Genomic DNA, 121,896 nt, shown 5'->3' with positions numbered 1-121,896 from the left:
CTGCAGAAGTCCCTGTTTATGTTTGGGTGGAGGTGAGTCAGTATGGAAACTGAGAGGCCCATCAGGCTGGCTAGTGCTGTGAACCTAGTGCTGGGACTCTGGCAAGTTTGTAGGTTTTAAGTTGGTAAGAACAGAGCAAAACCTACACCTCAGGGAGAATCCATGCTATGGATAAACATAATGCCAGCCTACCCTGGGCATCAAGCCTCTTGTTAGAAGTCACCCTCGTGTCATGTCTGAGCCCTGTTGGTGTCTTTCCTGGGAGCAGTGGAGGTCAGCCTGCCTCCATTTCTCTGTATCCTGTGGTGGGAACTCAGACAGGCTCATTTATTTAGGTCTGTGTATGAGTCATGCTGTCCCTACACAAGAGGTAGGCAGGGAAATCTGCCTGCCTTGCAGGTCTGAACTAGAGCCTTATCAGCCACTACGCTAGACTGACATACTTATATTCTTTGCCAGGCCATAGTAAACACAGGTGTGAAGGAACTATTTGCCATGGAAGCCAGGGAGCTGGAGAGCCCCACACGCACATACCATCTCATTCCTGAGGCCAGCCGGCCCAGGGAGGAAGAAGATGTCAGCATGCTACCTCAGCGGTCCACAGAAACTATGCAGCTAAAGAAGGAGATCTCTCTGCTGAATGGGGTCAGCCTGGTGGTGGGCAACATGATCGGCTCAGGAATCTTTGTCTCACCCAAGGGCGTGCTGGTCTACACTGCCTCCTATGGGTTGTCGCTGATCATATGGGCCATTGGTGGGCTTTTCTCCGTTGTGGGTGCCCTTTGCTATGCAGAACTGGGGACCACCATCACCAAGTCTGGGGCCAGCTACGCTTATATTCTAGAGGCCTTTGGGGGCTTCATTGCCTTTATCCGCCTCTGGGCCTCCCTGCTAATTGTTGAGCCCACCAGTCAGGCCATTATCGCTATCACCTTTGCCAACTACATCATCCAGCCCTCCTTTCCCACCTGCGAGCCCCCGTACCTGGCCTGCCGTCTCCTCGCTGCAGCCTGCATGTGTAAGTCTGAGGGCTTAGCGGGGGAGTATGCGTGGGGCTGTGGGTTATTTTTATAATGCTAATGGTAATTTATATTTGAACAGCATAATTTGCTTTTCTTTTTCTGTGGGGAAGAGAGGCATCTTACCTTTTTGAAGAAGCAATTTCACCAAAGTCATTTGTTCCTGAGATAAGTAAGGGTAAAGGATGGGGATGGGGAGAGTCTGAATCTGTTTGTGGCTTTTCGTGCCTCACTTTCCTTCTTGGGTGTCCCTGAGTTCTGTTCCCCAGTCTATGTGACAGGTTGGTGCATGTCTTATATTTGTCTTGTTTTGATTGGTGTCAACATCGCTAGTTGTAACTTAACCCAGGAAAAACCCTCAGTGCTGAAGCGTTTATTCTGCTGCTCCAAAAAAAAAAAAAAAAAGTTATTTTGCTTCCCAGCTTTTAATCTTAGACCAGTTTAAAGCCATCAATGAGGAAATGGGCTTCTCTAGACTGTGGGGGTCCCAAGGCTCGCAGGAGGACCACTCCTTCCTGCCACTGCCACTCTTCACAGGCCGATCTAAGCAGCAGGCACCACACCAAAATGGCTGTTTCCCACTGGTGTTTCAGATTTCTTTATGCTGACTTTGTAAACAAGCTCTGTCTGCAGCCAGTGAGGAAGGTGGCTTCTACCCTGTATTTGGGTTTCTGAGGGCAGAACCTGAGATCCCAGTGGATCTCTCTTTATTTTCCTTTTTTTCTTATGAGGTTGTAAGGAGGAATTCTGTGCGAAAACACTGGAAGGGAGAGAAGATTATTGTGAACTTAGTCTAGTAAAGCTAGTGTTTTAGCTGAGAAGTGGCCCAGAATTCCCTGTATTCCTTAGCACTGTGCTGCCAGAGGCACTTAGTTATACTCTGTTCTTTCCATATCTTTGCTTGCAAAAGCTTTGGCAGTATGTGTAGTTTATCCACAGTGTTAAAAATAGACTGACAGTACCTTGGACTTAGCCGTAAAGGATTGTACAGTATGCTGTGACTCCTGACTTTAAGGAATTTATTAAAGACAGATGTTAAAAGGGAACTCTTCCACAGATACCCCTGGGAGGAGAGAAAGTGGGAACCCAGCTGTATATCTGATAGGGTTTCACCAGGGGGACTCTAGCCTGACTGAGCTCTCTAAAAAAGGGAATAAGTTTCTGATTATAAAACATGTTTGTTCAGGAGAAAATTAAATTAGCCTTAAATCACCTATAATCTACCACCAAGACATGAGTACTTTTATTTTTTTTAAATATTTATTTATTTATTTTGGCCGCATCATGCAGCGCCTAACCTGTGCCCCCTGCATTGGGAGCGCAGAGTCTTAACCGCTGGACTGTCAGGGAAGTCCCCAGACAGGAGTACTTTTTTTTAAAAATAAATTTATCTTATTTATTTATTTATTTATTTATTTATTTTTAAAATTATTATTTATTTATTTATTTTTATTTATTTATGGCTGTGTTGGGTCTTCGTTTCTGTGCGAGGGCTTTCTCTAGCTGTGGCAAGTGGGGGCCACTCCTCATCGCGGTGCGCGGGCCTCTCACTATCGCGGCCTCTCTTGTTGCGGAGCACAGGCTCCAGACGCGCAGGCTCAGTAATTGTGGCTCACGGGGCCAGCTGCTCCGTGGCATGTGGGATCTTCCCAGACCAGGACTCGAACCCGTGTGCCCTGCATTGGCAGGCGGACTCTCAACCACTGCGCCACCAGGGAAGCCCCTATTTTATTTATTTTTATTTTTCGCTGCGTTGGGTCTTCGTTGCAGTGCATGGGCTTCTCATTGCAGTGGCTTCTCTTATTGCGGAGCACGGCGCGCAGGCTTCGGTAGTGGTGGTGCACGGGCTTAGTTGCTCCGCGGCATGTGGGATCTGCCCGGGCCAGGGCTCGAACCCGTGTCCCCCGCATTGACAGGCGGATTCTTAACCACTGCACCACCAGGGAAGCCCAGGAGTACTTTTTTAAAATAAATAAATAAATAAATTTATTTATTTATTTTTGGCTGCGTTGGGTCTTCGTTGTTATGCGTGGGCTTTTCTCTGGGCTTTTGCCTAGTTGCGGAGACGGGGGTGGAGAGGCTACTCTTCATTGTGGTGCGCAGTCTTCTTATTGCGGTGGCTTCTCTTTGTTGTGAGCCCGGGTTTGTAGGCACACGGGCTTCGGTAGTTGTGGCTTGCAGGCTCTAGAGCACAGGCTCAGTAGTTGTGGCGCATGGGCTTAGTTGCTCGCGGTGTGTGGGATCTTCCTGGACCAGGGCTCGAACCTGTGTCCCCTGCATTGGCAGGCATGTTCTTAACCCTTGTGCCACCAGGGAAGCCCGACGTATGGGTACTTTTAATAGTTCAGTTACGTCTTCATTTCTTTCTGTTATAGAATTGGAATCATATTTTGCATATAACTTGATATTCTGCTTTTTAAACTTAGTATATCATGGATTTCCCCCCTTTTTGTGAAATGTTCTTCAAAAGAAACATTTTTTTAATAAATTTATTTATTTTATTTATTTTTGGCTGCTTTGGGTCTTCGTTGTGGCATGTGGGCTTTTCATTGTCGTGGCTTCTCTTGTTGCGGAGCATGGGCTCCAGGTGCGCGGGCTTCAGTAGTTGTGGCTTGTGGGCTCTAGAACGCAGGCTCAGTAGTTGTGGTGCATGGGCTTAGTTGCTCTGTGGCATGTGGGATCTTCCTGGACCAGAGCTTGAAGCTGTGTCTCCTGCATTGGCAGGAGGATTCTTAACCACTGGTCCACCAGGGAAGTCCCAAAAGAAACATTTTTTAAAGTAATAAATATATATATATATATATATATATATATATCTTATTTTTTATTAAAAGGTGATGCATAGACCCTACAGAGAATTAGAAAAATGCAAAAAAGAAAAAAGACAGTTAAAATCACCCATGATTTTACCTCCCAGAGAACTGTTGTTACTATTTGTGTGAAATACCTTCCGCTATTTTTTTTTTCTGCTTATCCATCATTTAAAAAAAGTACCCTTGAGATCATACTCTTTGTGGTTTGTATACTGCATTTTAAAAAATTTAATATTTAACCCCTTTCACCAAATGTTCTTAGAAAACATGGTTTGGGACACACAAGTAGTTTCCAGTCAGTGTAATATAGTGGTTAAGATCATAGCCTCCCTTGGGAGTTCCCTGGTGTCCTAGTGGTTAAGATTACAAAAAAAAAGGACTTCCCTGGCGGTCCAGTGGTTAAGACTCTGAGCTTCCACTGCAGGGGGTGTGGGTTCAATCCCTGGTTGGGGAACTAGGATCCCATATGCCTCTCGGCATGGCCAGTGGGTGGGGGGAGGGGGAAGATCATAGGCTCCCATGCCAGACTGGGTTTGATTCCAGCTTTACCATTGAGTAGCTATTGACCTTGGAGGAGATAGTTTACTGGTGCCTTAATTTTCTCATTTTGTAAAATGGGAATATTGATTGTACTGTGAACTGAAAAAAACATGCACAACCTAAAAGTTGAGAATTATGTTTTATTCAGCCGACAAAACTGAGGACTTAAGACTGGGGCACAGCATCTCAGATAGCTCTCAGACACTGCTGCAAAGAGGTAAGGGAGGGGCCGGGATATATAGGAGTTTTTGCAACAAAGACCAGGTAATCAGAACATAAAAAGATTACTGTTTTTTGTTTGTTTTTGTTTTTTTCCGCTGCTGGAAAAAAAAACGAACCCATGCCCCCTGCAGTGGAAGCTTGGAGTCTTACCCACTGGACCGCCAGGAAAGTCCCAAAAGATTACTGTTAATTAAAGAAAACCAGATATCTCGTTAAGGAATTTAGCGCTTTTCTATGTATGGAAAAGTGCAAAAGTCAGGGCTCATTGAAATCATTCCTTTGATATGTAGCTCAGCTATCTGGGGCCAGTATCCTGTGGTTTCTCAACCTAAGTCTCTTCAGGGTGCACTGTCGGGGGTGGCTGCAGTTAGTGGGTGGCTGACTGCTAGATGGCAGGCATCTGTTTCTATCCTGAGTTCCCTTAGGGCTCTCCGTGGAGCAGCTGTTTTGTGATGGCTTGATGGCTGCAACATTCTTTGTTTACTGATATGGCAGGCAACATTTTTTTTTCATTTCATTGATAGTACCTATCTGAAAAGATTGTTGTGAGGAATAAGTGAATCAATACAAATAAAGTACAATACTTCTCTCTGCCTGGCATACAGTAAATGCCCTATAATATCATTATTAAAAATAATGCTGCTGTGTAGAAATCATTTTCAGAGTTTCTTCATATTTTATTAGGATAAAATTATAAAAGAGAAATCCCTGTGTCTAAAGAATTAAACTGTTTTAATTTTCTTCGTGTTTTACCCAGTTGCTTTCTAGAAGGTTTCGTGAATTTGTACTCTTTTCTGAGCACCTGTGAGTGCCTGTGCATTGGTCCCTTGATGGCCTTAGTATGAATTCCAAGAATAACCAAATCAAAGGGCACCTCTGTACATAATTTTTCACATAAAGAAGATTTTTGTTAAATCTTTTTTCTTTTATGATTTTTCCCATTGTTTTTTTCTTAGGAAGCCCATCCCCACACTAGGAACTGATCTTTTGATTGGAGGAGAGACCTCACCTCTTAGAACTGCAAAGTTATGGTATCATATAACTTCTTTCATTCAAATGTACTTTTACGCAGACTACTCAGTATATGCATTACCAAAAACCCCTATTCCAGAAACCAAGGCATTTCCATAAAGCAGGCCTGAGGGCGGGAAACTTGTCAGAGGTGGTGCCAAGTCATTAAAACCTTGTCCCATCCTAACAGACTAGGTTTTAGGGCTCAGTTTACTCCTCTTCTTGGAAATTAGGGTGTAGAATCAGGCTGATGTATCATCCAGCTAAGCTGGGGTGTGCTGGAGGGAGCCTCCTTGGACAGAGGTGGCACTGAGAGCAGCCTGGTCTCAAGAGACCTAAATTGGAAGAAACCAACTATGTCATAATTAGGGGAAAAAACAAAGATCTGCACTGAATGCTCGGTGAGGCTTGGGTAGGAGAATTACGTTAGTCTTGAAACTGAGACATGAGAGGGGTCCAGGTTAGTTGGGAGACTGCTTAAAGAAGTTATATCCATGCTAAGCTAGACAATTAAAGTTCCATCCTAGAAGAAAGGGCCTATAGGCAGTCTCCATATAACTAACTCTAGGGCAGAGCTGCAAGCTGTTGGCCCACGGGCCACCCTTGGCCCACAGATATATACTGCACAGTGTTCTAAATAATTTTGAATTACTTGCCAACATTTAAAAATCAGGACTTGCCCTTTCTCTTGAAAAATCAAAAGTTCTGGCACACTTGGCCCCATATTCCAGCCTCACACAATCAGCTGCATTTGAGTAGTGGTTACTCCTTTAAATGGAGCATATATTCTCCCATTCACTGCAGTCCCCCACTCCCTCTTGTTTTATGTCCAGGCATTCTTGCCTTTGCTCATTTATATTACCTTCTCGGGCCCTGAAGGCATTGCTATTTCAGATCCTGGCTTCCAGCAGCCCTTCACTCCAGTCCCAGGTTATACATGGCAGGGAGATACATCCAAGCAGCTTTTTTTTTTTTTTTTTTTTTTTGGATTTCAGATTATCTTAGGTACTCATTATGTCAGAACAGTGGTTCTCAACTGGAGATGAGTTTCCACCCCCAGGAGACATTTGGCAAGGTTTGGAGACATTTTTGGTTGTCGCATCTGCTAGGAAGGGGTGTTGCTGGCATCCAGTGGGTACAGGTCAGGAGTGCTGCTGAACAACTATAATGCACAAGACAGCCCCACATGACAGACTTATCTGGCCCAAAATGTCAATTGTGCTGAGATTGAGAAACTGTCGTTCTGCTGTTGTGTATTCTGGGATCTTGGACTCTTCTGTGGTGGGTGGGGCCTCAGGCTGCCTGCTGAACTCCGTATGCTTAGGGGCTCTTATTCACTTATGGGACTGTAGGGGAAAATGGCACTTCTGAGGTCCATAGGTCCTTTCTCTGACCAGGTGACCAGCAGTATTCTCAGTAGCCCAGGTGCCCAGCATTGTAGGAGTACTTGATTTGTCTGCAGAAGTGTGCGTTTCTGGCTTAGGTCTTGGTGCATTTATCGTTGTGGGATCCTGTCTGTTGTGTAACCTCAAATACATCATTGGAGAGTATTTGCCATGAACTGACATGGAAGTCAGTTCAGCACTGACACAGTGGCATCAGCAGAGGTCTGCTCACAGCTGAGACTCCATTGTCCCTGAGGGTTTGTTTGGTAAGGCTGACAGGGAAGGGAGGAGGAGGGGAAGGAAGAAGGAAAGGGATACTGTCAAGGGTGAGACTGCAGTGAGGAAACACTGTGTGATGCCTGAATGGCTTCCTATTGCCTCTTGCTGTCTTGGACTCATGCCTGGGCAGGGCTCCGAGTAGGAAGGATACTCTCCCCTATTTTGGTCAGTTGCTATGGATAGACAGCTTTTATGTTCTGACAGTGGCAGGCCTGAGGAGGACTGGTCTTGACCACAGTTGCTCAAAAACCCTGGATTCTAACCCTATATATAGTTTGAATGTTTTGATCATAAGACTAAATATGTATACTTGTGTAATTAAAAATGAGGCTTTTAAAAAAGACATGTACATTGTGTATTCATACACATGCCAAGAGGTAGCTTCTGATTCCAGGATCTCCATTTGGAAGGGTTTACCTCTCCTAGACTGTTGTAGAACATTTCTCTCCTAAGAGACTTGTAAATGTTTTTTTCCCCTTCTTTTTCTTTTCCCACTTTGTCATTGTTGTTAAGGGTTGCACTCCTCTGTCCTTGAAGGCCTGCTTGTGGGAGGAATTGGAAGGTTCCTTTTCCTCCCAGTGCTTGTAGGAGAAGGGAGCTGCGACAGTCAGCATAACTGGAACTACAGCTTCAGACACCAGGCCATCTCCTCATCAGAAGGAGAGTATGAGAGGTGCAGTTTTGTCTGTGGGCACATGTATTACTCAGGATTAGTCTGGGTTTCAAACAACTGAAAACCAAAAGGAGCATGGCTCAAGTATGTTGAAATTTATTTCTCTCACATGTTAAAAGTAGGCAGCGTGGGGCTAGTAGGATGACTTCATAATTCTTCAGGTTCCTTCCTTCTGTTTTACTGCTCTGCCATCCTCAGCATGTGACTTCTGGCTGGTGGTCCAGGATGGCTACTCAAGCTCTAGTCATGTCTGCGTTGTAGCTGACAGGAAGGACAAAGAAAGGCAGCTCTCACCCTTCAAAGATACTCCTATAAGGTCTTACTTATGCGACACTTTGCTTATATCCCTGGGTTAAGAACTTAGTTATTTGGCCATACCTGCCTGCAAAAGAGGCTGGGAAATGTCATCATTATTTTGGGCAGCCGGACTCCAGCTAAAATTTCTATTACTAAGGAAAGATGGAAGAACAGATATTAGAAGATATGTAGCCATCTTTGCCACAGAGAGACTTTGGGGATTTGTTTCTGCTTAGGGATTGCATCTGGATCTGCTATTTGAGTATTTCTCAGCAACAAGCCCCTAGAGAGCCTGGAAGACCCTCACATGGGTCCCACACTCATTGGTGCAGGCTTGCAGCAAGGAAATGAGATCAGAGGAAGAGGGAAGGCGTGGATGTTTTTTTTTTTTTTTTTTTTTGCGGTACGCGGGCCTCTCACTGCTGTGGCCTCTCCCGCTGCGGAGCACAGGCTCCGGACGCGCAGGCTCAGCGGCCATGGCTCACGGGCCCAGCCGCTCCGCGGCATGTGGGATCTTCCCGGACCGGGGCACGAACCCGTGTCCCCTGCATCGGCAGGCGGACTCTCAACCACTGCGCCACCAGGGAAGCCCGTGGATGTTTTAATTGTGGTAGTTGAGTCTGAGCGCCTGGCCTCCAGGCTCAGCCTGGCTGTCTTGTATTTGAGCTCTGGTGCAGTCCTTGCTGCTAGATGGGAACGGGAGTTCTGGGAGGCGGGTGGGGGGTGGGGTGGGGAGGTGGGGGATCAGATGGTGAAATTTTGTTTCTTAATTAGAATCAGGAAAACATTCGAGGGAGTTGGCTTCTGCTTGGTAGACTGTTCTCGGAGCTCTCTGTTCTCTGGCAGGGCTGAGGGTCCAGTGAAGCAAGCAGGGCTCCTGGGGCCAGCATTTAAGGATGCACTCACTCTCAGGTTTGCCAGGTTGTCCCCCGACAGTGAGTGCCTACTTAAATTTTGCGCCCTGGGCTCCTTACTCAGCTTACTGTACTCCTGGTCCTGCTCCCTGGCTACATAGTGTTGTTGTTGTTGTTTTATAAATTTATTTTATTTATTTATTTATTTTTGGCTGCGTTGGGTCTTTGTTGCTGCGCGTGGGCTTTTCTCTAGTTGCGGCCAGCGGGGGCTACTCTTCGTTGTGGTGCGCGGGCTTCTCATTGCGGTGGCTTCTCTTGCTGCAGAGCACAGGCTCTAGGCGCATGGACTTCAGTAGTTGTGGCTCGTGGGCTCTAGAGCACAGGCTCAGTAGTTGTGGTCCACGGGCTTAGTTGCTCGGCGGCATGTGGGATCTTCCTGGACCAGGGCTCGAACCCATGTCCCTTGCACTGGCAGGCAGATTCCTAACCACTGCACCACCAGGGAGGTCCTACACAGTGGGGTTTTTTTTTGTTTTTGTTTTTTAATTTACTTTTGGCTGTGTTGGGTCTTCGTTGCTACGCACGCGTGGGCTTTTCTCTAGTTGCGGCGAGTGGGGGCTACTCTTCATTGTGGTGCGCGGGCTTCTTATTGCGGTGGCTTGTCTGTTGTGGAGCATGGGCTCTAGGCACGTGGGCTTTGGTAGTTGTGGCTCATGGGCTCTAGAGTGCAGGCTCAGTAGTTGTGGCTCACGGGCTTAGTTGCTCACGGCATGTGGGATCTTCCCGGACAGGGCTTGAACCCGTGTCTTCTACATTAGCAGGCAGATTCTTAACCACTGCACCACCAGGGAAGTCCTACATAGTGTTTTTTTTTTTTTTTTTTTTTTTTTTTTTTTTTTTTTTTTTTTGCGGTACACGGGCCTCTCACTGTTGTGGCCTCTCCCGTTGCGGAGCACAGGCTCCGGACGCGCAGGCTCAGCGGCCATGGCTCACGGGCCCAGCTCTGCAGCATATGGGATCCTCCCGGACCGGGGCACGAACCCGTATCCCCTGCATCGGCAGGCGGACTCTCAACCACTGCGCCACCAGGGAGGCCCCTACATAGTGTTTTTAATTAAGTACTTTTATTGAGAAAGAAGTGTATGTGCATGGTAAGTAAGTCAAAGTATATAAAATGGTATACAGTGGAAAAGTCTCTTCCCTCTCAGAGCTTTAGTCTTCCTCCCTGAAGCAGCTGCTGTGACCAGGCTTTTGTGTATCCTTCCATCCGGTCTTTGAGAAGGGGCTCTGCAGGGGCTTCCATTGAGGTGCTGCCTTCACTCATTGAATTCCCACTGTGTGCAGAGAGGCCCAAGCCATGGGGGCAGTTTGTAGCAGGATGGAGGGAAGGAAAAGGAGCAGAACCCAGAGGAGGGAGTGCCTGTCAGTGGGCTGAGGAGTGTGTCAGCTTCTCTCCCCATTTTGTAGCCACATTTCAGTGCTACAAACCAGAAGCACAGCAAGCACAGCCAGGACATTGTGAGACAGCCTCTTTCTCCATGTGTATGTCCATCTTTCTGTTTCTGTCGCTCTTCTTGTCTCCATCTCTGTCTCTGCCTCCTTGTCTTTGTCTCTTGTCTGTCTTGCCTCTGCCTCTGTCTTCTGTATATTTCTGTGTCTTTCCTCATCAACCTTTTTTTTTTTAACATCTTTATTGGAGCATAATTGCTGTACAATGGTGTGTTAGTTTCTGTGCTATGCGGCTGCTTCCCACTAGCTAGCTATTTTACATTTGGTAGCGTATATATGTCCATGCCACTCTCTCACTTCGTCCCAGCTTACCCTTCCCCCTCCCCGGGTCTTCAAGTCCATTCTCTACGTCTTTGTCTTTATTCCTGTCCTGCCCCTAGGTTCTTCAGAACCTTTTTTTTTTAGGTTCCATATATATGTGTTAGCATACAGTATTTGTTTTTCTCCTTCATCAATCTTTTTCTCACAAGCTGCACAGCTTCTTACAAGCTGCTCTCACTTCTGCTCATTTTTGTAGTCCTGCTTCCTTCCTCTGCTTTCTTGTGGCTTTTCTTCCTCTATTACAGGGGCTCATATGTGATTTTGACTTGCTGTGGCTCCTGACTCCGCTGCTGTTAGATAGGTTCAGTCTCTTGGTATCCTGACTCCATATTCTTGGGAGAGATAATCAAATAGGCTCAGCTTGGGTCCGTTGTTGGACTCTATCAGCCGTGATAGGGAAGGGGGAGCAATTCCCAAGAAGGGGCCTGGCAGGTACTTCAAAATATGCTTACTGTATTGCACAGAGGCCTGTGGATTACTGGTGGCTATTTATTAGGTAATCCTCATGTTAGCTGATCTAGGCTTAGCTTCACACAGTGGACTCTGATTAGCAGGGCAGGTCCCCGGGAAGACCTGCCAGCAGTGTGCATTCCTTTGGTCTTCTCCCTTCCCCCTTGGCCATTATTTACTCCCCACTGCCTCGTTTCTCCCCCACCCCCCTGCCCCCACGCACCCTATATGACTGACTAGTAAGCACCCATGTCATTTGCCAAAGTACTGAATGGAAGCTCTTAAAGTGCCATGGAGGCTGTTCAGCCACTCACGTTTATATCCACAGGCTGGCCCTAGGCCCTCCTCTCCATTTGAGTGGAGGAATGTCCAACTTTCTGAAAACTGCCTTGCTCCAGGGGATTGGCAGTTAAACGAAAGTCATCACCATCTTGATTCCAACCAGGGTTGATCAGTTCCCATCTTTGCTTGGCAGTAAGCTTAAGAAAACAGTATGCTTTTGTTTCCCCCTAAGAATTTGTGATCTCCTTGGGGAAGTACCACCCAGATGCCTGAGGGAGAGAGAGGAACCTTCTTGAGACATATGTCCATATGACCACAGCACAAGGTACTAAGCTGTGTGTGAAGTGAGAATGTTGTAGGGTTCAGGGAGAGAGAGCTCAGGGAGGAGCTGGCTGATATATTTTAGCAAAAGGTTTTACAGAGGAAGTGGGGACTGAGCTAGACCTTGAAAGTGGGAGTTGCTATTGCCTATGGCAGGAGGAGGAGGGGAGGACATTTCTCTTACGTGTATATCCGGCATCAGTAAGGAGAGAGTCTGGCTGAAGGAGAGAGTGCAACATGTAGAAGTAGGTAGACGTGGACTGGAGGATGAGCCCCCAAATTTTGTAATAACATTTGAGGTTCTCGTAAAAGTTCTATTTTTGGAGGCTAGGGGCAGTACTTAGAGGTGTCACTGTGGAGCCTGTTCTCATGTCCTCTCCAAGGATCAGAGCAGTCCCTATTTAGCAGGGGTAAGGTGGTGGGACCTCTAACACAGGACCCAGGTATCACTGAGGTACGTGAGGAGCTGGAACTGGAACGTAAAGCCAGCAGTGCTGACGAGAGCCCACTTTTCCATGGGCCTATCTGAGAACTGGGAGGTTTGGATAGGAATGGGGGTGGGGGAGTCAGGGGGGTCTATGTAAGCTTGGGAATGGTAGTTAGCCTCTGTCAACCTGTTTTCTCATCTGTAAAATGAGAATAGGAATGTCTGTTTCGTGGTTGTGAGAATTAATTGAGAGAATGTATGTGAAATTGTCAGGCACATGACAGCCTTTTTAAAAAATAATTACATGCAAAACATTTTCTCCCTAACTGCTAGGTGACCTGCCACCTGCATTTAAATTGACCTTACTTGTTGTTGGGCCTCTCTTGTCCCTATTCTCTAATGTGGCCATGGAGAGGTCTTGTGCCCCAGGTGGTTTGAAACTTTGGGAATCTGAGTGGGGAAGAATGGGTGAAGTTCACCATTCCTGGGCCTGGGGAGAATTTCCAAAAATGTTTCGGGCTGTCAGAATGCATGAATATGTGGTAGTGCATGCCTTTGTATCATTACTTGTCAACAGTGATGGGATGTTTTCCTCTCAGCTGGGGCAGATAGGGGATGTCCCCCATTTGCCTGTTCTCCTGGTTCTGACCCGTCCATCAGCCCCTTTGCCTTAGGCAGACAGGATAGAAATGATGCGCTTTGTAAAGAGAGGTTGGGCATCGGTGCCCTCAGCTCAAGCCTGCCACTGACTTTGTGGTTTTCTTCCTAGGTCTGCTGACGTTTGTGAACTGTGCCTATGTCAAGTGGGGCACACGTGTGCAGGACACATTCACTTACGCCAAGGTCCTGGCACTCATTGCCATCATTGTCATGGGCCTTGTTAAACTGTGCCAGGGTAAGAAGGGCCCCAGGTCGGAAGGGGGGTGGGTGACTCCGGGAGTTCCCCTGGATTCCCTGAGGAGGATGTGGGGACTCCGTTAGCTTTACTGCTCAGCTCTTTCTGTATACCCGCTAGACTGTGTCAGTGAGAACAGGAAGTCTGTTCTCGGGCCTCTTGGGCGAGGCTGGTTTGGTCTAGTGGACATGAGTTAGCCCCTCCCTCAGGGCTACTTTCCCTCTGTGGTGGTGGGGAGCATTGCAAGAAGCCAGCCGAAGGCCTAGGAGCTTTTGAAACTTGGGTTGTAATTGGGTCATAAAAGTAATCAGTGGAGATAGAGTGAGCCCTGCTCTGGCTCCTGCTTTTGGTCTGTGACCGCCAATCAGTGGGGAGGAGGGCTTGTCCCTCCTTGAGAGGGGTGGGAAGTGTGTGGGTGGCAGGGAGATGGGGTCTGGAAATGAGTGGTTATTTTGCAGCCTTTACTTTTCATCTGGACTTGCTCTTATTTAGCATTTCCTCCCAAAGTCAGCTCTCAGCAAAATATTAAAATATTGTGAAGTTGGCACTGACTTTCCTGCCTGTTGGCTTTAGACAGCTTTTCATTCCCAGATCAGAGTAGGCTGACAGGGAGGGTAACAGGCCTCCCAATATTCCCTGATCCCTTAGAGAAGTCCTGAGGTGCCCTTGGCCAAGGATGTCTCAGTCATTAGACAACACAGTTCTCTGGGTCATCTGTCTCTAAACTTGGCTGTGTTTACAATCCTCTGAGGAGCTGAGACTCCAATCTCAGACCTATTGGATCAAACTCTGGTTGGCTTGGTGTTCAAAAAGATGTGTTTTGGGGAATTCCCTGGTGGCCTAGTGGTTAGGATTCTGGCTTTCACTGCCGAGGGCCCAGGTTCAATCCCTGGTCAGGGAACTAATATTCCACAAGCCGCGTGGCGCAGCCAAAAAACAAGACAAAACAAAAAAAGAAAAAGGTGTGTTTTTAAGAAGTACCCTGGGTGAATCTTAGGCAGCTGGTCCAGTACCTTTGTGCCTGTGTGCCAAGTTAATACAGCCAGCCACCTGGATGTTCCTAGAGTCTCTGAAACATCTTGGGGTCAAATTGGGTAGTTGAGTAATTCTCCCTCCAGGATCTGTGCCCTAGGGAACAACTACTGTGTATGATGAGTGGCACCCCTGGGGTTCAGGAGTCTCTACTTTCCCTCCTCTTTGTTGCACACCCAGCCCTTTTTGCCACATTGGGGGATGGGTCTAGGCTTTCTGCAGTGGGTGACGGCAGGCTTCCTTAGAAGTCTGGGTCTTATTAAAAACCTCCAATGTGTCTAGAAGGTCTGTCTCCTGGACAGCTGGGTGCTGTTCCCTTGGCTTGCAAGTCTGCAGTGTCTGGAGGCCTCCAAGGAGGATGACAGATGTTTAGGCTGCCTCTCCAAAGGTGGAGGTGGCCCAGGCCTACCCCAGACCCAGTGAGAAATAAGACCCCAGTTCCTTCAGAGCCTGTGATTTCCTGCCACACACAACCATAGCCACTGCGAGTAGAGCAACAGAGTTCTCTCCATGAGACTGAGAAACCCATTTGACCAAGTTGTGGAACTGTCTGGGCCATGAGAGGTAGTTCCACAGGAAGATCTAATCGTTAATGAAAAATGACTCCTTTATGTGAAACAGGGTTCTTTCTAAAAATAAGAAGAACTGTGGCCTACCGTGTGGTCTCCTGCAGGAAATGGAAATTCACTAGGGCTTTGGAAAAGGTGTTATCACGTCAGAAGGCAGCCAGGAATGCCTTTGTTTTTCTGAGATTGTCTAGTTCTACTAAAGGAAAATGAACTCTTCAGAGGGAGTGGGTGGGGTGCGGGGAGCTGGTGGGGGTGGTCCTTTTGGTATTAAATTGTTTGTTTTCTGTTTTCTTCTCCCTGCCCTCTTGCTTTTCCCTTCTTTCCTTGACGCTCCTCCTCCTTTTCTTGCCTCCCCCCTTCCGCTTTCTTGCTGCCTCTCCCCCTCCTTCCTCTTCTCCTTACACCTGCCATCTCTCCTGTCCTCCTCCTTCTTCCTCTTTCTCCTCTCTGCACGCCCCCCACCCCCGCCGCCTTTGCCCCCACAGGACACTCTGAGCACTTTCAGGATGCCTTTAAGGGTTCCTCCTGGGACTTGGGAGACCTCTCTCTCGCCCTCTACTCTGCCCTCTTCTCTTACTCAGGTTGGGACACCCTTAATTTTGTAACAGAAGAAATCAAAAACCCAGAAAGGTAAAGGTGGGATCTCACCCTCCCCAACTTGGCTGGAACTCCTGCTGTTAGTGGGCACGCTTGCCCTCTTTCCTTCCCTCCTCCCTCTGTCTCTCATCCCTTCTTCTTCCTGTTCCCCCTTCTCCAGCTGTGAGGGATTAGGGGTGAGGACGGGAGTGAGTGAAGGTGGGAAACCCCTGCCTCCCTGGCCTCATATTCACACTGAAGGATCCCCAGGGTCCTTCCTGGAGGAGAGGTCCTTCGGTGGGCAGCAGCTAACCCAGCTGGGGCTGAGATGTTAAGACCTTGCACTCTGGTGCTGACACTGAAGCCTGGGGAGCCAGAAGCTTATTCTGGGCAGCCAGGTTCCCAGCCTGGCCTCCAGTCCCTAGAGGACAGTGCTCCTCCTTCAGTGGGACCCAGTGGGACCACTGGGGCGAGGATCAAATATTGATCATGAGCCGTCTTCACGGGGAAGGGTCTCTCTCTCTCTCTCTCTCTCTCTCTCTCTCTCTCTCTCTCTCTCTCTCTCTCTCTCTCTGTCTCCCCCCCCCACTCAGGAGAAAGAGCCCGGGGGGTGGGGGTGGGGGGCGCATACTTCCCTTAGGCTACGTGGGGAAGAGGAGTCAGCCTCAAAGATCCAGAGGCCAGGGAATTCCTGGGTGACTTTGACCCCCAAGGAGAGGTTGGTTCCAGGTAGTCCTATTTCTGTTGTCCTGACAGAAATTTGCCCCTGGCCATTGGGATTTCTATGCCGATTGTGACACTCATCTACATCCTGACCAATGTGGCCTATTACACAGTGCTGAGCATTTCAGATGTCCTTGGCAGTGATGCCGTGGCCGTGGTGAGTCTGTTGGGATCCCCATTTGCTGGTCACCTCATAGTACTGAATGGCTGGATCTTTGTTTCTGCTGCCACTCCACCTCTGCCGGGCCAGGTGGTGGGTCTGAGCCAGAGGGCAGGCTGCTCAGCAGTGACGACATTTGTCCTGAGAGGTGCAGGAGGCTGTGGAAACGTGTCCTGTGCTGAGTGCCCCTTCTGTGCTCTGTCCCCAGACATTTGCTGACCAGACATTTGGCATGTTTAGCTGGACCATTCCCATTGCTGTTGCCCTGTCCTGCTTTGGGGGCCTCAACGCATCTATCTTTGCTTCATCAAGGTACTGTGTTTCTGCTTCACCGATAACAGACCAGTATTTAATTCTCTGAGGCTCTAGGTGAATCCATCGGAGCCCTTCTTTCCCTTAGCCCTCTCTCGGACATGCGGGGTGTGTATGTGTGTGTATGCATGTGTGGCCATGATCGTATAGTGGTTAGTACTCTGTTGTGTATGCACGTGTGCATGCGCGTCCTTGCCTTTGTACAACACTTGTGTGCTGGTCGCTTACGTTTCCGTGTGAGATGAGGACAGTTTGGTAAGAGGTAGAGGGGAAGAAGACAGTAGCTCGGAGGAGGGATCCTGTTGGGGCCCAGACTCTAGGCTCCTGCAGATTATGCTGCAGGCCCAGGATTCATTCGTGTAATAAATGATTATTGAGCACTTGCTGTATACTGGGTACTGGTACAGGATGAGTCTGCCCCTCACATCACAGAAAACACTGCGGCCGACAGGTAGGCTCCAGCTCTTTTCTCTGCACAGAGACTTACCCGTAAGAGCACTGTCCTTCCAGTTGTTTCATAGAGAGGACCAGTTCTGCCTCTTCAGGCTGATTCTGCTACCTGGTCTCAGGGTTCCGGCACGTCCCCACTTCAGCACTTGACTTCATCACTTGGCCCTTCTCCTTGGTGGATGTTCATTTGGAGGCAGCTGTGCACAAGCTTCTCTCATCTTCACTTAGAGAAATCACAAAACAGTTTCTCATCTCCCCTCTTCCTTATTGGACATACTTCTAAAGGAAATGGTTTGCATCTTGACTGTCATTCATCTTTCTACCCATAGGTAGGCTTCTACTACCTTAAAAATGTTCTTGTCGAGGGTGCCAGTGACTTCCTTCTTAGCCTGCTTTTAGTCCTTATCCTGCTGGACCCCTGAAGCAAGTGATATTTACCATCCTTCTTCCTCTGAAACTATTCCCATGGCTTCTGTGACCCTCTGATATCTAAGAGGAAGTCTTCTTTCTTGATTTCTCTTCCACTCACCCTATAAATGTTGGTGTCTCCAGGGCCAGGAGTGTAATAGGCATTCAATAAATATCTGCCACATGAACAGATAGGAGAATGAATTCATGATAGTTTTGTCCTATTCATTCTTCTTACTAATTTTGACACCCCAGTCCATGTACTTGGGGCCTCTGTAGGGCAACCAGAGTAATAAAGAGATCAAGGCCTTGTAAAAGAATATGGTGTCAGGGGTTCCCTGGTGGCCTAGTGGTTAGGATTCTGGGCTTTCACTGCCGTGGCCCAGGTTAAGTCCCTGATTAGGGAACTGAGATCCCGCAAGCCGTGTGGCGCAGCCAAAAAAAAAAAAAAGTATGGTGTCATCTTCCCTCACCTCAGCCTGGTGTGGCCAAGGTTGCACCCCATGTGGCTGTTCATAAGTTGCCCACTCAAAGATGATGTTTCCCATAGTCTCACCCTTATTGAGGCCCAGGACATCCCAACTGACTCTGTCAGTTGTCCCAAAATATTTAGGTAATAGGTATATTCTAACCTCACTCAGCTATCTTGTGGCATTGACAGGATGAGGGTGAGGGTGAGGGTAGGGGACTCAGAGTAAGAATCTGGACCTGCACATGAAGTGAACTGCAGTAATGTCAAGATAATGCACAACCGTTCCTGCCTGTGTTACCTTCTTCACTTTCTCTTTATTACCCATGCAGCTGTCTTCGGCTTTGTACTAGACACCTTTGCCTCACCTTCACATCCTCTCCAGCATTCCCTCTGCATATTTCTCCTCTACTTTAGTACAGATATTAGCCTTGTGAGCCAACTTCAACATCGTGCCCTATGACACCCTTCCACATGATACCATCAACTCCTGTGGCTCCACCTGGATGGCCCATAAGTATCTCAGACTTCACATGCGCCCCATGTGTGCTTTGTCTCCAGCTGTGAGGTTGTGGTCCGTCATTCCTCCTTACTTGGCCTCTTGGCCTCTTTTTGTTTTTGTGGGGGCTGATGCACCACACAGCTCGTGGGATCTTAGTTCCCCAACCAGGGATCGGACCTGGGCCCTCAGCAGTGAAAGCGCAGAGTCCTGACCACTGGACTGCCAGGGAATTCCCAGCCTCTTGGCCTCTTGATTTTTTCCCTTGGAGTCCACCCTCATCTCCCAGCTCAAACGTGTGGGCACACACAGAAGACCAGCAGATTTGTCCTCTGCCAGGGTGTCCACCCTCATTCAGACCTCTTCTTTTATGGGCCCTTGTCACAGATGTCTGGCCATCCCCCCATACCTTAGCCTCTCCCTGCATTAGTTGGCCTCAGTGATGTTACCAGAGTCTCTGTGTCAAATCCGGTCAGGGTGTTACTTCAGAGCCACAGCTGGTTCTTGGTGTGTGTTCAGACTCCACAGCATGGCCTCATAAGCAGGTTTTTCCCAGCACTCTCCTCACACACCTTATCCTGGGACTACAGGCATCCTAGCACCCACCTTCAAAGAGGCTATACTCTTTTATGCCTCTAAGCCTCTTTTGCCTTTGCCCATGCTGTGTCTCCACCCAACACTCACCTTCTGGAAAACCCCAACTCTTCTTCCCAGTCCAGATGTGATCATCTCTTGTGAAGCTTTTTGTTCCTCAGCCCACCCCCAAGCCTGGTGCTGGGTGCTCTGTGATGCTGCTGACTAGCTGGATGGCGTTCCATTTCTCTGCTGCTCTGTTTCCCAGTCAGTAGGGCTCATTAGGTGCAGAGAGAAAGCTTGGGTTGTCTCTTTGAGCCCCAGGCTCTCCCTGACTTTTCATATACCAGGAGCTCAGGGAAGGTATATGGAGGGCAGACCATCAGAAGTCTGGCTGCCCTTCTTCAAAAAGCCATTATGTTATGTAGGAAATGTGTGGGGTGGCAGAGTGGGGTACCCTGGTGGAGTGGATTGGGGTGCCAATGGATGATGGCAGGGTGAGGTATCCATTGGGTGATGGTGGGTTGCATAGCTGAGGGGCTGGGGGTGTCAGTGGGTAACAGTGGGGTAGGGCATTCATGGGTAATGGTGGAGACATCTGTGGGAAAAAGGGGGGTAGGTTGGGTTGGTCATGCATAGAGAACATGGGAGGTTCCTGAGAGACTGACCCCTGCTTTCTTCTGGAGCTGAGCCTGGTTTGTCTGAGTGAGGGGTGTGGCTGCATGGCTGAGTATAGAGATCCTCCTGACACATTTTTTTTGTCCTTCCAGGTTGTTTTTTGTGGGCTCCCGTGAGGGCCACCTCCCGGACCTTCTCTCCATGATCCACGTTGAGCGTTTTACACCCATCCCTGCTTTACTGTTCAATGTAAGCTGTGCTGGGGAGTGTGGGGATTGGACGTATCTGTGTGGTACTCCTGCCAACTTTATGAGAAGACTGTTTGGGGGGAAGTGTACTAGCTTCTTGGGATACTTCCTGAGCCTCTCAGCGTTTCTTCCTTTTTCTTACAATTTTTTAAAAATATAAAAGTAAAGCATAGTTATATTAGGGAAGGCAAATACTACAAAAGAATATAAATGTGAATTGGTAAGATTTATCTATCTTTTCTGTCAGTGGCTTCCTTTTTTCCTCCTCCTCCTAGCTCCTTTTTTTTTTTTTTTTTTTAAATCATATTTAGAAAAGCCAGGCCAGTTGTACACTAGCTACCCTAGGGGCCTCTGTTCATATCATAGGCATCATAGATTTATATATAGTAGATGGCATTAAATGTTTTATTTCAACAAAATCAGTAAATTATTAAGTATTCTGACAGATGGAAGGAGTCCTGAAGAAGGACTGTCATTTTCTAATTTGCACTAAGGTATTATTAGGTGTAAAGGCTAACAGGGACCCTGAGGAAGGCCTTACTCCAAGATTTGAACAATAATTCATTTTCTTGTCATTTAGTTCTTTCCTTTATGGTTTCATTACTTAAAGTTTTGGATTCATCTGGAATTTATATTTTGGTGAATGGAGTGAGGTAGGCATTCACTTAATTTTTTTCTCAAATGGCTAGCCAGCTGTACAAATATCATTTATTGAATAATCCACTTTTCCACATTTTTCAAATTTTTATCATCTAAAAATAGCTAATTTTTAGAGTGCTTCTTATGTGCCAAGTACCATGATTTGCCCCTTAAATGTACAGTCATCTCAACTCATCCTCCTCATCCTTGCATCAGCACCAAGCTTCCTTATTTAGCTTTATACTGAATATTTGAGAACTGAAGAGGGGCTGAGGGTACTTCTTCGGTTCCTCTCTCCCCCCTGGAATTTTCATCGCAATTCTCACCTGTTTATTTGTCTTGATGAACTTTTGTATCATTTTATCAAAATAACAAAATATCCTCTCAATATATTGATTGGGATAGCACTGAATTTATAAATTTAGGGCAATCTGACATCGTGTCTTGTAAATTAATCACCTTCCACCCCACTTTTCGCCTCTTACTATAGGGTCTCTTTTCTCTCTCTAGAATGGGCTCTTCTTGCTTTAAATCCTTTGTTGATAATTTGGGTGAAAAGACAGGTAGGGGGAACTCCATATTCTTGAAGTTAAAGCAAATCTATTTTATTTATTTATTTTTAAATTTTATTTATTTTTTTATACAACAGATTCCTATTAGTCATCATTTTATCCACATCAGTGTATACATGTCAATCCCAATCTCCCAATTCACCCCCCCCACCCCCTGCCACTTTCGCCCCCTTGGGGTCCATACGTTTGTTCTCTACATCTGTGTCTCTGTTTCTGCCCTGAAAACCAGTTCATCTGTACCATTTTTCTAGGTTCCACATATATGTGTTAATATATGATATTTGTTTTTCTCTTTCTGACTTACTTCACTCTGTATGACAGTCTCTAGATCCATCCACGTCTCTACAAATGATCCAATTTCATTCCTTTTTATGGCTGAGTAATATTCCATTGTATATATGTACCATATCTTCTTTATCCATTCATCTGTCGATGGACATTTAGGTTGCTTCCATAAATAGTGCTGCAGTGAACATTGGGGTGCATGTGTCTTTTTGAATTATGGTTTTCTCTGGGTATATGCCCAGTAGTGGGATTCCTGGGTCATATGGTAATTCTATTTTTAGTTTTTTAAGGAACCTCCATACTCTTCTCCATAGTGGCTGTATCAATTGACATTCCCACCAACAGTGCAAGAGGGTTCCCTTTTCTCCACACCCTCTCCAGCATTTGTTACTTGTAGATTTTCTGATGATGCCCATTCTAACTGGTGTGAGGTGATACCTCATTGTAGTTTTGATTTGCATTTCTCTAATAATTAGTGATATTGAGCATCTTTTCATGTGCTTCTTGGCCATCTGTATGTCTTTGGAGAAATGTCTATTTAGGTCTTCTGCCCATTTTTGGATTGGGTTGTTTGTTTTTTTAATATTGAGCTGCAAGAGCTGTTTATATATTTTGGAGATTAATCCTTTGTCCATTGATTCATTTGCAAATATTTTCTCCCATTCTGAGGGTTGTCTTTTTGTCTTGTTTGTAGTTTCCTTTGCTTTGCAAAAGGTTTTAAGTTTCATTAGGTCCCATTTGTTTATTTTTGTTTTTATTTCCATTACTCTAGGAGGTGGATCAAAAAAGATCTTGCTGTGATTTATGTCAAAGAGTGTTTTTCCTGTGTTTTCTTCTAAGAGTTTTATAGTGTCTGGTCTTTCATTTAGGTCTCTAATTCGTTTTGAGCTTATTTTTGTGTATGGTGTTAGGGAGTGTTCTAATTTCGTTCTTTTACATGTAGCTGTCCAGTTTTCCCAGTACCACTTATTGAAGAGACTGTCTTTTCTCCATTGTATATCCGTGCCTCCTTTGTCATAGATTAGTTGACCATAGGTGCGTGGGTTTATCTCTGGGCTTTCTATCCTGTTCCATTGATCTATATTTCTATTTTTGTGCCAGTACCATGTTGTCTCGATTACTATAGCTTTGTAGTATAGTCTGAAGTCAGGGAGTCTGATTCCTCCAGCTCCGTTTTTTTCCCTCAAGACTGCTTTGGCTGTTAAAGCAAATCTAACCTTGTCCCAGGACTCTAGTCCCTGACTCCTGTCTTCTAGAACTCTTTTGTTCCAGAGGACAAATCCTGTCATACTTCTTCCCAGGGGGATGGTTCCATTTTGCTAATCTGCATTTCTAAGGCTCCAGGACAGTGAGATAGTTCTGGAGACATTTCCTCCACTTGTATGCCAGGTAGTTGGGACCCACGTATAACAGTCTCCAGAGGGCACAGTGTGATTCATGTTGAGGTTGGTGCATTGCAGTGAGGAGGGCCTCACTGTCTGCCATCAGAAGGGGAACCGAGTCTGGCTTGTTATTGAAATGCTTACAAAAAGAAGGGAGGCATTGAGTGCAGGAAGGGCCCCCAAAAGAAGAAGGAGAGAAGGCCATTGCGAAGAATGGACCTATCTGATGCCAAGGGATCACTGAAAAGACCTGGAGGTAATCTGGTGAAGCTAAGTCAGCAGATCTGGTGCTGACTGCTTGACGGTGAGTCTCCTGGGTGGCTTGGTGGTGACAGTGCCCACTTCTCCCCAACCTCTCCCCCTCCAGTGCACCATGACACTCATCTACCTCACTGTGGAGGATGTCTTCCTGCTCATCAACTACTTCAGCTTCAGCTACTGGTTCTTTGTGGGTCTGTCTGTTGCTGGACAGCTCTACCTTCGCTGGAAGGAGCCCGAGCGGCCCCGGCCTCTCAAGGTCAGTGGCTCTAGGCTAGGAGGGGTGGGCCATCTCCCCAAGGTGACTTCTTCCCCATACCCCATTCTCCTGTTCCCCCATCCTGCTTTATCTAATATTTCACCTCCCTTCATTTCAGCTGAGCCTGTTTTTTCCCATCGTGTTCTGCGTATGCTCCTTGTTTCTGGTGGTTGTGCCCCTCTTCAGTGACACCATCAATTCCCTCATTGGCATCGGGATTGCCCTCTCTGGGGTCCCCATCTACTTCCTGGGTGTTTATCTGCCAGAGTCCCGGAGACCACTCTTTATTCGGAATGTCCTTGGTGAGCTTCTCTTTGCCTATCACACACTGGCCTTGTGTGTGTGTGTATACAAAGACGCATGCACAGGTGGGTGTGGTGGCTAACAGCTTCCGCATACTAGTGATATGCTGGAAGCCTGACCGCCCCTTTTGGTCTTGACATGATCACTTTAATTCCAACTTTAGACTCGTATTTTGGGGTTAAAACACTCCCTCCTGAAAGTTCAGTCCATATAGCAAGACAAGGAGTCATGCATCAGACTCTGGTGGGGCATGGGATGGAGGACAGTGAGGCTTGCTGGGGGTGAGCCTGGTACAGGGTACCCAGGGGACAGGTGGGGAGGGAACCACATGCTTTTAATCAGCCTTGTGGTGTTCAGACTGGGGCTGTGGCTAAATGTCAGTTTGCTAAATTCTATTCTCTATTTTCATTTAGGTGCTATCACCAAAGTCACCCAGAAGCTTTGCTTTTGCGTCCTGACTGAGCTAGATGTAGCTGAAGAGAGACAGGTTGAGAGGAAAACTGAGTAGAGGCCAGAGGTGATATCCCCTGAGGCCTGGAAGGCCGCTACCTGTGGCCACAGCCACCGAAGTCCAGATGACAAGACTGTGTGGACCCAACTCTCTTATACTCAAGGAGGGCTGTTGGCCCACATTACATAAGGGGGCTCAGGGCTGATGGCCTGCTCAGGTGGTCACTCTCATCGGTAAGCTATGGGTCTCAGGGTCTGGGGTCAGCCCGAAGGTAGGGACTTCAGAGGGTGGTGGTGGCGGAGGGCTCGGGGAATAGGGGAATGGTTGCTTAGTTTTGTTCCTGGTGAGTAGGTGCAGCCCTTGCAAACACTTACTTGGTGAGCTGCATTGGGGGAAGAGGGAGTGCTAGGTTAATAGCTGTGGCTAGTGGTTTCTGAATTTATTTGAGGTTTGAACCAGGAGTTTCTACAAAGGGGGCTACTCTATGGGAAGTTTTCCTCTGACCAGGTCCAAGCATCTGACGTTAGAGGCCTGAAATGCTACCATTTCTTCCTCTGGCTCAAAATCCTTCCCTGGTGAGAGCTGTATTCTATTATTTATTGATATTATTTAATCCAGGACACCAGTTCTAGCAAAGCATTGGTGTTCATTAATCTACAGGATGCAGTAGGCTGATTGTGTTTAAAAATTCAAAGTATCCCAAAGCAAGTCCCTCTGACCTTAGAGGTGTCTATGTGGTGGTGGGTCAGACTGACCACAGATTGTTTTGCTCGGTTTTAGCACAGTCTTCTGTTGAGTCTTACCTGCAGAGGTGAACTTTAGAGATTTTTTTACTCATGTACCAGTTACACTTCAGTATACAGATAGGTCACATGTTACAAGCACCTTGCTCAAGTTCCACAAGGACAGGTGAATAAATTCATGAGTCAGAGGTCTGGTAATACTGCTACTTTGAAAGATAATCCTTTATTTTACTTGAGACCTTAGGTCTTTGTTCTAGTTGACAAAAAGCATATCCCTGGGTTTCTGGTATGAACTCTAAGAGGGCAGAAACTGTCCTAGGATTCAGGTGAATCACTTGAATTCTTTCAGCTGTCAGTGGTTTAGAGAACATCTCCTGGACCCAAAGTGACAAGTAGCTTGTTCCTCTCTGTAAGGGCCGGTATGAGGGGCTGCTGTGCAGACCCATGCAAGCCCATCTTGGTGCTAGAAGTGGTCATTTTTCTGAAAACCTCACACCAGGCTGCATCCTCCTCCTCTTCTGTCCCTGACACCAGGCTTTTTTAACACTGAGCCACCTTGGTGTGGATCATCGGGATAATGCACTCATCTCCTGCCTGCCTCCCCTTGCCTGAGGTCTGGTGGGGCTGCAGTCTCAGGAAAAGCTTGGTACTTTGGAGACTTCTATTTTCTCTCTGTGGAGATCAGTGAAGACTCGAAATAAAGCTGCTTCAGCCTCCATCAGCAGATTCATGATCGGAAGCAACTAATTCCGGTGCTCAGGCTGTGCTTTAGCACCCAGGTCTGGCCAAAGGGGTAGGTTTGCCCTAATGGATGTTCCTTCATGGGCCACATGGCTGCACTGGATTGGACAACTGTCCTGTGATGCTTCCAGACACTGTCATCCTGGACCCAGAAGAACCTGCTGGCTTGGTATGCCCCATGGGCTTCTTGTCCTTAGGTTTTGAAATTGGTCAGTGATAAAGACGGGAACCATGAGGCAGTCTACCTTTCTGACCATTCTTCTCCACCAAACCGGCCCCAGTTGCAGACAAGGGACTAACCTTGGTCACACTTGCTCAATAAAGGCAATTTAGGGCAGCTCACAGCTGCCTTTGGTTCAGGGCTTGCATGCATCTGTGAGAACATGGGAGTACATTCCTACTGTCATGGGTTGGGGATTTGCCTGACAACAGGGAGCCTTGTGCAAAGGCTGACTTGCCCAGACTGTGTAAACATGACTCCTGTCTGACCCAATCTGGCACCTATCCCAGGGATCCTCTGGAGCTAATTCTTCAAGCAGACTGTACTTGTCTTTGAAGGATCCCTGACCCAGGCTTTAGTTTTCTCTACTGAAGTAAATCACCAGCGGATCTTGGGAACTTGTTGCCTCCCAGTGGCTCCAGGGGGAAGCAAGGCCCTCACACTCCAGGTGCCCTAGTACTTGCTTAGTGAGCCCTGTCACCCTCCTCTCATTACTGGATGGTGACCGCATTCTTCCCCTCTGTGCTGGATACAGACTTCTCCCAGGAAACCTTCTAAGGGAGGGACGCCAGAGACTCCTTACAGCACTCAAGCTTCCTAGTGGAATTAATTTCTGCGAGGCCTTTGTTGTTTATCTCCTTCAATCCTTCTCCTGGTGTGCTAATCCCTTTTGCAGTGGGTACAGTTTGTGAAGCTGTCAGCCCTTTAATGTTGGCAAACTGTAAATGAGTACAGAAACAGCAGTGAGCACATTATAACGGCAGAGTGGTTTTCAATCCTTTGTTTCTATGCTTACAGGAGACTGAGATGACTAGTATTAAGATCTGTAAGTTGCTGCCTGTTATTGCAGCACTGAATTGCACCTTAGTGGATAGTTAGGTTAGGAAACCAAGTCTGTTTGTTGGTTTTATAACTGCAACAGTAGGGCCCGAGTATACATACACATGGAAATTACTCACTTTGGGAGGTTTAACAACTTGTAGATAAGAAGATAAAGATGTACAAAAAATATAAAGTGAAATGGGTGCAGGTAGGATAGAAAAGTAGAGATGCTTATGGAATCTTAGAATTGGCAGGAAGAAGACATTTCCTTGTGTAATTTATCTTCCCATATGATAGTAAGTCTGTGCCACAGGGCAAGAGGGCACACCTTGAATCAAAGTTCCTGTATATTGTTTCCCTAGACCTGTGCAGTCCAGTGTGGTAGCTACTAGCTACATGTAGCTAGTTAAGTTAAATAAAATTTAAAAATTCAATTCCTCAGTCGCACTAATCACATTTCAAGTGCTCAACAGCCATATGTGGCTAATGGCTACTACTGCACAGTGCAGATATAGAACCTATTCGTCACTGCAGAATAATTGCCAACTCAGAGTTAAGGCATTTGTGGTTTGGAAAGGAATAGGGAAAGAGAGTGTGCTTACAAGAGATACCAGTTTTGGTAAAAAAAAATTGGTCCTGTTGACTGTAGTTTGTCTTTGGTGAGTGCTGTGTCTAGTTAAACATTTCTCAATGGAAAGCCAAGTTTAGGATGTACTTTGCTTTTCCTCACTTGCCTTAAGTTCTTAGTGTCTGAAACTTCTCACGAACCCCTCCCCTTTTTTGGTGGGGGGTAAAGGGATCAGGGAGTATGGTGGGAAAGCACATAAGATAGTCAGATTTTAAAAGGTTTTAAAGGAATTACTTGCTCCCCTGTTCAAAGTTAGTTTTTATTAAAGAGATTCATACGTACCCTGTTCCTTGGCACCACTGCCAGAGGAAACTAGCAATCTTTACAACCATTATCAGAGTCAGGAAGCAGGGAGGTAGAGATAGCTTTTAACTAAAACCCCTCATGGCTCAGGCAGATTCTACTTTCTTTCCTAATGGCCATTACTATCCAGTCTATGCTGCTACAAGGGACCCACTGCAGCCCTTGTAGCGTCCCTCTATCAAAAGAAACAGCCTTTTACTGGAGGCAGGTGGCCTGGGAAAGCCCAGTCTTAGTGCTGACAAAACGGGAGACTCTCTTCCCCTTAATTGGCTTTGGCATAGGATGAGAATGGGAATGCAGGTAAAACGTCTGGGCCAGGAAGCTTCACTTTCACAGCATCTCCCCTGCCCCCAGACTCTAAGGTCAGTTTTGACTGAGACAAAGGGGGTCCCTACAGATAGTAGAAAAGACGGACTCCCTTAGTGCAAGTTTTCACCATGGTGGAATGGTGCTGTTGGATATGCTTTTTCCTTCCACGTGTTAAGCTAGGAAACCCGAGAGGATGTTAACTAGTGTGGCTGACACTGCAGTCACAGAACCCTCAGGGGCTTGTGGTAGAACCTCATGGATATCACAGGATCATCAGTCTGAATCCAGGTCATGGGGGCTGTCATAGCCAAACTCCTTCTGCACATCCAAAGGGTATTTGCTCCACATCTGTGGTCCTCTGTTGTCTCCTTCTTCACTGAGGCTGTTGTAATCATCAGAGACTAGAATGAGATAACAGGAATGGGCTCTAATTGTATGGTTTTCTACATGACCACAAAAGCCCCTTCCCTTCTCAAAAAAGTCTGTTTTGTTTCCTATTATAAAATACTTGCTCAATAAAGAAAATTTAGAATATAGAACAATTTTTTTAAAAGCAATAAAATTCTTACCATGTAAACCAAGTCCTTTAACATTGGAGTGCTTTGTCATTTTCCCCTCATTTCCCCTCGTTTTCCCTTGTTATAATAGTTGTAGTCATATTGCAAATATAATTTTGTTCCTTGCCACTTCCCCAATAGAATATCCCATAGCTTGATTAACTGTTCCTCTATCATCAAACACCAAGAAAGTCAAAGAACTGTGGTGCCAGAGCATCCTTCTTTCCTCTTCCCCCAGGTACCACGTCTGTGTTGTTGCACAGGTAAATGCAACAATTCTTTGGTTTGTGAAAACCCTGGGCCCACTCCTACTGGCAAACCTCTCCAGCACTCTATTCAAAGTAGGAGGGAAAGGACCCATCGCTAGGCAATGAAAGAACTAAGGATTTGAACCCAGGCCTAACTGACATTATACCTCCAGCAGCCCCCCTGGGAACACTGGTCCTTGCATGTCCTACAGCTCCACAAGCTTGTGATCAAGCTGGTGGAGCTCAAAGGGCAGAAAAGGAAAACCAGCTAGGATACACCTGTCAACCTTGCTCACACCTCAGTCCCAGATCCCATCAGTCCCTCCCCAACCAGGGCTGCGACCACCTACCTCTGGAATCTTCATCTCCGTCACTGTTCTCCTCCTCTGGGTACTCGTTGCGCCAATTATTCTCACTGTTCTCATCATCTTCATCTTCATAAATGTCCACTGGTTGTTGGTCATCATTCACCTGCACATCTCAATATAAACATGAGTATAAGTCAAAACCTCTAAAGTTATGCTCTGCAGGAAGTTATCAGCAGACCAACTTGGAGAGGTGTCATTTAAGGGTGATGTGTGAAAAAGAGAAAACATAGGTGTTAGTTTGCTAGAGGCTGTAGTAACCTTAAGCTATGAGAGGGAGACAGTAGCCCTACTCTACTCAGAGTCCAGCTCCAGGAACCACATTTCCTGCTTGGATGATCTGATCTCTACCAGAAGGGAACGCAGCAGGGTGCGGAGGAGAGACAGCTCTGAGCAGGTGATGGCAGTGATCTTCAAACTGCTGAAGGCCAGCCAGGTAGGAGAGGGATTATATGGATTACAGGTGATGCCAAAGGTTAGAGCCAAAACCCAAGTGTGAAATGCAGAAAGGAGGGGGGCTATGCAGTAGTCCAAGGTGGGTACCTGACTGTGAGACTAGTTATAGTGCAGGTGTGGGATAGGGTGCTTCTCTCATAATAAGAGGATGAGAGGTAGACCTTAAATTTCTCATTAATAATTTTAGAATTTAATAACGTCAGGATGTTAGCTTTCTTAATCCAAGGTTTTTCACCCTTTAAGATACAATTAAAAAAAAAAAAAAAAGCTTTTGTTTCCATAGGTCCCTTACACAAAATGGCTAAGTATTTCCATATAGCCTATGCACATTCTCTCATATACTTTATTCTTCTAAATTTTTACTTATTTATTTTTTAAATTAATTTTTATTGGAGTATAGTTGCTTTACTCTTCTCATATACTTTAAATCATCTCTAGATTACTTGTAATACCTAATACATTGCAAATACTATGTAAATAGTTGCCAGTGTGCAGCAAAATCAAATTTTGCCTTTTGTGACTTTCTGGAATTACCCCCACCGGAATATTTTTGATCTGTGGTTGGTTAAATTTGGGGATGCAGAGCCCACAGAACCTGCAAATTACATAGGGCCAGCTGCATAAACAAGACTATGTTGCAAACCTCGTAAGAGACTCATTAAGAGCAAAAATTATCCATGTAGACCGTCTTTCCCAAAATTCCTGCACTAAACCCAGGTTTCTAAAAGGCATTTAGCATAAATTTTGCCTTTTAAGCAAGGATAAGAAGAACTAAGAACAATGGCGATCAGGAGTAGAACCTAGGGAGGCAAGGCCTGTGACTAGAAAATGAACTGAGGCTACCTCATGCCCCTGCCTCATGGGCCCCCTTACCAACTCCCACTCTTGGCTATAGGGCTGCACAGAGAGGATGTTCTCAATCCATCCTGGAGTGGCCATGTCCAAATAGTAAATGTCATACACATAGTTGTCCTTCTGTTCCTCCTGGTACCCAACTCTTGGTCCATCTTCAGATACAGTCAGCCGCTCACGGATCAACTCTACAGAATTGCAGAGGATCACATCTGGGTCAGATGTCTGTAAAGAGAACAGCAGATGATACACGCATAACTTAAAACATGGATGTCCCAAGAGGAGGAACCTAAGACCTCGGTGAAGGAAGCCTCCCTGCAGTTCTCTATGTTGAATTCAAAATTCTTATCCGCATGGCCTACTAGTCTCTTCTCAGTTTAGTACTTTTTTTAAGATAGAAGCTTACAAGATAGCTTCCTGCTCTTTTGTGCTTGGCTGACATAAGAGAGCACACGGGAAGACTGGCCTGAGGAAGGGGAGAGCCAGCAGAGCTGGCTAGTCTTGCCCCCAGGCTCTGCTTCTACAGGTCTTCTCTGAGCTCCTTTGGTATGACGTTCTCCCCTTGGAGATCCACAGGCCGACAGCAGCACCCCTATGGTTGACCCCCAAATGGGTCTGCATTTTGTGTGGCCTCCTATAGGGGCCTAAGGGCGATTCCTGGACCCTGGTGACTACCACCAGTCATCACCCACCACTTGGCGTGCTCACCCTGACATCCTGCTTTTAATCACAAACGAGGAGTGGCCTCCCCTATAATCCTTCTTCTGATAGTTTGAGATGGATTGCCCCAGAATAGAACTTGCCCAGGTAAGATATGCTCCAGTGGCAAGAGGCTGTGTTGTCTAGGGTAGCACAGGTCACTTTGGAAACCAGAGGGACACGCTGCCAGTCACTCTCGACAGGTTCATCACTGGAAGCCCTGCATCTCAAACCAGACACCATACAGGGGGAAGCAGGGGATGTCCCATGGCCAGGGCAGATAAAGGGAGACCAATGTTCTCATCATTTACAGGCTACAGGGAATTAATTCTTTCTTGCTCCAAAGTCAAAAGGAACTAGAGATGTCAGTTTTTGTGCAGACTCTTGACCAACCTCAAAGCTGCTCACAAGAAAACTTCTGGTTCCAACACACAAGCCCCCAGCTTTCAGTGCAACAAATTATGCAGCCATTAAAATATTTACAAAAACTAGCAATACAGGGACTTCCCTGGTGGCGCAGTGGTTAAGAATCTGCCTGCCAATGCAGGGGACATGGGTTCAAGCCCTGGTCCGGGAAGATCCCACATGCCGCGGAGCAACTAAGCCCGTGCGCCACAACTACTGAGCCTGCAACTCTAAAGCCCGCAATCCCCAACTACTGAAGCCCGCGCACCTACAGCCTGTGCTTCGCAACAAGAGAAGCCACTGCAATGGGAAGCCCACGCACAGCAACGAAGACCCAACACAACCCAAAATAAATAAATAAATAAATAAATAAACCAAAACAACAGGGGCTTCCCTGGTAGCGCAGTGGTTAAGAATTCACCTGCCAATGCAGGGGACACGGGTTCGAGCCCTGGTCCAGGAAGATCCCACATGCCACGGTGCAACTAAGCCCATGCGCCACAACTACTGAGTCTGTGCTCTAGAGCCCGTGTGCCACAAGTACTGAAACCCGCATGCCTAGAGCCCGTGCTCTGCAACAAGAGAAGCCACTGCAATGAGAAGTCTGCGCACCGCAACGAAAGTAGCCCCCACTCACCACAACTAGAGAAAGCCCGCGTGCAGCAACGAAGACCCAATGCAGCCAAAAATAAAATTAAAAAAAAAAAAAAGTAGCAATACAGAAAAACGCCAGACATAGAATTTTACACTCAAAAGGAAATAAACCAGTTTTACACTCAAAAGGAAATAAACCAATTTTACTCCAGTTATCTTTGGGATGGGGGTAAAATGGGTGCTTCGCCCCTGCCCTTTTACTTTCAATTTTGCCACTATTTTTTCAAATTTCCTGTAATGAACATATATTATTTTCATAAAAAAATTGTTTTAAAGTCTAGTCTGTGTATGTTTACCTATATTTTCTATTATGCTACATACAGCATTTTCTATTATTAAACATAAATAAGTATTTTCCCATCTTTCCAGTCTTCATGGTTATCAATTTAATGGTCCAAGCAGTTGCACATGTCAATTTCTTAGACATAATTTTTAGCCTCCATACACAACATTGCAATGAATGTGTCAATTCTTGCATTTGAAAAATGGAGATAAAAGTACCTACCTTATATGGTTTTTGTGAGGATAAAATGAGTTAAAGTGGGGGGGGAAGTACCTAACACAGTACTTGACACGTAATTACTTAGTACACCAATAGTTGCTTTTGTTAATACCATAGCTATTTGCTTCTGCTGAATTATCTCCCTAGGATAAATCCTGGGGGTGAAATTACTAAATAAAATGAACTGAACTTTTCCCCTTTAATTTTTCAGATTTGTTGTCAAATATACTTTGTTTAAAACTTAAGATCATGTCAGGACTTCCCTGGTGGCTCAGTAGTTAAGACTCCACGCTCCCAATGCAGGGGGCCTGGGTTCGATCCCTGGTTGGGGAACTAGATCTCACATGTGTGCCGCAACTAAGGAGCCCACCTGCCGCAACTAAGACCCCATGCAACCAAATAAGTAAATAGATAAATAAAATAAAAACTTAAAAAAAAAAAAACCCCAAAACTGAGATCATTTCAATTTAAGAAGAAACCCACTGTAATGTGGCAGAGAAATGCTCTCACTAATTTTAAAATCTCTTTAGAGACTTCCCTGGTGGTACAATGGTTAAGAATCCGCCTGTCAATGCAGGGGACATGGGTCCAAGCCCTGGTCTGGGAAGATCCCACATGCTGCGGAGCAACTAAGCCTGTGTGCCACAACTACTGAGCCTGCGCTCTAGAGCCGGCGAGCCACAACTACCTAGAGCCCGTGCTCCACAACAAGAGAAGCCACCGCAATGAGAAGCCCGTGCACCACAAGGAAGAGTAGCCCCTGCTCACCGCAACTAGAGAAAGCCTGCGTGCAGCAACGATGACCCAACGCAGCCAACAACAAAAAAATCTCTTTAGATTTTTGGACAGCTTTAGAATCCAAACAATAAAAATAGTTTTAAAATACTAGGCTCCAATCTATTTTTAGGATGCCTGATATTACTGTAAAGCCCTGCTGTTTTCCCAAAGGCTTGCATCAATTTTAAGCACAACAGTCGTACAATTTTAATCACAGCCTTGCCAGCAGAGCTACTGGCAACCCTTTTCCTGATAGTCTAGTAGGCATAAAACCTGAAGTTTGCTTTCAGTTTAAATTTATGTTCTTTAATAATCATTCTGCACAAACATTTTTGATGTGTTTACATTTTGTATTGCATTCTTGGGAAAATCTGTGTTCATATCCTTCCTAACTTGTCTACTAGTTTTTCTTATATGATTTAATGAGCTATTTAATTGACTTGATTCCACTGAACATTGGTTTGCTTTTAAAACTGTGTAACTCATGATGCAGTGTGGAATTAGTTTTGGTAAAAGAGGTGGTTATGGACATTATGCCCAAATGGTTATCCAGGTATAATAGGAATGTGATTAAATATCTTTTGCTTGATATATTTTGAATAAAAATTTCATTAAAAAAATTAATTTATTTTTTATTTTTGGCTGTGTTGGGTCTTCATTGCTGTGTGCGGGCTTTCTCTAGTTGCGGCGAGTGGGGGCTACTCTTTGTTGTGGTGCGCAGGCTTCTCATTGCGGTGGCTTCTCTTGTTGCAGAGCACAGGCTCTAGGTGTGCAGGCTTCAGTAGTTGCAGCACACGGGCTCAGTAGTTGTGGTGCACAGGCTTAGTTGCTCTGCAGCATTTGGGATCTTCCCGGACCAGGGTTTGAACTTGTGTCCCCAGCATTGAGCACTGGCAGGTGGATTCTTAACCACTGCGCCACCAGGGAAGCCCAAAATTTCATTTTTTAAACTTCAAAAACTTAAAAGGAGATTTGAAAAATGTTTATCAAGAGGGGGCATACCTTAGATTGAGAATTTTCTATTTCTTTGGTCTTATTGCATGTAGTTGACTTTGCTTTTTGGAAGTGAGGTACAAAACTAACTTAGAAAATGTAATTAGTAGAAAGTAACCCTGGGGGCTTCCCTGGTGGCACAGTGGTTGAGAATCCACCTGCCAATGCAGGGGAGAGGGGTTCAATCCCTGGTCCAGGAAGATCCCACATGCCGCGGAACAACTAAGCCTGTGCGCCACAACTACTAAGCCTGAGCTCTACACCCCGCGAGCCACAACTACTGAAGCCTGCGCGCCTAGAGCCCGTGCTCTGCAACAAGAGAAGCCACCACAATGAGAAGCCCGCACACCGCAACGAAGAGTAGACCCCACTCGCCTCAACTAGAGAAAGCCCACGCACAGCAATGAAGACCCAACAGAGCCAAAGATAAACTAAAAAAAAAAAAAAGAAAAGTAACACTGAATTAAATGTGAGAAGACTTGCATTCTAATCCAAAATCTGCCTCAAACTTGGTATGCTACCCAGGCCTGGTCCTTTAACCTCCCTTTGATGAGTTTTCCCATCTGCTTTATCTTTACGTTGGTCAGAATCCTCCAGTGATTCCCCATCTCTGGGTGAAAGGCAATGTATCCTTGCAACTACCTAGTTGAAAGGGTTTAGCAGGTATCCTCTCCCCAAATTCCTTACTATCTTCCCCCATCCCCCTGGGCTCCATGCACAATGACCTTGCAAACACTAGACAAATTCGGCTTGAGGGTCTTTGCACTTAGAGCTCCTCAGTGTGGAATCCCTCTGCCCAAGATATCCGCAGTGCCTTGCCATTCAAGTCTTTACTCAAAAGTCATTTTCTCAGTGAAAATGACATTGAAATGGGAGCACGCTCCCCCCGCCCCCAATAGCCCATTTCACCATCTGACATTGAATTTGTTTGATGTTTCTCTCCTCTACCTGAATGTTAGGTCCTCACTGCTGTATCCACAGAACCTAAGAACCATGCCTGGCACATAGTGGGCGCTGAGTAAATACTTGTTGAATGGATAATCTAACCTGTAAAACATGTCCATCAAGCTGGATGGATTATCCATCTCTAAAGTGAAGCCATGTGTACCCTCCTTAACTGTGTGCTAACTGCGTACTCTGTCCCGAGAACCCCAGAGCTCGACTCCCGGCGTGTACTCACTTTGCAGGAGATCGCGGCGGCCTCTGGGTCTCCTTCCTCGTGGACCAGGTCCAACAGCTGGAAGCCTGCGTCCTCGGCGGCTTCTGGGCTTCCCGGCGCGTCCTCGGACCCCAAGCCGCCCGAAGGAATTCCCGAGGATCGGCGGCTAGAGACTACCTTGTAGCGGCCGTTCTGCCGGATCTCCCGAGCCGACGCACGGAGATGACGGCGGATACGCTGCTGGCTGCCCTGGGACGGGCGCAGGGCGGCTCGCACGAGCGGCTGTACTGGCTCCTCCTGCGGGGAGCGGAGAGGGGGGAAAAGGCGAGGGTGTAGGGCGGCATAAGCAGGGGTTCGTGAAATGGTTAAGGAAAATGATGCGCCCCAGCTGCGCCCTAAGATCCCTTTCACACTGGCTCCCTCCCGGCCCTATACCTGGGAGCGCACGGTGGCCACCAACTGGAAGACATTATTTTCTGCTGCTCTCTCCAGATCCTCCGGAGGCGTCTTTTGGGCTCCCGACTCAACTGCGCTGGAGCAGAGGCGTTTACAAGCAAGGACAAGTGCCTCAGCGGGTTCCGCACTGCGTTTCCGCTTCACGCGGAGGACCGCTGTCATGCCGACCTCCATAGCAGCTGTCGTGGAGCACTATGGGAATGCGCGGGGTGCGACGGAAGAGCTTTCCAGTTCTGCTTCCGGGCCCCGCCCCCGGCACGCTCAGCGGGCCCAAGGAAGTCCCGCCTTTGCACGCCTGCCGCGGCAAGATGGCGGTGGCGGCGGAAGTGAGTTGAGTTGTTCTCCTGGCCGGTGAGGCGCCGGGCTGGTTGGGAAGGTAGGGTCGCGGTTGAAGGGTGGGGTCCAGCCAGCATCCTGTGCTCAGCCCAAGGCTTCGGCGGAGGAATGTTGCATGGTCGTACTGGGACACTGGGGTACTCATCTCTTCGGGACGCTGGAGGAACTTTCTAGAGTCCGTATGGGGCGGCTCAGAGCTCCCGGGCCGGCGGTAGTGCGGGGTTCTAGGCGGTCCCTGGCTCTGCCATCCAGTCGGGTCATTGCTTCTAGCTGGGCCTGTGACTGAGCACCTCCGCCGGGACCTTTATCATAGTACTTGGTGCCTCTCCCTTCAGCGATAGAGACCCGCGCCGCAATCTTAACGGAGCTCCTGCCATCGCGCCCCGACTGGGCCACGGTTCCCTGGCTCACTGGTCTTTCCCAGTCACAGTATTCTCAGTAGTTGGAAATCTCAGTAGTTGGAAACCAGTCTATCTACCACACACTGGCCAGAGCGGCCCTGTAAAAGCGTACATCCAACGTAGATACTCTTTTGCTTAAAACCCTTGAGTGGCTCCCAGTGCATTTAGAACAAAGTCCAAACACTTTTCTGCAGCCGACATTGCAGAAGCCCACCCCTAGTCGCCCATCATTTCTTCTGCTCAAAGTGCTTCAGTCACTCATGCTTTTGTCACTCTGCACCTAGTTCTTTACATCTTAGGACCTTTTCTTGGAAAAGTTGGGGTAAGGATTCCTGAAATATGAGCATTGCACTTTCACAGCTTTTAACCTGGGTTTTTCTGTAGGCCTCAACTTAGATGCCCTTTTCCTCAGAGAGTCTTTCCATAACTTTGTTATTCTCTTTCATAGCGCCCTGTATATTTCCTTTCTTGTCCTCAGGTTTCTTGCCCTCAGGTAGTCTTTAATTGTATATATTTACTCTCTTTCCCCCATTAGGGTCTGTAAATTCTTGGAGGACAAGGACCTCCTCTGTATTGTTTATGATAGTCCTCTAGTCCTAATACAGTGCCTGGTATACAGAAGGTGCCTAGTAAATTTTGAATAAATGAACCAGACGTCTGCCCTGAAATCTGACTAGTAAAGCAATTAGGGCTTGGCATGGTGATTTCCATTAACCGCGTGAGTTCACAGCTCTTGGAGAATGAGGAGGAGGTTAGAGTACCCTGAATCTGGAGTATGGGCTCCTTCTTGGAGAGGACAAGTACTAATAATACGAAGAGATTCATCCATAGAAGATGTTTAGTGTTCACCCAGAGAGGTTACAGGACATGGTTCCTGTCCTCAAGCATTTATTTAGACTTATATGAAACCAGTGACTTCTCTACAGATCTGAAAAGACACTGGTCCTAGTTACAGCCTCTGCAACATCATAGATGAAAAGGGAATTCCATAAATTACAGTTCTTTACTATACTCTTAACCTTTAAGTGACTTTACGGTTGATTCCACATGGACCACAGGATAAGGGTTTCAGGACTCTTCACAATATGGACCCCACCAACATGTTTGACTCCTTGTTCAGTGAAACTTCAGCTAAACGGATTAGTTCACTGTGCATGATTGTCTAAGCCTTTCTAATCTGGTGAAGTGCTTTCTCCCTCTCCTCACCCACCTAAATCCTACCCATCTTTTAAACTTTTGTCTACTACAACATTTGTTGGACACGGTTATCTAAAGCATATTACATATTATGGTAGTTCTAGATACTCTGTCTTTTAATAATAAGTATTAGAGATGTGCAGAGCTGATTGTAGCAGCGCTTTTCAAACTGTAGGTTGCAACCCTTTGGTGAGTTATTAAATCAATTTAGTGGATCGTGACCAGCATAAAAAATTAAAATTAAATACAGTGGACTATATCAGAGGGTCTTGCCTACAGGAGGACTAAGTATTGTTTTGTGAAACTTTACATGTGAGTGTGTATGTTGTGTCTCAAGGTAAAGCATATTTCTTACTGGGGTTGTCAGAAAGCTTGAGAGCCACTAAATTAGAGAATAGATATGCTGAAGTAGAGTTAGAGGTAGAGTTTTACTGAAGGACAAGTTGACTACTTTGAACCAGTCCAGTGACTGCCTGAGTCTTTTCAGAAAAGATTGTTCTCCATCCTCTAGTGTAAGAATTCAGTGTTTACTTAGTTTAGATAACTTCAAAAGAAAGTAACTCTTGCCAGTAAAATGCCTTAGGAATGTTTAGGGTCCTGTGGAGTAAGCATTCTTTCTAAGGTTTCCTGATGATGGATCAGTGTTTATCAAGAAATGAAGGGGAGTGTGGAACACTTGCTGTTTTCTGAATGATAAGAGGGAGGGCACTGTGAGAGGCCATATCTGCTGAGAAGTACTTTCAGACTTTGAGCTTTGGTGTTTCTCTCTCAGAAATAGATCTCTTTGGAGAAACAGGCCATATAAGATATGCATCTGGTGACATTTATTTGAAGACTGTTTTCTTTTCAGACGGAGAAAGGTTTTTAAAAATTGTTTTTAAAATTGAATATGGAGTGGATAAGTAATCATAAAAAATAGTAAGGCATAAAGAATGACAATATCATGGACACCTGTATTCCCACCACCCCGTTTTTTTAATTTTTAATTTTTAAAAAAAAATTTATTTACCTTGGCTGTGTTGGATCTTCGTTGCTGCGTGTGGGCTTTCTCTAGTTGCGGCGAGCGGGGGCTACTCTTTGTTGCGGTGCGCGGGCTTCTCATTGCAGTGGCTTCTCTTGCTGCAGAGCACCGGCTCTAGGCGCGTGGGCTTCAGTAGTTGCAGCTCGTGGGCTCAGTAGTTGTAGCTCACAGGCTTCAGTAGTTGTGGCGCACAGGCTTAGTTGCTCCGCGGCATGTGGGATCTTCCCGGACCAGGGCTTGAACCCGTGACCCCTGCATTGGCAGGCGGATTCTTAACCACTGCGCCACCAGGGAAGCCCCCACCACCCAGTTTTAGGAAAATAGCAATACTGTTACTTTTGAAGTCCCTTGTGTGGCCCTCGTTGATTCCATCCTTTTCCCCTCCCTCTTAGAGGTAACCACTATCCTCATTCCCTGCCATGCTTTTTAGTGTGATCCCTGAAGAATATATTGTTCTATGTTGAATAGTTATAAATTTCATATGAATGGAATCATTTGTATTCTGTGATTTGCTTCTTTTTTGGCTCAATGTTATATTCCTGGGATTAGCCATGTTTGCATATAGCTCTGATTTGTTCAGGTGAGGTTTCTTTGTTGGTTTGAATTGCTTTTTCTTTGTATTTTTCCTTAAACTAAGTGTTTACCTTTCTGAGGCAGTATTGGTGACACTCGTTTACCACCACCCCAATCTCTTTGTGTTCTCCTTTCCTTCTAGCCCTTTCCTTTGCATTATTTCTCTTCTTACCTGCCTTCACCTGAGGCTGTACTCAGGTGCACCTGTAAGGCTCATTTGACCCTATTGGAATCATTGAGGACTGCTGAAGTTTCCAGATAGCTTTCTGAGTTTTTGTCTTAATAGTATTTGATGTTATGCGCTGAATATAAAACCAAGTAACTCTGCTGGAAAGATTAAAATGCTGATTAACAAATATTTTCAGTGGCTCTGACATTTTTGTCTATTTCTTGATTTCTTTTTTTTTTTTCCTCTACATTTTTGGTCATTACAATTTGAAGAGATTTCTGACGATCAGACCTGTCTACAAGCAGCTGGCAAGGCTGCTTTTCTATGCTAAAACTGAGGAGCTAATTGGCACCATGAAAGTCTTCTGTGGGCGGGCCAACCCAACCACGGGATCTGTGGAGTGGCTGGAGGAGGATGAGCATTATGATTACCACCAGGAGATCGCAAGGTAACAAGGGTTTTTCCACAGTTGGCTGCAGCTGGGTGGGGCCCTTGATCTCAAAGCAGATGCCTTGGAATCCAGTCTGAGTGGGGAATAGGCTGTCACCCAGTGCTTCTGATCAGGGCAGGTGTTGGTCACCAGCAGGTGTGCTCAGCTAAGTAGGTTTGTGTGGGAGTTAGTCAAAGTTATGCCTGTGTGGAGAGTCAGACAGTTTGTGGCAGCTGTACCTGAGTCCGCGAGGATCTGTCTTGTGGACCAAAGAGGACCCAAGGTTCAGTAGTAGTAGTAGTAGTAGTAGTAGTAGTAGTAGACGAGTTTATGAAATTTAATTATTTACTTGCATCACTGAAATGGTGACACATTTATCATATAGTTAAATTCTCTTTAATGGAAAAAGTGGGAAAAAATGAGGGTTTTTTTTTTCCTTTGGAGGGATGTTTAAAAGTATGTAAATGAGTTACTGTTGTTTAGCAATCATTAAGTGCATATGACACCGTGCTAAGGCTGTGAATACCAAAATGACAAAGATAAGGTTCTCATCCTCAAAGAACATGCAGTTTTGTGGACTAGACAGACATATAAAAAATTATGACACAATGAGATAAAAGTCAGTGGAAATGGGCACAAAAGTACGTGGAAGCAGCAAGAACCAACTGGGCTGGGAGGGCGATATTTGAATGATTTCCTGAATCTAAAGGGAGGGAGATGGCTTTCTGAGCAGCAGGGATTATGTGCAAACTTCCACATGAGCTAGTTTGAGGAATGGCTAGTAGGTCAGTGTGGCTGGAGTGTGGTGCAAAATTAGGGCTATGGTGAGAGAGGATGCTGAAAAGGTAGGCAGGGGTCATGTTGTAATTGGTGGTAGCAAAATGCAGGAAGAGGAACCGGATTGTATAAGTTCTAGTTTAGCCACTTCTTAAGCTACTTGACTTCTTAACGTCAAGTAGCTTGACATTGGCCAAGCTACTAAACTTCTCTGAGGATCAGTGTAGTAATATATGCCTCATATACAGTATAACAGTATATACCTCAGTATAACAATATGTATATCTCAGCATATAATACCCTTTTCTTATGGTTATTTGATGAGTGAATGAAATACAATGTCTGGTACAGAGTCAGGGCTCAAACACATTACTTTCTTTCTAAATATTTTGGACGTTATTTTCTGAGTGATTGAGGTGTTAAATGGGGAAGAAAAAAGATGAGGTTGCATTTTGGAACATTAACCTGAGAGCAGTGTGGAAAGTGGGCTGGAGAGTGTGGAAAGTGGGTTGGAGAGTGTGAAAACCATATGGGCATTTGGGTGGATATTGCAACCCCAAGACTGAGACAGTGGAGGTGGAGAGAGGAGGAAAAAGCTTTGAGAGAGCTTGAGTTTGGTAACTCATTGGATGCAGTGATGGAAGGAGAGAGAGAAAATTAAGTAAGCACCAAGACTTCTGGTTAGAGTGACTAGGTGGATGGAACTGTTGTTCTTGAGAAGAACGCAGGAGGAATGGGTGTTGTTGGGGTGATGAAGATTAGGTATCTGGCTTTGGACATCCAGATGGAAATGCCACTGGGCAGATAAATATGGGTCTGGAGACAGTTTGCAGTTGTTAGAGTTGAAACTGGAAGAGATTGCAGGCTTTCAGAGATTGTGTAGAATGTGAAAGGTAGAGGGCTGGAGAAGGAATCCTGGAATAGCTGATGAGGCAAGACAACCAGGAGGGTATGGCCAGAGAGTAGAAAGGAAGAGAACGTTTCAGGAAGAGGGAGTGTCCAGCAGGGTCAGAGAAATCCTGGATGTTAGTGATGTGAGTGAGCTGGTGGTGCTTAGGGAGAGTGATGTCAGGGGAGTGAGTGGGTGTGAGGCAGGGAAGATGGGGCAGTGAAAATGCCCCTTAAAAGGTGGAGAAAAGTAGAAGGGACCAGATTTCAACTAAACACTCGCAGGTGGGTTCAAATGTTAAAAACCTTGGTATGCCATTAAAAAAAATAAGAAGCCTTTGCTTTTGGTGCAGTGTTCCTCAAAATTTAGAGTATGAAATACCTGTGTCACAGTTGCCTGGAGCACCAGTTCAAGTGCAGATTTCCAGACTCCAGCTCCATCTTCTAGATCAGAAGCTCTTTGTGTGTATTGTGGGAATCTGCATGTAAAATAAGCTCTTCATTAATTCTGATGGCGACCTGAAGCTGGAGGTCCTCTGTTTAATGAGAGTGCCTCAACTCTCACCTGGAATTCTCAGAAAGCATCTTTGGGCTGAGCCTATTGAGTTCTGGGGGCTTATCCTGACCCTGCCAGAGATTTTTCAAGTTTGTGAATTACTACGATAGAAAATATGGATAAGCAGCTCTCCTCCCTGTAGTTTGGTGAACGTTTCTTAGTTGTCCCTGATGACAACTAAGGGAAAGTGCCAGGCATGATACCCTTCACATATACAGCAGGCATATACTTTCCCTTTCCCCGATTCCTCTCCCCAGTGTTAAATCTGTGATCATCCCAATGTACAAATGTATGCAAGATTATGTAAAGTATTGGACACATCTGAGCTGTTCCTGAGGAAAAAATCGTATGATGTACAACATGATCAGTATACTAGGACTATAGAATTACTGTGACAGGGCTAACTATCAGCATTTTTAGTCCGAGATTCTTTACTGAAAATAAACATCTGTCTCTGAGATTTTTTTCTGCAGTACAGGAGAATGACAGCTTATAGCTCTATTAAAATAGTTTAAAATGGGCCTGGATATTTGTTCCATCTGATAAAAGAATATATTTATATATGTGAATATTCTCATATGTTGATGTTTATCATTATTAGCAGAAGTTTCTGACCTGTCTTTTTATTTTTTTAGGTCATCCTATGCTGATATGCTGCATGACAAAGACAGGGTAAGTATAGAAGGAAACTGTTATCTTGATGTGGTGTTTGAAACCTTCCATTACAAGAAGGTTAAAAACTTCCCCCAGAGACATGATGTTAGAATGATGCAGAGAGGCAGTACGGTGTAGTGGTTGGGAAATCAGGAAGCTGGGTCCTACTTCCTGCTCTGTTTTTGACTTGAGCGTGACCTTGGAGAAAACATGGGACCTCTGCAAACCTCATTTATTAGAATTTACAATGAGTGGGCCATACTAGCTGATTTCCATGATCTCTAGATAAAAATACTTTAATTACACAGTTTCACCTTGTATAGTCAGTTTGTAATTTTAAAATAAAATCTCTAGAGGTCACTGCAGACTGTATTTTGTAAAGCATATTTGGCTTTCACTGCAGAATTACATTTCAGCTTTTGTCCTTTGTTTCATCTGAGTTTTCTTTGTCGGTTTGAGTAAATGTTACAGTTCTGGTCTTATGATGGCTAGCAACCCAGGATTTCCTGGTCTACCAGAGTGCTTGACTAGTCAGCCTCATCCAGATGGTTCAGAAATTGGGAGGCTTGAAGTAGAAGGATGCAGGGCCACACTTAAAAACTGAGCAGTGCACTGCAGAAAGATCAGGGAACGTGGCAGGGCTGGTCATGAGGCTGTGTTGTTGGTGGTGTCTCCTTCACCCAGCCCTGGTTAACTGCTCAGCTTGCCTACTTCTTGGCAACACTATGACAGAAGGACCTCCTTCAGCACCATTAGTGTGTAGGCTCCACGGGAGGGGCTAGGTGCCTCTCTAATTTTTGTCAAATATCTGAGTGCCTTTGCTGAGCTGTTGGGGAATTACAGAATGTGGAACAAATACTGTTCCCGGCTTTTGACTAATCCTTTCTAGTTTAATGGTCTTCTTCTTGGACTCGTGGGCCTGTGAGCCTCTTTGATTTTAGTGTCATCTCCAGTGAGGGTCCTTTCTGACCCAGCTTCCAGGGGATTTGGACAAATGGCATTGTCATCCATCTGGTCAGCCAAGCCAGATGGCGCCCTTTTCCTTATCTGAGCCTGTAGTTAGTTGGTCATCAAATGCTATGGTTCTTTCAGCCCCATTGCCTGCTCAGCCGTCATTTACTGGCGTTGGTCCCTCTTCTCCTTCCTCTATACAGCAGCCCAAGGGGTCTTTCTGAAATGCCCATCTGACCATGTTACTCCTCTGGTTAAAACCCTTCAGTGGCCTCTTCCTGCTTTTTTTTTTTTTGCGGTACGTGGGCCTCTCACTGTTGTGGCCTCTCCCATTGTGGAGCACAGGCTCCGGACGCGCAGGCTCAGCGGCCACGGCTCACGGGCCCAGCCACTCCGCAGCATGTGGGATCCTCCCGGACCGGGGCACGAACCCACGTCCCCTGCATCAGCAGGCGGACTCTCAACCACTGCGCCACCAGGGAAGCCCAGGACTCTTGATAGATACTACCAATTGCCTTTTAAGAGGGCTCCAATAGTAGCTTTAAAGTTGGATAATTAATTTTATTTATTTTATATACAGCAGGTTCTTATTAGTTATCTATTTTATACATATTAGTGTATACATGTCAATCCCAGTCTCCCAATTCATCCCCACCCCCCCACCCCCTGCCACTTTCCCCTCTTGGTGTCCATACGTTTGTTCTCTACCTCTGTGTCTCTGTTTCTGCCCTGCAAACCGGTTCATCTGCACCATTTTTCTAGATTCAAAGTTAGATAATTAAAAAGTGATAGCTAATTTAATGAGTGTTATTAATTTGGAACATATGCGGGCCCTGGTTTACCTTTGAGGATGCTGCTAATTAGGGTTCTCAGGTGATCAGCTCACTGAAACTCCCAGCCCAGCTCCTGGTCCCACTCTCTTTCTTGTTACCCCACAGGCACAGCTACACAAAACTGTGCCCTCCTGCTTTTTGGGGATACAGTGTATTTGATGTTGATTTTCCTAGTTCAACAGTTCTAACAGTTGCCATCCTGGTTTTTTTTAACTTTTTTTTTCTTTCATCGTGGTAAAAAGTACATAACATAAAATGACATACTGATTTTATCCAAAGCATAAATGCAGTTACTTTAGGAGTCAAATATTTCTGTGAGGCTTATTGTGAAAATAGCAGTCTCAGGGCTTCCCTGGTGGTGCAGTGGTTAAGAATCCGCCTGCCAATGCAGGGGACACAGGTTTGTGCCCTGGTCTGGGGAAGATCCCACATGCCGCGGAGCAACTAAGCCTGTGCGCCACAACTACTGAGCCTGTGCTCTAGAGCCCGCAAGCCACAACTACTGAGCCCATGAGCAACAACTACTGGAGCCTGTGTGCCTAGAGCCTGTGCTCCGCAGCAAGAGAAGCCGCCACAATGAGAAGCCCGCGCTCTGCAACGAAGAGTAGCCCCCGCTTGCTGCAATTAGAGAAAGCCTGCGTGCAGCAACAAAGACCCAACACAGCCAAAAAATAAGTAAATAAAAAATAATTTCTAATAAATAAATAAATAAAATAAAATTGGGTAGACAGAATACACACACACATAGAAAAACACCCCGTATAAAAAAGGGGGAGGGAACTTCCCTGGTGGCACAGTGGTTAAGAACCCACCTGCCAATGCAGGGGACACAGGTTTGAGCCCTGGTCCGGGAAGATCTCACATACTGTGGAGCAGCTAAGCCCATGAGCTACAACTACTGAGCCTGCACTCTAGAGCCCACGAGCCACAACTACTGAAGCCTGTGCGTCTAGAGCCCGTGCTCCACAACAAGAGAAGCAACCGCAATGATAAGCCCGGGCACTGCAACGAAGAGTAGCCCCCGCTCACTGCAACTAGAGAAAGCCTGCACTCAGCAACGAAGACCCGACACAGCCAAAGATAAATAAATAAACAAATAAATTTATTTTAAAAAAAGAAAAAAGCAGTCCCCTGGTGTATCATCCCCCAGACAGTATCTTTTAATGGTTACCTTCAGAGGCAACCTCATTTCTTTTCTTTGAGCTGTTTTATGTTTACTTCCAGATCTAAATAACTATTATCTATTGACTTCCCACTGTGAGAGCTGAGAGTTTAGTATTCTTTCAGCTCCTCCTTCCCACTCGTTCTCCGTTTGTCCCAATGTAGTTATAATTTTTGCTAAATTAATATTCAGTGTTTCAGTAGACAAGTCACTTAAATTCTTTGTGCCTCTGTTTTCTCATCTGTAAAATAGGGATAACGATAATACGTCCTTTTGATGGATTGTAATGGGGTAAACACATAAATGTGCATGTTAGTTAAAATCGTATGTTGACTTTATTAGGCATGTGTAAACACTGTTCACAGTTGAGCTATGTGATATACTTTGATTGCTTTTTCTTTCTTGAATAACTCTTTATTAATATCTTATTTTTGCTTTATTTTCTTTCTTTTTTTTTCTTTCTTTTTTGGCCACGCCTTGCTCCTTGCAGGATCTTAAGTTCCCCGACTAGGGATCGAACCCGCGCCCTCGGCAGTAAAAGCGTGGCGTCCTAACCACTGGGCTGCCAGGGAATTCCCTTGCTTTGTTTTCTATGTACTCATCCTTTTATGCCCAAACTTTCTCCCAGTAGTATAAATTTCCTTTCTGAAGGAAAGGTCAAAACAATCAGCTATTCTGTCAGTTTCATCTTCTTGGAGATTGTCTCTGGGATCATTTTGCCCTGCTGCAGTCTGGACTGGGTGCCTTCTAGACCTGCTGTGTATCTGTCGTCCTGGGATTCTTGTTTATTGTCTGTAGACTTCCTTCATTCCTCTTTTTTTATTGGGTCCTCCATTTCCTGGATACCATGTATTCCTCTTTGGTTCCCTCCCTCTTTGGTGAAGCTCATCCTTTCTCACTTTCCTGTGAGAGCGTTCGTGGGAAGTAAGATTTTTGAGACTTGGCTTATCCAAAAACTTCTGTATTCTCTCCTCACACTTAAGGCTGGATTCTAGTTTGGAAATCACTTAAGAATTTTGACAGTATCACTCCATTTTCTTTTTAAGTCTAGTACTATTTTAAAGGCTTTGACATTTTAAAGTCTAGTACTATTCGTATTCTTTAAAAACCTTTTTGTTATAACATAGACACACAAAACAGTATAAAATGTATATGTATAGTTTAAAGAAGAATAACAAAACAAATGCTCATAGACTCACTACTCAGCTTAGGAAATGGAACATTACCATTACTTGGAATTCCTTATGTGTTCCTTGATGGCATTTGTTTTCCTCCTTCCAGAAGTTTCCACTGTCTTGAATTTTGTATCACTCTCTTGCTTTTCTTTATAGTTTTACCACCTACTACATGTCCTTAAAATATAAATTCTTAGTTTTGCCTGTTTTTGAACTTTACACAATGGAGTCATAATGTGTTTATTCTTTGTGACTTATCTTTTTGCTCAGCGTTGTTTTTGAGATTCATCCATTTTGCATGTAGCTGTAAGTTCATTCATTTTCACCGCTGTACAGATTCTACTGTGTAAATACATCACTACTTACCCATTCTGCTGATAGGCTTTGGGGCTGTTTCCAGCTTCCTTCTATTGTAAGTAGTGCTACCTGGAACATTCCAGTAACTGTATTCTGGTGCATATGCGTACTTTTCTCTAGGGTGTGTATACCTGGGAATGGAATTGCTGGCCATCAGCCATCAGGTGTGTTTAGCTCTAGGGGTAATGTCAGATTCTTTTCCAAACTACTTGTGCCAATTTACATTCTCACGACCTGTGTATTAACCAATTTTTACATCTCTGACAATCTGGTAGGATTGAACTAGTCTCTCACTATAGTTTTAATTTGCATTCCCCTGATCACTGCTGAATGTGAGCTTTTTTCATTTTTTGTTGGCTATTCATGTTTCCTCTTTTATGACCTAGTAATTTGTAGGAATTCTTTATATATTCTGGGTACTAACCATTTGTCAGTTATATGTATTGCTGGTCTCTTAGTTTGTGGCGTTTTTTTTCACAATACAAGTTCTTAAATTTAATGTCAAATTTATCTTATATTTTCTTTATTGACTGGTGCTTTTTATCCCATATTTAAGAAATCCTTCCTTTTGCCAAGGGTTTAAAAGCTTTGTTTTTTATTTACTGATTTGGGATCCTGTAATCTTTCTCAGTTCTCTTAATTCTAATAATTATTTGTAGGTGTTTTGGGTTTTCTTCACACTCATCTCATATGTGATTAATAATAATTTTCTTCCTTTCTATCTAGATCTTATTTCATTTTTTCTTGCTCTAATGTGTTGGATAGAATCTCTAATATAATGTTCACTTCATCTGATTTTTGGGGAATTTATTTGCTAAAGATTGTTTTTAATATCCTTTAATCTCTTTTGTTTATTTATTTACTTATTCGGTTGCATTGGGTCTTTGTTGCTGCACGTGGGCTTTCTCCAGTTGCGGCGGGTCGGGGCTACTCTTCATTGCGGTGCGCGGGCTTCTCATTGCAGTGGCTTCTCTTACTGCGGAGCATGGGCTCTAGGTGTGTGGGCTTCAGTAGTTGTGGCACTCAGGCTCTAGGGCACTAAGGCTTCAGTAGTTGTGGCACATGGGGTTAGTTGCTTCACGGCATGTGGGATCTTCCTGAACCAGGGATCAAACCTGTGTCCCTGCATTGGCAGGCAGATTCTTAACCACTGCACCACCAGGGAAGTACCCCCCTGGTGGACTCTTTAATCTCTGCAGCATATATACTGATATCACCACCTCATCACCTGCCCTTCGTTCCCAGTTTTTGGCTACTTGTACTTCTTTTTCTTCCTTTACCATTTTTTTCCTTTTCTTTTTTGGACTGGTCTTACCAGAGGTTCTTCAAGTTTTTAGTCTTTTGAAATAATTAAATTTTATCTTCATTGATTTCTGTTTTATATTTGTTTCCTAATTCATTGATTATTCTTTATTATTTTTATTCATCTACTCATTTGGAGTTTATTTTGCAGTGCCTGTCTCATCTTTTGTCTTTTTTTAATGCATTTCTCTCCAAATATTGCTCTAGCCATCCCATGAGTTTTGATATATAGGTTTGTTTTTTTTTTTGCGGTACGCGAGCCTCTCTGTTGTGGCCTCTCCCGTTGCAGAGCACAGGCTCCGGACGCGCAGGCCTAGTGGCCATGGCCCACGGACCCAGCCGCTCCGCGGCATGTGGGATCCTCCCGGACTGGGGCACAAACCTGTGTCCCCTGCATCAGCAGGTGGACTCCCAACCACTGCGCCACCGGGGAAGCCCCCTAGATATTTTCTAATTCCCTTTTGCTTTAGTCTTTCACCTGTGAGTTTAAAATTTCTTAATGTTCAAAAATCTTTTTTTCTGGGGCTTCCCTGGTGGCGCAGTGGTTGAGAGTCCGCCTGCCAATGCAGGGGACGCGGGTTCATGCCCCAGTCTGGGAGGATCCCACATGCCGCAGAGCTGCTGGGCCCATGAGCCATGGCCGCTGAGCCTGCGCATCCGGAGCCTGTGCTCCGCAACGGGAGAGGCCACAAGAGTGAGAGGCCCAAGTACCGCAAAAAAAAAAAACAACTTTTTTCTTTAGTTACATTTTTGTTATTGAGATTTCTAACTTGATTGTACTGTGGTCAGAGAATATTTCCCTTTTTGATACCAGTCCCGTATCAAAATATAGCCCTGTATTCATTTTCTACTGCATAACAAATTATCCCCAAATTTAATGGCTTAAAGAGTTATCTCACTTTTTTTTAAATTAATTAATTAATTTTATTTTTGGCTGCTTTGTGTCTTCGTTGCTGCGTGTGGACTTTCTCTAGTTGTGGCGAGCAGGGGCTACTGTTCACTGTGGTGCATGGGCTTCTTATTGTGGTGGCTTGTCTTGTTGAGCACGGGCTCTAGGCGTGCAGCCTTCAGTAGTGTGGCATGAGGGCTCAATAGTTGTGGCTCTTGGGCTCTAGAGCGCAGGCTCAGTAGTTGTGGCACACGGGCTTAGTTGCTTCATGGCACGTGGGATCTTCCCAGACCAGGGCTCGAACCTGCATTGGCAGGCAGATTCTTAACCACTGTGCCACCAGGGAAGTCCATATCTCACAGTTTTTGTGGGTCAGAAATCTGGACTCAGCTTAGCTTGAGTTCCCTGCCTCTGGGTCTCTTATAGGCTGTGATCAAGGTGTCAGCTGGTAGGGGAGTCATCTTAAGGCTCAACTCAGGTGAATCCACTTCTAGGTGTTTGGCCTCTTTTTTTTTAAATGTTTATGTATGTATGTATGTATGTATGTATGTATGTATGTATGGCTGTGACAGGTCTTAGTTGCGGCACGCGGGATCTTCATTGTGGCACGTGGGCTTCTCTCTAGTTGTGGCCCGTGTGCTCAGTAGTTGCAGCGCATGGGCTTAGTTGCCCCTCAGCATGTGGGATCTTAGTTCCCTGACCAGGGATTGAACCCGTGTCCCCTGCATTGGAAGGCGGATTCTTAACCACTGGACCACCAGGGAAGTCCATGTTTGGCTTCTTAATATTGCTTACTGACTTGGCAAGGTCATCAGTGCATTTAAACAGATTTACATATATTTCCCCCATCATTTTTAGTTATTTTCAACAGAAGGGTCAGGGTACTTAATCAGCCAAACTCTTATAGAGGAAAAAATGTGTCTGCTTAAGCTACTAAGGAGCAGAACTAAAAACGAAGAAATGATTTTGTGAGAGGAAAATATTTTTTAGCCCAGGAAGCTGTATGAATTAGAGTCCAGTGAGGAGACCAAAAGCAACGTTACATATTTCAACAGAGGGAATTTAATAGAGGGAATTGGTTACACAGGTGTGGGAGGGCTGGGAGGCACCAGGGTAGCCTAGTGATAGTAATTGCAGGAAGCAGTCCCCTTTCCTAGGGCTGGGGACACAAAGGGAGAAGACTGGCATTTCCAGAACCTAGATGTGTGGAGGAGAGGTCCTGTGAGGCTAGTGCTCAGATCTCTGAGGGGAATCTCTGCTTGAGTGCTGCTGCTAGCTCTGAAGGGCCCAAGGAGAGCCCTTATGTGGGAAGGAACAAGCTTTCTCCTTTCTCCTACCTTCCAGTCACCCTCTAGTTCCCCTGTTGTCCAGTCCTAACAGCTGGAAAGAGGAGAATGTAGTTTGCAGAGCCCTAGCCCCAGCATGTCTAAGCAGAGTATAGAAGAGTGGATGTGAAGGGGAGAGACAATCGCTTAATTTAAGAGGTTGACCTAGTGCCCCTGGAGACTCAGGAGGCCTGCCCAACTCAGCCAGTGTAAGTCACAGAGGTTATAGGGTCATGACTTACACTGCTGCTGCCAACCATGACTTCAGAACTTCACAAAGCACTTATTTATAATAACTGGTATGAAATAACAGCTGTTTCTCCCTTTTTTTAGAATATGAAATATTACCAAGGTATCCGGGCTGCTGTGAGCAGGGTGAAGGACAAAGGACAGAAGGCCTTGGTTCTTGACATTGGCACTGGCACTGGACTCTTGTCAATGATGGCTGTCGCGGCTGGTGCTGACTTCTGCTATGCCATTGAGGTGAGGCACACTCTTCACATGTGTGTCCTGTGTCCTATGTGGGAAGTCTGTTGTGTCCCTTGCACTCTGCCCATCTGTTTGTTCACAGACAGACATTCATGGAGTGTTCACTCCATGCCAAGCACAGGGTCAGGTTCGGAGAACACAGAGATGAATCAGACACAGTTCCTTCCTCCAGGAGCTCATTTTCTTCCCTGAAAACAGTGGTTCTCAGCCTTGGCTGCGTGTCAGAATCACTGAGGAGCTTTAAAAAAGCTAATGTCTAGTCAGTCGTTGTCATGTCCTCCCCCCACCTACCCATTTTAATTATTATTCTGGGATGTGGCCTGGGCATTGGGATTTTTGAATGTGCACCAAAGTTGAGATTACTACCTTAAAGGTCCCCACAGAGCCAGCCATCTTACTACATTTACCAATAGTTCTGCAGTCTGTTATTTCTTTCCTTTAATAAAACATTAAACATATATTATTTTTCTGATAATGTAAATAATACATATCTTTATACGAGATTTGGTAAATATAAAATAAAAATGGTGTGTTAACTCAAAGTTAACCATTGTTAAAATTTTGGTGTATTTTCTTCCAAGCTTTTGGGAAAGGGGGCATGTATTTAAGCACTTTGCCCTACAAAATTTGGTTCATATGGTGATTAAGTTGCAGATAACAAAGCCCCAAAATAATAGTGGCTTAAACAGATAGAAGAAGTTTTTTGCTTTCTCACATGAAGTGTAGAGGTCAGCATTCTGGGTGTTCTACCCAGACTCCTTCCAGTTCCCCTGCCACCCCTTGCTTACAGGGTGGCCCTCGTGCTTATGGTCTAGAAAGGTAGGCATTTTAGGCTGAGGGAGTACCGTGGTGTGTTTGGGGAAGTGTCATCCAGAGTTGTGGCAGAGGGTTGTCATGGTAGAAAAACCCAGAAAGGTGGATTATAGCTAGACTCCGGAAGACCTGAGTGTCTCAGTAAAGACTTTTAACTCTAATATCTTGAGTTAGGTGTTCTTTACCTGAGGTAAGAATAATGGGCTTCAGGTCTCCATAAAAGTCCTGAGAGGGGTGTGTGCACGGGTGCATGCGATTCTGTACACTTGCCTCAGGATTTCATTAAATTGATTAAGAGCCATTTCTTTGCCTTTGTGGGAGTCTTTGAGCTGATAAAAAGAAATCAGTGTAAGCTCAACTAGATTTTTCTTTTTTTTAAATTTTCTTCCAGAAACATTTTAATAAAAATTGGCCATTTCCAAGAAACGCCCACTGCATGCCCACCAATAAAAGGGAACCATAACAGAATAGAAAATTTACCATATGGCTGTGATTTAAAGAAAAAAACTAGTACACACTCAAGCACACCAGCAAAGTCAAATATTAAAGTTACATTCTTTCTTATGGGCTATGATTAGGATTCTGAAGAGACACTGAAATAAAACTTAATACAAATGCTGAACTATTCAGGTCAAAGAACCTCTACAGAAGCATCTGACCTCAAAGGCATTCCAGTTTGAGACTCAATTTCCGAGTAAGCCATAACAAATGAACCCAAGACATACAGCGTGAAAGGAGGGATTCTGTAGCTCCCAACATACTCTGAACCTGATAGAACAAATCTAGGGTTTTTTAAAATTATTATTTTTCTTTAAACAATTGCCAAGACTGTAATCAAAGATAAATAGAAGGCACAACAGTTTTGCTCTGGTTTTGTGTTATTCAGATTTTAAAAAAAAAAAAATTTTTTTTTTACAAATACAAATTAAACATGAAAAAACTACTTCAAAAAAAACCTTACAGTTCAAGAAAAGCTTATCAGTTGCATTCTAGACATTTAAAACCTATTTCACAATTTAAATTTCAATGGTAAAAACAGTAGGTTTTGGAACTGTTTTGTGACCACGTATCCAAAGAAAAACTCCACTAACACCTTTAATTCAGTTTTTAACCATACCAGAGAGAATCTAAATTGTCAATTTTTCCAACAGCATTTTTCCACACCAGAGGGTAGTCATGACTCAAAGAAGAGACAGTTTGGGTTCTTCCTGCCTTAAAAGTGTAATTCTCACAGGCTTTTGAAACATGTAGAAAATAAGTAAGAAATATTCCAGTGAATGAAACATACCAAATGTCAGTAATAAGCAAGACACATTCCTTTGGGGAAACTGTTAAAAAGAAAACCAGTCTGTATATGCAAGTAAAACAAGGAAATGCAGTCTTTTTTTTTTCTTCTTTAAAAATCCATTTTTCCTAAAATATCATTCCACAAAATTGGAAGTGAAGGACTAAAAGGTGGCGGGGTCGGTGAGAGAGGGGGAAGGAGCACACACCATTAATACAAAAAGTAAAATTGTACAAACATAAGCAGTGTATCATAGGCTAGAATCAGATTCCAAGATACCAAAAGTTGGCTGAAGAAATTCACCATTCCGTGGGAGCTAGGGTTTGTACTGCTGCCTGAAGATCGGTGAAGAGCAATTCACTGCCTTGGAGCAATGCCCTTTCCCACTCCAAATCCTGGTTTCTGCACCATGCCTCTTCGGGGGGTGCCTGTCATCCCACCACCGAGCCCACTTTGAGGGCCTCCAGGTCCCCGCAGGCGGTTATCTTGGCGATCCCCTTCCCGGGTGGCTTGAGTCTTCTTTTCTTCTACATTCAGGCGGACCTCACCTCTGAACATGATGGGCCTGTTGCTAAGGACCTTCTGAACAGGCTCAGAATCATCAAACACAATGAACCCAAAATTGGGTAATTTCCCACTGCTGTTAATACGCAGCTCCACCACATTCCCATAATTTTGAAAAAAAATCTTTAAGCTCTGATTTGTCCACCTCATGAGGCAGGTTGCTGATAAAGAGCTGGTGACTGTCAGGGTGTCTCAACGATTCTTTGGGGTTCAACATCACCTTGCTCACCAGCCTCACAGACTGGTCTAGGCCCCCTCTGGAGAGGAACATTTATTCGCTGTTCTCGAACCCTTTGATCCCTCTGAGGCCTCTGCGGTGGAATTTGAGATTCAGGCTTAGACTCCGGACGAGGCTGTAAAGCTGGTACTTTTAACAGCATGAGGTGGTATCCCAGTAACTGGAACAGCTCCACTGGGTGGAAGGTTCTTGCTGGTCACAGATGCCCAAGAAAAGGTTTTCAAGTCCTTCTGCCCTGTCTGGGCTATGTCTGCAGGCGCTGGAGAAGAACTCTTCTGAGCATCCTCAGGAACAGTTTCTTCCAATACTGACTCAGTCTTTTCCTCTTGGACTTCAGACACAGGTTCTTGCTCCGGTTCTGGTTCAGGATCAGGCTCTGGTTCAGCAACAGGTTCTTCTAAATGTTCTTCTAAGTCACTGCTGACAGTTTGATCACAGGACGTTCCAGAATCGTCAGGTACCACCTCAGGTGTCTGCTGTCTTTCTTCAGGTTCCTCTACTTCTTCAGATTCTTCCGGAGGCTCAGGGACAAAGCCACCAAAGACCTCATCTTGGTATCTGAAGATAACATTGTGAACATAGAACTTATTTTCAACAGAGCTCTCAGGAGCAAGGACAAAGGTCTGCATGAATCGCCTCAAAGCCTGGTGGTTACTAGAGAGCAAGCCCATCACCTGGGCCACCACACGGTCATGCAGAGTGGCATGAGCATCGACATGACGGGTCTTAGTGTGGCAATTGGTGAAATGTTGTGACATCACTTTCCGATGGATTTCTTTTTGTCCATAGACTGCATCTGCTGGCTTTCCATTTGAATCCAATCCCCCATGGACATAAGAAGAGTTCTTTCCATAAAATCTGTGTAGCATGTCTGGGGCCTGGTTCAGCAGTGTGTAATACTGTCTCACAAATTCCCGCCCGACCAGCAGGGGACTAGGCTTCTCCATAACCATTGCTTTGGTCGATTCAGCCTGCACGGCTGAGCGGGAGAGGAACAAGCTCTGCTCCACAGCACGGCAGAAAACAAAAAACTCAACCAGATCTTATTATCTTTGTAAATGAAGAAACTAAGACCCATAGAGGTTAAAGATATAAGTCCCACAGTTAATAAGTAGGAGAGCTAGACCTGGAGCTTGGTCTTTTTAGTTCCTAATATGGTGCTGACTCCACATTGGTAGCTTTGATGGGAGGGTGCACGTGTATGTGAGGGTTAGTTTTCTAGTGTGGTTGTCTGGGGTGGAGGCAGGGATGCCATTGACTGGTAAGAGGAACTCAGAGGAAGATAACTTACTTTGCAGGAAAGACAGTGCATTTCATTTTGGCCGTGTTGAGTATGAGAGAGACAGGTCTTGTGGCAGGAGCCAATATATATATGGACTGCTAATTAAAAATATAGGGTGAGAACATATTTTTTGATAGAATTGGTAGGACTGTACTCTTAGGTTTTTCCATATTTTTACATCACTTACCTGGATTTCTAATTCTCTTGCTGCTCTCGCCTGTGACTCTCAGACCTCTTCCGTTTGACTCTTGACATCTTAATGGTGGCCTCCCAGTTTTTGTTTTAGTGACTACCTGTTTGATCCTCTGTTCTTCCTGTCTGTGGATTGCCCTGTGGTTTCAGCTCTGCCTCAGCTTCATGGCAACAGGAAAGACAGGTCCAGAAGAAAGAGTGAGAGAGAACCTGCTGGTCCTTATAGACGGAAGGCTGAACCTTGAGAGAGTTGCGTATATAGTGGATTTGGGACTCACTTGCTAAAGATGTGACAGGTGAAGCTGGCAGTGTAGGAGGTTGTCCACGGAGAGAGAGTACACTGAAAAGAGCAGACCTTGGAACACGCCTATGTTCAGGGGGCTGAGGGAAGAAGAGTGGCCATAAAGTCAAGTCCAGACAGACACGAAGAGACCCTAGAGGGTAGGGGCAGACTGCATAGAAATTGTGAGAGGGAGTGGTCAGTAGGTGTGGATGTTATAGAGCAGCACTGTCCAACAGAACTTTCCGATGTTGAAAATCTTCTATGGCTCTACTGGCCAGTATGCTGGTCCCTAGCCACATGTGGCTGCTGAGCACTTGAAATGTGACTAGTAGGCCTGAGGAACTGAATTTTTGAATTTTATTCAGTTTTAATTTGCATTTAAATAGCTACATATGGCTACTATATTAACGCAGGTGTAGAAGTTGAGCAGGATGAGGACTGAGAAAGCTGTGGGTTGGCAGCTAGGAGGTTATTGGTGACCCCCCTTTAGGTGATATTTTCAGGAGAGTAAGGTTGAGGAATGGATGGAATATAAGAAATCACAGACATTGACTGTAGGCTTCTCTTTTAGTACATTTGAAAAGGAAGGAATATTTGGGGAAGGTGCATTGGTTACAGTGATTTCTGTGGCAAATGCCTTGAAAACAAAGCATGGTCCTGGCTTCCTCTCTTTCTTCTTTTTAAGGGCAAAAAGAACTTTCCCAGGCATCTCTAGCAGACCTCTCTTTAGGTATCATTGGCCAGAATAAGGTTGAATGCCATTTAACTTACCTCATTGACCTTAGACCAGACAGGTGCACCACTTGAAAGGTCAGTTCCCCAAACTGATTTGAGGGCCGGGGGAGGACACAGAATGATGTTGGGAAGTCAGCTTCAGGGTTCATTCCAGATAGTGTTTGGGCTGAGTTCTTGAGTTCTTGGTGGCTGAGGAGGAGGCTGTGAATGACAGAGCCTGAAGGGTCAGTGGAGGAGATGAATGATAAGAGGCAGGAGGGCTGAGAGGATGGTGTGAGCTTGTGATACTTTTGGGGTGGAGGTAAACTGATAGGTGAGAACTGAGGGCTTGAGGCCCTCAAACTATGAATACATCAAAACCATCAAGCCAGAGCCTAGAAATAATTTGAAACAGATTGTGAAGATTTTTTTTCCTAACTGAGCACATATGCATTCTTTATAGAAGAATATAGCATTTCCCTTTTGACTGTAATAAAAGAAATACATGATCATGGCAGAAAATATGGGTGATGCAGAAAAGGTCCTAGAAAAAAATGGAAATCTTGTCATCGTGACCAGGCACTTTATCATTTTCAAAAATTTCCTCTGTCTGTGTGTGGCCCCATGTGCATCTGTATGTTTTATGCAGTGACGTGGTTGGAGCTGTGCAATCTAAATTGGGCAGGCTGGAAAGTAAGAGTTGGAGAAACTTATGTTTATGTTTATATTTAGGGACATTTGAAGGGTTCAGGGAAGACTTCTGTTGGGGGGGGATTTGTGCTGCCCTGGAAAGTTGGGTTTGCTTTGGCAGGTGAGGGTAGGACAGGGAAGGCTCAGGCTTGCCTCCTGCACAATGAGGACATCCGCGTGGCTGTAGCATTGGTTGTGTGTGTGTGTGTGTGTGTGTGTGTATGTGTGTATCGGATGGAGGGTGTGGGAGGGGAGTAAGGCTGGGTAAAGTAAGGTGGTAGACATTTTGGAGGGCCTCAAATACCGTAAGAAAATATAAGCTGTGTGCTGCTAGCAGTAGGCATTTGAGACAGTTTTGAGCAGGAGGGTAACCTGCTCACACTTAACATCTACTACAGTTACAGTCTCACTTTCCTCTAGAGAGCACATACACTTCCTGTCCCAGGTCACAGATCATGGTTTTGTGAGGCAAGTCCCCTTCCTGGTTCCCTCTAGCATAGCACTGACACCTGCCATCCTTACTAGGTAGCGCAGCCTCCTTGGGAGCCCCCTGCATCCCTCCTGTGCCTGGCATGTAATGGGAAGGCCCAGCTGCAAGTTAAACCCAGCAGAATCTCATCCTTTTGTATTCATTTCCAAGACACACGTTTGGAGAAGTATTTAAGTTACATGGATGAAGTCTTGTTTATTTATTAAATGAACCCAGGGCTTCCCTGGTGGCGCAGTGGTTGGGAGTCCGTCTGCTGATGCAGGGGACGTGGGTTCGTGCCCCGGTCCGGGAAGATCCCACATCCCACATGCCGCGGAGCGGCTGGGCCCGTGAGCCATGGCCGCTGAGCCTGCGCGTCCGGAGCCTGTGCTCCGCAACGGGAGAGGCCACACAGTGAGAGGCCCCGTGTACCGCTAAATAAATAAATAAATAAATAAGAATCAGTGTAATTAAAAAAAAAAAAAAAAATGAGCCCAAATCAGCCCAATGAAGTATTTTGCCTGTATCAGATGGTAACAGAGGTACATTTTGTGTATTCAGGAAGAAATTCTGTAGTGTATGCCTCTTTTACTACAAGTCATAGGACCAGAATCAAGGCATATCTTGGGTTTTAGGATGGTATTTAATTTATTGCTCATTTTTACTTGGATTTTGTCTCTAATTTTTAGGTTTTCAAACCTATGGCTGATGCTGCTGTGAAGATTGTGGAGAAAAATGGCTTCAGTGATAAGATCAAGATTATCAACAAGCATTCCACTGAGGTGACCATAGGGCCAGGTAAGATCAACACATCCTGTGTCAGAAGCTTTACTTGCTCTTGTAGGAGAGAGGAAAAGGTTTATTCCAGTTTGTGGAATAGATGTACCCAGCTAATCACAGGACTAGGGCCTCTCCATGTGCTGATCTGAAGGTAAGCACTTTGCTTTTCTGTTAGTTTATTTCTCTACTAGTTAAAAACAAATCAGGAATGAGTAAACCAGAGCCAATCAAGTATAGGAGTGGTGATGCAAACAAATGAAACCTTTTGCTTAAGCAAGTTGGAATTCTTAATGTGGTTCAATTTATCTGAATTTTGAGTTTTATCAGATAAGTAAAACTAAGTTGATAGTGGAAAGAGGTTTGCTTAGTTCCAATATCCTGTCTCAGTATGCAGTGTGAGAGATTTGCCTGTGTAGCTCGGTCTGTCCAGGTTTTCAGAATATTTTTTATAGTTTAGGAATTTGAATCAGACTTCTAACATTTCACATGTCACTGATACCAGAAGAGCACAGTGGACAAGAAGCTTCTAGGGAGACTTCCCTGGTGGCACAGTGGTTAAGAATCCACCCACCAATGCAGCGGACACAGGTTTAAGCCCTGGTCCTGGAAGATCCCACATGCCACGGAGCAACTAAACCCGTGCGCCACAACTACTGAGCTTGCGCTCTAGACCCCACGAACCACAACTACTGAGCCTGTGAGCCACAATTACTGAGCCTGTGTGCCACAACTACTGAAGCCTGTGCACCTAGAGCCCGTGCTCCACAAGAGAAGCCACTGCAATGAGAAGCCGTGCACCCTAACGAAGAGTAGCCCCTGCTCGCCACAACTGGAGAAAGCCCGCAACTAGAGAAAGCCTGTGTGCAGCAACAAAGACCCAATGCAGCCATAAATAAATAAATAAATGTATTTAAAAGAAAAAAAAAGAAGCATCTACCTAAAGTCAACATTTTTCTCCCATTTGAAAAACTTTTTTTTTTTTTTTTTTTTTTTTTTGCGGTACGCGGGCCTCTCACTGTTGTGGCCTCTCCCGTTGCGGAGCACAGGCTCTGGACGCGCAGGCTCAGCGGCCATGGCTCACGGGCCCAGCCGCTCCGCGGCATGTGGGATCTTCCCGGACCGGGGCACGAACCCGTGTCCCCTGCATCGGCAGGTGGACTCTCAACCACTGCGCCACCAGGGAAGCCCTGAAAAACATTTTTTATGGAGAATTGGAAACATTTACAAAAGAAGGGATTAGTATACCCTTTATTTATTTTTAAAGCATAACATACATATAGAAGAGTACACAGATCATCCCATTTTTAATCAACATTTTTGAGGTATAATTCATGTAAAGTGGATGCACCCATTTGAAGCGTATAGTTCAAGTTTTAACAAATGTCAACACACTTGTAACCACTTCCACCATCAAGATACTAGAATGTCTCCATCATGCTCAAAGAGATTCCTCATGACTCTTTGCAGTCATTCCCCCCCATATCCCTGGCCCTAGGCACCCACTGATCTGCTTTCTTCAGTATAGATTAGATTGGCCTTTTCTAGAATTTTGAGTAAGTGAAATTGTACAGTGTGTACTCTTTTGTGCCAGCTTTCTTTTCTGTAACACAGTGCTTTTGAGTTTTGTCCACAGTGTTTTATGTAAAAAGCATTCATTTCCTTCTGTTACTGAGCAGCACTCCATGTGTGTACATCCCATAATCCGTTCATCCCTTCACCTATTGATGGACATGGGTAGTTTCTTAGATAGGTGTTTAGGTTCACTGATCTTTTCTTTTGTGGTGTCTGATCTGCTGTCAAGCATATCTAGTGAACTTTTCATGTCTGATACATATTTTTCATCTCTGAAAGCTCCCTTTGATTCTTTTTTACAACTCCCGTTCTATATGTTCATGTGTTCCTTTAAATAGTTAACATATTTATATTAGCTGTTATAACATCCTTCTTTTCCACTGCCTCTCTGTCTTCTCTCGGTTTGTTCTATTGACTAATATTTATCCTGGTTTTGGGTCCTGTTTTCCTTCTTTGTGTGTCTAGTAATTTTTATTTGAATGTTGTGTATATTGGGAGATTGGCATTGCTAAGTGCTGAGTTTTGTTTTCTTCCCTTAAAAGCTTTGTCTGGCATGCAGTTGGGTTTCTTGAAGATCAGTTTGATCCTTTCAAGGCTTGTTTTTAAGCTTTGTTGGAGCAGGGTTAGAATAGCTTTAAGACAGGGTTTCTCAACTGCAGCACTGTTGACATTTTGGGCCTGATAATTCTTTGCTGGGAGAGTTGTCCTGTGCATTGTGGGATGTTTACCACTGGCCTCTAACCGGTAGAAGCCCATAGCACCTCCCTCCCCCACACCATTTGTGTCAACAAAAAATGTCTCCAGACATTGCCAAATGTGCCAGGTGTGTGTAGGGGGGTGGGGGCAAAGCTCCCCCTATTGAGAACCCTTGTTCTAAGCCAGCTTTAGCCATACTAGTACAGCGTGACCTTTCTGGGGTCTCTGCTGAGTGCCTGGGCGCTGGCTAATCAGAACTAGAATGTTTCTTAGTCCTGTGAGCTCTGGCAGTTGTTCAGCTTATAGCTACGTGGTCATCCTTTGCCCGGCCTTCTAGAGGCTTAGCCTGTGTGTGTGTGAATATAGTCAGCAAGAGACATGAGGGGAACCCTCTGCGGATTTCTGAAGCCCTTTTTCTGTGTAACTTCCTGTCCGGCTCTCTCCCTGAAGTGTAGCCTCCTCCACTCCCTTGAACTCTTTGCTGTCTCCTTATTCAGCAAGACACTTTGCTTGGCTTCTCACTCTGTGTACCGAGTACCATGGTCTGGAAAGTGCCTGCTGGCTGGAAGCCAGGGCAGTAGTAGGGGTCACTTTGTTTCCCATTGTTCGACGTCTAAAACCACTTGTTTCATATATTTTGCCAGGTTTTCTAGTTGATTATGGTGGTGGCTAAGTCTGATCCCAGTTACTCCATTTTGGCCCGAGATCCTGAGAGCGCAGAGACTCACCTGCCGAGCAGCCTTTGCCGTGTCACTCACTCTGTGCTCTGCCCTGTGCCTCCTCCGGGCTGTGTGTTCACGCCAGGCCCCTCATATGTTTCTTAATATTTTTCTATGTACTTCTTATGACTGCAATAATGAAGTAATTATGTAATTATGTATTTAATGTCTGTATCCCCACACAGCTGAAGCATCCTGAGCTCATGGACTATGTAGTCTTATTAATATTAATTCCATTCCATAACTTGGCACAGGGCCTGGCACATGAAAGAATTCAGTCATATTTGTTTAGTGAGTAGATTGTCAGCTTTGCTTAGTCCTTAACCCCTTGTAAATGGGACTTTGTTTCTACTTCTTCAACTTGACAAGTGGCTTCCTCACTGCCCGGGCTGATGGTCTTTTGCCTGCTTTACAAACACTGCAGCTTTGGTACTTCTGCCATTCAGTCCTTCTGAAAACTCTCCCTTCCCAGGCCTCAGTGACATCTCCGAGTCTTGGTTCTCCTTTGCAGCTTCCTTTTTGCTCCCAAATGCATATTTCCAAGCTTCTGTTCTGAGCCCTTTTAAAAAATGGCATCTGAGTTTGTTGCCTATTCCCCAGAGATGGATTGCATGCTGAGACGTGTAGCAGCCGACTTGGGGTGGCATTTATTCATTCATCCAGTCATTTGGTGAAGACTTCTGAGGCACCTGGGGCAACTGCCCCTCCTCTGGCTCCCCCTGCACCCTCTGTACCCTTATAATTAGTACTCACAGGTTCTCAAAAAGTGTTTGTTGAAATTCATTAGATCATAAAGCTTTATTTTTGAAGCAGATTTGGGCAATAAATCATTTTAAGTTACATAATTGGCTTAAAAATTATTCAGAAGGTAGAATTGGTAGGGCTTGGTGATTGATGAGATGTAGGGTGACAAAAAGGGAGGAATCAAGAATTTAGCTAACATTTGCTGACTGTTACTGGGTGCTCAGCATTGTTCTAGGCACTGGGGTACAATGGTGAACAGGCCAGTCAGGGTTCTTGTTCTCCTGGAGCTGGTCAGTGATGCCCAGGTTTCAGGACCGTGTGACTGGTGGTGTCGTTCAATTGAGAAGAAATGTTGGACAGAGAATCAGGTGTGTGCAAGTGGGGTGGTTGCCTTAGTATGGGACAGTGTATTTCAGTTGGAGTTTGGCATGATATCAGAGAGGATGGGCAGTGACCCGGGAGGGTGGTCTCTGTGCCAGGAGACAAAAGTTTCTTCTCAGCTTCCTTTCACGTTGTGCTGCCATTGAGAACACGTGTACTTCATAGGAACTGGATAGGTTTTACCTTTGTTATTTGAAACACCACCAGGTGAAGCAGATCTTGTAACCTACCACTCTTTTACAGATGAGGTGACTTATGGTCAGGACTGAGGGTTCAAGGCTAGAAAGTGGGATCCAGGCCCAGCTCTCTATGACTCAAGGTTCAAGCTCCCTCTACTGGGTCCTTCTTTGAACCTCTTAATGCTGCTCTTTTCTCGCTTCATCTGTGATACTTGTCTTCTGTGTAGGGAAGATGAGTGGGCTTTGTCAAATTGTAATTCATGAGCCATTAGGAGTGTTTACAGTTAATTCTCCATGATGAATACCCCTTCCAAAGTCAGTTTTATCTCGGCTCATTAAAAATTGTAATTGTAGAAGTAACATTACTTTACATTATATTATAGAGGTTTAAAAAATAGAGTTAACAGAAAGACCTTCCATAATCCTACTGTCCTTAAAAAACTGTTATTTGGGGGATTGTTTGGTAGCAAGAAACTAACTTGATTAAGGGGGATTTAGTGTAAGGAACTGGGGTTTCTGAATCCTGGATCTCAGTTGTATCATTGGGTATCAGTGGAATCAGCCTCTCTCTTGCTTTAGTTTTCTCCCCCTCTCTGCAGCCTAGAAATATCTGAAGTACCAGCATTCAGTTTTTGCTTTTCAAATAATTTTTGCTAATTTAATAGTTAATAGTTTAATTGTTTGTATCTCTGTAATTGCTAATAAGAATGAAAATTTTTTCGTATATTTGATTGATTTGCTTTCTGTTTTGAATTGTCTATTTGTATTTTTGCCTGGTTTTCTTCTTGGGTGTTTGTAGTTTTCTTACCAGTTTTACAAGTCCCTTGCAATATTAAACATACAGGAAAATTGATAGAGTAGTACGGTGAACACCCATGTTCTCTTAACCAGGACTTAGTCACTCGTTAGCATCTTGATGTGTACGTGTCATGTCAATGTGGATTTTATTTTATTTTATTTTGCTAAACCATTGAAAAGTCAGTTGCAGACATGATGACACTTCTAAATACTTCAGCATATGTTTGTGCTTTCAATTTTAGTGACCTATTAACCTTTATCTTTTACATATTTGCTATTAATATTTGTTCCAATCTGTTGCTTGCTTCTGACTCTTTCCTTTTGTTTCTCAGATGGTGACATGCCATGCCGTGCCAACATCCTGATCACGGAGCTGTTTGACACGGAACTGATTGGGGAGGGAGCACTGCCCTCCTATGAACATGCACACAGGCATCTCGTGCAGGTAGGGGACTGAGGGCCTCCTTCAGGCAAATTGCTGTGATCTCAGTTGACTCACACAGCTCTCATTCACACACCACGCTCTACATAGCCTGAGCCCTCAGTACCTCTCTGTACACCTTAGGGCACCCTTTGATTCCTACGAGATTCTGATTGTCCTCAGTTATGACTTCTGTGCCTCTTGAATGCCAAGTCTTAGTAGTCTTAGAGTCAAAAGACTAGAAACTGGGCTTCCCTGGTGGCGCAGTGGTTGAGAGTCCGCTTGCCGACGCAGGGGACGCGGGTTCGTGCCCTGGTCCCGGAGGATCCCGCGTGCCGCGGAGCGGCTGGGCCCGTGGGCCATGGCCGCTGGGCCTGCGCGTCCGGAGCCTGTACTTTGCAACGGAAGAGGCCGCAACAGTGCGAGGCCCACGTACCGCAAAAAAAAAAAAAAAAAAAAGACTAGAAACTATCTTCAAATTCAATTCAGCAAACATTCTTTGAATGTCACCTGTGTGTAAGGTGTTCTAGCATCCAGGGAGAAGTATAAGCCATTCTTCTTGCTTCTCCATCCACACTAGTCAGCAGTGGTAAGGACTTGATGGGCCAAATGGAGAGGTAGGCAGAAGCAACACTGACATTTGGTTTAGGGCTGGTGGAAAAGGTCAAGGCTCAGGAAGGAGATGAGGGCATGTGTGGAGAGGGTGGAATTTGGAAAGGCACTGAGGAAAAGGAGAGATGTCCCAGGTGGAGGACCTGTTTGGTAGGTCAGTGGGAACACCAGCCTAAGGTGCTTGTAAGCTAATGTGGAGAATGGGGTAGAGGATAGAAGACCTTGAATGCCAGGCTGTTCCAGATGAAGGAGTTTGGGTGGTGATAATCTTTGGCAGGTTTTTTTTTTTTTTAATAAATTTGTTTGTTTTTATTTTTGGCTCTGTTGGGTCTTTGTTGCAGTGCCCAGGCATTCTCTAGTTGTGGCGAGCGGGAGCTACTCTTTGTTGCGGTGTGCAGGCTTCTCATTGCAGTGGCTTCTCTTGTTGTGGAGCATGGGCTCTAGGCACGCAGGCTTCAGTAGTTGGGGCACACAGGCTCAGTAGTTGGGGCTTGCGGGCTCTTGAGCTCAGGCTCAGTAGCTGTGGTGCACGGGCTTAGCTACTCGGCAGCATGTGGGATCTTCCCAGGCCAGGGCTTGAACCCGTGTCCCCTGCATTAGCAGGCAGGTTCTTAACCACCGCGCCACCAGGGAAGCCCCAACAGTTGTTTTGAGAAGGGAGAGATATGCTGAAAATGTTAGCTCAGAGATGTTGGTCTTGCTTTTTTATGAACATAAACTGGGAGGTGGAGACTCAAAGGCAAAGGCCGGCTGGGGAGGTGTGAGTGTTTGCTGCTTCTGCTGGCACCTGCCATGTGGGCACTGTTCACATGAGCCTGTAACTGTCTTAGCCCGGGATTCTTTTGAGGGGTACTTAGTACCCCTGGAGTGAGGAAGGGGACTCCTTCCAAGGCATTTGGGGCCAGCGTCCACATTACTCATGTGGTCAGCATGTGATGGTGATCGTCCTCCAGCTCCCCATCCTGCGTGAAATGTCTTGTTGTCTCCAAAATGCAAAATTCTTCCTAGTAACTTTGGTAGAAATTATTTCTATTTCTCCACATTAAAACCATCAATTAGATGAATCCCTGAAATAGAAAACAAGGATATTTAGAATTAGGTTAATGTTGTCCAATTTGTCTTTCTCTAATTCATCTAGTAATTAAAAGGTACACTGGCAGCCGTTCTCTGCTTCCTCTCCCAGCTGGCCCATAGCAACCAGGTGTGCACTGTCCACTCTAATCACTGTCCCCACCTGCCCAGCCTGAGTCTCAGCTTGAAGGAGCTATGGCGGCACACAGTCTCCATTACCCTGTCCCTTTTCCTGCCACATTGGAGGTCATGGAACTGGGGTGCTGGAGTGTCTGACAGATAGTCCATGTGGTATTGCAGTGACCTAGGAATTGATCTCAGAAGACACATTTATCGGTGCCTTCATTTTGCAGGGCCTTTTCTGAGTACCAAGAATACGAGGGTGAGCTCCTGGGGAGGCAGGTAGGTGCGCAGGTGGTCACAGTACAGTTTGAGGTCCACGCTGATGGTGGTCGGTGGGGTGAGGTCCTGCCCACTCTGGTGGGAGAAGGCGGGGAGGTTGGGGAAGATGAAGCATGAGCTGAGTCAGTCTTGAGAGTGAGCAGGGTTTGGCCTGGCAGCTGGGGGGAGCCGCGGCAGAGGAGGTCAGCCTGCACAAAGATGTGGAGATGAGTCAGGTTATGCGTGTGTGGGAGGCAGGGTAATAGAGAAGGCTGAAGGGCTGGGCAGGGCCTGACCAAGAAGGGCCCCTGTGCTCCAGAAGGCAATGTGGTAGCTCAGAAGGGTTTTAAGCAGAGGATCAGTGTCAGATTTATGCAGGCAGGCATGTGGAGAGCAGCTGGGGTGCAACACTAGAGGCAGGAAGACTAGTTAGAAAGTGGCTGGAGTTGTCCAGGTGCTGGGCCGAGGTAGGCCTTAGTCAAGGCCATAGAGATGGAGCCCAGAGAGGTAGACTCGGGGAGGAGGAAGGTGGTCAAGGACTCCTGTTACTTAGATATGGAGACATTGAGGATGATGCCAGGGTTTGAGGTGTAGGTGACTGGCTTGGATGGTGGTGCTCCCTGTTGACTGGGAGGAGGACCAGGCCTGGGAAGGTGGGGGAGAGGTGAAGGTGACTTGTTTGGTTTAGACAGACTTTGAGCTGAGGGTCAGCCAAGTAGAGAGGACCAGGAGGCATTTGGGTACATGTATTTGGTAAATGAAGATGGAGTGGTTGAGGTCAAACGGGAGAGTACACGGTGGGAGAAAAAGATGGTCCAGACCAGGTCTTTGGGGAATTCCCTCTGTGAGGGATGGGCAGGGGAAGCACAGCTTTGTGAAGGAGACAGAGGGGGAGAGCAGTGCTTCTCATCCAGAGCTGTGTCTGGGGACAGTTTTGATGTCACAGCTGAGAGGTGGTGCTACTGTCATCTTGTGGGTAGAGGCCAGGGATGTTACCAAACATCCTACAATGCACAGAGCAGCCCCCACAGTAAAGGATCACCTGATCCAAAAGGTCACTAGTGCTGAGGTAGAGAAATCCTGTGCTTGTGCTTTCTGTGCGGTAGCAGCTGTGAGTGTCCTCTTCGTGGCTAGGCCCCTAGTGCCTGGCGTGTAGAGGGTGTTGGATGAATGAAGCAGGAGGGAAATCGGATGAGGGACTGCAGCCAAAACCAAGTGAAGAGAGTGGTCGGCAGTGCCAGGTGAGGCCAGGAGGTCAGGCCGGTTGAGGATGGACACTTGTCCATTGGGCTGTGCAGTAAGAAGGTTCTGGTGTCTGGGTGAGAGCTACACTGAAGGAAAGCTCGGAGCTCAGTGCCAGGATTACTGCTTAGCGGGAAGACTTAGACTCTCTTCACAGTTGGTGTGGGAATTAATCAGCATGATGACAGTTAAGGTTTATTTATTTATTTATTTTTATTATTATTATTTTTTAATCATTCAACTGTTTGTCTGATTTATTTATTTATTTATTTATACTCTTTTTTTTTTCCTTTTCTTTTTTTTTTTTTTTTTGCGGTATGCGGGCCTCTCACTGTTGTGGCCTCTCCCGTTGCGGAGCACAGGCTCCGGACGTGCAGGCTCAGCGGCCATGGCTCACGGGCCCAGCCGCTCCGCGGCATGTGGGATCTTCCCAGACCGGGGCACGAACACGTGTCCCCTGCATCGGCAGGCGGACTCTCAACCACTGCGCCACCAGGGAAGCCCCTGTCTGATTTATTTTTCATTAAGATATAATTCACATACCACAGAGTTCTTCACCCTTTAAAGTTTCCAATTCAGTGGCTTTTAGTACATTCACAGAGTGTGCAGCGATCACCACTTTGTAATTCCTGTTTGTCTGATTTTCTTTTTTATTATTTAAAAAAATGGAAAACCAAAAGTGTAATTTTCATTCAATAAATATCATTTGATCCTTAGGCAGTTTTGTTGCAGAAAGTAAAGTCCATGATTTTAGAATGATAGTAGCAATTCATCAAGTAATCAGTTTTCACACAGTTTCAATAATTGCAGCAATTTCCTTGAACTGTCTGTAGAAATTCTGAAACTGTGGAATTGTCATTTCGAAGGACTTGTTCTTTACTTGGCCTGAATGATCTGCCACTTTGAGCATCACTGCAATATAAGGATACTTAAGTGATCTGCAGCTGTCTGAGCTCACAGCCATACCCAGCTTCCACTGAAAATCTGTGAGCTGGTTGGTGACCTTGGCCTTAGCATCCAGCTGTGGCTCGCTACACCCCTCCATAGCAGCGCCCCGGAATCCCATCACCCACTCAGGTGGAAGCTCCCGGGGCAAGGTTTATTTTTGAAATATTCAAGAGTGTCAGGTAGCTAGGAACTTACCTGACATAAGTCGTCTTAGGCATAATGTGTATTCTTTCTGAAGTCTGGTTTCTTCTGTTCCCAAGGGCATTGGCTGAAAACAGTTCACTGTCCTAATAGTGATAAGGCATTAGATGTTACTAAACCTGCCTCATATTAGGGAATAAATCTCTTTTGCTCAATGGGAATTACTGTGGGTCAACGTAACTGGTTATTTTTTTGTTCTTTTGTTTTACTTTTTAAATATAAACTTAGGAAAATTGTGAGGCAGTGCCTCACAGAGCAACCGTCTACGCGCAGCTGGTGGAGTCCAGGAGGATGTGGTCATGGAACAAGCTGTTTCCCATCCGTGTTCAGACCAGCCTTGGAGAGCAAGTCATCGTCCCCCCCTTGGAACTGGAGAGGTGTCCTGGCGCGCCCTCTGTCTACGACATTCAGCTGAACCAGGTGTCTCCCACTGACTTCACTGTCCTCAGCAACGTGCTGCCTATGTTCAGGTACCAAGGAGCCACCCAGGGTCATGGCGTTTGGAGACACTTGGTGAATTGTGGTCTTTGGCAGTTCTTTTTGAGTCCATTTTGACATCAGGAGTCCATTGCAAACAAGTTTCATTGCTGGTGAGGTCACCATAAATGCTTAAAGATGGAGTGTGTGAGCTTAAAATATGCTTCAGTTCCTGAATATTCTTCCACAGTGTGGACTTCAGCAAGCAAGTCAGTAGCTCAACAGCCTCCCATAGCAGGCAGTTTGAACCTCTGGCATCTGGCCAAGCTCAGGTGGTTCTCTCCTGGTGGGATATTGAAATGGACCCTGAGGGGAAGATCAAGTGCACCATGGCCCCCTTCTGGGCACACTCAGATCCAGAGGAGCTCCAGGTAAGACGCAGGAGCTGAGCACGTTTTCGTGGAAATCAGGAAACTTGTCTACTTTTGGTCCTGGGAAAGGAGCATGTTAAATCTTAGATTCCTAAGAATTTAGAGATAGAAGGGACTATGTCAGAATCAATGTCAAAGAAGAGTTTAAAAGAAAAAAAAGCAAGGCTAGCTGTAGTAAGATATAAGATAGCCCTTTCAGGCTAAGTTCATGGTCAGCACCAGTGGTCACAGTGAGCCATAGGGCAGCTTTGGTGTGCCGGCTCTCCTCTCGTCCTGGTACAGCCACTCTTAGACCTGCCCACCGAGTAATCCAGGGGTCCTCAGATTAGCTTGTGATAGGGCTTCCCTGGTGGCGCAGTGGTTGAGAGTCCGCCTGCCAATGCAGGGCACACGGGTTCGTGCCCCGGTCCGGGAAGATCCCACATGCTGCAGAGCGGCTGGGCCCGTGAGCCATGGCCGCTGAGCCTGCGCGTCTGGAGCCTGTGCTCCGCAACGGGAGAGGCCACAACAGTGAGAGGCCCGCATACCACAAAAAGAAAAAAGAAAAAAAAAAAAAAATCTGCCTTCTTCAGCTCAATGGAAAGTGGGGAGGATGTGAACTACAGGAAAGGAAATACATATTATATTCCTTTTTCTTTAAAAATATTTTTCTTGAGCCTCCCTGGTGGCGCAGTGGTTGAGAGTCCACCTGCTGATGCAGGGGACACGGGTTCGTGCCCTCGTCCGGGAGGATCCCACATGCCACGGAGCGGCTGGGCCCGTGAGCCGTGGCCACTGAGCCTGCGCATCCGGAGCCTGTGCTCCGCAGCGAGAGAGGCCACAGCAGTGAGAGGCCCGCGTACCGGAAAAAATATATATATATATTTTTTTCTTAATTAATTTTATTTATTTATTTATTTTTCGGCTGCGTTGGGTCTTCATTGCTGCGCACGGGCTTTCTCTAGTTGAGGCGAGCGGGGGCTACTCTTTATTGCAGTGCGCTGGCTTCTCACTGCAATGGCTTCTCTTGTTGCAGAGCATGGGCTCTAGGCGCGTGGGCTTCAGTAGTTGTGGCTCGCAGGCTCTAGAGCGCGGGCTCAGTGGCTGTGGCACATGGGCTTAGTTGCTCTGTGGCACATGGGATCTTCCCGGACCAGGGCTTGAACCCGTGTCCCCTGCATTGGTAAGTGGACACTTTTTTTTTTTTCCGGTATGCGGGCTTCTCACCGCTGGGGCCTCTCCTGTTGCAGAGCACAGGCTCCGGACGCGCAGGCTCAGTGGCCATGGCTCACGGGCCCAGTCGCTCCGCGGCACGTGGGATCCTCCCGGACTGAGGCACGAACCCGCTTCCCCTGCATCGGCATGCAGACTCTCAACCACTGTGCCACCAGGGAAGCCCGGCAGGTGGATTCTTAACCACTGCGCCATTAGGGAAGTCCAAGAACCATGCAGATTTAAACTGCAGTGAAATACTGTTTTTCATGTATTAGTGAATAAAGTTCAGAGTCTGCACACTGTTGGTGGAGCCGTGGGGCAGTGCAGGAGGGTGATCACCAGAGTGTTGTGGAGTGCAGCAAGGCCCACAGTCTGTCAGGAGGGGAAGTGACACCCCTTCTAGGCATTTAGGCTCTGGATGGAGCTGCATATGTGTAGAATGACATGTGTGCCAGGATACTCACTGCAGCCCTGATTAAACAGAAAAGACTGGAACAACCTAGAGGCCACCAGCAGGGACTGGCCAAGTCCATTTTCCTGCACCCATGCAGAGGGTGAGGTGGCTGTCTCTGCACTGATGTGGAACAGTCTCAAGGACAGATCAAGTGAAACAATGAGAGGCGCACAACAGTGTGTGCTGTGCCAGCGTTGGCGTTATTAAAAATAAGAATATATGTGTTTATCAGCCTTTATGTGTGGTACATGTATGCAAGGGTGTCTTGGGAAGAATTCACAGAAATTGGTAAAAATGGTTGCTTCTGGGAAGGGAGCTGGAGGTTAGGGGTGGAAAGGAAACTTATTTTTCACTCCATGACCCTTTTATATCTTTTGAGTTTTCTCTCATGTGCATGTATTATCTACCCCTCTGTACACAAACACAAGGGAAGAAAGTGGGAAAGGTGCTTCAGGACCAAGGAATCAAACGTTCCCTCCACCTGGGAGGCCTTGGGCACTGTCCTCTGTGTGTTCTGACTTCCTGTTCCCACTTGCTGGGCACTGGCTTTGCTTTGATTGCTCAGCTTCTGGTTCTGGGTGTATAAATGGTGACTTCAGGGAAGACCTTAGCATCTCATCCTGCTCCCTGAGTTACTGCTTAGGCCAAAGGGTCATGACTGCTGTGCAATTTCAGTCAGTCCTCCTGCGCCCTTGAGCTGCCCCGGCTCCACTCTGCATAGCCTCAGTCCTCCGTAGGCTGAGAGCGTGTGTGGGGTGTGGGGCGTGGGGGGTGTGTGTGTGTGTGTGTGGTGTGTGTGGGAGTGTGTGTGTGGGGGTCAGAATTCTCCCACAGAATTGAGGTTGGCACTGGGCTGCTTTCTTCCTCTCTAGGAGTGTGGTGATTGCAAAATTAGCATAAGAATTTCATTAAAATGTTAATACTTCTCATTTGTATATCTTCAAAGTGCTTCTATGTGTATTTTCTCCTTGAATCCTCATATAAGACGTGCTGGGTAACCACTCAGAGCCGGGCCCAGTGAAGGGAGCGGGGCCTCAGGTGTAGGCAGCCTTGGTGGGTGCTTGTCCCCAGGTGTCCTGACTGCGGGGCTTGTGTCCTTCCTCTACCAGTGGTGACTTTTGGACTGTTTGGAATTTGAAGAGCTGCTAATGAATCTCCCTCATGACTTCACTAAACTGCTTTTGATCAGCCTCAGACAGTGGATTCTGGCTATCATAGCTCTTTAGCTGGTGTGGGAGGCTGGTGTGTGGGAGGGACATGGTGACAGGAAGCACTGTGGGAGCCCGGGAGGGGTCAGGGAGGCATAGTAAAGAATGAATAACAGGTTTTAGAGGATCTTTTTTTCCCTCCTTGTTAGTGTTTATTTTTTCCAGAATGTATCTGGTTAGATTTAAATTTTCTAGCTTTTACATTCAAATAGACATCTTAGATATATGGGAATGTCATTCACCTGTCTCTAAGTTAAGTTCAAGATCAGGTAGGATAGAATGTGTTGACTGAAGAAAAAAAAAAAAAACACAGTGTGAGAGTTGTGACTTAACTTTATTTGAAGCCAGATGAGGACTGTAGCCTGGGAGACAGCCTCTCAGCTCTGAGGAGCTACTCCGAAGAGGTGTGGGTGGGGGCAGGAGGTCAGTATAGGTATGATTTTAGTGGAGGGGAGATACTTGCAATCAAGTACACATTTTGGCAGAAGGTTCCTGCTAGTCACGAGAAGGTTACTGCTAGTCACGACTGTCACTGTTAATGAATTTAGTGTTTTTCTAGATATGAGAAGACACACACACACGCGCGCGCGACAGAGGCTGGAGTCCCCTCCCCTGAGCCCACCTTGAAGACCACTGCCCTAGGCCACATTCTGTCTTTCTGAAGCCAGCAGTGTTCCAGCAAGATTTTGAACCTTTAGCCTCTCTGACTTGAGGATTTTCTTCTTTATCTCTTTGGCCATAGTAGCTATCTATAGTCCACACAGTGGTTTCCCTGCAAATTGATTTTTTTTTTTTTTTTTTTTGTGGTACACGGGCCTCTCACTGTTGTGGCCTCTCCCATTGCAGAGCACAGGCTCCAGACGTGCAGGCCCAGCAGCCATGGCTCACGGGCCCAGCTGCTCCGCGGCATGTGGGATCTTCCCGGACCGGGGCACGAACCCGTGTCCCCTGCATTGGCAGGCAGACTCTCAACCACTGCGCCACCAGGGAAGCCCTGCAAATTGATTTTTGAATTGAGTTTTGGCCCCCGGATTAGATGCATTGCTCTTGTTGCAGCTTGGTGATAGCTGATTCTCTTCCTGTTTCAGTGGCGGGACCACTGGATGCAGTGTGTGTACTTCCTGCCAGAAGAGGAGCCCGTTGTCCAGGGCTCAGCCCTCTGCCTGGTAGCCCACCACGACGACTACTGTGTGTGGTACAGCCTCCAGAGGACCAGGTGTGCCCCGAGCCTCACTGGGTGGGGCATTAGGCTTGTGACACTGTGCCTTTATATAAATTCCCTGTACAGACCCTGTAGAGGTTTGAGTGGGCACATTTGTATCTGAACAGAATAAGAGTGAAAGTTTGTGACTGGGTATTTCAGTGCCTGTTTGTGTGTACTCAGAAGAGGCTGCGCCAGTGGCAGGACCCCCATTTGGAGCAGATATATATGAGAAGCCTTGAATTGGAGGGCCCTCCAACCTCTAATGCCCACTCTACAGCCAGTGCCTAGACTCTTGCCCCCTAGAGGACCATGCATGTGTCCCCTCTCCATCTCGATTTCCCTGGGGCAGGTCCCTGTGCCGTGCCTTCATGCTCACTGGTGCCTAGCAGGTCATCACCCTGTGTCTGTTCATTTCCTGGCCCAGCCCCGAAAAGGATGGGAGAGCCCACCCAGCACGCCCTGTGTGTGACTGCCAGGCTCACCTGCTCTGGAACCGGCCTCGGTTTGGAGAGATCAATGATCAGAACAGAACTGATCAATACGTCCAGGCCCTGAGGACGGTAAGTGTTCAGCCCCTTAGGTGGTTGTAGGCCAGGAGAGGTTTGTCCCATGGACCTGACCGAGCTCATTGCTCACTTATGATTAGCTGGTTTTATTTTCTGTGCTCCCTTCTCTGTCCATGAGTGGCTTCAGCTGGCTCCTTCTGGGCGGGTATTCGGGCAGAGGCCAGGGAGCTTGTTTCTGGACTACCTGAGGGCTTGTTCTCTGCTCTTCTATGGGAGCCTCTTCCTGGCCCCTGCCTTCCCTCTGGACACTTTGCCTTTATGGTCACCAGCAATTCCTTTGCGTGATCCTTGTGGATTCAGCCACCCCATTATTCCTCTCATCTCCTGCTTCCTTTCTAAAATTTTCTAGAATGTAAATTTTGTCATGTAACTCTCCTGAAAGACCTTTGCTCCCTGCTACCTGTAGAAGGGGTCTCTCAGCCTGGGGACCACACACAAGGTTTAGATGGGGGTCTCTGGACCCCTTGGCGTCATATGCAGAAAAATATGTGTGCATGTATGCACATGCATGCATTTTTTGGGGGAGGGAGGGTCCCAACCATCCTAAGTTTCTCTCAGAGGGATCTGTTGACCCATAAAGGCATTCCTGCTTTGGGGAGTCATTTGATGTGCCCACAGCTTTCTGTGCTGTGACCAGGTAAGGAAGAGGCCTGTGGTCGTGGATTGGGAGGTTGCCTCTGATAAACAGGGCAGCCCTTCAGCTGGGCCTTCTAGGACGGCTTGAGGACAGTCTTTCCTGATGGTGGGGAGAGGTGAGGGAGGTGGGTGTGTTGGAGGGGGGTGCTGGTTACCACCTGGGCCTGGAAGGCAGGTATGACTGATGTTAGGGCATAGGAAGATCCAGCCGGGCCATGTAGGGGATGGAGTGAGGAGGAGATCAAGATTGAATAATCACAGAGTGAGGTGGGTCAGATGGGAGATGTTCCTGTCAGTTTGTCAACAGGAATTTCTTGACATGGTAAGAAAATCTGTGCTGAGGTTGTTCTTTTCTGCAGGTGCTTAAGCCGGACAGTGTCTGCCTGTGCGTCAGTGATGGCAGTCTGCTCTCCATGCTGGCCCATCACCTTGGGGCAGAGCAGGTACTGGACATGTGCCTTCTACCAGGTTCCTGACAGCCACTCTTGAGTTCGGGTGTGGTGTGGTCTGGGTACACAGTTTTGTGACTAAAGCTCTTTCAAGTGCAGCTGCCACATATGTGGCAGGCGTGCTTGCGTTGGTGGCTGAGGGGTTGTTGCCTCGTGTGCGGGCAGGAGTCAGGCTATAGCTGTTGCCCCATCGCCACAGCTCCGGAGTTTGAGTCTGCCGCTTCGCTAGGCTCAGCGCAGAATGTTGTACTGTCCCAGGGGGATAATGAGCACAGGTAGAGTTAGTTAGATATTGTCCTCTGCCTTGGAGTTGCATTTTAATCTTTGTTTTCTTTCTCTGTTAAGTGCATCTCCTACAACTAATAGCATGGTATCCTCTTCAGGTATTTACGATAGAGAATTCAGCAGCTTCTCATAGACTGATGAAAAAAGTAAGTGATAATTGTTGTTACTGAAATAATGAGGGGGCCTGTGGGGCCTGCCTTCCTGAGTCTGGGATTGATTGCTTTGAAGCAGTGCTGGTACCAAGGGAACTGGGAGGAGTAGCAGCTGCCAGTGAAGTTCTTGTGACTCCTGAGTCGAGAGCTGGCCTGGAGGTCTTCTAGGGCTGTCATTGAATAGCAGTGAGCGTTTAGACTCTACTTTGTTTCTTGTGGTTGAAGAAATGTAGGCTTCTCTCCTCACTTCACATAAAACGAAAAAAACTAAAATCTTCGTGGTGATAGAACTGAATTTGAGATTTGTTTCTGGGGCACCAGCACCCACGGAGTCACTGCTCAACAGACTGACCTGACTGGTTGGTTCTGTGACAGTGTTTCTCCTCCTGGCCAGTGATTCCCTCTCTGAGGGATAATCTACCTCCACCAGAACTACAAGCCTACAGCTAAGTCTTGCCAATGTGCCTGCAAGAGAAATTTCTTTTGCTCTTACGACATTTTGCTCCTGATCTCATCTGAGGTCTGTAGGAGGCCTTTGGATGGGAGAAGTTCTGCAAAGCAGCTGGAAGTGGTGCTCCAGAACTGTTTGGCCAGAGAACTGCACACAAATAAAGCAACTGAGATGTTCTTTTTCTGGACAAAAACAATAGTTTTGTTTTTCTCTCTAAGATCTTCAAGGCTAACCACTTGGAAGATACAATTAATATAATAGAGAAACGGCCTGAATTATTAACACCTGCAGACTTGGAGGGTAAAAAGGTAAGTAGTGAGTGCCCTGTGTTTGCTCTGGACAGCACGGCTCTGAGACAGCCCGCCTGCCCCCTTCTCCGGACCTCACCGTGTGTCCCCCAGTCACTCACCAGCTAAGGGCTCACCGCTGTTGAGGGTGTGGTGAGGTTTGCAGAGATGCCTGCTGAGCAAATACTTGCACAGCTCTCAAGTGGCTAATGGCCGCTCCTTCAGCAACGGCAGACGGGCTCTGCTGGGAGCGACTTCGGCGCATCGTGTCCCCTCCCTTTTCCCTTCACAGCACTGCTGTGCACGCTTCCGCCTCCCATCTGTTCCTCAGTCCCCCGTGTGCCTCCGAAACTGCTCCCCGCCCTCAGTAACCTTAGCTGCTAGACACGGTCTCCCTGCCGCTTCATCTCCCTGGCTTCCTGCACCCTCACAACAGGGGCCTCTCCCTCCTCAACATACTTCTCTTTAGGCCCTTAAGAGGCTGCCTTTCCAGGGTTTCCTCTTCTCTTTCTGGCTGCTCCTTCTCAGTCCTTCATCGGTCTCTCTTCCTTCACTTGATCCTTCCCTGCAGGTGTCCTTGGTGCTCTCTCCTTGCCTGTCCTCTCCTCTTCCATTGCATCTCCTCTCGGGACCATCACATCCCTTCCCATGTGGGAATCGTGGGTGTCCAAGCCGGGTCTTCAAATCTCACATATCCCACAGGCCCTTCAAGCTGGAACCTGTCATCTTTCTTGCCAACCTTTTTTTTAACCCCTTTATTGAGATATAATTGACATACCATAAAGTTAACCCATTTCAAGTGTACAATTGGAAGATTTTTTAGTAAATATACAGAATTATATAACTGTCACACTGTCTAGTTTTAGAACTTCCATCACCCAGCCCCTAGCCCCAGGCAGCCACTGATGTGGTTTCTGTCTCTGTAAATTTGCCTTTTCTTGGCATTTCATGTGAGTGGAATAATGCAATATGTGGTCTTTTGTGTCTGGCTTATTTCACTGTTCATGGCTGAAAGGTTCATCCGTGTTGTAGAATGTGTCAGTATTTTGTTCCTTTTCAATGCTGAGTAGTATTCCAGGGTATGGCTGTGTGATATTTGGTTTACCCATTCACTTGTTGGTGGACATTTGGATTGTTTCCAGTTTTTGACTATTATGAATAATGCTACTGTGAGCATGGGTATGTTAAGTCTTTGTGAGGGTTTGTGTTTTCGGTTCCCTTAGCTACCTAGGCTTGGAATTGCTGGTTTGTGTGATATTTTTGTTTAACTTTTTTTTTTTTTTTGGCTGCACCATATGGCTTGTGGGATATTAGTTCCCTGACCAGGGATTGAACCTGGGCCCTCAGCAGTGAAAGTGCCAAGTCCTAACCACTGGACCACCAGGGAATTCACTGTTTAACTTTTAAATAAACTATTAAACTGTTATCCAAAGCGGGTATACCATTTTACATCCCAACCAGTAATGTATGAGGGTTCCAGTTTCTCCATATCTTTACCAACACTTCATATTGTCTCTCTCTCTTTTTTTAGCATAGCCATTTTAGTGGGTGTGTCGTGATGTCTCGTAGTTTTGATTTGTGTTTGCCTAATGACTAATAATGTTGAACACCTTTTCATGTGCTTATTAGCTATTCTATATCTTGTTTAGTGAAATATCTATTTAAGCCTTTTGCCTGTTTTCCTCCCATGCCTTCTTTTTAAGAACAGCTTTCTTAGATATGGTTCATGCAGCAAAGAAATTTAAAGTGTACAGTTCAGTGATTTAGTATATTCATAAGATTATGCAACCATCACCACAATCAATTTTAGAACATTTTCATCACCCAGAAAGAAACTCCTTGCCCATTAGCAGTCACTCCCTGTTTATCCCCAACCTCCCAGCCCTAGGCAGCCACTAGCCTGTTTTCCTTCTGTATGGATGTGCCAATTCTGGACATTTCATATAAATGGAATCATGCAACGTATAGTCCTTCGTAGGTGGCTTCTTTCAAAGTTCATTCATGTTACAGCATAAGTCAATACTTCATTTCTTTTTGCTGCTGAATACTACTCCACTGTATGGCTATACCACATTTTATTTGTCCGTACTGATGGACATTTATTTATCCATATTGATGGAGAGTTGATGGACATTTGGGTGGTTTCTCCTTTTTGGCTACCATGAAGGATGCTGCTCTGATCACTCGTGTACAAGTTGCTCTTTCTTTCCCTTATAGATGAGGATTAAAAAGATATTTAGGGAATTCTCTGGCGGTCCAATGGTTAGGACTCCACGCTTCCACTGCAGGGGGCATGAGTTCAGTCCCTGGTTGGGCAACTAAGATCCCACAAGCCGCACGGCACGGCCCAAAAAAAAAAGAGAAAGAAAGAAAATTTAACTTCTGAAAGCCATTGATATGGTGCACTGGCTAGACTCCCGGTCACTGTTGAGTAGAAGTGGTGAGAGTGGGCATTCTTGCCTCAATGTTGGGGGGAGCAGGGAATACACAGGGCCAGCCCCTTTCTGTTTTCATTGTTTCCTTCTGCATCTCTGTCATCTCAACCAGGAACCCATGCGTCATCTTGGACTGGCCCTGTCCTTGATGCCTGTCTGCTTGGGCCCAGCCCTGGGTGGTCTGGCTGCTCAGCATCTGCTGTCTGGTTCTCCTCCCTTTGACACAGACTCCCCACTCCTTGCCTGGACTGTAGCAGTGCTCGCCCAAGTCATGTCCTGTCCCCAGCTCCACCTGCAGGTAGCCTCACTACTTCCTACATACTTTGAGGATCTTTCTTTTTTCTTTTTTTCGCCACACTGTGCGGCTTGTGGGATCTCTCAGTTCCCCAGTCAGGGATTGAACGTGGGCCACAGCAGTGAAAGCCCAGAATCCTAACCACTAGGCCACCAGGGAACTTCTGAGGGATCTTTCTAAAGCACATTCCTTCTCATATTAAACCCTGATTAAAGCTTTTCGTGATCCCCTCTTGCCTCCAGGGCAGAGTCCAGTCCCCTTTACCTGTCATCAGCTGCCTTTGGTGACCTGGCCTCTCTCCACCTCTGTGGCCTTGCCCTTTACCGTCCTAGCCCACCTGCTCGTCTGACAAGCTCCCCAAAGGGCCTTGCTCTCTTTCACATCCCTGCTTTTGCTTCTGCCCATCCCTCCTCCTTTGCTTTTCTGTCTCCTGTTCATGCATTTATTCATCTAATCAGCAAACCTTCACTGACCATCTGCTCTGGGCCAGGTGCTGTGCTGGGAATACTGTGCTGCCACTTCTCTGTCCCTACTTCTGTGGTCTCCAAGCCTGGTGAAGGAGACAGACTAGCGCTGATAATAAATTGTCATGATAAGGCTTTGAGTAGGGTTTACAGGATGCCATCCTGGAAGCCCTTCCCTATGCTCTTACCTCTAGAGTCTCTCCACGAGCCCCTTCCTTGCTTCTGTCCGAGCTTACTGCACTCTCTGAGGATGGCCCCCAGCCTTGTCTGCTACCCCTTCCACTCTGCACTCCTGAGGGCAGGGCTCATGTCTGTTTCTCATCTTTGTATCCTCAAGGGCAGGTGCAGACCTTGACATGCTTGTTGACTGACTGACTGACCGAGTGGATGAGTGAATGAATGAATGTGCCTGTGAAACTTGTAACCTGTCCTTTACTCCTCAGCCGAATCCTTCTGACGCCCTGGTCCTGCTTCTTGCTCTGATCGCCAGGTTTCTCTCCTCCTGGGTGAGCCGTTCTTCACCACCAGCCTGCTTCCGTGGCACAACTTGTACTTCTGGTATGTACGGACTGCTGTGGACAGGCACCTGGCGCCTGGCGCTGTGGTGATGCCCCAGGCTGCCTCGCTGCACATGATGGTCGTGGAGTTCAGGGTAGGCCACCCAGAAGTTTTCGGGCGCGGGATGGGGGGACCTTGTTTTCTTGTAAAGACTTTGGATGCAGATGGAGCAACTAGGGTCTTAATAGTTTGGGCCTCTGTTTTTCTGTGTCATCACACTGCAGGGCTGAATAGAAGAGGCTTGCCTTTGTAAAAATGAAGTAATTTGGCACATGAAATGGAAATGGCTGTGTGTTGTCATTTTACAATTATGGCTTATCAGAATAATTTTAAAATATAAATTAAGAGTTTCAGAAGATAAGCTGTGCAGCTTGCTCTGCTGTCATTAAGAGCTGAGGCTCCAGTTCTGTTACCATACCTCACACGCAGCCCGTGCCACGCTGGGCCAAGGGGCCTGCCCCCCGCTTTCTGTTAATAAAGTGACTGTTCTGGCAAAAAAAAAAAGAGAGAGCTGAGGCTCCCGTTGTTAAAAGCATTTTGAGATGGCGAGTCAGCTTCTTTATGCGAGAAAAATTGAAAAGCTTCATTTTAATTTTCTCATCAAAGCAGAACCACAGTCACAAAGTCATTTTGGCAAAGGCATTTTTTATTAAAAGGATTTTGAAATGCTTTTAACCTGAAATGTAGCGTGAACGTCATTTGATATTTCTTTGATAAGAACGGCTTTATCCATTGGTAGCTTAGTGGTTCCATCACTTAATTTTCTGGGCATTTCTTTTGTGTTATTGATTCACTTGATCAGATTCCATGTAAATTCTGGTTTTCATGGCCAAAGAGGGAATGTGGAGAATGATACTGTTCCTAGGCATACGTCCAAGAGACAGAGGATGCAACGTTGACTGGCCTGAGTGCACCTCTGGTCCCCTCCTGGGATCCTGTCCTCACACTCTCTTTATAGGCGTAGAGCCTCGAGAACTGGTTGATAGAGCTCTTCCCAATGAACCAGTGTTCAGGATGGACAAGGAGGGAGTTAGAGACACTATCCTGGTAGCTCTGGCCGATTGTCCCTCATAGGAGAGGGCTTGGGATCATGGGGGGCTTTACAGGTTTGAGGAACCATCCTGGGTCTTTGGTGTCTTCTGGGTCCCTTCAACTGTGGACGTTTCTTCCAGGCCTGCAGGAGCAGCAAGATGTGCCTCAGGTTTGGACCTGGGGCAGCCCCCGAGCCTGACCTCACTTACCCTTCCTGCTCTTGTCACCACACTTCCGTGTGCCTGGGTGGGCGTGGACATCTCTGTGCTGTCCCACAGAACCCTTGGCGTGCCTGCCCACCCGCCCCCATTGGGTGAGTGCGGATGTTGGTGTGCCCTGGCTGGGTGGGTGTCAGTGAAGGCTGTGCCTTCCTTACAGGACCTGTGGAGGATCCGGAGCCCCTGTGGTGACTGTGAAGGCTTCAATGTGCACATCATGGATGATATGATTAAGGTAGGCAGGACCACAGCTCCCACCCACAGTGTCCCACCCACCCACTCCACATGGCCATAGGCTTCTGATGGGGACGTGTGGCTTCCATGGAGGGACCTGGGTTGGGCAGTGCGGGCAGCGTGCAGAGAGCTCCTCTGTTGGGGGCAGCGAGGGCAGGTGTATCTGTTCTACTTGGTTCACCATGAGCATGAACCTGAGAGCCATTGGGTCTCCAAGTCTGGCTGGTATTAGGCCATTCTAGGCCCTGGGCTGGAACCCCTGAATCAGAATTTTGGGTTGGGGCCCGTCCACCACCAGGCCACTGGAACCATTCCTGCCAGTGCCAACAGCTTGTTCTCTTTTCGGATGGTCTCCCTAGAAGGCAATTTTGGCAACTTTCTGAGCCAGCCATTTTCATTTTGGGGACTCCATTCCAGGGGAAAGTGCTAGAGCATGGAGGGAGGTGGGATGTGGAAGGAGGGTCCTGCAGGGTTATTTGTACGTCAGTAGGGGATCGAGTCAGCCACCAGGGTCTGCATCTCCCAGAACCCAGAGCAGCCATGAAAGTGCCAGCGATATTTGGCTCAGCCAGGGTGGATGTGAAGAGTCATGAGCCCCGTTAGAAGGGCAGGGCAGGGAGCACCATCCCATTTTTATGTATTAAGAAAATTCACACGTGTAATAACTATAAATGGAAAGTAACCTTTAAAAATTGTGTACAATATTAAAATTTTTTTTAATAATATAAATTTATTTATTTATTTATTTTTGGCTGTGTTGGGTCTTCGTTGCTGCACACGGGCTTTCTCTAGTTGCAGCGAGCAGGGGCTACTCTTCGTTGCAGTGCACGGGCTTCTCATTGCGGTGGCTTCTCTTATTGTGGAGCACAGGCTCTAGGCGCGTGGTTGTGGCTTAGCGGCTCTGGAGCGCAGGCTCAGTAGTTGTGGCACATGGGCTTAGTTGCTCCGCGGCATGTGGGATCTTCCCGGACCAGGAATCGAACCCTGCATCGGCAGGCGGATTCTTAACCACTGCGCCACCAGGGAATTCCCAGTCATCCAGTTTTAAAAGGGAGTTAATGAAGCTTAGAGTGACTCACCAAGGAAACGGCTTGTGAGTGGTGGCAGGAACAGAAGCCAGCTGGTTGGGCTAGGCACCTGTGGTCTTTTGCGAGGACCCACTGCCCCACGTGACCGTGGCAATTACCCTGAGGGACCAGGGCCATGGAGGTTAGGGGCCACTGGCATAGATAAACTCTGGAGACGAGGACATGGCCTTGTTCCCTGGCCACCCGGCTTTGTCTCTGTACACTCCTGCCTCCTCTTCCCTTCTCAGCACGCCCTCGACTTCAGGGAGAGCAAGGAGGCCGAGCCCCACCCGCTGTGGGAGTACCCATGCCGCAGCCGCTCCGAGCCCCAGCAGATCCTGACCTTTGATTTTCGGCAGCCAGTCCCCCCGCAGCCTGTCTGTGCTGAGGGTGCCATTGAGCTGAGGAGGTGAGTGTGGGCTCCGAGGTGGGGGGAGTGGGGGAAGTGGCAGGGTTGTTTTCTCATAGTTATTGCCCGAGTGGCTAAGCACTTACATTGGCCACTTTCATGTGGGTGGGATGGCTGTCCTTGTCTCAGCCTTGCTCTTCCTGAAGTGGCCCTGAGTGAATAGTGGGTCCCCACAGCTTCTGGGTGGGGAGAGCGAGCCACAGTGGGCTCTCTCAGATCCTCCCACATCTGAGGCTTCCTTTGAGCTAAGCAGCATGTTACACACAGCTGCAGAGAAATGTGAACTTGGTTGCTATGGTTACCCATTAGCTCCTATTCCTGAACTCTCCTGGGAATTAAAGCAGGTTAGGAATTGGCAGGGGCTGTCGTTGTGATGCATGGTCAGGCCCATCCAGCTCCAGCTCTAGCTCCCTTCATGGGGAGGGGCTGCTGCTTCCTGGAGGAAAAACTTTCTTCTAACTGGGTGGAGGCCGTGAGCCCAGAGCCCCTTTGGGCTCCTGTGACAAGGACGAGGCAGGGCAGTTGCCCATCTGTGCCTGCCATCCAGAGTATCTGGGAGAGATCTTCTAGACTTTGATGCCTGGACTCCTCTCTGAGCCTTCTGAGCCAAACCTTTCTCTGACCTCAGGCCGAGGAGGCTGGTCCGGCAGCAAGCTGGCCCTGCCCCAGGGTTACTCTGAGTATTTGGCCAGGCTGTGGGGAGTTAGTGGGAGCTTTGGGTTGTGGCTCTTCTTGCTCAACATTTTACTGAGTTGCCTTTAGTCAGGTGGAGCGTTAGGAGCCTCCTAACTGGGCAGGATGGAAGTGGAAGAGACGAGAGGTTTCTGAAAAGCAGAGGGGAGCCATGACCATGCTTAGCCAGTCTCTCGTGCGGCTGTTTGTTTTTGGCCCAACGTTCCCACCCCCAATCCCACCCTCACCCCCAGGCCCGGGAGGAGCCACGGGGCCGTCCTGTGGATGGAATACCACCTGACCCCGGACAGCACGGTCAGCACCGGCCTCCTGAAGCCTGCGGAGGACAAGGTAGTGCTGTGTGCGCGGGTCCCAGAGTGGGCCGGCCCTGAGAGCAGGTGCTGCTGTGCCACCTGCCTGCGCTCCAGGTGTTCCTGGCATGTTCAGCCAGATGATAACTCTTCAGTGGCCCCAGGTCACCCGGCCCTGAACAGCAGCTTCCCACCACGAGCTGCCTGGGCTAGAGGCTGGCCAGGAGGGCGCTGGGATGTCAGAAGCCCTCACCGCCCTCTTGCTGCTTCCCCTGCAGGGGTACTGTTGCTGGAACCCCCACTGCAAGCAGGCCGTGTACTTCTTCAACACCACACTAGACCCCAGAGTGCCACCAGGTGACCCCCAGACCGTCACCTACACCGTGGAGTTCCACCCCCACACTGGAGATGTCACCGTGGATTTCACGCTCTCAGATGCCCTGGACCGTGGGTGCTGACCCTCACTTGTTGAGAAATAAAGTGGCGGAGGGCGCCAGGCTCTGAATGGTGTGGCTTTCTGTGAAGGAAGGTGAAGGCGCCTCTCCTTTCAGGGCCCGGCTCGGCCTCTGGGCTTGGAGGAGACCTCTTCCCTTTTTGTGTTTTTGCACTGCGGCTCCTTGCTCCAGATGTGGTGGGAGCGGGGATGGCTTTGGAGCTGAGGAGGGGCCAAGGAGCCCACCCTGCAGTGGTTATGAAGTGCTCAGAAAGCTCCAAGGCTACAGCGTCCCTCCTGCCCAACCAGGGAGCGGAGCCAGAGTTGACTGAGCTGGGCAGCTTGGGCTGCTCTTGGCTATGCAGTGCTGGGGCGGGCATGCTGCTCTCGTGGGAGCTGGCCTAGCCTGGCCTGCACTGGGAACGTTTGAGTCCCACCTGCCTGCTTCAGCTAGGAGGGGCTTCTGGGGGCAGAGTCGCTGACTTATGGCTGGGCCCCAGGCCTTGAAGACCCTGGCAGGGCCAGGCCAAGGACCGAGTTCAGACCCTTTCACTTGCTAAGTAGTGGCACCAATCCACATTTGTAAGGGTCTGGCCTCCATGTGCAGCACCAGCAGGTGACCAAGACCAGCACCTGGACACCAGGCTGCTTTTCAGAGGATAGGGAGGAGGCTGTCCCAAAGCAGTTCCTCAGAGGCAGACCCAGGAAACCAGCCATCAGAAGGGAGCCAAGAGGTACGGCCCTTTCCCGCGTGCCCCTCTTCTAGCAGAAGGACCTCGTCCCCTAGAATTCTGGGGCGGATGGGTATGAGTGCAGTCACCCCGACATTGCCTTGCCAGGGAAGGTCAGAGAGCCCCAAGGAGGCCCCAGCCTTTTTTCTTCCCACACTCAAGGTGCCCTTCTGTTGTTTACTCCCAGTTCCAGAGGGAGTAAGAGGACCCAAGGGGCCTGGCTTCCTGGTGGTTCAGGGCAGACTCAGGCTGTGCCCATCCTGTGGGGAGAGGCAGGAAAGGCAGGCCCCCCACAGTGGTCTCCCCACAGCCCCGCCTGGCCGCCTAGCCCCTTGGAGTCAGAGCAGGGCTCAGCCCAGCTTTTCACTTAAATGAGTGGAGAACACCAGCCTTGAGCCTCACAGTTTTATTTTTTCCTCATTATCCATCCTTTCAGCACCAGTAAAGGAAAAAAAAAAAACACCTCTCTTTTCAAAATATTTTATCAGGTGTCAAGATTGTTTTTCTCCTAGGGAAGAATCTTCTGGATATATATTTGATAATGTTCTTACCAAAACCTCAGGTGTGCTTACCATATAAAACCCCTAATGTCCCATGAGGATACAATACAGAAAAAAATACAGAAATTAAAAAAGTCTTTTTTTCCTTTTTAAAACAGTATTTCTAAATCTCAGCAAGTTAATACAATAGTTAAAAAGCATCAAGATTAATATCCATACTTAAAACTCAAGGTGGTCTGGACAAATGAAATGACCGTTTTCTTCCGAAGTTGACCCCTGCCTCCTGCCTTCTCTGGAGGAGGCTGGGCCCGGGGCAGGTGCGGGGCCTTGGGGATTTGGGTGACCCCTGGTCCGTCCTTCCCGGGCCTAGATGCCACAGAAACATCTGAGATATTTCTTTTCTTTCTTTTTTAAAAATCGAAATGGAAAAGTCTGGCTTGTACATAGCCCCAGGGGTGCACAGGCTTGATGAAACTCGTGGCTGGGCGATGGCGGCCTCAGTGCTGAGGCCCTGCCAGAGGGCGGTGCGGGGGGAGGGGGGAGCCAGGCCAGCTCTGCTCTGGACACTAGGCTGGGCAGAGGCGACCGTGTTAGGACAGGACATGACTGAGGCACAGGGAGCTATGACTTGCCTAAGGCCGGCCTGTGAGTAGGGAGAGAAGCATGGCCCCCTGTGCCTTGGCTCCCCCCACAGCTGCCCTGGGAGGCAGGCGGCTCCTCTGAGGGATGAAAGCTGTGCTGGAGTCGCTCTGCTTCAGGAGCGCTGGCCCTGCTTCCGCTGCTGTCCTGGGCAAACAGATGACCTGCAGCCTAGGGGCCTTGGCTCAGGCCCAGACATCTAGGCATCACATCTGCCCCGTTGAGCTCCACCTGTGAGCAGATTCCTGGCTGCTTCTGGGATTGGAGACCTCCGACCCAGTGAAGCCTAGCCAGGGCCCCGAGAGCCACAGCCTTGGAGGAGGGGTGCAGCAGAGAGCCCAAGGAGGACTACACCCTAGACGGTGAGCAGCCCCTCCTGGCTTGACTTGGGGGGGGGTGGGACTGGGGGCCTGGCCAGGGAAGTGCTCCAAGCAGTGAGGCCCTCAGCTCAGCTGCTGCCCCAGCCAGGGGCATTCAGACCAACCAGAGTGCCACTGTGAGTGTGGCTCTCAGGAGTGTCTGACTCCAGCGCCTCTGGCCTCGGCCCCCTCTGGGTCCCTCTTGCAGCTCAGTGGGTGACAAGGCACAGCGTCAGCTTATTGGCACCAGGAGGCTCCTGGCAGCATGGTCCTGGTGTGTCCCCAGCCTTGTTGGGCAGAACTGGCCTCAAGCCAGGCGGGCACATTGGTTGGGGCGCTGTGAGGAGGGGAGACCATTGGGAGATGTCAGTAACAGCTCCCAGAGTCGAAGGGGCCTTGCACCTGGAAGCAGACAAAACCCTCCCAGCGTGACTCGGGGGTGTCCCCAGGTGAGTTTAAAAAGGCAGGTGGGCAGAGGCAGTGCTGCCGTGGGATGAGGAGCTGTGGGCTTCACCTGCAGGCTCTGCCATGCTGTGTGCATGTGCCCGGGGCTGGCCCTGGTCACATGGTGGCAGAGTGAATGCCAGCCAGTACCACTCCCTGCCTGGGGCGAGCAGTGGCCATTGGCCTTGCCACCCCCAGCCTGCACGCTGGTGAGGGGACAGGCTGCTCTGTGCCTTGGCTTCCAGCCCCTTTGTCCAGGGCCCCCAGATCGGGTCGCTGTTGAGTATTGGCCTGGGAGGACAGAGCCGCAGCCCCACCCAGAGGCAGGTGGACGGTTCCTGAGCTCAGCCAGCACGTGGATGGTGGGGACAGTCCCCAGGAAAAGATTGGTCCCAAACCAGAAGGGTGTCCGGAGGGGAGACAGGATCAGGCAGAAAGAGGATGTGTTGGTTTTGACAGAAGAGAAGCTACAAATCTATCATTTTCAAAACCAGAAGTCCCCCTCCCCCCATATGCCGTGAGTTGCCCTTTTTCCTGTAAAAAAGTGATGCTCTTTCCTTGGATTCCTGTCTATGGCTCCATTGCCCAGAATGGAGTCTCCAAGGGAGGCTCCAGGCTCTGCTGTGCCTGTCTCAGGAAGAGCAGCGTTCTCCCTCGTGGCTTGCAGACCCTTTAAAGTGAAGGGTTGTTTTTGTTCTTAACTTTTTTCATTTTCTTTTTAAAATGTAATCGCCCTTGAATGCAAGACCCTGGGGAAGAGCCCGGGCTCGCTGGTAACTGGACACAGCCCTCACGGTCCCTGCTCATGAGCTGTCCAGGCTGGAGGTGGCGAGCCGGCGGCCGTGTGTCCAGGAATGCTTCTTTGGCTGGTTCTGATTGTGTTTGGAGTTTGGCCTTGGGTGAGGCCCGAGTGAGGGGTCTGTGGCTACAGCGTGGCACGTGGCATGCAGGCAGCGTGCATGCGAGGGTGTAGGCATGCGAGACAACATGGCAGCAGACAAAAATAATGAACCCTGGACGAAGCTTGAGAAGAGATACAAAGAGTACAGAAACCCGGTTCTCATACTAACCCACGGGTTACAAACTAGGTTGTGCTGTAGATTTGTAGAAAATAACGATTTGAAAGAATGGCACTGGTTGGGCAGCCAGGACTCCAAGGCCGGCCTGACTCCTGTCCATGGTGAGTGCCCAGAGGTGCTGGGCAGCGCTGGTTCCAGCTCACCGAGGACTGGCTGCAGCTCTCCCAGGCCCCTGCCCTCCTCCCCCAGCACGGGTGGTGCTCGCTGGAGGGGACGTGGCCAGGGAGGGACTGCAGCTCAGAGGGCTGGCGGAGGCCCTGCTGCTCGTGATGACTTGGCCCATTTATGCCTCCTCCTCTCCCGCAGACACCATCAGTCGCATGGCCACCGGAAGATGGTCTGTCAGGCCCGACAGCTGGGTGATGAAACTGAATTCTTCCACCTCCTGGGCCGGGGGAGGAGAAACATCCCAGTTAAACCCAAAGGACATCCTGTAAAGGAGAGGCCTGGCCCGGACCTTCCTGAAGGCAGAGGGGTGGGGGGATCCGTGGGCCCCAAAGGCCTCCTGGATGGGCATGTCCCATTTCCAGAGGAGAGCTCAGTGCTGCCAAGGGGTGCAGGGCTAGGGTCCCCTATCTACAGACACGGCCTGGCTGCCCTGCCCAGCCCGGCCCAGCCCAGCCCAGCCCAGACTCACGGCCTTCCAGTCTGGGCACAGCCCCTCCTCCCCGTGCAGCATGTAGTCAATGCGCCTGCCGTTGCCCTTCAGCAGCTCTTTGCGTCCCTTCTGGCCTCCCCCGGGGCTCTTGCTGGTGGGGAAGGCGAGGTACTCACGACGACCTTCCTCGCTCTCCAGGACCCTGCTCACACAGAAGGCACAGGAAGGCAAGGTGAGCCCCGCCCCCGCTGCGGTCCAGGTCCTGAGTGTGGAGCCATGTTCTGCCCGCAAGTCAGACCAAACCCCTGCATTTAAGCTCTGTCTTCCCTGGGAGCCCCCAAAAGGGACTGGGATGGACAGAGACCGCGCCCGAGCCTGAGTTCCTGACCGACCTGGGCCACTCCAGAATCTGCCTGGGAGTGTCCCGTGTCCACCGTGGGCTGGCAGCACTCGCTTTCCCTTTCTGAACTAGAACGTTGGCACCACCCAGAGCCTGTGACCAAGTTGGGGACAGAACTGCCCAGCCCCTCTCCAGGATGGTTTCTGCCCTGAGCTAAGAGTGTCCTGTTTTGGGGAACTTGATCTTTGCAGTGAGCCTCGGGGACCCTCCTCTTCTGGAAGTCCCCAGGCCTCCCATGACTCTTGTTTCAGGTCAGCAGGGGGCCAGGGGAGCCAGGAGACAACCAGACCCCATCCCAGGACTGGACTGCTGTCTTGGTCTGTCCCTGAGTGGCTGTGCCGTCAAACCTCTGAGCCTCCACTGTCCCCTCTAACACAAGAATGATGACTGTGGCCCCAGAACACTTTGGGGACCAGGTGTGTCAAGAAAGGAACAAGGTAGGATGTGGCTGTCGCCCCATTTCTCAGTGGAAGGAAACTGATAGGGATGCGTATGTGTTGGTCAAGGATCTACAGGGAGGGCAGGGTGCTCAGGTGGAATGTTACGCCCTGAGCCCGGGTCTTCTGACTCCTTGACTGCCATCTGCTTCCTGCCAGGTTTCCTCCAGAGCCTGAAAATCAGTGGGAAGGAGCCTTCAAGGAACACCCCACCTCAGAGGGCAGATGCAGGCCAATGTTGGGAGTGAGAGGTGCAGCCACCGAGAGACACTACACAGGCCTGCCTGCCCGGCTAACGCCTGGACAAATGGACAGGGCACCTGGACAGGCACAGCCAGCAAACATGGATTTCTGCAGGGTCTTTATCAGCCTTGAGATAAATAACACTAATGACATGCAGAACATCGTTATATCTCAGAAATGTAATCCGTTACTGTCCTTTGCCTTTGATAATTAATTCCAGTATCAATGATCTAAGAGTTACTGATAGTCATTTTTAAATCATCATCTCATAAAAAGATAATTTTCTCGGCATAGGATGATGTTTCAAATTTAGTCTATAATTAATTGGCTCAAATTAGCTGCAAGGAGCCATTGCCGTGGCTCTGTGCAGTCTCAGGCTGTGAATTATAAATTGGCTCTGCTGCTGGCCTCTCAACTGTGTCCTTTTTGGAAGTCTCGGGTTCAAGAATGCAGTTTGGCTGGGATGGAACTGTCTCTACTTTGAAAAGGACTGCCTTGTCTTATCTCTGTTCGTGTTTTTATTTGCCTAATGGGTGGCTACCAGCTGCCGGGCTCCTGCAGCAGGTGCCATCCCCAAGGCTCCTCGGCAGGGGTCTCTGCAGCGCTTGGCCTCGCCCTGGGAGATTCTGGTCCTTTTTCCTGTGCCCAAGGCAGGCTGGGGCTCAGGGCAGGCCAAGCTCTGGTAGAGTGGACCCAGACTCTGGGTGCTGGTGTAGGAAACACCACCTCGAGGCCCCAGGCCTACTCGGAGGCTTCTTCTTGGTAAGGATACCCCTGGAGCGTGAGGTCCACCACAGCCTCCGCCCACCCCCAGCTTGCATCCCTGAGGCTCTCACAGGCATCGTCCCATGGGGCTGTGCGCTCTTGTCTGCCCACAGAGCCCATCTCTCCACACCTGTTTCTGGGTTGGTGCTCATCCCAGACCTGAGAGCTGCCTGGATCTGCCTACCCTGCCTGACCGCGGCAGCATGGGTGCTGGGTGCTTACTTTTGCAGATTGTCAGGGGTGCACACTTCCTCGTCGTAGAGACCGTCCTTGTCCAATAGGGTACCTGGGGACAAGGAGGTGAGAGGGGTCACTGCAGGCAGGGCCCAGCCAGCCCCAAGGAGGGCTGCCTCCCTGGGGCAGGAAGGGTAGGCCAGGGCTTCTGTGGGCTGGGCAGCTGAGTGCCCCCCCTCCCCCCAGCAGTGGGGTCTTGGGGGCAGGTCTCTCCGGGAAGCCCATGGGGTATCAGGCCTCGGCAGTGCCCCTCCCCTGCCCCAGTCCCCCTCCCCTCCCACCCCAGAGCCCGTGCCCAGCCCCAGCTCACCGATTGCCCACGGCTTCTCCTCCCCAGGCCCCAGGCGGCAGGGGTCCTTGTAACGTGTAAACAGGGAGTGCTGCTGCTCCAGCTTGTCATCTGTGCAGGGAGGGAGGGAGTGCTGAGGAGCTCCGGATGTCTGGCCTGTCCTGGAGGGCCACCTGCCCCTGATTCCGGTCTGACCAGAGTCACCAGGTCCCTGTCCCTCAGGTAACTGCCTCTGGGTGGGGTCTGTGTCCCCAGACAGATGGATCTGTGGTTCATCTGTCACTGGGTTTCTGCGTCCTTGAGAATGACCCCTCTAACAGCCGTCAGAATTGTGCCTGGTGGGGCTTTCCTGGTGGTCCAGTGGTTAAGACTCCACGCTCCCAATGCAGGGGGCCCGGGTTCAATCCCGGATCAGGGAACTAGATCCTGCATGCCACAACTAAAAGCGCCCACATGCCACAACTAAAAAAAAGATGCTGCATGCGGCAACGAAGATCCCGCGTGCCGCAACTAAGACCCGGCACAGCCAAATAAATAAATGTTTAAAAAAAAAAAGAAGAAGAAGAATTGTGCCTGGTGCAAAGTAAGAGCTGAATACAGACTTGGTGAGTATCATTAGCTAACCCCATTAGTCTGGGTTGCAGAGGCTCCCAGCCTTCCCTGCCAGAGGTTCATCTGTGGGGCATCTCTTTGTCTCCAGCAAGGTGGCCTCTGAGCTATTTAGGGAGAGCAAGGCTTCTTATTCTAGGATTTCTCGGGGGCAGAGAAATCATAGTCTTGCTAAATGTCCCACCCCCATGCTCTGGAGGAGGAGGAAGTTACTTGAGCTGCCTAACCCCGGTCTTTCCAGCTGTGACTGGAACCCACGCCTCCCCGAGTGGCCGACCCTAATGGTGAGCACGCCTCACCAGAGGAGCAGTTGTCGAAGTTAAAATCTCCGCAGATGACGTCAAACGCCACCAGCTCCTCGGGGTTGGCTGCGCTGGACGAGGAGGTAGATTTTCGGAAATCAGCCAGCCAGTCCTGAAGCATGTTCAGCTGCTCACACCTGATGTCACTGTCCTCTGTGCGGCAGAACCACAGAGAGATGATGAAGCTGCTGCCAGGCCCCAGCCGGGCCAATCCCAACCCTCTGAGGGGACATTCCCCACCCGCTGAAGCTCGGGGCCCTGGACCCTACCTGGCAGGGCGTGCAGGTGTGTGCAGGAGATGTACCCGACAATTCTTTGGTCGTGAGGTGTATTTCCTACCTGCACCTGTAGGGGAGGAAGCGAGGTGTTGGTGATGAGGCCTAGGAGTTATCACTGCTCTGAGCACAAGGGGACACTGGCGACTCCTGCCCCCAGCCAGGTCAAACTCTCAGAAGCCCAGCTCTGTCGACTCCTGGCTAGACTGGGGCCCCAGGAAGAACAGCACATGTCCTGCTTCTAGGAGCTTCTGCTCCAGTGTGGGGGGCAGATGCATGAAGAAGTACCAGCCTGTGGCATGGTGAGTGCCACTGACAATTCAGGTATGGTTTTACAGGAGACAGATGCAGAAATTGCTCCCTACACCCCTGCTTTCTCCTGGTGACCAGAAGGTCCACATGGATGACCCTCAAGTGCCAGCCCCTTGGTTCTTTGTCGACTCCTGCCTGGTGGCTCTTTCCTCCTCCCCTTGGTCACACCCTGGACCTGATCATGGCTTGGAGCCCATTCCTGAGAAGTCTGAATCAGGCTCCCCTCTGGGATGTGGTGCAGCCACAGAGCCCACCACCCTCCTCCACTGTGAGAGGCCTTGGACCTTGCCTTCGGCTCTGTCTTCCCAGTCTTTGCCTCTCTGGCTTCATGAGCAGTCATTTTAACTGCTTTTTGATTGTGGTCCCCTGTTAGTCCCCAGATCCGGGATGACAGCTGTGGCCAGTGTCTCCATGGCACCTATGTCATGGCTGGCCCCAGGCACCCCATGGCCTCCATCCTGAGCCCAGTCCTCCTTCCTCCACAGGGGCTTCTTCACACTCTACTCTCCCCAACCTCGGTCTTTGCCTCTTGCTCACCTCCTTCACTGGAGACAGCGTCCCTGGCAGGTGGAGTGGGGCCGAGGGCTCCTCCCTGACTCCCTGCCCAATTGCAGGTTACCCTGACAGACTGTTTCCATGGGTTGGCGTAATGAAAACGAGCATCTCAGCTGTACAGCACAGACAACTCAGCCCCCAGTGATGAGCCTGGTTCAAGCCTGAGCCCTTGTCGGGCTGTGGCCGGGGAGGGGAGGGTTGGCCACCCAGCCTGCGGGTTCTCAGGCCCTCTGCTGGAGGCTGTGACAGGAGAGTCCCTCCTGGCGTGCTCCCCAGACCATTCTCGGGTGCCCTTCCCAGAGGCCTCTGGTTGAATCCACATCCTCTTCCTCTCTGGGCTTTCCTCCCATCTGAGCCTCAGCTGTCTTCCCCATATTTCACTAATCTGTTCCAGACTGGGTTTCGTATGATGATGAGACCCTGGACCTCGGGAAGTCTCCAGGGAGGGTGACTGTGGAGGCCAGTTCTTGGCTGAGGTGCATGCAGCAGCAGCGCGGGTGCCCCGCGCTCTGCCCGTCCTCCAGCTAACAGTGCCCTGGACTCATCACAGGCCCTCTGCTCTGAGAGCCTCGGGAGGCTTCCATCCTTCTTTCTGCTGCTGAAGTCAGGTTGGTATTATTCTCCTCCATGAGGTCTTTCTCGTCATCAAACACCCTTAGCTTTCTACAGCTCTTCATCCCCTTTCGCAGCCTGGATAGATGCACATCTTTCCTTTTCCACTGCCCAGGCAGATGAATGTCTGGTTACTTGATAATGGGCCTGGATTTGGGGCTGTTTATAAGCTGATATGTTCACCATTCACTTCTTGCCCATATTCCAGGCCCAGACCTTGGCCCACCCCTGGAATCCCTTGGAAATTACATACCATTGGTTCCCCCTGTTGCAAAAACACAACACAGCTTTAAAATCACAGTGCCCCCAGAGGCCACACGATGGTGCTGTCTGCATCCTCAGGCCAGGAGTCTGTTCCCTCCTCTATAATAATATTCACGCTGTGAGCACCATGCCTAGCACTTCATGGATGCGGCTTTACTAGAGCCTTACAACAACTATGAGGATTATACTAAAATTACACCATCAGTGGCCGGGGTCATGAGGCTCTGGTGGCTGAGGCTGGTTCAAATCTGATGCTCAAATCTGACGTTCTTGGCTCATGCCCAGTTCCTCCCCCTGCTCTGCACTGCTTTCCGAGCTCCTGGTGACTGAGCCACGTTTTTCAGCAGCTGCCCATTTGAGGCTTTTAGTGTATAAGCCCCTCACTCGCTCAGCACTTCATGTCACCTGCCTGTGCTGAATCCTGGGTGGGGACGGAGACAATTGCAGGGATGCACCACTCGGCCCTGCTGCTGAGGAGGACCCGCCCGGAGGGAAGACACGCAGAATGAGGTATGTCAGCCCCCCGCCCTCTTCCTTCCATCAGTCCTCTGAGCTCACCAAGATCCACTTCATTATGTGCTGGGACTTAACTGATTCCCGGCTTGAGTCCTCGGAAGCCTCAGAGGCTTGTGTTTCTCTTGCAAAAAACAATCACTCTGAGAGGTTGTGCCTTTAGTCCTGGTGGACAAAGACTGTCAATAGAGCAGGGCCCAGAATCAGGCTCTCTCACCCCTGAGGCAGAAGCCAGTCCATTCCCTCCCTCCTTTCTCCGGGCGTCTCAGTAGCAGGAAAGCACACTTTCCTAGAGGATGAGAAGCTCTGCAGAGTAAATGGGTAGGCAGGGCTGGACGGGGAGCCCCAGGTGAAGGCAGCAGCCAGGCTAGCACATTTCCAGCCCCTGGGCCCTTCTGGGGCTGGCCTGGCTCCTGAAACCTCTCTTATTTCACTCTTCCACGTAGAGAAAGAGGCACACTTTCGCCAACAGAGACGGGCTGGGTCTGCTGTGCCGGGCACAATGGCTCTGCTCTCGAGTTCTGTCTGACGGGAGAGGCGGGCAGCAAGACATCTGGGGCCAGGGCTGAGGAACCCCCGAGGGAAGGCTGGCTTGTGCTGGACGCCGCTGAGGAGAGCTCCACTGAGGTGGGGCAGCCAAGACAAGGGGGATTGGCACATGGAGGCCCCTTAGGGTGTGGCTGGAGCAGAGCCCAGGGAGGTTGGAGGGGCCCAGGTGAAGGCTGACTTCTCCCTGAGGCAGCAGGGAGAGGGTAAAAGGAGTCAGACTTGGGACATGAGGAGGACGGGTTAGAAGTGGGAGGACAGCCCAAAACATCTGGGTGGATGCAGAGGAATGGTGGCCTGGGCAGTGATCTTGCAGCTGGAGATATGCGGTGGACCCAGAGGTATCTGGAAAGTGAAAGTGGGAGCCCGGGTGGATTGACTGGGCTCAGGGCAAGAGAGCCCTCAGCAAGTGCGGAAATGGAGGCTGTGGAGCCACTTCCCCGGGCAGGTGCCTGGGGCCAGCTGGCCATGGTAACAGCTTGGAAATGAAGAGGGCTGGCCAAGTGGGGTCACCTGCTCTGGGGGCTGCCAATGCCCAGCTCAGGCTGAGAGCTGGACAGAATGCATCAGGCCTGGTGCTGCCATATCTGCCAAGGTGGGGAGAGAAGTTGCAAACTGAGTTTCATGTGAAATTGCTTGTTTTTTAAATGTTGGCCAACACAAATTTTTTAATGGTGTGGACCAAATTAAACATCTGAAGACTAGTTTTAGATCCAGGAGGTAGAGGGCTCTTCAGCATTTAAAGGATGGGCAGGCGACAAGGAGCCTGGAAGGAACGGCCGGAGAGGTAGGGGGTGGGAGGGAAGCCCGCGTCGGAGGGGCTGTCCCAAGGAAACTTGTGACCCTGGTGGGCATGATAGTTCGGGTGCCAGGCTGAGGAAAGAGAGGAGGAGGGGGTGTGTGGGCTGGGGGAAGGCTTGAAGGGGCCCTGGCCTTTGAGCGGTCTGTAGTAGGGCAGGTGGGAGGGAGAGGGTGCGTTCCCTCCCGCCCACAAACTGACATGTCCCCTCCTTCCCCAGAAGGTCACTCCGGCTGCTGAGACAGAACACTGACAAACCGTATGCCAAAATGGGGAGGTTGGTCTCCTGTAAGAGGAGTGCCTTCAATTTCAGCATCTCAGGAGAGCCAGGGACCACAGATCTGCACCGGCTGAGCCACACAAGAGGCCTGAGCGAGGGGAGGGGCGTTCTGGGGGTTGGGGTGTGGCCCTGGCTCCGGCAGGCTCCGTGTGGACCATCCGCCAGGCCCTCACTCCTGGCAGGAGCTTGACTGACCGGTGGCACTTCCCTGGACAGGCCGAGCACGGTCAGAGCTGAGGCCTGGGCACGAGCGCCTCACCACGCTGGCCCTCCACAGTAGCCGCACCAGCCCCCTCCGTTCACGGAACCCCTTCTAGGAGAACTGAGAAGTCTTGAGGGGAATACAGAGAAGATCTGCACCCGAAGCAGCTGCTGCCTCTGGGGGCGGAAAGCCCTGTTCTGTAGCAGCTGGCCAAACGGTGCTTCGGAAAACTCTGGAAGCACCAAGAGCAGCTTTTGGATGGGGAGCAGAAAGTCAACACGCTGAGCGTGTCAGGCTCAGAAGAAGATAAATGCGTAATGACCAAATTACCACGGTCTAAAAACTCCCCCAACTGCATCCAAATTAGCAGAAATAATTATGATTCACTTTAATTAGTGACTGTGGAAGTGAAGCCTCAGGCTGGCGGGCAGAGGGCCTGGTGTGGCAGCTGCACGACAGCCAGGAGGGAGAGGGCGTGCTGGCCAGTGAGGCTGGTGGCCTGAGGCAGCGGGTGTGCTAACGGCCAGGGCCTGAGAGGCCTGCCTGCAAGCCTACAGCCATTTGTCTGCAATGATTCAGAGAAGGGGCTCCCTGCCTCCACCGCCTACCACCTTCACCACCAGCACCGTGGGAACCTCCCAGGCCTCGCTGCTCCCGTGCCGCTCCCCACCTTGTGAGTAGGCTCTACGTTGCCCCGGCTGTACAGATGGGGAAATGGTGGCTCAGAGATCTGAGGAACTTGCCTGAGATCACCCAGCCTGGAGCCTTGGCTCCTGTCCCTGCATTCTTATTTCCCTTGTTCTTGAGCTGGGGGCCCCCCGGTTCCGCTCCATGAAAGGCCTTGTCTGCCCCCTGCCCTCCAAGAGAGCGAGGACCCGGGCTGCAGCCTGCCTCCCGCCGTGGCTCTGGGCCCTGCTGGCTGAGGCCTCCTACCTTGAGATACAGAGCTCCCTTCGAGGCCAGGCTGTCGGAGGACCGCCCGTTGGGGTAACAGTGATAGGCCACGTCCATGATGGGGTAGCGGCTGGCAAAGAAGAGGCCGCTGTTGAGACACTTGAAGCTGCAGCAGCCGTGGCAGCCATAGACCCCGACGTCATAGAGGATGTACTCGAAGTAGCCGTGCAGCTGGTCTTTCAACTTGGTGGCCGCCCGCTTGTCAAACACCTCCTGCAGGCACAGGAAGTCCAGGTTGGCAGGAAAGAAGGCTGAGACCTCGTGGTCAAAGGCCTCGTCCGGGTGGCGCCTCCTGCGCACGGCTGCCTTCTTCGCCACCGAGGCCTTGTACGGGAGCTTGCTGTTGGTGCCTGGCTCCCCACCGCCGCCGTCAGCCCCGGCCCGTGCCTTCACCAGGGACTCCCTGGAGGCCGAGGGGCTGCCCAGGCTCCCCGAGTCCCCATCCCGCTGACTCTGGTTGGGTGTCTGGCCCCGTGGGCCCCCACCAGCCCCGTTCTTGGCCTGGCCACCAGCGGGGGTGTCGACGGCTTCGGGGGGCCGGCCCCCCTCGTCGCCACCGATGCGCACGATGCAGGCGTCCTCAAGGCTGCCGCCGTCGGCTGGGTCCCCGGAGGCCAGGCCGTTGGCGGCCTCTTCGCTAGGGTGACGCCCACCGTACTCCACAGAGGCCGTCCTCTTAATGCTCCCAGGGACGGCCCGGGCCACGCCATCACTGCCCTGCGGTGACACCAGGCTGCTGAAGCTGGCCGCGCTGATGGAGGTGTTGGTGGGTGAGTCGATGTAGATTTTGATCTGGGGCCTACTGGCCCCGTTGCGGATTCTCTGGCCGATTTCTTTGGCCCGGGCTTGGGTGTTGAAAACGTTGTTGAGCCTAGCCAGTGAGTCCGGGAGGAGGCAGAGGTTGGCAGTGGCAAAGCAGAAGCTTTTGCCAGGACCCGTACCCTTCCATTCACTGAGCAGGGCTGCCCCGCCAGCTGGGCCCTTGTCCTCCAGCCGGGAGTAGACGTAGGGCCGGCGGGCCGACTGCAGGGTGGACCAGAGGAGGAACCCAAGGAGCGCAAAGGGCAGCGAGGCGACCAGGAGGGCCAGGTAGACGGGCGTGAAGAGCACGGTGCAGAGCAGCTGGAGGTAGCACGGGTCATCCGCCCGCTGGCGCTTCTCGTAGGTGGTGGGTATGAAGGAGGCCAGGAGCCGGTCCGCCAGCCAGTAGCATGGGAAGATGAGGGCCCAGGACACGGCGTGCAGGGCGGACAGACAGCTGTTGGGAAAGGGGGTCGTGTACAAAACCATTGCAGCTCACTGGGCGCCGTGGCCAGCCCTACTACATGATGTCCCTGGCAGTGCAGGCACTTTCCTGGGCGGAGCGGGCGAGTGGGGGGCAGCCAGAGGAGGGTCACCTGCTGGTGAGACACGACTGTGGATGGTCAGCGGCACATGTCGGCCAGCCAGTCATGGTTCCCCTCAGTGGGCCATGCTGGGCCACCAAAGGCTGCTGGAGAACCTGGAAGACAGAAAGTGAGGGGGCTTTTATTCATCTTTAGAGGGGCAGGTCAGATGCTGGGGCCGTTGCCCTGTTCACCCCGTTCCTGCCTCCTCTGACATGAGCAGGACTGTTCTGAGGACCAGGCCGGAGCTGGCAGGCTCACATGGGGTGTTTGGGACCAGGAGCGGGCCTGGCACGCTGCATTTGCCCGTGTGTTTGGCTCTCTTCGAGGAAACTGCCTGGTGACCTGACTGCCTCTAGCTGACCTTTTTTTTTTTTGGCTGCGCTGTGTGGCTTGCGGGATCTTAGTTCCCTGACCAGGGATCGAACCTGGGCCCCCGGCATTGGAAGCTCAGAGTCCTAACCACTGGACCACTAGAGAATTCCCTAGCTGACCATTTTGACCTTGTAAGCTAGTTGCTTGGAAACTGGCCCAGGATTTGAGGAGCACAGTTTGTGGGCATGCAGGACATGGCGGGTCCTAGAGGATGTCTGGGCCTGACACTGGCCTGGACAGCCTGAAGCCCGTCAGGAGCCAGGGGTGTGTTTAGAACAGGAGATGGGTGAGCCTGAGAGGAGCCGCAGACACAGCCGCCTGTCACTGAGTGCCGAAAAGGGGCCAGAGGGTCCTGGGGCAGAGGGCAGTGTGGCTGGCGGGGCCCCGGAGGGGAGAGTCCCTCCACAACCAGGCTCTCACTGTGCCCCAGCCTGCAGCATCAGACCGTCTCTGCCGCCCCACTCCTGCTGAGCCCCAGCAGAAATATCCGCCTGACGAGGACCCAGGCACTGTGTGGGCCTTCCCAAGTTCTAGACTGATCAGAGTTACCCAGTTACAAGGGACCCTGAAGGTCCCTGTGACCTTTGAAGAAGCTCCCTGGAGCTTTGAGGGTCTGGCCCAAGCTTCTCCCCTAAGCACCCCTGCCACACAGCCCCAGGGCCCAGCTGAGGCTCACGGCTGCCAGAATGAGTCCACCCCGGGTCCCCACCCCAGCCCATGCAGGAGCTGCCATGGGTCTCAGAGCAGGCCCAGGGCCCCGCCCAGGAGAGGCCGCAGGTCATTGTACTGAATGTAGAATCAATAAAGACAAGGGTCTGGACTATTTACCCAGCCTCCAGGGACCAAGGGTGATCATTCTGTGGTGCAGCTGGTATAAACATACGCAGAGTTTTTACGACCAGATCAGCTGGGGGACTCATTTCCTGTTGATGTCTCACGGGCCCAGCCCTGCTTCTGCCATGGCACCTTGGGGGTCTGCGTCCACAGGGCCATCTGTCCTGGCCCCACACCCTCTCTTCCTCCTGCCTTCCTGGTCACCTCAGCCGGGACCTGGGTGCCATCTGGACTCTGCCTTCCCTCAGTCCCCACATCCCATCAGTCCCTCCTGCCCACCCAAGCCCCCGTGGAGCCCCTGTGCTGGTTCAGGACTGCATCACATGTCACCCACTTTCCCGGCCTCTTCCCCATCAGGCCATCCTCCACACGATGGCTGGAGAGACTCTGTCTAATCTGATCACATCACAGATGCCTCAGCCCCACTGAGGCCTTGCTCAGCACTTATTGGGCATTGCCTCTCCCCAGCCAGGCCCACCCATGTCTGTAGCCCCAGTCCTCTTTGTGTTCACCTCCCAGTCTGCGGATGTCGTTTCCTGTCCACGCCTTGCTATTTTCTCTGCCCCTCGTCTAGCTCACCCTTCTGCTAAGACTCAGCTTAGAAATCACCTCAGACAGGCCCTTTTGTCCCCCTTGCCAGGTGGCTTAGGTACCTTCTCTGGGGGCTCCCGTCCCCCTTGGGCATGGCCTGATCTCTGCAATTCTAGATCAAACGCTCATGGGGTGAGGCTACCTCCTTGCAGAACTGGGGGCTTCCTGGAAGAAGGAGCTGCACTGAGAGCGCCGGGGTTCCCCGGGCTGCACCAGCAGCGGGATCTCAGAAAATGGGTGAGTGAACGTTGGCCGATCTGCCTCACGGTGTAAGGAGGGGGAGTTTCAGTCACCCAGTCGCACTCCTGCGGCCACCATCTGATGTCGGGGTGTGGTGCTCAACCTGGAACAGAGCTTAATGTCGGAAGTTGAACTTAAGCCGGTGGCTGTGTCTGGTTCTGGAGAATATGTTTCACAAAGATTTTACTTTCTTCAGAGGAAATCACTTTGAAGCAAACACTGGAAGTTTACGTTTCGAAGCAGGTGTGTCTACTCAGACCACAGCCATCTGACCAGGAGCCCCTAACTCAGGTGTGAGCAATGAGGCTCACTGGTGGTGAGGCCAGAGAGCCGGCCCCAGTATCCTCCCTGCCACATGCTGTCCTGGAGCCTCAGACTCAGCCAGTGGCCTTCATCACCTCCCCCATACCCAGCCCAAATCCTGGCCTCTTGAGGGCCAGACCCCGGGTCAGGGATGTCCTAATCCTGATGGCCTTGGTTCTGTGATCGGCTCTTTCAAGGGCTCTGTGAACTCAGGCCGGGCTGGTGGGCTGGGGCCCCAAGACCAATTTCATAATGACAGTGGCTGAAATTGGAGGACTTGCTGCAAGTGTGCTGACCCTCTGTGCCATGATCTCCTCTAACCCCACGGCAGAGCTGTGTCACCTCTGTGGCTTAGGGCTCGCAGCTCAGGCTTGGAAGGGCTGGTGGCTACCCAAGGAGGCCACACCAGCCATCTGACATACTCACTTGTTCTTTCTTTAAATCCCAGCAGTTTCATTTGAGTTTAACCTGGAGTTGGGGGTGACAGCCCCCTCGCGCTCCCACGTAGCCTGATGGGTTTGCCTTCCCCTCTCCCGCGGCACACCGAGTGCACACCTACAGGAGCCGAGTGTACACCCACAGGAGCCGGCTGGCTTCAGGCTGGCTGCAGCGAGAGCTGCAAGAGAGGACGCAGCCGCCTGAACCATCTGAGCCCCCAGGAAGAGCCTGCAGGTCCTGTCCCTGTGGGGCGGGGTGTCTGGAGCTGCCCCAGCTGCCAGGAGCACCCGCAGTTGGTACCAAGGTGCTCGGGGTTGGGGTCCAGGCCAGACACCTGGGGAGCCCTGGATGTCTCCCCAGTGTCACAGAATAGACCCCCTCCCACGTCTCCCTCCCCTTTCCTCTTCTCTGTAGTCTGAGGTCGTCATCAGCCCAGCCCAGCCAACACCATCTTCCCCTGCCCCACCCGGCACCGTTCCCCTGTGCTCAGTCTCAGGCCACAGGCCCCAGACCCACAGTCTGCACCGCGGTCCGGAGGAGCTTCCGAAACAATCTGATTAGACTCTTTCTCCCTTTGGTGGTCTCATTGTCTCGGGTGACGAAGTCCAGTCTCCCAATCTCTGTCTAGCGTCCTCTGTGCTCCTGCCCTCACTGGCCTCTTTCCCCACCCAGCCTCCACCTGGGCTCCTCCACCACCTCTGATGCCCACTGCTGTCTGACCTCCAGGCCCCTGCCCCTGCTGGGCTCTCTGCCTGAGACTCCTTTCCTTCCTTGTCTCCTATCAGCTCCTCCTTAACTCTTCAGGGCTCAGCTGATATGCCGCCTCCTGGAGGGATGGGATGGGGGGGCAGGAGGGGTCTTCTTTGACCCACCCAGGGCTGCCTGTGACCCCCAAACCCTCTCCATGCTGTGCTGTCATCCTGGCAGGAACTGGAGTGGTTTAACATCTGGATCCCACAAATGGAACTCGATCAGGACTGTCTGGCTGAGCTCAGGGCCGGCCTGAGGAAGGGATGGGCCCTGCTGTGTCCAGGCTGAGAGGCTGGGAAGGTGGAGCGGGTGGGGCTGTCTGCCCCACAAGGAGCACTGTCACACTGTGGTAAGAGTCAGGCGTGGCCGAGCCCTGGCTGTGATGACAGCTCTGGAGAAAGGATTTGGGAGGGGAGGAGAGGGTCTGTTCTATCCACGCCTTGCTGCCCTCCAAGCAGAACTGGCCTGTGTTCCGTGGGGTGAACATAGCTCCGTTATGGGTCAGAGGTAAATGCAGCCTCGCTTCATAAAAGACTTCCTGAGATAAATTCTTAAACCTTCGGTTCTGTGTGGCTCTTCCCCAGCACTGGCTGATCAGGGTTGGGATCTGCTGGGACAGGACTATTGGTTGGTGGTGAGTGTCCCTCTTCAGCTGCCCTGGGTCCTCCTCACTTCTGCTGTGGCCCCAGAAACCCTTTTCAGCAAGTTCCCTCCCCAGCCCTGCCTGCAGTGGTAGCTGTGACTTTTCTGCCTCCCCTGGTCTGGTCATAGGAATGTTTTTTGTCCCCATTCAGGCATCGATGGATTTGAGGGGGCTGGCAGCCCAGAGGGCCTATGGGCAGCGGTGGCCACCACAGCAGTTCTCCAAGATGTGGTAGATCCGAGCACCTCGGTCCTTCCTGCCTGCCATCCTGGCCCTTCACGACTCTCCTAGGTCCACCTGCCTCTCCTTCCACGGTGTCCTGGACATAAGGAGCCTCAGGTGCTGCCCACCTGCCCTGCTGCCACGTGCAGTCCCTGCATCCACGCACAGAAGCTGTTGACACAGAAGGGATTGCCACCAATGGAGCTGGTTTCTAAAGCTCTGTGGTTAATTATTTTGTCTCAGTGAAGTGAAAGGAGGGTAAACAAACAACACATTAATTAGTCTGATCTACACTTTCTCCACAAAAGACAAGAGCAAAGTTAAACATTGGAGGCTGGCAGCTTCTCAGAAAACCCGAGAGTCCTCGGAGGGCTGGCAGGGCAGGATGTGGTGCACAGGCGCCCAGCCTGCGCCCCCAGTCCCGGCCCTTTCTCTCGCCTGGCCATGCCCGGGTTCTGTCTCCCAGGGAGGAACACCTCCCTCTCCTCCCCGCCGCAGTTCTCTGCTTCCGTGTCCTGGGCTTGGCACCTTTGCCAAGCAAAGTCCACCATGGGCATTTCTGGTGGGGCTGACAGGTCCCTCAAAGGCACTGTGTGCTGAGCTGTTGCCAGTCAACCCTGCAGGAAGGATTGCTCTTTCAGGTTCCTATTTTAAAGCCGACCATCACCCTCAGGCTTAGCCCTATTGTGAATCCTGGTGTGTGGCTTCTAGGGTTGCTTGGGATGACCTCTGCCCCAATGCCATCGTTTCCAGAACTGGCCTGGAGGCCTGGAGTCCCAGATACCTTCAGGTCCTGGGCTCAGGAGTGGGGGTCTACACAGTGCCCAAGAGAGGGCTCCCAGGACTCAAACGCTCTGTTCTAGAAGCAGAGACCACAGCCTCACTCCCTCACCCCCGGCTGCATTGCTCAATGCTCAGCATGGGCTCAAAGGTCAGGCTGACCTGAATGAAATCCTGGCACTGGAGTCAGGCTCACTGAGCCTCTGTCTCATCATGGGAGTAACAATACCTGCCTCCCAGGACTATCATGAGGATTAAAGGGGGCCAGGCTGCTAACGTGGCTGGCCCTGTTTCCTTCCCTACCTCCTCCGCTCCTTGCAGGGCCTCCCTGACCACCCCTCCCCTGAGGCTGGCCCCTTGTGTGCCCAGTTTGTTCTCCCCGACCTGTAAACTCAGTGGAGTTTGCAGACAGGACCAGCTGGTTCTGTGTTCTGTTTTGGGGCAGCCCGAGCCTGCCTGCTGTATTTCTAGGCCCCGGACTGACCTTCAGAGCCCTCAGTTCCTCAGAGATGCCGCCACACTTTAGGTCGGAGCCGCCGGCCTTCACTAACTTGTTCCTCCCCCTGCGGCGAGGACTGGACTGGGTCTGATTGCGACAAGGAGACCGGCCCGTGGAGCCAGGATGGACAGAGGAGCAGAGAGCTCCACAGTTTGCAGATGGGAGAGGACGAGGCGGCTGGTCAGGTCCTGGACAGCACCCGGGAGGCCACAGGCCCAGCCACTCCCACACAGGCAAGGCCTGGGCCATTGAGAGCAAGCAGCTCACACCACAGTTGCTTCTGCAGGTTACTGATGATCTGTGGTGACCCGTCAACACGGAGACCCCTGCTTGCCAACCTGTGACCTGCGGCCACCACAGCATAAGTGGGGACTCGGACTGATCAAAATCACTGTCCTCAGAGCTCCGGGGCTGGCTAATCTGCCCTCCCCTGGGGAGGGCATCCTCAGGAACAGGGCCTGGCCAGGCCTGGTCCTGTTTGAGTGAAGATGGCAGGGTAGAGAGATGGGTCCCCAACAGCCCTCGTGGAGGAGCTGCAATGGACAGGATCTCTGCTACTGGATGCCAAATAACACTGGCGCTGAGACGCCATCCCACTTCCATCTCCCTTTCCTTTGAAGTGGACCTGGCATGTGTGCTGGTTCCCAAGATGAGCTGCACAGAGGCCCAAAGGGTCCTAGGGGTGCTGACTTTGAATTTAAATTTCTCCTGCAGCATGAAAGTGAGTAAGCCAGACCAGTTCTACTGGCGAAGGCAAGCCCTGTCCCCTCTGAGGAAGCCCACACCATCTTTTGGGATCTCTAAGCCTTACTTTGGGAACTTCTGGGAATCTGGGTCAGGTGTTGCTCCATGTTGGGCTAGGATGGGCCCTGGCCCTCCCTCACACCACTTGCATCTGGTCCTCATGCCTGCTGAGCCCTCTCATCCCGGCAGTAGGGCTGGGAGTCCTGGAGCAGAGGGACCTCCTCTCATCGTCCTTGTTTCCAAAGGCTCATGTCTAGCAGGAGCTGGGCCAAGCCCCAGGTTTCCGCAGGAAAGGCGGAGAGGATTGTTCCAATCCAATGACCAGAATGTGCTCTCATCGCCAGCAGCACTGAGATCAGTGCCGGCCCATTTCTGCCTGGATGCCTGCTGGGGAGGGGTTGGCATGGCAACACGAGCTCTGAGCTGCTGAAACTTGGAGTCAACTCGTAGCTGGGAGGACAGAAAGAACATCGGAAGAGGATGCTTTCCCATGCGACGCAGGTGAGACAAATCCAGGCTAATCCCTGAAAACCACATCCCAGAAGCAGAACCGGGGTCCAGGGTCTGGTGTGAACACATGCGCTGTAGCAACGACTCCCACCAACACAGCTGTACCAGGTAAATGTCTATTCACCCTTCCATGTCCAAAGCACCTGCCTCCCCTTCCTTGAAGCCCTCCCCAGCCTCCCTACCCCTCCCATCTCTCTCTCCCTCCCTTGCATATCCCCAACTGTCCCTCTAATCGGGTACCTGCCGGTTTGCACATCAGGCCCCCCACCAGCCTGGGAGCTCCCAGTGGAGTCTCAAGCACCAACACAGGCCCGAATCCTAGCCTGCTCCAGCGCTATGGATGTGGCAGACCTACTGTGCTGCCCCACACAATGCAAGGGGGGGGCCGTGAGCCACACCAGGCCAGTCGGCACCCCAGCAGCCTCTTGACCCCACTGAATGGTCACACGACCCTAGCTCTTCCTGGACCCCTCAGGAAAGAGGCTGCATTTTCTCTGAGATGGAATTACTAAGAGCCTAAAGCTTCTGGAGCCTTCCTGGAGAGGGAATCCAATTCAGAGGAAAACAGACCTTAGGGCTGGAAGGAAAGAGGCCAAGTCCTGGTGACATCTTTGAGCTCCAGTTTCCCTGTGCCTGAGGCCAACGCAAGCCCCAGAGGTTCTAACTAACGAGTTGGCAAAATACCTTTTCCTTCGCTCTAGACACTTTGAGCTGGGTTTCTGTCACTTGCCCCCAAAAGGATCCTGACTAATATATACCTGCTACTTGATTTTTCCAAAACTTAATTCTTATCAGTTCCCTTCCTGTGCAGACGTCCTTTGGTACCCCCTGGCTTGCCTACTGGGCAAAGGGGGTCTCCCTCCTGAGTCCTCAAAGGCCTGGTGAGACCTGGTGCCTGTGGTTTGTGCCCCATGAGCATCCCTTAGGAGACAGCAGTGCAGACATTATAAGCACAAACTCTGGTGTCAGAAGTGCAGGTTCAGGTCCTGCTTCTGATATTGGACAAGGTGCTTAACTGCCTCTCTGAGCTATAGTTTCCTCATCTGTTAAGCACACATAGTAACAATATCTCAGGGTAGTTAGAGATGATGGATGGGCAGCACTTAGCATGGTGCCTGACACATCTCTAATACAGTCAGCCCTCTGAATCCACGGTTCCTCACTCCTCCGTATCCATGGATGCGGATCCCGCAGATACGGAGGGCTGACTCTAAAGGACTTGAGCATCTCTGGATTTTGGTATCTGTGGGAGGTCCTGGAGCCAATCCCCTGTGGATACTGAAGGACGACTGTAATATTATTTTATTACTACTACTACTACTGTTAATTTCTTTGTTGCAAAGGCCCTCAAGATACAGCTGGAGCCTTTGAAGTTTCCTCCTCGTGTGCTTGGTTGCTTGACAAAAAGCGTGCCCTGCTATCCCAAATGAGGGGCAAGGATGGTGCAGGGGATGCCGGGCCTCCATTTCCAGACAGGACTGTCTATTGTGGGCTGCTTGTGCAAGCCCAAGTCACAGGCCTCTGAAGAAGCCAGATGCAGGCAGTGGGGCCATAAAATTTTCAAAACGTAATTTTCCATGGGAGCTATTAATGTGTCATGTGATTTCTGGGAATAGGAACAGGCTGCAAGCAGCTCTGTGGCACTCCTTCAATCAGTCAGCTTCGGCACTTCCATGTCAGAACTCAGAAAGCCCAGATAAAGCCAATTCCTGCGTGACCGGAAAGCAAATCTTAAGCCAAGTTGAAGTTATATGTGCTGGGGTGCCCCAACCAACCTAGTGTTCAGAGTTGCAAGACCTCTGGGTTCAGGACCTTGTGTAGCAGGGATGTGGGCCAGTTGCCTAGGAGTATGGGCTCCATAATGGGGTGGGGCTGGGTTCGAAGATCTGCCCACCCTACCCTCTATGGTCTGCCATTCCAGAATCATCTGTTGGTGACTGAAATGGGGACTGTTAAGGAGAACGCTGGATGGTGGCTGCTACCTAAATCCACACCTGAGCCATCCTGAGCGGCATCTTCTCTCATTCCTATGTACCCTTGTATTAGGTTCAGGAACCTGCCTGCAGTCAGATCTGTCTGCCTAGAGTCTGCTGAGGGCTGAAGCCCATAGGGCGCCTGCCAGTCCTTTGCCCTCACGGCAGCTGAACCCAGGGTGGGGAGGTGCTGGGGGGTGAGGGCTTCCTGCATGATGAATATCAGGTCTGAGATCGCCCTGTTCACAGGGTCTGCTCCACTTGGCATTGACAGGGCGGCTCCAGGGCAGGACTGGAGCAGGCAGTTGTTGACTACTGGAGAAGTCACGTGCCAACAGCTGAGCATCTAGACGGGCCTGGGCCTCCTACTTCAAGAGCTCTGAGCCTGCCCAGGTGCTGAGGTTTGTGTCTGAGCCTCGCCTTGCAAGTGGCGAGAAGCCGGGCATCCTGGAACTCCCTAGCAGGTCACGTCACCTGCCTCAGGTGAGCTCTGTTTTGTCTGCTGTGTGACCAGCTGAGTGCCAGCCCCCCACAAATTCCCTGCTGGCCAGCGCCACTCAGGAGAGTCCTTCCTCAGGGACGGACACTAGGAGGAATCTCGCTTCTCTCAGGCTCCGCTGTTGAGGCTTTTGTCCCAGCAAAGTCCCTGCTTCCCTGACATGAGAGCTGATGTTAATGGTCCCTAAGCCAAACAAGGCTTGGAACATACTTCACTTAAGAAGAAATGACAACATACTTTCTGTGGGAGTAGAACTTTAAATACAAGTCCACACAAATGGCAGGATTTATGCAGACTCAGTGTTCAGCTGTGTTTCAAGTACAGCCTTTCCTCCTGGAATGGATTGGCTGGCAGAGCAGTGTGTAGGCATTTCAAGGCACCAGAGAACACAGATGAAGACAACAAACCTCCCTAAAACGGAATAGACTTGCTAAAATTCTCCTGAAAGGAATCATTTCACATTCAGCCTGAAGTTTTCTATGCAAAGAACATTTAACAAACTGAGTCCTAGAGGAGAATTTATGCAAAGATTAAAAAGCAAATCAGTGCGAATGAGTAAATAAAATGAGGCATCAGCATCTCACCAACCTTCCCTGTAGCTCTGGGCAGCTGGGCCCAAGGGCTGCATTTCTGAACCGAGACTGGATCTCACTCACCACTGAGGGCTGAGGTCCTTGTCCTGGGCCCTTTCAGAGATCTTGGACACCAGGCCACCGCTATCCTCAGGTTCTGCCTCTGCACACGGTACCACAGGAGCCCTTGGCTCTGAGAGAACCAGCCAGAAGACGACCTGAGAGAGGATGGCCCAGCTCAGGCCGAACCATGGACTGCTTGCTTGGGGAGGCCTCCGACCTGACTGCAGGGCTGTCCTGGGCCTGCTCCAGAAGGTATAACTGGGAGGGGATTGGGGGCTGCTGTCTGCTACCCTGGGGAGTGGGACTTAGAGCTACATTTGCATAAGAATGTGAATTAGTCATTTGTCCATAGCAAAGACCAGTGGGGAAGACATCATGGGGATCTATAGCCCCCCAAGTTCCCTCTAATTGCTGCCACCAAACCTGCTTCCAAGGGTCTTCTGAGGCTCTGGGCTCCAGTTCACCCCTGCCTCTCTGGTAGTGGTGCCCTGTCTATACCTGCTCTTAGCTGTTGAATCCTACACTTCTGAAAAGGGAGACAAGAACTCTTGGATGGAGACCACATGTCCCCAGATTGCTGGTGTAGATATGCTAGTGTAGACAGTGACGTGTCTCCATTCAGGAGTGACTAACTTAAAAAGATAAGCATGCTTTGCCTTTGTGAAGATCCGGGTTAGACTTTTCTTCCCTTTTTGCCCACATCTGCCTGCAAGCCTAGGACAGGCCTCTTACCTCACTTCCTCTGGCCCCTAGAGCAGTGCGGGCCTACTTTCTAGGCATGAGGCAAGATTGCACCTCCTGGTCCCCTTGCAGTTGGGTGGTATCGTGTGAGTAGCTCTGACCCACAAGCTGTGAGTGAAAGTGATGTGTGTCACTGCTGGGCCAGAGTACTTCACAGCAGGTATATGCGGTTGGTCCCAGGGGCCAAGCAGGGCCTGCAGGGAATGGGAGGAGGGAGCTTCGAGATGAAGCCAACAGCCTGGGGTGTCAGAGCCCAGAGGCCAGGCGTGATCAGACACTGCCAGGTCGTGCTGGCTGACTGGTGCCTGCCAGGGCTGGTGAGGGGCAGAGGCAGGGGCAGGGCAGCAGCTGTCAAGCTGGGAGGCTGGGGGAGCTCGGCATCCATTCCCTATGAGTCAGATGCTGCTCGGGGTGTTTCACAGCAAGGGCCCAAGAATTTCTGGGGGCAGATCCTTGCTTTCTAGGGGTGTATATTAGAGTGTGTGTGGGTCCTCCTAGAGGGTATGGAGACAGGAAAGTGGTGGGTGGTGGGTGAAGCAAGCAGTGAGCAAGGAAGGGAGGTAAGATGGGGTGGCAGAGAGAGCTGAGAGTAGGCACGAGGAAGGCAGTGTCACTCAGGAGTCCTGCCTGCCAGCCTGTGCCCTTGATGGCCACAGTGACCGCCAGATCCCAGATTACAGGCCGGGAGAAGACACCCGGGGAGGAGCAGCTGTGGAAAAGGGGCTTGAGAAGAGGCTCCAATGCATGCACTTCCAGTTTACCCCTAGTTGGTTCTGTTTAACTTAAGTGCTTAGAATATCCAGTTAGCATCCCTCCCATACCACGCAGACCTCAGAGTAGTGAGAGCCTGGCGTGTGCTGGCTGCACTCTGGAAGGACTGAGTGACCCCCTGGCTGTGACCCTCTGGCTGGCTGCGGGTCTGGGCAGCCACCCAGCTTGACGCTACCTGCACCACCCCCACTACTAGACAGAAGGTGCACAGGGTATCTCACCAGGCTTTCTGGTAGAGATTTGGAAAGAACATTTCCAGAACAGAGGTCAGCACCAATGCGAAAACAGTCTATGCAGTTTCAACCAGATTTGCTTTAAGAAACAGGTCCAACAGGAGGCCTAAGCGGCTTGATCCTCATCTCTCTCTCAGCTCTCTTCCCCCTGGTCCTGGGCCACCATCCTTCTTGTTCCCTTCCTGCCCTTGGGACTGCTCTTTCTCTGAGCCCTTTGTTGTCCCCTCCTCCCTGGCCCACCCCTTAGGAGCTGGACCTTCCCCTGCCTCCTCTCTCTTCTCTTGGTTGATCTCTCATGGGTCACCTGTTCCCGGGTGATAGCCAGCCCAGGTGTCTCTCCTGACCTCTGACCCCATGAATTTAATTGACAGCTCTCTATCTTCCCCTAAAAGTTTATCATTTGTCTCCCTCTACTTCCCCAACACCAGCTCTGTCTCCTGAGTGGTCCTAGGCCTCTGGACCTCCTCTATACCCCGCTCCTCTCACCAGCCCACGGTTCTGCCTCCCTAACCCCTTGCATCCATTCCCACGGCTACGCCCAGTTCAGGCCTCACCCTCTCCCACCTAGACGCTGTGACAGCCATCACCTGGTCCCCCTGCAGCTGGCCTCCCTCCTCTGATCCACATGGCAGCTGGTGGCATCTTTCTAAACTACACATTGGGCCACATTGCTCCCCTGCTAAATTCTTCAGTAGCCCTTGCTGACCCCAGGAAGATGCACCTGGCAGGGAAGGACAGGAAAGGGGGGGTGGCGAGGCCCAGCAGCCTGATTGCTCTGCGTCCCCGCCTACTTCTGAAGTCCCGGGGACCCTGACCTGCGCAATTTCCCCCGAAGCCCTTCTAGCCCTCCATGCCTTTGCTGAGGCGGTTTCCTGCAGCCATCATCTGTGTGAAGGGACGAGGCCTCAGCAGAGGCGCTCAGGGTTTGGAAGTCACAGTGATGGTCTCTTCACCAAACCCCAGCCAGTCCCCTCCTCTGTGGCCCCAGGGATAACTAGAGACCTTTGGCCCGGCTCAACTGAGCCGGTAGTTTCTTGACATTGGTAGTTTCCATGCATTTATTGCATGTTTGCAGCCTGCACACCAGAAAGGTAACCAGCCTCCCATACTTTCAGATCTACCACACTAGACACAGAACTGAGAGAGAGAAGGCTTGAGCAATGTTGGCAAATTCCATACCTCAAAACAAAGGGAGGGAGGGCCTTATGTGTGTGGCCCTATAGGGTGTCTGCAGGACCAGGGACCCTGCCCACATGGTGACACCAGCAGCTTTGGAGCTCATCCACCCACTTTGACTTCCAGTCCTGGGGAACTCAAGTTCTTTTTTCCCCTTGCAGGCACTCAGTATTTTATCCCATCACCTGTGTGTTGGGCACAGAGTAGGCAGATAATAGGAACCCCTGATGACTGATTGACAAGCGACAGCCCTGCCCCCTGCAGACCTGGAGTCCAGCCAGGGTGGCTTCAGCAATCCAGCTCATCTGGGGCCACTTGTGGCCCGCTCAGGACCTCAAACTCATTTCCTCCCTCCCTTCCACACTCTCTCCCTGTGAGGAGGGACTACGAGCCAGTCCATGGCAGAGACATGAGGGAGACTAGAAATGAGCCTCAGAAAAGCACAACTAGCAGATCCACTTCTTGGGACATCTGAGCCGTTGTTGCACAGAACATATCTGATAGAATGTGCTCTTGACACTGATGGTGCAGCTACATTGTACAATCACCCCAAGCAGATATTGTTGGCTCCATTTACAGATGAGAAAACTGAGACTCAGAAAAGTAAATGAGTCCCTGAGAAGTGTAGCCTGGTCACCAGACCCCAATTTCCCTTTCCTCTCTGCATTTCTCACCAAAGTTTAATACACATGATATGCAAAATAATGCAAATGAGTGCTGTCCAGCACCAGGCCCTGCTGCCTCCAGGACAAGTTCCCCACACTATCCCCCTTGTCTTGCTTGTTCTTCCCCCTCAGTTCCCACCAAACAAGATCCTCACCCTGTCTTTCCAGTCTCTGAAGCTTACATTTGTCACCCACCCCCACTGAGCCCTTAGTGAAGACCCTAATAATTTTCCTCCCTCCCTGTGGACTGCTGGCCTCATCCAGCTCCTCTTTTGTTTTTCCATCTAGTCACCATCACCTTGGACCCCCAAATCTCCCTACTCCCAGCTTGGTGACCTCCCCAGAAATCGTGAAAACATCTAATTTGCCAATATTTGGGAGGAAGCAGGTTCTTTTAATGGTCTTCCTGTCCTGGCTCCTGGACTGAAGTTCCCAGCTGTCAGGGGGTCAGAAAATGTGTTTCTGGTTTCCACTTTTATTGTAGTAGTTTGAATTATTTCTCTGGGATGGATTCGAGACTAGAATTACGAGGTAAACTTTAAAGCTTCTGATACATATTGCCAAACTGCTTTTCTCCAAGGTTGTTTGAGAGTGCCTGTTTCACAGCATCCTTTCCGTGAAATGCACTGGGTTTTAGCATTAAAAAAATTTTTTTAATAGTTTAATGGGTAATGATATCTGATTACAATTTCTAGGATATTTAAATTGTATTCCTTCATTATTGTGAAGTGCTGTCTCAATCCTTTTCCTACTTATTGGAGGAGTTCAAATTTTCTCCATAGATTTGGGTGTGTCAGACATACCCACTCTGCAGGCATTGAACCACATCAGGGTCGGTTCAGAATGGGACCAAACTGCTTGCCCCAGATTGCTTATCCCAGAGCTGTGTTTTCAAACTTTTTATCCAAGCAGCAGAACCTTTTCTCAAACAATCTCACACAGCACCTCTTTATATAAAACATTAATAAGTAGCCTATGAGGGGAGGCCTGAAGCGCCACCTCCCGTCCCCCTTCCCCTTCCAGAAGCTCCTCTCACCTGAGGAGGGGCCGCGGGGACCTTCTTGTCCTTCTGGCTGAAGAGGGAGCGCTCCCTGCGTGAACTCAAGGACCTGAAAGTAGGTGAGCGGTTCACAGAGGTGTCCGGACCTCCACAGTCACCGAGCAGCGCAGTACAAGTGAGCCAGGTACACAGACCGAGGGGCCGCACCTGCGCCGGAGGCACCGCCACACCCTCCACGTCGCCAAGGAGAGGGTGTGGGCCCCCGCTGTCCCCACGAAGTTCAGCCAGAGGGGGTGGGAGCTGAGGTTTGTGGGACAGACCTAGACAGGCCCGGGGGATAGGAGGGTTGACAGGGGTGGAGGACTCCGTGGGTGGGAGGCACGAGGCTTCCACGTGGACGGCTGGACCCTGGCCAGGCCTGCAATGTGCAGGTGAGTGGCGGGGAGAGGCGAATTCGGGCCCGGCCGCGGGGTAGGGGTTTGATCTGATAGGCGAAGCTAGAACAATCAGAGTTCTCCCCAGGAGCTTTGTGTAATCTCAGCCTCACAAAGACACCTGAGGGTGGGGGAGAGCTGAACCCAGACCCGGAAAGAGGGACAGTGGCTACTGGACGGGGGTGGGGCACGGGGAGGAAGCCGCTTGACCGCAGATAAGGAGTAGACAGACCGGCAGAGGAAAGGCTCAGCGGGGACGCTTCGTGAACCCAATGGGGTCTTCGGAGGGGGGAGTGTGGGAGGGCGCTCGTGTGAGCGGAGACCTTTGGACACGAAGCCACCGGCTCCTCGCATTCCTTGTTGACCCAGTAGGAGGATCGGCGGGCCCAGACACTCACTCCCTAGTAGGGGTTCTTAGGCCCAGCGCACTCTCTGGCCCCGCCCCACCCTTCTAGCCCCGCCGCGGCCTCAGGTGTTGGATCCGCCCCGATTTTCTGGTCACGGGCCCTGGGTCTCGGGCACTACCTGGCCTCGACTCTCTCGGCCCCGCCTCCTGAAACCTGGCCCCAGGCAGCTCTCTGGCCGCGCCCCCTGGCCTCAGGCAAAGTCCTGGCTCTTTAGTCCTTCCTTCCAGTCCCAAGTCACGCCCCCGAACTTGCAGCCGAATCCCTGGCTTTTGGCTCGGCCTCTTGGATTTCGGCCCAGGAAGTTCAGCCTGCACCCCGCGCAACCCTGCACAGAGCTCGTTGGCTTTACACCTTTTCAAGGCAGTTCTGCTTCCCGGCCCAGAGCCCTCTTACCACCCTCACATCTCAGGCAAGGCAACCATTACTCTCCAGGGCCCCTCTGGACCAGCCCCTGTATATACACTTATTTTGCAAATCACCCGAACTGTTTCAGAAGAATCTGAAATTTGAGTCCCAAGCCCTCTGCCCTCAAGCCAACGATGTTGCAGAGGAGCTGGAAGGAGTGTCTTCTCACTTGGGAAACAGTTGGTGCCCTCCTGATTAGAAATCCATTAGAAAAGCTCCAGTGAGACAAGGGTTCTAGTCAGCTGAAAGGTCTTGGGCAAGTCATTTAACTTCTGAGCCTCAGATGCCCCCTCCCCCATAACAATGGGGTTCCCTACAGGATCTTGGATGGCTATGGCCAGGACCAAGTGAGCACGTGTACTGGATGTTACCAGATCAGAGCGGGAAGAAGGAAGCCTGAGCCCCTGGGTCCTCGCTCTACGTGCTCTACACGAGGGGGCCCTTGTTTTTATGGGGACACCCTGGCTTATTTTCTCTGAGTTAAGCACTTGGCAGGCATCCCTCCCCACCCATGGCCTGGGGAGTCCAAACTGCCAAGACATTAGAGGGTGTCCTGTCCCCTGTGCCTGGGACGCCTGCCTCCTCGCCCTCAGTAAGCCGCCTTCTCCCTGCCCCTAGACCACAGGCTGGCAGACATCTGAAAGTGGACACAAAGGAGCCATCCCGAACTTTGCGGCTCTCCCAGAGCTGTGAGGAGCTCACATCTCATCTCTCAATGAGAGATTTGCCAAGGAGGGTGTCTTTGTCCTCAGATATTCCCCAAACTATCCCCCATAAGCTGCATAGCCTCTCTCCCCTCCCAAACTCTTCTGAAAAATCCCCTGTGTGTTTTTTCAAAATAAAATTAAATGACAGGAACTAACTATTTAGGGAGAGGTTCCTGAGGGGAAATGGAATCTCTGCAACCTTGAGATTACAGGACTTTTCCTCTTCTCAAAAGAAAAGAAAAACATGTCAGATCATTGATATTCTGAGCCAGACCTTGTTCTGAAATACGCTCTCCTCTGTCCTTAAACAAACTACAGCCCTTCTCCCTCTTTGAAAATAAGACCACATCAAGTCAGGGATTAGAAATGGGAAAAATTCAATCAGAGCCTCCCTCTGCCAGTTATACATCTCAATACACTCCCAGGCGAGCAGAATCAGCTCCCACCATAACCCAGCTCAGCATCATCATTTAAAACGCACCAGTAGGAAATGGTGAAACAGAAGGACCTTTCATCCCGAGTGAGCGAGGCCTGCAGCACTGCTCTCCTAGCTCTGGAAGCTGGTGGTGTCTGGGGCCAGTGGAGCTGGGGCCTGTTGCTTAAATAGGCGGTGGGAGGGGGTTAGGGCGGGCCTGGGGGTGGGCATGGAAAGTGGGCCATTTACCCAGCACAGCAAGGCAGTGTCCGCCGAGCCAGCAGTGGTCCTAAACACGCGCCTGCCTGCTTATCCACCCTTAGCCTCAAGCCCACAGGCCCACAGACCACAGACCGTCACCTGGGATGACCCCTGATGGACGTGCAGCTCCAAGTGAGACCACATGCCCAGACGCACGGAGCTTGGTCCAGGTTCCTGGATACCTCTACCTGTCCTGAGACACAGCCTGGAGAGCAGAACCAGCTGTGGAGTTGGACGGACCTGCTCCCTAGACCAGTAAGTAGTGGCCTCAAGCAGGGCATCTCACCAAGCCTCTGTTTCTACTTTCTTGAAGTGAGGATAATAACACTGACTTTATAGGTCCAGAAATAACGTTTGCAAAGGGCCTAGCACCTAGAAGGTTGGTTTGTTTATCCACATGATGATGCTGGAGTCAGGTTACCTTCGACAAGGTTCAAGCCCAGAGAGGTTTGGTAACATACACAAAGTCGCACAGCCCTTCAGCTGAGTGTCAGGGTCAGACGTCATGCAGACCTGAGACTAAGTTGGGTTGGCAGAAGCCCCTTGAGGTGAGGGTGGGGAGCAACTGCTGGCCTTGGGGAAAGGTCTTGACTGAACTCTGGTGAAGGAGTTACCCCTAGAACCCCAGCACCAAGGTAAGGGAAGAGGCATGGCTGGACAGGCAAGCTGAGCTGGCTAGTCTGTGCGTTTGGTTGGGACCTAAGTGGGGGATGCAGAAGTATCCTAGAATAACTACTAGGAATGGCCGGTGAGAGGAGTTTGTTTCTTTCTACTTGTACAGAGCAGGTCTTGTTTAGGAGCATAACTGATGTGTGGTTAGAATACACATGTGGTTAGAATTGCACGTCTTTTCCTGAGGTGTATCTTTACTCTCATGATGTCAGCTCTCTTGTCATTCTAATTTCAAAAGAACCTATCTCCCTTCATTTTGGTTTGCCAGATAATTTATCATTCAAAAATTGAACTAGCAAATGTTTTTTCTTTCCCTGAGAGTCAAACTTGAAAGGCACAGTGTGTATACTTTAGTTCTAGGCTGAGCTGTTTTTTCATCTCTGGAAACTTTTCTTTTATTATTTCTTTCCAGATGTTTTCCTCATCGTATGCCTCATCCCATCCATCTCTCTCTCTCTCCTATTTTTGGGCTGTGACCCCATTTCCCATTTTCCAGATCAGTTATTTGCACCTCTGTTTGTTTTCTGTGTCTCCATTTTCTGGTTGGATGTTTTATTTTATCTTCAACATCACTGATTCCTTTGTTCTGCTGTTTTAGTTAGGCAAACTACTACATCCAGATGTTTTTCCATTCTTTTATAGTCATGGCATTACAGCCATTTTTTGTTGTTGTTGTTCTCATCTGTTCCTGTTAGTAGTATTTTGGTCATTTATTTCTTTCAACGTAGTTACTGCTCAGTTCACCTTACTTGCTCCTGAGGCTTTGCAGATTCCATCATCTAAAAACAAATTAATTGACATTCCTCGACGGCCTACTGTGTTCAGACACTGCTGCTTAGTATCTAACACTGTGGCGCCTGCTTCCCTTCCAAGGTTAACTCAGGAGAATTCTGCAGTTAGAGCTGGTTTGAGGGAGATTCTGATTAACTGAGATTTATTCCATCTTGTTCTAAAAACAATTCAAGATGACTTAAACTGTGTTCTATGTAAAATATAATACGACTTTTTTTTTTTAAGCAGTGAGAGAATTAGGGCTAAGGGAAAATAAAGGTGGAAAAAACACGAAGCAGCCAAGCAGAGATGGGAAGATGGAGTGAGTGAAGGGAGGGTCTTGATTCTGACGGTAGCCTCAAATGGGCACAGAGAAGACGTGCTTTATGACTGAAACCTGTCCGTTTGATTTTTGTTGGTGTTGACCCTTTGAGTTCTTACTTGAATGGCTGCAGCACAGAACGGGCCACATGGTGCAGCTCACTCTGCAGGCCCCCAGGGTGGGAAACGCTTTTGTGTTTTGTTCCCAATAGGGATGGAATTGAAAGGAAACAAGAGGTGAGATACACTCATGATGTGGATGTGTGGGCAGCTGCCTGTAAACACTGGAACAGTTGCCTCATGCTCGTCTTCCAAAAGTCAGTATTGATTGAGCAACTAATTAGCTGTGTATTTCCTGTACTCTGAATCAAATTGTTTCCCTGTTTTGGGGTGGCAGGTGTCATCTGGGTGAGAAGAAGGCTTCCTGGGGGGCATTCTGTTCCCATAGAACACCAGAGTGGCCTCATTTCACACCTCTCAGGAAAGTTTTCCGAGTGACAGATTGATTGGTGTATGGGTGGTTACCAAAAAAGATTCTATTTTATTAGCTGTTTGTCTTGCAAAGTGAAATCGTTTTTTTCAAAAAAAAACTTTATCAAAATGTCATCGTCCCGGGGTTTAAGAACGTGCCCTCTGGCTTTGAGGGAAGATTTGCAGATCCTACAGGTAAAGAGCTGTCATGTCAGGGTCTCCCTCAAGCCCTTGAGTGATGAGCTCAGTCGTGGCCGCCAGCCTGAGTCTCTCTTGCGGTGGGGTGGGGGGCACCCAGGGCCAGCTGGGCACCAAATGATGTTGCCAAACCTCATCCTGGTGCCTGAAATGCCCTTTTTTGTTTCTTAATACACCCAGAGAAAATAAAAATTGAGAGATTCATGCACATGAATGCTCATGTATAGGTAATTTTGCTTTTCTGTTTGAGGAGGAAATAGAAAACATTCCACTCGCTCATTTTGTTTAGAGTAAAAACAAGGAAATATATTAAACAATTAAAAAGTATTTGGTTTCCTGGTGGGATGAATTGGGAGATTGAGATTGACGTATATACACTAATACATGTAAAATAGGTAACTAATAAGAACCAGCTGTATAAAAAAATAAACACAATTCAAAACAAAAAAGTATTTGGTTTCCTGTTGGTGGCACTTAAAGAAGAGAGAAAGACAGAGAGGAGATTGAAAGCAGTGGAGGGAATGCAGGAGTCAGAGTCCTGTCCCCAGGGACCACCCTGCCCTCTCTGCTCCAGCTCCCAGCCCTGGCAGCCCCGGCCCCTTCAGTCGGGTGGGCAGGCTCTGTCCTTGGCCTCTTCCTCACCCTCGACGTGTCCTGTCCAGAGCCAGTCCCTCCGAGCTCTGCGGTCCATTTCCAGTCCCTGCTGCCCCCTTCTCTGGCTGTCATTTCCCCTCAGGCCTCCTCATTTCTTGCCCGCATGGTGGCACAGCCAGTAAGCCTGGCTGTGGCCCCTACCATCATGCTCCGTGTCCAAGCCCGTGATCCCCACCACAAGCAGTCTGAGTTCATCCTGCCCTTGTCCAGCATCTCAGATCTCTGTGCACAGAACAAATCCCCCTACCTTGCCTGGCTTGGGGGCCCTTGGTGATGGGGCCCCCCCTCCTCAGCCTCACATCTGCCTTTTTCTTCCTCCCAGTGATTCATTCTGATGGCCTCAACCTCTAGCTTTCCTCTTTCCTGGAACATGCCTTGCTCTTTCACGCCTCCGTGCCTTTGCACATGCTGTCCCCTGTGTCTGGAACACCCTCCCCAGTCCATCTACCTGGCACCCAGCCTCTAAGGCTCAGCTCTGTAGCTGTCATGCCCCTCCCTTCAACTGCACACCCACCGGGCTTTGTGCTGGCAGCCCAGAGCCCCCCGAGTGCAGAGCATGGAGCCCACTCCCTGAGAGGCACTCAAGGAACCTTGGTTGAATTAATAAAATGGTTTCTAGCCAGACCAGAAAGTCAGTCACCAAAAGGTTCAGTTCCCTCTGTACATACCAGTTGGCACAGCAGGAGCTGTGAGAAAACTGCTCCTAATTGTTTGAACTAGTGCATCCATTAGGCTGCCTTATATAAAGGGAAATAGGCAAACATGTAGCCTTAAATGTTAAAAGACCTGTGTGAACTCATGTGTGTTGGTGGTAGTGCTTGCAGCTGGCTGAGATCACTACCATCATCATCATCATCATCAACCTTTTTGGGGGCACCCGCTGCATGCCAGAAACTGTGCTAAGCTAAGGATGTTGCATGCAGAACCTCTTGTTTAATTCTCTGAACAGCCTGGGAAGGTTTGGATGTTATTGCTCCCATACTCGGAGAGGGAAACTGAGGCTCGGGGAGGGTAAGTGACTTGTCTGAGTCACACGGCTAGAGAGTGGCAGAGTCCAGACTCTGTGGGGAAGGCTTATTGATGGGCCCCTCCTGGATAGCGTTTTGACCCTCCAGGGCCGCCTAATGCTCAGGAGGCACCCACAGACCAGGGAGGAACACCCCAGGGGTCTGGGAAGGCTTGTAGCCACCACCCTCCCCCCTCTCTGCGTCCACCCTCCTGTCCCAGAGGGAGTTGAGGTGGATGCTGCCACTATTTGTCCTTAGCACCAGAGTGTGGATTGGTCCAAGGGCTGTTGCTCTGGACAGAATGCTGGTGAGGCTTGGAAGGTATGAACCCTCAGGAACCGGGTAGAGCTATTGCTGTGGGGCCGGGCAGTTGCTGTGAGGACACACTGGCCAAGCTCATTGTCTCTCACCTGGTCTTCAGCCTGGCCCCCACCATCTGTTCTCGCACAGAAGCCAAAGTGATCTTTCTGTGTGCAAACCTGAGTGCCTTCCAAGCTTAAAATTCTTTCATGGCCCCCAGAATAAAATCCATGCCCTGAACCCACCACCCTGTCACGTCTCACTCTTTGCCAGTCTTCTCCTCCTCTGCTTGTACCTCCAGAGCCCTTCTGTTTCCTCCATGGTCCTGGTCCCTCTCAGGCAGGGTCTATCCTCACGCTGTCCCCTCATGCTGGAACCCCCCTGCCTTGGCTGGCTGGCTGCTCCTCAGCTTCAGGTCTCAGCTGAAAAGTCTTCCTCAGGGAAGCCTTCCCGATCTCCCCAGTGGTCAGTATGAGGGCCTCCTGCAGGCAGCACCTGGTGCTCCCAGCCCTGCCTCAGAGGTGAGCTCTGGAGGGGCTAGGGGCAGGGACCTGGCCACCTGCATACAGACAGAGCCATGGGGACTGACGACCAGGAGGGACAACATACCCCAAATGTGACCCTCCAGAGGGAGATGCCAAATCTGGTTCCAGGATGTTGGGGCCTCATACTGGGAGGGGGGCTGTCCAAGAGGCGGGCAGTGCCTGGAACGTGCACGGCTGTGGCCACGTGGACCCCAAGCTGAAGCCACAGCTGTGGACGTCCGTTCTCAAGGAAGGCAGGCGGAGGAAAAAAGGGGTCAAGGACAGAACCTTGAGACATATCCCATTTTTGGCTTGGTGAGGAAAGCGGAGCCAGAAAGAGCACTTGGGAGAAGGCGGAAGAAGGCAGAAAAAAAAAGTAGCTAAGATATAGCACTGTTTTTATTTAGGTCTCAGATAGTCTTACTTTTTTTCTGTTTCACTTAGAATAGCTGGAACAGGAGGGCCCTACGTGGCAGTCCCTGGGATGAGAAAACCGTGTGTCAAGGCGGCTGCCGAATCCCTCTCTATTTTTACGTTCCTGACACTACCTCTTTGAGCCCCAAGGAGGCATCCTGGCCTGAGGTGGACCAAGCCGGCATCTCTGAGGCAGATGTGGCCAGACCTCACCTCGTTCTCCAGAAACCACAAAAAAGTCAGGTATTCACTTCTCTTGACCAGAAATAAATGCATTAGACAAATGTTCTCAGGCAATCTTGAGGGATGTGAACACAAAATCACCCCATAAATTGTTTCCTTTCCTTGGTTCAAAGTTGGGTTTTTTGTTCGCATTAGTTACATTAAAATTG

General features: G+C 49.3%; 5 protein-coding genes and 1 pseudogene across 8 annotated transcripts; 2 read left to right on the top strand and 4 right to left on the bottom strand.

Moving 5' to 3' along the window:
- Positions 1 to 462: 462 nt before the first annotated feature.
- Positions 463 to 24,141, top strand: SLC7A6 (solute carrier family 7 member 6; the record flags this gene model as incomplete). The annotated part of the gene is made up of 9 exons (XM_079723503.1): positions 463 to 1,018; positions 13,173 to 13,298; positions 15,385 to 15,529; positions 16,232 to 16,355; positions 16,567 to 16,670; positions 19,840 to 19,936; positions 23,181 to 23,330; positions 23,449 to 23,632; positions 24,047 to 24,141. Exons 1-9 carry the CDS (start codon positions 496 to 498, stop codon positions 24,139 to 24,141), a joined length of 1,548 nt encoding a protein of 515 aa, XP_079579629.1. The 5' UTR covers positions 463 to 495.
- A 3,381-nt stretch (positions 24,142 to 27,522) lies between these two features.
- On the bottom strand, positions 27,523 to 36,147 carry SLC7A6OS (solute carrier family 7 member 6 opposite strand; the record flags this gene model as incomplete). Its single annotated transcript, XM_079723342.1, has 5 exons — positions 27,523 to 28,251; positions 29,006 to 29,126; positions 30,350 to 30,553; positions 35,539 to 35,814; positions 35,953 to 36,147. The coding sequence occupies 5 exons, from the start codon at positions 36,145 to 36,147 to the stop codon at positions 28,124 to 28,126; spliced, it is 924 nt and encodes a 307-aa protein (XP_079579468.1). The 3' UTR covers positions 27,523 to 28,123.
- Positions 36,148 to 40,008: 3,861 nt separating this feature from the next.
- PRMT7 (protein arginine methyltransferase 7) lies at positions 40,009 to 84,691 on the top strand (the record flags this gene model as incomplete). 3 transcript variants are annotated; one of them, XM_079723339.1, is made up of 17 exons in its annotated part: positions 40,009 to 40,118; positions 42,957 to 42,993; positions 51,303 to 51,452; positions 58,678 to 58,786; positions 64,190 to 64,302; positions 68,962 to 69,203; positions 69,401 to 69,581; positions 73,526 to 73,653; positions 74,066 to 74,201; positions 75,203 to 75,286; positions 75,676 to 75,723; positions 76,399 to 76,488; positions 80,152 to 80,313; positions 81,630 to 81,704; positions 83,019 to 83,179; positions 84,106 to 84,202; positions 84,441 to 84,691. In XM_079723339.1, the coding sequence occupies 17 exons, from the start codon at positions 40,024 to 40,026 to the stop codon at positions 84,618 to 84,620; spliced, it is 2,088 nt and encodes a 695-aa protein (XP_079579465.1). In that variant the 3' UTR covers positions 84,621 to 84,691. The 3 variants fall into 3 exon arrangements, with proteins under 3 accessions (XP_079579465.1, XP_079579466.1, XP_079579467.1); XM_079723340.1 differs by having other exon boundaries at positions 40,024 to 40,118; positions 80,152 to 80,235; positions 81,570 to 81,704; XM_079723341.1 differs by lacking the exon at positions 51,303 to 51,452 and having other exon boundaries at positions 40,024 to 40,118.
- LOC307066148 (ras GTPase-activating protein-binding protein 1-like) lies at positions 53,914 to 55,323 on the bottom strand (annotated as a pseudogene). The gene has a single exon. The product of its transcript is annotated as a ras GTPase-activating protein-binding protein 1-like (transcript).
- Positions 68,372 to 68,629, bottom strand: LOC307067098 (COMM domain-containing protein 6-like; the record flags this gene model as incomplete). Its single annotated transcript, XM_079724393.1, has 1 exon — positions 68,372 to 68,629. The coding sequence occupies one exon, from the start codon at positions 68,627 to 68,629 to the stop codon at positions 68,372 to 68,374; it is 258 nt and encodes an 85-aa protein (XP_079580519.1).
- Positions 84,692 to 88,630: 3,939 nt separating the features above from the next.
- Positions 88,631 to 98,826, bottom strand: SMPD3 (sphingomyelin phosphodiesterase 3; the record flags this gene model as incomplete). Its single annotated transcript, XM_079724173.1, has 7 exons — positions 88,631 to 88,732; positions 88,985 to 89,147; positions 91,013 to 91,076; positions 91,335 to 91,424; positions 92,222 to 92,377; positions 92,494 to 92,569; positions 97,516 to 98,826. The coding sequence occupies 7 exons, from the start codon at positions 98,824 to 98,826 to the stop codon at positions 88,631 to 88,633; spliced, it is 1,962 nt and encodes a 653-aa protein (XP_079580299.1).
- Positions 98,827 to 121,896: the final 23,070 nt, after the last annotated feature.

This window comes from Hyperoodon ampullatus (assembly GCF_949752795.1).
Source record: "Hyperoodon ampullatus genome assembly, chromosome: 18".
In the NCBI taxonomy this organism is placed as follows: Eukaryota; Metazoa; Chordata; class Mammalia; order Artiodactyla; family Ziphiidae; genus Hyperoodon; species Hyperoodon ampullatus.
The sequence above is the reverse complement of the archived record's forward strand: the minus strand, read 5'-3'. Positions and strand labels throughout refer to the sequence as shown.